This window comes from Rhipicephalus sanguineus, chromosome 9 (genome assembly GCF_013339695.2).
Source record: "Rhipicephalus sanguineus isolate Rsan-2018 chromosome 9, BIME_Rsan_1.4, whole genome shotgun sequence".
Classification (NCBI taxonomy): Eukaryota; Metazoa; Arthropoda; class Arachnida; order Ixodida; family Ixodidae; genus Rhipicephalus; species Rhipicephalus sanguineus.
The window spans coordinates 115,421,759-115,565,937 of record NC_051184.2 but is presented as its reverse complement, the minus strand read 5'-3'; the positions used below and the strand labels follow the sequence as shown (position 1 = coordinate 115,565,937).

The window sequence follows — 144,179 nt, the reverse complement described above, 5'->3', positions numbered from 1 at the left end:
TTGGCCTTGCAAAGAGCAAAAAGGCAGTTAAAGAGATAACTGCCTTTCTAAGAAAGAAGTTATAGGCTGGGACACATACGTCCATATATATGTACCTTAAGGGAACCAACATGCTAAAGCAGTGGTCGACATGTATTTGCCGTATGGAAGTCTAGAAAACAATTTCTTGCCACTGTAAAACGCAAGGGCACTGCACAGACTTTGCGAAAACATATCGCATGGTTTTGAATCATTCCCATCGCGCAATTCGGGCTTGCAACAGTCACCTTTGACCATTGTAATACACGATAAGAGGCCGCATTTTGGAGAATGGGTTGGGCTCCTCTCTGCTCGGCTGAAACTCGTTGTCTCCAAAATACATAGCCCTTCGAAGCTTCTCAAAGCGATGACGAGGCATTACACGGGTAATAAAAGGCGCAACAAGGTTAGGCATTACTTTCAGAGTTTACCAATGCTTTCTGAGTGCCGGTAACACGTGGTAACTCATCGCTAAGTTGACTTCAGAAACACCTTCGTTTCTTTGCTGTTGTGAAAAGAATTCCATTTTCTTGCGTGCAATCGGCACGTTCTTTCACAAGTACGTCGGAGACCACTGTATTCAAGTTCATAGCTGCTGACAAAATCTTAAGTGCTGTGAACACTCGACCAATCTCCAGTCGATGCATCGCACTAGCCTTATCCCCACATAATTTGTAAATATTTCGGACTGATAATTACTTACCTATGTCAATTCGTTGTAGCTTTGGTGATGAAAAAATTCGGCAGATCCCATGTTCCGTGGGAGTCGATGTTATGCGAAGCATGCGGTGGGTAGGTGACTGTGGCGTAACTTTTTTTACTTAGCGACACGTTACAAAATGACGCTAAATAGTTGTATAAATTTTATACGCACACATACATATATATCTTGAAGAGCCGCATATGTGTTATATAGCCAGTTGTTTGCGGTTGGGTAACGCTGCCAATGGCAAGGTGGGTATTACCAACACCAGAAGCGGTAAGCTGTGCCCCGACTGCCAGCTGTCCTGGCGAGCGCAAACCTGCTCTTGGGTGCCCTTCATTCCCCTCTATTCTTGCTGGCAACTGCCAGCGCCCTCAGGACTTCAAGTTCAAACGCAGTTTCTTCGTCACTGTTACCGGCAAGGAAGATTTAGTAGATTTCTTATTCTTACAAAGGAAATTTACGCCGCATTCCAGCCATCCTCCTACGAGGCAAGAAGTTGAGGTTGACCAAATTACGAAATCTAGTTCCCGGACGCACATAAAGAAACACGAAAGCATCATGCAATTTTTTTTCGTGACATTTGCCAAGGCAGGATGGCACCACCTGCATTCACATCCACTCATTCAATGTAGAACCGAAGTTCCGCCACGGTACACAGGGGCACATGTGTCCCAAGGCAATATTTCGCCAAATAAAGTGCGATTCGTGCTGATTTAGCCACTCTTTCTGCTGTTTCGGTTATTATGAAGCCTATCAAAACTACTGCTCTGAGTTTTTTAATGAGGCCACACCGCAAGTCAAAAAAATTTCAATTGCCTTGTCGGGCGAAAAACGCTGCTCTTCAATGGCACAAACGGTGCTTCTGGTGGAATATGTAAGGCAGTGATGCCGACCTAAATATAATTTTCTGCTCAAGCCAGCATAAACGAGTCGAATGTGCAAACTATACGCTCATCGACACGGCAGTTCTTTAGATAAACCTGATTTAGTTATGGGGACATATGTGTCCCGTGTACCTCAAAAGGTTAAGCACAAACAGTCGGGTAGATGTATCGGGCGTCGGAGAATTCAGCATCTCAATAATGTCACATAAGACGGGACCTCGGCGCTGTTCATCACGAATGTTGCTTAGAGCGGAGAGAGACACATGGTAGCGCTTCATCCAAAGCCTCAGGAGGGTCTACTGGATCGCGGGACGAGCAGTCAGCGACATGGTGTAAGCGGCCACATTTGTAAGATACTGAGTATTATATTCTTGGAGCCGTAGTGCCCGGCGACCAAGACGCCCAGTGGGATCATTCAAAGACGACAGCCAGCAGAGTGCATGGTGATTGGTTCTGACGGTGAAATATCGACCATGTAAGTAGGGCCGAAATTTGCCTACCGCCGAAACGAGTGCAAGACACTCCCTTTCGATTATTGTTCGGCTGCGGAGAAGAGACGGCTGGCATAGGCGATAACACGGGTGGACCCTGTTTGATGCTGGACTAATACATTACCGATTCCGTGGCCGCTGACATCGGTGCGGACATCTGTTGGGGCGGAAACGTCGAAATGGGCCAGAATAGCTGGTTTGGTTAGCAACGTGATTAGTGTAGAGAACGCCGTAGCCTGCGCAGCGCCCCAGAAGAATGGGACATCTTTCTTCAGTAAGTCTATTAGAGGACGTGCGACGTCAGCAAAATTCTTCACAAAACGTCGAAAGTACGAGAAGAGACGGAGGAAGCTGCGGACTTCCTTAGTGCAGGTCGGGACGGAAAAGTTCTGCACGGCTCGAACTTTATCAGGATGAGGGCGTACGCCAGAGGAGTCGACAAGATGGTCAAACATGGTTAGTTGCTGTCGTCCGAAGTGACACTTTGACGAGTTCAGTTGGAGACCGGCATTGCGAAAAAGAGAAAGGATGGAGGAAAGACTTTCGAGGTACGTTTCAAAGGTCGGGGAATTGACTGTAACGTCGTCAAGGTAACACAGGCAAATTGAGCGGATGATGGACCCGCGCAAGAGAGTGTCCATCATCCGCTCGAAGGTTGCCGGAGCGTTGCATAACCCGAACGGCATGACCTTAAACTGGTAAAGACCGTCTGGGGTCAAAAAAGTGGTCTTTGCGCGGTCCATGTCGTCGACAGCAATTTTCCAGTATTCTGACCGAAGGTCGACGGAGGAAAAATACTTAGCTCCGTGGAGGCAATCCAGGGCGTCATCAATGCGTGGTAGCGGGTAGACGTCTTTTTTAGTGATCAAATGTCGATAGTCTACGCAGAATCGCCAACTGTTGTGCTTCTTAATAAGAACTAAAGGGGAAGCCCTTGGGCTATAAAGGATGGCCCAATCATGTCTTTGGCGAGCATCTTGTCGACTTCCTTTGAATTGTGTAGCGCTCAGTTGAATACGCAGTATGGCCTTCGATGGACCGGAGAGGCATGGCCGGCGTTAATGCGGTGTTTTACAGCACAGGTTTGGCGTAGGGGACGGTCACAAAGTTCACATACATCCCAGTATGATTGAAGGAGGCGAAAGAGCGCGTCAGCTTGGTGCGACGAAAGGTCTGGCGCGATCATTTTTTCTACACCAAGAGACGGACTTGTTAGAGAAGACCGGCCTTCCTTGTAGTTGGAGCGATCAACATCATCATCATCATCAGCCTGTCTACGCCCACTGCAGGGTAAAGGTCTTTCCCACGTTCCGCCAATCAACCCAGTCCTGTGCTTTCTGCTGCCACGTTATACCTACGAACTTCTTAATCTCATCTACCCACCTAATTTTCCGTCTTCCCCTCACGCGTTTGCCCTCTCTTGGAATCCAGTCAGTTACCCTTAATGACCACCGGTTATCCTGCCGACGTGCTACGTGCCCGGCCCATATCCATTTCTTCTTCTTAATTTCAACTATGATATCCTTAACCCCCGTTTGTTCTCTGACCCACTCTGCTCTCTTCCTGTCTCTTAAGGTTACACCTATCATTTTCCTTTCCATCGCTCGCTGCGTCGTCCTCAATTTAAGTTGAACCCTCTTTGTAAGTCTCCAGGTTTCTGCTCCGTAGGTAAGTACGGTAAGATGCAGCTGTTATATACCTTCCTCTTGAGAGATAGTGGTAGACTACCATTCATGATTTGATAATGCTTGCCGAATGAGCCCCATCCCATCCTTATTCTTCTACTTATTTCACTCTCATGGTTCGGCTCCGCGGTTACTACCTGTCCTAAGTAGACGTACTCCTTTGCAACTTCCAGCGTCTCGCCACCTATCGCAAAGCGCTGTTCTCTGCCAAGATTGTTCCACATTACTTTAGTTTTATGCATATTAATTTTCAGACCTACTCTTCTACTTTCCGTATCCAGTTCAGTAATCATGAGCTGTAATTCGTCTCCCGCGTTACTCATCAATGCAATGTCATCAGCGCATCGCAGGTTACTGAGATACTCTCCATCATGGAGATCAACATCATGGGGGGACAAAGCTGAGATAACGCATTCGTCAGAGGGCGTCAGCATGGCGAGGGCAATTCCACGTGGGAGAACTTGTGGACACGGAGCAAAATTCAGCACAGGAATGCAAGCACGGTTTTCGTGTAAGTTAATAACAGTGTGCGGAAAAGTAACATTGTGCGTCAAGAGAATGGGTGTGATGGGTGCGGAGTGACAATGTCGGGACGGTGCACAGAACAGATCGTCTGAAGGCCCGCGTTTGCCAGTTCTTGGCGCACAACCGTCTGTATGAGTGATACGGTCGGCTGAGGATCCCTCGGTGCCAGGGCCCTCAAGGGTGCGGGCCATATAGCTTCAATTTGGCGTCGAACGATTCTCGTAATGTCACCGGATGGGGGGATAGTTTGGGCCTCTGTAAGAAGGTCCTCACACGTTGACGTCACAGCAGTGTTAGGAAGACGGGCGAAGTCGTGGGCAATGCGACGGCTTTTACCCTCTTGGAAGCGTCGGCACTCAGTAATGACATCTTGGGTGGTTGAACAGCCTCTGAACATAACGAGGTTAAATTCATCGTCTGCCATGCCCTTGAGCACGTGCGCTACCTTGTCGGCTTCTGCCATGGTGGTATCATCATCATCATCATCAGCCTGTCTACGCCCACTGCAGGGCAAAGGCCTCTCCCATGTTCCGCCAATCAACCCGGTCCTGTGCTTTCTGTTGCCACGTTATACCTACAAACTTCTTAATCTCATCTACCCACCTAATTTTCTGTCTTCCCCTCACGCGTTTGCCCTCTCTTGGAATCCAGTCAGTTACCCTTAATGACCACCGGTTATCCTGCCGACGTGCTACGTGCCCGGCCCATATCCATTTCTTCTTCTTAATTTCAACTATGATATCCTTAACCCCCGTTTGTTCCCTGACCCACTCTGCTCTCTTCCTGTCTCTTAAGGTTACACCTATCATTTTCCTTTCCATCGCTCGCTGCGTCTTCCTCAATTTAAGTTGAACCCTCTTTGTAAGTCTCCAGGTTTCTGCTCCGTAGGTAAGTACCGGTAAGATGCAGCTGTTATATACCTTCCTCTTGAGAGATAGTGGTAGACTACCATTCATGATTTGATAATGCTTGCCGAATGAGCCCCATCCCATCCTTATTCTTCTAGTTATTTCACTCTCATGGTTCGGCTCCGCGGTTACTACCTGTCCTAAGTAGACGTACTCCTTTACAACTTCCAGCGTCTAGCCACCTATCGCAAAGCGCTGTTCTCTGCCAAGATTGTTCTACATTACTTTAGTTTTATGCATATTAATTTTCAGACCTACTCTTCGACTTTCCGTATCCAGTTCAGTAATCATGAGCTGTAATTCGTCTCCCGCGTTACTCATCAATGCAATGTCATCAGCGAATCGCAGGTTACTGAGATACTCTCCATTAACTCTTATCCCTAATTCTTCCCAATCTAGGGCCCTGAAAACCTCCTGTAAACACGCGGTGAATAGCATTGGAGAGATCGTGTCTCCCTGTCGTACGCCCTTCTTTATTGGGATTCTGTCGCTTTCTTTATGAAGGACTATAGTGGCTGTGGATGCGCTGTAGATTTCTTCCATTATGTTTATATAGGCTTCGTCGATACCCTGCATATATTGCAGCGATGGCGTAGTGGGTAGAGCATCAGCTTCGCATGCAAGAGGTCCGTGGTTCGAATCCCGGTGCCGGACAATTCCCAACCGGATTAAAAAAAAATCCGCGTGATGATGGAATTGTGTAAAAGGCATGGGGTGCAGCCTCACTGGCGACCACAGCCAGCAATGCACTCCCTCACCAGAGCAGGATTGGCCACCCTGGTGTAGTACTTGGCCACTACCTCCCACATGAATACACCAATTAACCCTCGGTCCTCAGTCCCCAGCGGCTGCGAAGCAACTGACCAAGGCGGCGGTCAGACCTGCGACGCAGCAGAGGGTGAAGAATCTCTGGGTCCGGACAGGCCGCCATTGGAATCTGAACTTGGCTACGTATAACGCTAGAACTTTATCTAGTGAGGCTAGTCTAGCTGTACTATTCGAGGAATTAGAGGGTGTTAAATGGGATGTAATAGGGCTCAGTGAGGTTAGGAGGCCACAGGAGGCTTATACAGTGCTGAAGAACGGACACGTCCTATGCTATCGTGGCTTAGCTGACAGAAGAGAACTAGGAGTGGGGTTCCTTATTCATAAAAATATAGCTGGCAATATAGAGGAATACTATAGCAGTAATGAGAGGGTGTTATGTATCGTGATTAAGTTTAATAAGAGGTACAGGATGAAGGTGATACAGGCATACGCGCCTACATCCAGCCATGATGATCAACTGGTTGAACGCTTCTACGAAGACGTAGAATCAGCAATGAGTAAGGTAAAGACACAGTATACTGTACTGATGGGCGACTTTAATGCAAAAGTAGACAAGAAGCAGGCTGGAGATCATGCAGTTGGGGAATATGGCATCGGCTCTAGTTACTAGTAGAGTTCGCAGAACGCAATAATTTACGGATCTTGAATACCTTCTACAGAAAACGGACTACTCGTAAGTGGACGTGGAGGAGTCCTAATGGCGAAACTAAAAATGAAATAGACTTCATAATGTGCGACCACCCGGGCATTATACAGGATGTAGAAGTAGTTAACAAGGTCCGATGCAGTGACCATAGAATGGTAAGATCTAGAATTCACTAGACGTGAGGAAAGCAACGGCAGAAACTGATACGCAGAAGCCGATTAATGAACTAGCTCTGCGAGGGAAAGTACAGGAATTCAGAGTTTCACTTCAGAATAGGTACGCGGCTTTAACCGAGGAAACCGACCTTAGCGTTGACGCAATGAATGATAATCTGACTAGTATCATTAAGGAGTGTGCAGTGGAAGTCGGGGGTACAGTCGTTAGACAGGACACTGGTAAGCTATCCCAAGAGACGAAAAACCTCATTAAGAAACGTCAAGCTATGAAAGCCTCAAATTGCAACAGACAAAATAGAGCTGGCGGAGCTTTCGAAGTTGATCAATAGGCGTAAAGTAGCCGACATAAGAAAGTATAATATGGAGAGAATTGAGCATGCTCTAAAGAACGGAAGAAGCCTCAAAGCTACGAAGACAAAACTGTGCATAGGCAAAAATCAGATGTATGCATTAAGGGACAAGGATGGCAAGGTCACAACCAATATGGATAGAATAGTTGAGGTAGCGGAAGAGTTCTACAGAGATCTGTACGCAGCCGAGACAGTCAGGATGATAACGTAAGAAGCAGTAATATCCCAGAGGAATCTGACATCCCACCAGTATTAACAGGAGAAGTAAAAAAAGCCCTAAAGGGAATGCAAAGAGGCAAAGCCGCTGGTGAGGATGAGGTAACGTCAGACCTGTTGAAAGACGGTGGAGAGATTATGTTAGAGAAACTGGCCACCCTGTATGCGAAGTGTCTCTCGACAGGGAGGATACCAGAATCTTGGAAGAATGCCAACATCATCTTGATCCATAAGAAAGGGGACGTCAAGGACCTGAAAAATTACAGGCCCATCAGCTTACTGTCCGTTGTCTACAAGCTATTCACAAAAGTAATTGCTAACAGAATTAATACGACATTAGAGTTTAATCAACCAAGGGACCAGGCAGGATTTCGTACAGGCTTCTCAACAATAGACCATATTCATACTATTGCCACGCCCGCTCCTTCTTTTATTTTTGATGTGTTCGAGTTTGACCAGCAAGGACGGTTATCAACGCTCGACGCTGGCCGCGGTGCAGTGTTCGAGAAGCTTCACGATTTTAGTAGGTCGTTTTGTTAAGATTGCGCGCCGCACGCGAATGTTCCAGCTTTGTCGAGAGATAACGCCGCCACCAGCGATATTGCTGGAAAGTTCCATAGCGCCTGTATAAAAGCCGACGCGCTTGACCGCTTGTCAGTTGATCGACGGACGACGCCCTGTTCGCCGCTATCATTGTACAGCGTGTATTGCTGTAGTTCTAGTTCTCATTTTCCCGGCCACAAGTTCGGCCAAATAAACAGTTTCATCCTGCAAACGCCGACTGCTGTCTTCGTCGACGTCACGACCACGTGACATCTGGTGGAGGTGCTGCTTCTTCCATGAACCGGTCGCCCCCGCGAAGCGCTGACCCAAGCCCAAGCCGCGACGAGGACGACGGCAAAGAAAGCCCGGATCGTCGGACGAGCCGCAGGTAGAAGGGACTGCAGCCAGAGTACGGGCTCCTTCTCGAAAAACCCAGGCAGCCCCAGATCCCAAAATCGACCGCAGCGACGATGACCGACCCCGTACAGCCTGCGCCGATCCTTCTCTGGCGGCCCAAGGAGCCGCCAACGTTCCGCGGGTCGTCATTTGAAGACCCGGAAAGCTGGCTCGAAGCCTACGACCGAGTCGCCCATTTCAATGGCTGGACAAGCGAAGACAAGCTACGACATGCGTACTTTGCCTTGGAAGACGCCGCTCGTACCTGGTTCGAGAACCAAGAGCGAACTTTGACAACGTGGGACACCTTTCGCGCCAGGTTCCTCGCGACATTCACGAGCGTCGTCCGGAAAGAGCGTGCTGAGGCTCTGCTCGAGACCCGCGTGCAGATGCCGAACGAAAACGTGGCGCTCTTCACGGAAGAGATGACAAGGCTGTTCCGTCATGCAGACCCCGCTATGCCCGAGGACAAGAAGGTCCGCCTTCTTATGCGAGGAGTCAAACAGGAGCTCTTCGCCGGGCTGATGCGGAACCCGGCATCGACAGTTCAAGAATTCGTCTTGGAAGCAACGGCCATCGAGAAGACTCTCGAGATGCGCACCCGACAGTACAATCGCCGCGCATTCCAAGACAGCGCAGCAGTTCATGCCCTCGGCTCCGACGACTTGCGCGAAACGATCCGAGCCATCGTGTGAGAGGAGCTACGAAAGCTCGCACCTTTTGCACAGCCCGAAGTGACGTCGATTGCGGACGTTGTACGCGAGGAAATCCAACAGTCACTGGGTGTTCCTCAGCCGGCACCGCCGCAGCTGCAAGCAATGAGCTATGCTGCTGCAGCCCGACGCAACACCCCCCCTCCTCGCCCACGTCAAGACGCCGCGCCGCACCAGCAGTTCCGCCGCCAGGCACCACCGCCGCCACCACCGACGTCATACCGCCCGCCAGCCGGTCAGCGATACACGCCGAGAAAGACCGACGTTTGGCGCGCCCCCGACCATCGTCCACTCTGCTACCACTGTGGAGAAGCCGGCCACACCTACCGCCGCTGCCATTATCGACAGATGGGACTGCGTGGGTTCGCCGTCGACGCGTCGCGTCCACAGCAGGGTGAACGACCACGTGACATCGCCGACTATCTGGCAGGAGCGCAGTGGACGCCCCGAGGACCTTCCCGATCGCCGTCGCCAGGCCGCTACGCCTCTCCCCAACGCCGACCATACACTGGCCCAAACCGGGGCCGGTCACCTAGCCCGCATCCGGAAAACTAAGGGCAGCAACCGATGGAGGTGCGGTTGCTGTACGATGAAATACCGAAGACCCTCCGCCGCCGACGCCGACGCCACGACGAAGGCTTCAGGACACGAGGCGAACCCCTGACGACGAAACCTCGCGGACCGAAGTAGACCTGACGACGCAACGTGGAAGCAGCGGAACAAACCGACGTAGCCGTGACCCGACACCACGACCTAACTGCAACGCAAGACGACGAACTAGCGACCTCGACGTTCTTATCGACGGCCACAGCTTCACAGCCCTCATCGACACCGGAGCCGACTATTCTGTCATCAGTGGACCGTTCGCCACGAAGCTGAAGAAAGTTAGGACAGCCTGGGAAGGCCCCGAAATCCGGACAGCTGGAGGTCACCTCGTAACGCCGGAGGGAATCTGCACAGCGAGACTCGCCATTAACAACCGGATTTATCTCGCGAACTTCGTAATCCTGCCGCGTTGCTCGAGAGATGTCATCCTTGGTATGGACTTTTTAGGCCTTCATGGTGCAATCATCGACCTGAGGTCTAAGTCAATAACACTGTCCACGGAAAAGGCACTACCGCCGCACACTCCGCCAAGAAAACACGCCTTGAATGTGCTGGAAGACCAGGTCACCATTCCCCCTCGCTCCAGCGTCATCATTTCTGTCGGCACTCGGAAATCAGCAGACCTGGAAGGCGTTGTTGAAGGCGACCAACACCACTTGATTAACCGCAAGATTTGCGTCGCAAGAGGAGTAGCAGAGCTGCGGGCAGGGAAAGCAACAGTTATGCTCACGAATTTCAGCAACGAGTACAAGCACGTGAGCAAAGGCACGACGGTCGCCTACATCGAAGAAATCGTAGAAGCCAGCAATGCTTTCGGCCTCACCGATTCTCCCGAGCCTATTCCGACGAATAAAGCGCCGCAACCAGCTTTCGACATCAATCCCAGCCTTCAGAAGCGCAAACAAGAACAGCTCAAAACCCTGCTCTTGCAATACAAGGACTGCTTTTCGTCGTCGTCAAGAATTAGGCAGACTCCCGTGGCAAAACATCGCATCATAACAGAGGAAAGCGCCAGACCACTCCGTCAGAGCCCGTACAGAGTTTCGACGCGAGAACGCGAGGCCGTGAAGAAATAGGTCGACGAAATGCTACGCGACGACATCATCCAGCCGTCGAAGAGTCCGTGGGCATCCCCGGTGGTGCTAGTGAAGAAGAAGAATGGGACTCTACGTTTTTGCGTGGATTATCGTCGCCTGAACAAATTCACGAAGAAGGACGTGTATCCCCTTCCCCGGATAGACGACACCCTGGATCGATTACACAACGCAAAGTACTTTTCGTCGATGGACCTCAAGACCGGTTACTGGCAAATAGAAGTCGACGAGAGAGACCGAGAAAAGACTGCTTTTATAACACCAGACGGCCTGTTCGAGTTCAAGGTCATGCCCTTTGGTCTTTGCTCGGCACCTGCGACTTTTCAACGGGTTATGGATACAGTACTGGCCGGCTTGAAGTGGCAGACGTGCCTCGTGTACTTGGACGACGTCGTTGTGTTTTCCTCAAACTTCGACGAACACCTTCGGCGCCTTGAAGTTGTACTTCAAGCAATCAAGACCTCCGGACTCACCTTGAAGCCTGAAAAGTGCCGCTTCGCGTACGAGGAGCTCTTGTTCTTGGGTCACGTGATCAGCAAGGATGGTGTTCGCCCGGACCCTCGGAAAACAGCTGCCATCGCTGACTTCCCGACGCCCACCGACAAGAAGGCCGTACGCCGTTTTCTCGGCTTGTGCGCCTATTACAGACGTTTCGTCAAGGAATTTTCACGGATCGCGGAGCCACTGACGCAACTCACGAAGGCCGACGTCGAATTCAGGTGGGAAACGTCGCAAGTTCAAGCATTTCAAGAATTGAAACGACGCCTGCAGACGCCTCCCATACTTGCGCATTTCGACGAATACGCCGATACGGAAATCCACACCGACGCAAGCAGCGTAGGACTCGGCGCCGTCCTTGTGCAAAGGCCGACGGATTCGAAAGGGTCATCAGTTATGCTAGCCGGTCGCTATCAAAGGCAGAAATCAACTACTCCACAACAGAAAAGGAGTGCCTGGCCATCATTTGGGCTACATCGAAGTTTCGCCCCTACCTCTACGGCCGGCCCTTCAAAGTTGTGAGCGACCACCACGCCTTGTGTTGGCTAGCTAACTTGAAGGACCCTTCAGGTCGCCTCGCACGGTGGAGCCTACGACTTCAAGAATTTGACATAACCGTCGCTTACAAGTCCGGAAGAAAACACTCCGACGCTGACTGCCTGTCCCGCGCCCCCGTCGACCCACCGCCACAGGACGACATGGAGGATGACTGCTTCTTGGGAACCATAAGTGCCGAAGACTCAAGGGTCTTGTGGAATACCTCGAGGGCAGGACCACCGTTGTTCCCAAGGTATTCACGCGAGGACTGACGTCGTTTTTCTTGCGCAACGGTGTGCTCCTTAAGAAGAACTTCTCACCGCTTCGAGCCGATTCCCTTCTCGTAGTGCCCTCGACATTGCGACCAGAGGTCCTCCAGGCTCTGCATGACGACCCGACGTCTGGACACCTGGGTGTTTCTCGCACGCTCGCAAGAATACAGGAAAAGTACTACTGGCCGCGCCTTGTCGCCGACGTAACTCGCTACGTCAAGACCTGCCGGGACTGTCAGCGACGCAAGACGCCGCCGACTAGGCCAGCCGGACTTCTGCAGCCTATCGAGCCACCTCGACGGCCGTTCCAGCAAATTGGGATGGACTTACTGGGGCCGTTCCCGACGTCCAATACCGGAAACAAATGGATCGTCGTAGCTACCGACTACCTCACCCGCTACGCCGAGACAAGGGCCCTACCCAGAGGCAGTGCCGCCGAGGTAGCGAAGTTCTTCGTTGAGAACATCCTCCTGCGTCATGGCGCCCCAGAGGTCCTCATCACCGACAGAGGTACGGCGTTTACTGCTGACCTAACTCAAGCAATACTGAGATACAGCCAAACAAGCCACCGCCGGACCACAGCGTACCACCCACAGACCAATGGCCTCACCGAGCGGCTAAACAAGACCATCGCCGACATGCTGGCCATGTATGTCGACGTCGAACACAAGACGTGGGATGCCATCCTTCCGTATGTGACCTTCGCATACAACACGGCCATGCAAGAAACGACGCAAATGACGCCGTACAAGCTAGTCTACGGAAGGAGCCCGGCAACGACGCTCGACACAATACTACCAATCGCCACCGACGAAGACGATCTCGACGTTGCCGCCTATTTGCAACGCGCCGAAGAAGCTCGACAGCTCGCCCGCCTGCGCATCAAGAACCAGCAGAGGGTCGACAGCCGTCACTACTTCGACGACGCCACATGGAGTACCAACCCGGTGACCGTGTGTGGGTCTGGACGCCGATACGCCGACGTGGGCTCAGTGAAAAACTTCTTCGGCGATACTTCGGCCCATACAAGGTGCTTCGACGTCACGGCGCTCTTGACTACGAGGTCGTCCCGGACGGCATTACGAACTCCCAGCGACGCCGCGCACGACCTGAAGTCGTCCATGTCGTGCGCCTTAAGCCGCTTTTTGCGCGTTAGCGAACCTGGGGACTCTACTTTTTCCTTTGTTATTGTAATTTATTTGTGTATGCACTTGTTTTTTTCCTTTCCATGTTCTGTTGCAAGCATCGGGACGATGCTTTTTCAGAGGAGGGCAATGCCACGCCCGCTCCTTCTTTTATTTTTGATGTGTTCGAGTTTGACCAGCAAGGACGGTTATCAACGCTCGACGCTGGCCGCGGAGCAGTGTTCGAGAAGCTTCACGATTTTAGTAGGTCGTTTTGTTAAGATTGCGCGCCGCACGCGAATGTTCCAGCTTTGTCGAGAGATAACGCCGCCACCAGCGATATTGCTGGAAAGTTCCATAGCGCCTGTATAAAAGCCGACGCGCTTGACCGCTTGTCAGTTGATCGACGGACGACGCCCTGTTCGCCGCTATCATTGTACAGCGTGTATTGCTGTAGTTCTAGTTCTCATTTTCCCGGCCACAAGTTCGGCCAAATAAACAGTTTCATCCTGCAAACGCCGACTGCTGTCTTCGTCGACGTCACGACCACGTGACACTATCAATCAGGTGATATAGAAATGCGCGGAATACAACCAACCCCTATACATAGCCTTCATAGATTACGAGAAGGCATTTGATTCGGTGGTGGTATCAACATTACGCCAAAGGGTCAAGACATCTTGAATATACGCCAGGTACGACTCCGTGGACGACTGAACACGCATACAAAGTTCTCTCTTGGCGACCCACTTGCAGCCGGCAGATTGGCCAAACAACTCACGTAATTTGGTCTTACATACGCTCCAGCTTGCGAGCTCTTCCACGTTGTTGTTGAACCACGGCTTGGCCGTTCCTTTCAAGTAAAATATATAAGGTTTGCAAGCATCAAGGTTGGGTCCCACCTGTGATTTTCGCTCACGAGCTCGTAGAGTTGAAGCCACTCATCTACGTCCTCGCCGTCAGTGCCCGAAAAGTTGTCAGGATCACGGGGTGGAGTAACCACAATGACCACAGGCGAGGTGGGCGACGTCGGTACGGTGGGGGCGGCTGTTAGCGCAGCATCCCTGCCGGCAGACATGTTTGAAGTGGCGACTTGGCGGCCGCTGCGGAGCTCCGTCGTGCGTTGCTACCCCGCTCCTCCACCGAAATGTTACGTGAATGCACACAGGGAAACAAGGCGTGTTTACAATATATTTATACCACGCCTAAGCGTAAGACAAGATGGCGGAGAGCGTGTCCCACACAACATCACGTCGTCTTCTTAGGTGCCTTCCTTGCTTCTGCAGTGTGAAACGTACTCTTCTAAGAATACTGTCAAACAAAAAATAAAGAACTTCAAGCAGTCACTGCTGCTTGGCCTGCTTCAGCAAATCTTGCCTCAGAAAAAGTGGATGTGTCACACATGGTCATCTTCATATGTAATAAAGCCAAACACTTTTTATTTCTTTTAGCCTTCGTAGTAGCACAGTGCATGGTTATGGTGCTCAGCTGCTCACCCGAAAAACATTGCTTTGATCCTGGCTGCGCCAGTCACATTTTGATGGAGGTGCAATGCTAGACGCCCGTGCACATAGATTTAGATGCACATTAAAGAAACCCCGATAGTTAAGATCATCAGGAGCCCTCCGTCAGATCGCACCTCATAATCACCCCGTATCATATGGACGCGCTGGGTACTGCAGCAGGCAACGGAGCTCCGCAGCGGGCGTAGCATCGCCCTTCCAACCATGGCTAACGTTGAGCCTTCTGCATCAACGTCACTATCTCCATCAACGTCGCCATCACCAGCCCTTCGTCTTCCGTCACTTCATCTCCGTAACAATATTGTCACATTGTTGTGACAGTGAAGACGGCAGTTGGTCTATAAAAGACGAAACTCTTTATTTGGCGAAGTTGTGACAAGGAAACATGACAGTGTAGCTTGCAAGCGCATTGTTAAAGAGACAGCGGAGCCGATGGGCTTTTGATGATTGTGAAGTCTTGCAAATTTTCTTTTTACTTCCTTTATTTATTTCTTTTACAGCGAAAGCTGTTATGAGATCATTTCACCGGCCGTTTTTGGCGCCGTAGTTGTCCGCCGCCGCCGCCGCCGCCGCCGGTGTCCGTAACCAGTATCGCTCGAAATAAGAAAAAAAAACGAAATAAGAAAAAAATTCCAGGATGGAACGAGGTTCGAACCTGGGCCCTCTGCGTGGGAGCCCAGTATTCAACCTCTGAGCCATGCCGGTGCTTGAAACTGCTTTGCAAAAAGGTCCTATACAGGCTTCATCTCTGGAAGGAACCACATTAGCATATGCAATATAGCGTGGTAGAAGAGTAAAATAAGCACCAAGTGTCGCACAACGCGAATTCTGTAACCAGGCGTCACACAATGCGAATTGCGCAACGAGTAGGTTGTTGAATGCTTCCAACCCATTACAAAGGACTCTGCCATATTTCTTCATCGTCATCAGGCACAGCATCAACAAAGTGCGCATAATGCTTAACATGGGTTTAGCAGGTACCAACGCTCTCCGTAGAATGACGAAAAATGGCACAGTGCCTGCTGCCCTACTTCTAAAAAATTACAATGATTTATAGCGTAGTGGGTTCCTCGCAAGTGCACTTGTATTGGTTGCCAAGGAAGCCCATAAGCGCATGATCCACTTCCTCGGGGTCTCAGTAAAATTACAATGATTTATAGCGTAGTGGGTTCCTCGCAAGTGCACTTGTATTGGTTGCCAAGGAAGCCCATAAGCGCATGATCCATTTCCTCGAGGTCTCAGTTAATTTCTTCGCCCTCCCCCGTCTCTCTCCCACGTCAACATATGTTATACAGCATGACGGGGAGAGGGAAATAGCGACCGGGCGTCACCCAATGCAAATTACATAACTGGTGGGCCGTTTAAAGATTCCAACCCATTACAAAGGGCTGAGCCATAATTCTTCATCGCCATCAATCGTCGCGTCAACGAAGTGCACACAATACCTTACAGACGTGTAGCTGGTACCTCGCTTCTCCGCAGAATGACAAATAATGGCTTAGTAGGTGCTTCCCAACTTCACAAAAATTGTGATTTATGGCGTAGTGGGTACCTTTCTAGTGTACTTGTATTGTAGCCCCAAGAGAGCTTAACGGGCTCTAGAAACGCCGCTCTTCCAGCTTTCGCTGTGACTGTGCTGCGGTTTCAGCGCAGGCCTGGCGTTTTTTCTCTCTTCTATCTCTTTTTCCTGTCTTTTTTCTTCTGTATCTGTTTAGTTCTCTCTCTCTCTCTTTCTCTTTCTTGGTCTTTCTATATTTCTTCCTCTTTCATTACGTTATTTCTCTCGCTCTAGATATCACTCGCTTGCTTCCTCCTTCTTTCTATGCTTTTCTCTCTCCCTCTATCCCTCACTCTATTTCTTTCTTTCTCTCTCTCTTTATTTCTCACTCTCTCTTTCTCTTTCTCATTCTTTCTGTGCTATGCTTCACTCTCTCCTCTCCTCTTCACCATCACATCTCTTCTCCTCACGCTCACTTCTCCTTTCCCACCCTCTTGCTACACTATACTATAGAGGCTATGGCATGCTCTGATAGCGTTGCCTGGATAGCTGAGTGGTTAGGACGCTCGCCTTCGCATCGAGGCTACACGGGTTCGAATCTCGCTTCATGGAGAACTTTCTTCAGCAACAATTTCCCTCTTTCTCTTTCTTTATATTTTATGCTCTCTTTCCTTCTCTCTCTCTCTCTCTCTCTCTCTCTGTACTCGTTATCTCACCCATGATGGGTTATTACAGGCCACTCCGAAGAAGAACTTTTTGTTGGGCAAGTTGGTGAACGTTCATGATGATTTTTAAGGCGCAAAGCAGGACAAACACAAGAAAGGACACGGGACGGAGCGCCACTAACAACTGAAGTTTATTCGCAGAAATTCACATATAAATATATGTCGTCCTCAGCGCGTGCGCAGAAAGTTGTATTGCCATCAATGGGGGCGGGATAAAGCATGTTCAATGAACTTTTTCTCTGATTTGTACAATACTATAGACGTGTCGCTGACGCACATGTCACCTTTTTTATCGATAAAAAATGCTTCCATTAATTCTCTGGCAGTTTGGTCTGAGCTTTTAGCGATAACCCGCACGTCAGTAAATCGCGGTCCACAAGAGCTTAACGGGCACTGCCTAATGTGCTTAGGTAAATGGCTGAGGTTTTCTGCGCCCAGGAAGCTCGGAGGGCTTTGCTCTCAAATAGGAAAAGAAAAAGAAAAAGACCTTCAGAATGCAAGAGGCTGTGGAACTCGACATGGGCTATCCTACACGAAATGTGCTGAAGGGGTAGTGTACGAGATTCCTCTTGCGTGCGGCTGCTCCTATATTGGACAAACCGGCAGATGCCTAAATGAGCGAATCAGGGAGCACGAACGAAATGTAGAGCAAAATAAACAGGGCCCCAATTTACCTAAGCACATTAGGCAGTGCCCGTTAAGCTCTTGTGGACCGCGATTTACTGACGTGCGGGTTATCGCTAAAAGCTCAGACCAAACTGCCAGAGAATTAATGGAAGCATTTTTTATCGATAAAAAAGGTGACATGTGCGTCAGCGACACGTCTATAGTATTGTACAAATCAGAGAAAAAGTTCATTGAACATGCTTTATCCCGCCCCCATTGATGGCAATACAACTTTCTGTGCACGCGCTGAGGACGACATATATTTATATGTGAATTTCTGCGAATAAACTTCAGTTGTTAGTGGCGCTCCGTCCCGTGTCCTTTCTTGTGTTTGTCCTGCTTTGCGCCTTAAAAATCATCACTCCGAAGAAATCGGCGCACGTGTTCTGGGAGCGAAGTAGAAGAGGATGAAGAGAAAAAGAGGATGTGGAGAGCGAGTGCCGTTCATGATAATGATTATTTCTGTTTCCGACATACGAATTACGGCGAGCTTAAACAACTCCGCTGTTAGAAAGTCAAAGTACAAGCAATCAGAGCCGACGGCCGTCGGCATAGGTCGGCAAACTCACTCATGAGTCACCTCACTCATACTCAGATCTGCCCGTGAGTCTGAGTTTGAGTGAGTCCGGGTGGGTAATATATGGCGAGTTTGAGTCCGAGTGAGTCCGGTTGAGGAAATTTTTAGTGAATCTGAGTGCGAGTGAGTACCGTTGAGGAAAATATTGATGAGTATGAGTCCGAGTGAGCCCTAAGCGCAAATATATTTCTTGAGTGAATCCGAGTGAGCTCCACCTTTTACTGCCGACCTATGGTCCTATGATACTCATCTTCAGCATTACTGTCAGCCTTATATCGGCTTACGCTGATACTCAAGTCTATTCACACATATCTCAACGCACTCACGTTCGTGCGCCACCTCAATATTTATTGGTCAGAGATGTGAATTGCGAGGGATGCCATGACACCCCCCCCCCCGCAAACTCTTTCACGGAAAATTCTTGATAAAAATATCTCGTTTGAGTCGGGTATTTCATAAAAATGTCCTTACTGGATTGCTGATAACTCGTATGTGAAGGTATAAGACCAAAAGGCGTATCGAAGAGCACCGATTGTGTGAGACATTGGTAATAAAGATCATTGACACCAAGATCGAAGAAAGGTAGTTTTAGGCTCATGAATGAATGAATGAATGAAGGACGGACGGACGGACGGACGGACGGACGGACGGACGGACGGACGGACGGACGACGGACGGACGGACGGATGGAGGGATGGATGGGATGGATGGAGGATGGATGGATGGATGGATGGATGGATGGATGGATGGATGATGGATGGATGGATGGTGGAGGATGGATGGATGGAGGATGGATGGATGGATGGATGGATGGATGGATGGATGGATGGATGGAATGGATGGATGATGGATGGATGGATGGATGGATGGATGGATGGATGGATGGATGGATGGATGGATGGATGGATGGATGGATGGATGGATGGATGGATGGATGGATGGATGGATGGATGGATGGATGGATGGATGGATGGATGGATGGATGGATGGATGGATGGAGGATGGATGGATGGATGGATGGGGGATGGATGGATGGATGGATGGATGGATGGATGGATGGATGGATGGATGGATGGATGGATGGATGGATGGATGGATGAGGATGGATGGATGGATGGATGGATGGATGGATGGATGGATGGATGGATGGATGGATGGATGGATGGATGGATGGATGGATGGAAACGCTCAAAGTGCCAAAGGTTCGCTAATAAATTTTTCGCATTTAATAGTGGACGTGTTTAGCAGTTGCATGAATTCGGGTTTTGTCCATGCTGGGAATTAAACATGATCACGACTGGACACTTCTAATCAACTTTTTTGTATATTCAGTGCAATAAAGCTACCCATAGTGTTTTGCAAACACGTTTATAGAGAAAGTCATTGCCTGGGATGCTGCGCACCTTTGAAAGTCCTTAAAATTGGTCTTCCAAACCTGCCCAAACCCTGAATGACTGAAATATTCATTAACACTAGTTATGCTGAACTTGAGAAGCTTTTGATGGTCTCTATGAGTCAGAACCTGTGTATATAAGCCTGACAGGGGTTCAGGAAACTAGTACAATGCACGTGCAGCAAGTGTAAAAGTAAGCCTACCACTGCTTCGCAGTGCTAGCTGCTGGCACTTGGGGCCCAGAGTTCACCAGGGCCCCGCTTTGGCTTGACTATATTGAAATCAAACCTTTCACTAAGAAAGCCACCGCGGAGTGGCAGTGGCACCAAGTCTGTTTGGTGGCTCCGGCATGCCTCTGCGTCATTACGAGTGTGCGAGTACTAAAACCTCATAGTAACCTCGTAGAAGGCGGCCAAGTCAAATAAGAAGGGCACCCAGCCGCGCAACTGCACTACATCCCACGAAGTGCACGAATACCGCTTACACGAGGTGCCCCTACCTCAAGTATCTCGTCCTCTCTACCTCAAGCGTGTGTATGTGCAACTGACACGTGTGACCTCTGCCGGACCCCAAAGACTAACGGTCCTTCTGCCATCACAGATGATAACACATCTTTTATATGATCTATATGATCGTTTAATTTTCTTTGCTCTTAGCTGCTCTGTACATTATTTGTCGCACGTTGTATTGGACCGGCCACTAGCCACTTTAGGCTATCGGTCCAAATAATCGTTGTATTTCAGTTTTCTGTTGATGAAAATAAAGTTCCATTGATTGATTGATTGATTGATTGATTGATTGATTGATTGATTGATTGATTGATTGATTGATTGATTGATTGATTGATTGATTGATTGATTGATTGATTGATTGCTCTACAACCTGAGGGCTATGACACGGTGATGGTGCAGCCAACAATAGCCAAAGGCGATTCTGCCATCACTAAATCACTATTATAAATCAGCAAAGGCGATCCTAACAAGTTTGGTGCAACAATGGCACACAGAGTAGTAAAGACAAGCTATTAATGTAAACGAATTTTTTATTTTATTTTTTTTTTTGGTGTGGAAACAGTGTTTTTATAGCTCATCAAGCTGCCTTCACTGCTTCTATCTCGACATGCTCTGGAGCGGCTCTGTGTCCATCAGGTCATTTCTAAATAAATACATCTCATTGTAACAGTTTGTATGTCCACCAGCATTACCTTACTGGTTTCGTTCTCATTACAACTACACAGTGAAACAAGAAAGAGTATCAGGATAAACTGAGTGCTATAAATCTGTGTCATCGAGAGCACAATTTCCTTAACAATTCTAACCTCCCTATACCTACTCTCGTCGAGTTTAATCTTTGTTGTGCCCGCTTGTGTGGTTGTTGCGTTTGTGTTCGATGTTAGGCTATCTCTCTGACTTGTACTATGGTGTTGACACACCTAGAAGTGCTGACTTCTTCCACGCCCTCATTTTCCCATGCAACTGTTCTGGGAAACTAGTAAAAATGTCACTAGACAGCAGGTTGCTGAACTTAGAAGCTAAGCACATTTTGGTATCTCCTCCCCTACTTGGAAGCTGACCCCCGAAGCCATGTGGATTGGTGACCAGAGCTGGAATGCTTCCATGCACCGCTGCTCGGCTAAATGCGGACAAGTACTGCAACGAGGACAGCATCTGCCTTTGTGGAATCTTCCTGAAGTCTTTTATACACATCTTTTATCATTCTGCTTGACAAGGAATTGTTGTGCAAAATAACCTTTGCTTATATCCAAAAATAAAAGATGAACCCATGATTTGCCAGAGCAAACCTACTCCTATCGAGACTTCATATATACTTTGAATAAAAAGAATTGCGAATAGGATTTTTAGTGCTGGAAGTTGTTGCTTTCACTTATTCTAAAAAAAGCCAAATCTGTCCCGTTAAGTCAGCTGCAAGCACAGTTACACTACAGTACTGTCTGTCATCAGAGAAGAATGCAAAATCCGGAACACCTCAACTTTTCGAGTGCTGGGTGTACTTTCCACAGTGTAATAAATTCAGTTTCTAATAGATTCGAAATCTTTGAATTGAACTGCTTTTTGCTGGTAATACCTCAATATTTAAAAATGCTTTAATTAGAGTAAGCCATTACTCATTCAGGAATGTCCTGTCGATGGATGGATGGTGGAACTTTATTAAATATAGTCCTGAGAGACGCGACTAGCGCGCAGTGGGCTTCTCCCACGTTGGGACGGGCAGGCTTAGCCTGACCGCCACATCGTGGGCTCTCTGGACGGCCCAAAGCTGATCCCCCTTGTTGGGGCTTCTGATGGCGGAGCTCCACTTGGCTGGGTCGGCTTGTTCACTGCCCAGTAACGAGGGGCATCGCCAGAGCATATGCTCTAAGTTAGCTATTTCCCCACAAAGGGGACACGAGCTGCTAGTGTAAGTATCCGGGTAAATTTTGTGAAATAAGGCCAGATTTGGATATGAATCAGTCTGGAGGAGTCTAAGCGTCATGGCCTGGGCTCTGTGTAGTTTTCTGTGAGGAGGGGGGTAGACCCTCCTGCCTAGGTAGAAGTGCTGCGTAATTTCATTGTATGTGGTGGGCTGATCTCTATTGTCCAACGTCGTGGGCTGGGGAGAACCTCCGTGGGCGTGGAACGTCATACCTCGCGCCTTGGAGTGGGCCAGCTCGTTGAGGTTGGTGGGGCCTCCTTCAAAATGACCCATGTGAGCAGGGAACCACGTTAAGATGTGGTTAGAGATGTCTTTTTCACCGAGAATACGGCGTGCTTCCTTGGCGATTGCGCCGACGGCGAAGGCACGGACGGTGTATACGTTCGCGCGCTTCTCGTCGAGGAGAGCGACGGCGATGGCCACCTGCTCGGCAGCGCTCGAGGAGGAACATTCAATCGATGCGGCGTTGGTGACCGAACCAGCTTGGTCGACCGAGACCACTGCGTATTTGTTGCTGTTCCCGTACCTGGCCGCGTCGACAAAACAGCTCTCCCCAGGGACCTCTGCTACACTGCGGAGGATCGCCGCTGCCCTGGCCCGTCTTCTTCCCGTGTTTCGCAGCGGTTGCATATTGCGCGGAATGGGGGAAACGATGATTTGTTCACGTTGTCTTCTTGGCAATCCCTGGTAATTGTCGTCCACTGTGGCCGACGGGATACCCATGGCCATCAGGAGTCGCCTCCCAGCCTTCGTGCCCGAGAGTCTGATGACCTGTGCCCTCTCCTGTGCCTCCGCAATCTCCTCGAGCGTATTGTGCATTCCCAGCTGTAGGAGTCGTTCCGTCTGCGTCCTGTCGATTAATGTGCGGAGTTATGGCTATGAAGGTTTTTGACAATAACGCTGTCGGATGACTTCTGATGTGCAATTCTAAGAACTCTTTTCATCCTACAGTTAACCCCAGAAAGCAGGGGACCAAGAGCAGGTCATTGTGACCGTCACATCATCGCTTCATTTCAACATTTGTTTCTTTTCGGACTCGACCAATAGATGGGGGAGGTGGCTGTGGTCATACTTGGCTCGCCCCTAATGCAGAACCCTGCGCACGCCTATGAACATTTATGTCCCAGAAATAGCAGTTTATAACATTTTTTTTAAAATTTCATTGCTGTTAAAAAAACCTGCACTTTTTCACCATGCTAGACAGCTAGGGATGCAAGCTGCACTAAGGATCAATGGGCTTTGTCACGCAGTCTCCTGTATAAATGTTCATAAAGGCCCATGAACAGTGGCAATTGTGACCACTCTGCTTCGCCAAATGAATTTACGTCAAAAAAATAATAATTTTGAATATTACACTTCAAAGTTCTGCAGCTGTACATCTTCGTATTTCTAAAAAATGCAATTCTAACCTTCTGGATTTATAGATGTCAACATCTTATAGAGAGACATTTGTCGGGCTTCTCCTTTACATGCTAAACACATGTTAAAAATTTTCCAAAGAATAAGATACTTTTATCCTCAAGGACAAAAGACATCAGAAAGTGGTGTGTTGTGCTGCATGTGTCATTGCACTGAAAAAGATATGCGGCAATTCACGTAGCTGTAGCAACTATATGTGTGGACTTCACATTCTCCAAGCAGTTTGCAGTGGTAAGTATTCTTTTCATTTTCAAGACCTCTTCCCAGGTAGCACCATTACATTGCAATAACGTTAAATTTATGTTCAGCTTGAATATTCAAATAATATTGTTAAAGGAGCACTGACACAAAATTTCGAAGGCGAGATTGAAATAGATGTGTGTGGAGCCATACACAACGTCTACGAAATATCAAGGGCCAATATAGCCTAGAACATATTTAAAATCAATTTTGAAGTGCATGCCGCGCGACTGAGCGAGATGCGAGCACCTAGCGACGCCAACATCAACGCGGCGGATATGTAAACAAACCTACGTCACGAGTTTGTGTTGGCTGGTTGCTGGTTGTGCCCTTGCGCATGTGCGCTTGTGCTACCTGCCATTTCTTCCTCCGTGCCTGCGGCTTTGCGTGTGCTGGTTGTGCTCCCTTCCGCTGTTCGCTCGTCGTGCCATTTGACAGATATGTTATGGCCCGCTCACGCTAGCGGCAAGCCTGCCGCAACGGCGTGGTGCCGCAGAACATCGGCCGTCGCCACACGCGCGAGAGCTGTCCAACGTGCACGGCAAGCTTCTCCGGCGAGGCACTCGCGCCTCCGAAAAACATGGCCGCACTGCCAAAAGCGGTTGTCGTCCACTTCGAATCTATCAAGTGGCCGCCGTGCGCTCTGTAGCGTGTAAGCTCCGAACTGATGCTTTCATTTGATTTACATGTCCTTAAGCTTCGACAGCAATGTATTCGTCCCGATTCGGCGCCGTTTTTGAGAGCCATAGTCAAATAATCGATGCCGTATGGTTAACGAGTCGAAATGGGCGCTTCCGAATGCTCGGAGGATATAGATTACGCGTTTGTTAGTTGTTTCTAATCCTCCATAGCTGCCGCCACTTGACCTAGTGCCACCTAAGGTCCCTGGATGGATGGATGCTATGAGCGTCCCCTTTATAACGGGGCGGTGACAAGTGTGCCACCAGGCTCGAAAAAAAAACAAAAAAAAACCCTTTACTCTTTTTTTTTAGCGTTGGCCTAGTGTCTTTACTTCAATTAAAACTATTTTACTCCAGAAGAAAAAAAAAACCTTAAGTTTTCAGCTCCGTTCTGTGCCCTTTACGGCAGAATGTCCTTATTTTTTTCCCATTATTTATTTTTGTCCTTTCTCTCTAGTTTTCTGCCACCAATACTCTAACCGTCTCTTACTTATTTCAATCGCGGGTGTGTTCAGCTTTCCATTGTCTCTAAAACCCAAGGCGTCATGTAGGCTCCTATAGAGGGACTTTAGTGCCACCTTGGGGACACTTTATTTGGTTTTACGCGACGCCTTTTTTAATGCCGGGCAGACTAAAACGCTCTATTGACTGCTCGAACCATGCCTGGCAACGACACGGACGACGTCCGCACTTCTAGCGTGAAAAACGCGGATCAAAAAGCAAGCAGCTCGAAGCGTCCCGCGTCAGACGAACTGGCGTAGCAGACGAACCGTAAGTGCGGCGCTCGCCGCACCCGCTCTCGCGCGTCGCCTACGTCACAATTTTGCGTGGTCACGTGGCCAGCTGTGTTTGCCCGTCATCCGGAAGTAGTGCTGCCTAGCTCGGTGCTCTTTGAAACCGAAACTGCGACTGGGCGCTCTAAAAGCGTCTCTAAATAAATAACCGTCGCGCACTCGCGCAAACGAGGTTCGCAGCCGTGATAAGTGGATCATAAGCTATCTATTGCAACAAAAAAAGCAAGGTGCAAAATTTTTGTGTCAGTGCTCCTTTAATGTCATCATTTTATAATGTTCTTCGAACGTTACTAAAAACCTTACGATAATGTTCTCTTCAACCTAAAATAAACATTCGTGAAACGTTCTCGCAGTATATGCATAACATTAAGTTAAACGTTAAAATGCTGCTATAAGCTGCACTCTTGTAAAATTTGTGTAACACTTACGTACTGTTGCAAATTATGCTTATGAATTTTGAAGGGAACTAAAAGCGCACGGGAACCATGGACGAAAAAAGGCACACATATACACACACATCCGCTACTTCCAACAAATTTACTGTAGCAATACCATCGCTTCTTAATAGTTCGAAGCCACTTAGAGTTGACACTTTCAGAATGACGTGGTCACGCCAAGATGTTGTCACATTACGTGAGGCTTTAAGTCGCGACGGTATTGCAACAATAAATTTGTTAGAAAGCAGCACCTGTGTGTGCACATGTGTGCTTTTTTTCGTCCACGTTTTCCATGCGCTTCCAGTTCTCTTTAAAATGAATTATCAACGTGCCCAAAATGCCGCATTGGTATGCTCATGCAGCAGTGAAAACAGGCCCAGTGCCAGAAGTCTTTTAAAATGGAAAGAGAAACTGTGAATCATACCTGCAGCACATGTGTTCAATTTGCAGTACGCTCCTAAATACATTATTGATAGAACGCAGACCCTGTGTTAGTGTCTTATATATACACATAAAACGAAGCAGACTGATTCATAATGCTCTTCTCTCAGCCGTTAAAGATTCTCTATATTTTGAAGCTGTTATGCAGCATTACCTCAGCTAAACTGCATGTCTTCAATGTACACACTTTATTGCACATATATCACAGCAACGAGCACGTTAAAAAATCCACGCTCCAAATTGTTCCGCAATGACCGTCTTCTCTTGAGGCTCGAAGACTTCACTTGTTTTGCGGGTCCTGCTGCGGTCACCTTTCAGTACACAATCTTGTCTGCGCGTTTGTCTGCAGGAACAAAGGAAAATATTATTCAGGAATAAGTGGAGATGATGAGTGAAGAAAATATCTTTGATAGCAACTTAATTTTTGCAGGTGCTCTTGATAAGACAATGAAGAACAATAACAGTCACTGGGCATGCTACAAGCCACACAAAACTGGTCACCTTCAAGATGCTTCGCGAAGTAGTTGCTCACAGCAGCTACTGCTGTTGAACCTCACTTCAGATATGTGCACGATTTCTTAGTACTTTTGCAGGTGGCGACTCGTGGTTGCATTCTGAGTTGTCACGAACTGTCGGAAGATTTGGAGAACGTCTCTCCCCCTTGTCATAACACACGAAATTTCACGCGATTATTTCCTCCGATTAAGTAAAAACATTAAATGCATGTGTATTCAATAACGCATTTCGTTAGAAGCACAGGTGTGCATTCTTCATAGAGGATCTTCCGGTGCCACGTCGTATTTGGTCCGTGACTGAGCAAGGGGCCCCCCTCCAAATCTTGTCCGATTATCTTTCATCGTAGGGAGGGGGGGGGGCGCTTACTCGGGATATTACGTACAAGCGCGTCGTACCTCTTATCACCGCTACCAGCATTCTCATCGCACTCGCAGTCCTCGTCAGATAAATTTTTACGTACAAAATCGCCCCTCTCATCACCGCTACCACCAGTCTCATCGCACCCGCAGTCCTCGTCAGATAAATTTTAAAGACGATAGTCTTTCTTGGGGAACTTAAACGCAGAAACTTTGGTCTGTCTTTCGGTCTTTCTGCTTGTCGGCACGTCACTCGATTCAGCCACCCGGCCAAAGTTGAACCACTTGCCCAAGGGCCAGCCATCTTGAACGGCTGACTAGGTTCATACTTGTGTACATTGTTGATCAAAAGCAAACATCACGCATATCTGAGGCGCAACATCACTAGGTAAGTATTAGGTGGTGTGTTCCTTTAATAGAAAATACATAGATACGTAAGTCTAGAGACCCTAGTTTCTTAAGCTGCGCTGAAAATGCGACTGCGCTGAAACTTGCCTTCCTCCGTGCCCTCTGCACGAGCTCATTGTTGTGTTTCGGTTTCAGTTCAGTATTGCACTGTACGAATGCCATGGGGCGCCGCTCTGGCATTCCTGTTTTACCCAGGCGACGTGTAAATAAAAAAAGAGTGTGTGGAGAGTACTCGTTGACTGCGGACATTTCTTCTGCTTCGGCGCTTCGCGCCTAACCGCGTGTTCGGGCTGGCTGGCGTCCCCGCCGGTCGCGTTGGTCACCGCCGGTCTTCGCCTGCTGCTGTGCCGGGACTACCAGGCCGCAACACAGCCCTCATGTTTCCCGACCTATTGCCAGATAGACGACATTTGCAGCGAAGCACGCAGATACGCGGCCAATTTTTTACGTACAAGCGCGCCGTACCTCTCATCCCCGCTACCACCAGTCTCATCGCACTCGCAGTCCTCGTCAGATAAATTTTTACGTACAAGTGCGTCGTACCTTCCATCCCCGCTACCACCAGTCTCATCGCACTCGCAGTCCTCGTCAGATAAATTTTTACGTACAAGCGCGTCGTACCTCCCATCCCCGCTACCACCAGTCTCATCGCACTCGCAGTCCTCGTCAGATAAATTTTTACGTACAAGCGCGTCGTACCTCTCATCACCGCTACCACCAGTGTCATCGCACTTGCATTCCTCGTCAGATAAATTTCCGTCGGCAAGTTTCCCAATCATATGATCTGTGCACTCTTGCAAGTCTCTTGAGCGTGATCCATGGCACGAATAAAATAAGAGTGCCGTTAACGATAGGCCAAAGAAAATGAAAGCGAATGGGGCTACAGCGAGGAAAGCACGACGTAGTACAAACCATAAGTTCTGGCGTCAAAACTGCACATGGTAAACCGCAGAGCGCCAATTAGGTAAGGAATATTATGAGACGACGCAGAAAAACACACAAAGCACAGGACAAGCGTTAATATATAGAACATACACAGCACAGGACACGCGCTAGCACAGAACGCACACAGCACAAGTCCAGCGCTAACATTGAAGCACACACACAGCACATGCTAAGCGCTAACATAGAACGCACACAGCACAGGACAAGAGCTATGTCCCATATGTAACTTGCACTCAGCAGTTTACCATTGTGAATCAATTAGCCCAGCAACGAATTCTCTTAAAACTGCCCACGTAAGCAAGGGTCACAACAAAAAAAAAAGTATTCATGTTAGACCAACTATTTGTAGCGTGCAGCCTACGCTTACAGAAATAAACGCGAAAAATTGCAGTAACGAATACTGTAGACTTCTAAAGTTATACTTTGTAATAGTTGAAACCTACCCGAAGTCTGCTCAGCCGTGGTACCAGCAAACACGTTCAGAAAAATTCGTCATCGTACGCTTCCCTCTAGCGAATAGCAACATCAACGTGCAGGAAGTGACCTGCTGCTGATGGTTGTGGCGATGGAGCTCTCGGAGGAACAACCCAGCATGACATGACATGACATGACATGACAAGAACTTTATTTTAGTCCTGAGGAACTCAGATCTAGAGAGCCGGAGGCCCCCCAAGATCAAGTTGGTGGCTCCGCCCAAGGTGGGACCGGGAGTCGAAGTCCCGCCGCGATGTCGTGGGCCCTCTGGACGGCCTGGAGATGAGTGTGGAGATTGCTGCTCTTCAGGGATTCTTCCCATTTCTCCTTTGTGATGTGTGAAGAGGCGTTAAGGGCTGGACACAGCCAGAGCATGTGTTCAGCTTTCAGTCATCACGTGTTTTTGTAAATTTGCGCAATAAGTTGACCGATAAATGCATCGAAACACAATCCCCTGCGAAACTGCCACTTATGTCCCTCAGCGTAATTGCGGATATGCGTGCGTGGAAATATTTTCTTGATATCATATATCTCTTCACCAGTAGGCACATATTCAGGGACAACAGCCGCACTCGAAAATTTTGAGAGCCAAAGTAAGCACAGGCAAGTGGACAAAAGAATGGTTGGTTGCATGCGGTGAAGTAAGCTTTACAGGAAGAAACCACGCCGCCAGTGTTGTCGACGTGCCTGGTAAGCCCGTGATGTGCACACAGCTACTACAGTTACGAAAACACGTCGATCCCCCACGTAATGCTTGGCTCAAAGCCATCAAATACAGCATAGAAGTACTCGCTACGAGAACAAGGTGTTATGTGGGCCGTAGAATGTGGGTTTACTTTTGCATGCAGTAACATGCCCTTAAAATTCCTATTACGGCGATACACGACCTTTGGTACTCCGGAAAACGCTTTTCTAAGGCGCTCGCTGCTTGCCAGTATTGGGTGATACGGAGGATATTATTTATACTTGGTAGCGCATTTGAGTATTTGGTTATAAATACTGGCGGCTGGTTGGTCTGTGCTACGGCAGCCCTTTGAGCTAGTGATGATTTCCTATCTAGTTGACATGCTTCGTTGTAGGCCTTGTTTAGAGCATCTTGCGGGTAATTTCTTTTAACTAATGTTTCCTTTAGGTTGCTTAAGTGGTGAACGTAGTCACCGTCATCACTACAGATCCTTCTTATACGCCTCGCCTATCCTACAAATATCCCCAGTTTGCAGTGTCGCGGGTGATTACTAGTGTAATCTTGGTATTGCTGGCTGTCTGTTGGTTTCGTGTAAAGCGTCGTCTTTAATTTTCCTCCTTCAATAGATACCGTCATGTCTAGGAAGTTTTCACTGCAAGAATGGTGCATGGTGAATTTAATACTAGAGTGAAACTTGTTACAGTTGTCAATGAATGCGTTTAGTACACTCACGCCATGTTCCCATATGATAAATATGTCTTCTATGTAACGGAGATAGGTGGAAGGCTTCACTGGACATGATTTCAACAGCTCTGATTCTAACTGTCCCATAAAAAAATCACAGCATATCCACGGAGTGAATGATGATGAGTGGGCGAAGCTGCGGAGGTTCATCGGTAAACCGTGAATCTTCCGTGAATTCTGCCCAGTACATCATCACCGACGTGAGATCGGGCGCGTTTATACTAAAGGTTCGATGAGAGTTATGACGACTTGCAGCTCACTTTAATTTTACATGTACGCTGTGAATTTTCATTGTTTAGAAAACCATTGCTTTAGAAAACATCTGGCGTCTTTCGTTAAGCAGCTGGCGTCTTTTCGTTTTGCTTTAGAAACATCTGGCGTTCTTTCGTTTTGCTTTTAGAAAACATCTGGCGTCTTTCGTTGGTTTATTTCATCAATCAACAGCGTTTTGAACAAAATTTTTATTGTTTAATCACGCACAGGAGAAATCTCACCAGGCACTACCTTGGAGGTAAACAATGGCTGCTAATGGGAATGAGAGACAGAAGAAGTCGCCTTTTAGCTAACACTTACACTTCTACTTCTACTAACGTTTCCTACTGGAACATGCCAATGGCTGCTAATGGGGAATGAGAGACAGAAGAATTCGGCTTTTAGTTAACGCGCACGCTGCGAATTTTTTATTGTTCAACAACGCACAGGAAAAATCTCCCACCGGCACCACCTTGGAGGTCAAGATATGGTACTAGCGTTACGACTGGTTACGCACTACGACTACGAGGGACGAACGGGTGCCGCTTTAAGGAGCTTCGCCCCTAAAATGTTGGCGCAAAGGGGTTCCCATACTAGTGCCGAAAGTTTGCAGGTAGTAGGACGAATCAACTTCAAAATAATTTAGCGTCAAGACTAACTTCACTAACAATAGGTAAACTTCAGCATTATGTGTTGGCTTTCTATGAGTGATTCTGAGACAGCTTAAATCCCTTCAGTGATAAGTATACTCATATACAAGGAGCAGACATCTCTTACCAGAATGGCCTGATCCGAGAGTGTCTGTGTTTCGTTAATAGAATCTATTATTCGAAGGAAACGAGGTGTATCCTGAACGAAAGACGGTAGGTTAGATGGTATTTTAGATAAATGATGATTTAGAAATGTTGATAGCGACTCAGTAGGTGTATTGTTGTTAGATACTACAGGCTTGCCCGGGATTTGCGCGATAAGCAGTTCAGATTCATAAGGTGTCCATGGATGAACCGCTTATCGCGCAAATCCCGGGCAGGCCTATAGTATCTAACAATACATATTAAATGCGAAGCATTTCTTAGCGAACCTTTGGCACTTTGAGCGTTTCTATCTACGTATCTATCTATCTATCTATCTAGCCGCCTACGTCTGGGTGCTCTCATGGTCGCCTCCTTAACACAGTGTAGACCAAAATTTGCATGGGAGGGTAAGAGGGCTTGAAGAATATGGTTGTCAAGTCATGACATGAATAATGGGAAAATCCTGTCGCGTACGTCGTTAAACCCTTTCCACTATACACGTGTGGCACATACCCGTTTGCCACAGGCCGCGCTGTACGGGTATGCGCCGCAGGTGATTGACAGTTTATATCTACCCAGGAACGGTGAGAACAGAGATTGGTAACTTAAATGCGAGAGCATTAAGAAAAACTAACATCGGCAGCGTTGACTTGCCGAATGGAAAGAATGAGAATTAGGATCCCAGCAGGAATCGAACCCAAGCATTCTGCGTGGCAATCAGGTATTCTACCACTGAGCCACGCCAGGTCTATAAACTGGTTTGGAAAAACAGCCTACGCAGGCGTAATAGCGGTGCAACGTCAATTGTGGTTGTGGTGCTTGCTATCTCATTTTGCAAGAAAGCAATGAGCACTACATGATACTCCTACGATGTGTACTCCTACGATACAGGTGTCATATCAAATTAATGTCTGTGGTTCTAGTGTTGGCTCTCCTTTTACAGCAGTCTAATAAACATTACATTTGTATTCCTATGATTCAGCAAGCTATATTGAAGCATTGCCTCGACCCAGGAGGAATACATTAACGATAGTTACATATCAGATTCACATCACCGCACCGTAAAGTGCACTTCGTCCGCCAGAATGACGCAGTGTCCTCTTCATTTCTTACGAGGCTGGGCGATGGCCTCAGGCTGACCGAGGATGATGCCAGATTGGTTGGCAGCCGCTTTGTAGACTAGGCAACGTAGGCCAGATACGCCCAGCTAGTCTACGAATACGACAAGCGCCATCCACTGATGTTGGTCTACGTAGCACTATCCAGACCTACCAGCCTCGACGGCCTATACCTCACCAACGCGAAGGGTGGCTTCAAGTTCCGACATGTCGCCGGCTCTATCGACTCACAATTTGTCGACAATGACCGAGGCATCCACGAATTCCAACAGCTCTACTATACCACATACTTAAAGGAGTCCTGACACAAAAATTTTCGCCCCGCGTTTTTTTGCTGCAATGTGTTGCTGGGGGCCTGTTAGTCATAACACGGCACATCGTTTGCTGCAGCGCGCGACAGATAATTAATTACAAGCTCCTCATTACCGACACAGCCTCAGTTTCGGTTTGACAGAGCTCTTAAAACGACAAGCCGCCGGGTGCAACCATCACCACCTAGCGAGTGAAACGCTCGGTCACGTGAGCACACAGAACAGTGACGCATTTCCGCGTGGCCTGTCGTCGTCGGGCTCATTGTCGTCTGATGGCGACGATTTTCTTGCGACGGGGATGGAATGAATTTTCGACGTGGCGAATCACTTCAGGTTTGACCCGCTGGCGAGGAGCGATTCGTCGGGAAGCGCGTCAAAACAGAAATGGCGGCTACGACGTCATCATAACTTGTACCGGCTGAAACGATTACGTAGGGGAAGTAGGGGGGTCACCTCAGGTCACCTCCGAGGGTGTCAATGCACCAGGTGCGGCCTATAATGCTGGATCGCGCTCGCGAACTTCAAAATTCATATAAAATACCTTCCAAGCTTTATTCGCTGTCGATATTTTGCAGATGGTACATGCACGTACACGGGAATCGATCCAGCAGGCTATCTCGGCCGCGAAAGTTTGTGTCAGTACCCCTTTAACTACACATGGACCCCTCGTCGCCGCGATCACGCCCCTTATCCTAAAACACGTCATGACCAGATGCTGGTGCTCACTGATCACGGTGATGATGACCTTGCTCAAGAACAGTCAGGAGCTTCTTCCACACATGCACACGGGTTCGTGAAACGTGCGTGCGTTCTCCATCATAAGGGTCAAGTATAAGCACTACATATCAGTTTACCGCTTGTGGTGTTGGTAATCCGCATATAGTGCTGTGGTGTTGTGGTGTTGGTTGCCGTTGGCAGCGTTACCCAACCGTAAACAACTGGTATATATAACACATATGCGGCTCTTCAACATATATGTGTGGGTATAAAATTTATACAAATCTTTAGCGTCATTTTGTGACGTGTCGCTCAGTAAAAAAATTACGCCACAGTCACACCCTCGAAGACCAGCGCCAGCTGGTAGCGAGGGCTGTCGACGCGGCGAAAGCCTATGGTTTCCTGGAATGGGGAGACCACCCCAAAGACGATGCCTAAATGAAAACAAAAATAAAGATGTTTATTCTCTCTCTTTCACCTTCCCGCCGCATGCTTCGCATAACATAGACTCCCACGGTACGTGGGATCTGCAGAATTTTTTTTAAATGCGAAGCGTTTCTTAGCGAACCCAAGGCACTTTGAGCGTTTCTATCTATCTATCTATCTATCTATCTATCTATCTATCTATCTATCTATCTATCTATCTATCTATCCGCGTACGTCTGGGTGCTCTCGTGATCGCCTCCTTAACTAGGTGTAGACAAAAGAAATTGTAGTGACTTAGCTCGGCTATGCCAGGATATACGTAGCATCAAAGGTTCAGCTGATTATTCTTAGCTTTCCAGATTGTCTAGGATTATTAGCCTTCTTCTGTTCATTCTTCGTACGCTGAACCGCTAATTACCAGGCAACTACGCCGGGATCCGATGAGATAAGCTTCTCGGCTCTTCTGCGCCGTTGAGCAGCATTTGCGCTCTTACCCACCTGCAAACGCCAGAGAGAGGCGCTATCAAGCGGCTCCAGCGCAGTGTCAGACGGCGACTGCACAGCGAAGGCGAATAGCTGCGCGCGTGCTGGCGCCAGTGTGTCTGCCATGGCTACGACGTCAATCCTCTCGAATGCGCAGACCAGCAGCGGCGAGTCGCGCGCGGCGGTGGCGGAGTCTGCGCGCGCGCCGGCGCCAGTGTGTCTGCCGCGGCTACGACACCACTCCTCCCGAACGCGCAGACCAGCAGCGGCGAGCCGCGCGCGGCGGTAGCGGAGAGCACGTGAGATGCCGGCTCCGGTGAGCCAGCTGTGTGACATCATGATCCTCGCGCATGCGCGGCACGTGCGGCTCATGAGGATCCACGCGAAATCGGCTCCGGCTAGGCAAGTGTAGCTAACGCTACAAAATTACACCATGATGATGATGCAAACTTTATTGGGGTCCAGAGAAGACGCAGGGGAGACCCCGCGCCACCATCTCCCACTAAAGGGAACCATGTGGGGATGCGAAGCATCGCATGGGTCGACTTAAAGTTCCGTTCATCACGGGTGGAGCACACCATGAATTCACTGTAGTTGCTGTTGCTGTTACTCGTCCCGAACTCTTGTTGGAGCACGCCACGCGGGTTTATCGCGCGTCTGCAGAATCGCCTTCCCCGACGTCATCACGTGATTGCCGAGTGTAAGGAGGAGAGGCCACAGCGTCTCACCCAGCCCCTTACACAGGCCCGAACGCGCTAGCGCGTGCCAGCGCATTCTGACAAGGATACAACGCGTTGGTTCATCGCGCGTCTGCAGAATCTCGTTCCCCGACGCCATCACGATTGCTGAGAAAGTGTAAGGGGGAGAGGCCACAGCTGTTGTACCCAGCCCCTTACACAGGCCCGAACGCGCTAGCGCGTGCCAGCACACATGGTTTTGTCTGCGTTACGCCAAGCTAGGATAGCATACGGCAGCCAGGGCCCCTAAAGTGCTCTGCACGTATCATCATCAAGGCGGTCGAAGAACACGAGGAAGAAGACTTCTCCTTGGCTCGAGCGCGCGCTCAGATGGCTATGCTAGGTGGTAGAAAGCGGACGGTCACCAATGGAACTACGGACACAGCCCCGAGCAAAAGCTGCTTCGCCTCTAAAAATTGGTATGGGAGGTTCGACGGATATGACTGTCCGGTCATGGCATGACTAACGTGAAATCCTATTACATATGTCGTGAAACACTTTCCTCCAGACACGTGTGGCACATACCCGCTTACCACGGGCCGCGGTATACGGTATGCGCCACAGATGCTTGACAGTTCACGTCTACCCAGGAACGGCGTGAACAGACATTGGTAATTTAAATGCGACAGAGTGAAGAAAAAAAAATCACGCCATATCCACGAAGTGAAGGCATCTTCAAAAGTGAGCTTAGTGAACAAAGGCACAAACGAAAAAAGTACAGGACATAAGGCAACGAGCGCGAACTACAACTGGTTTATTGTCTCAAAAGACGTAGCCCCAAGAAAGGGGTGTCAAACGAGCGTTTCGTTTGTGTCCGTGTTCACTGCGTACTTTCTCGTTTGTATCTATGTTCACCAAGAGCACTTTTGAAGATGAATCAACACCAACTAGCCCACCTTATAGCTCTCCTCGATGATTGAGGAGCTGGCTCGGAGATAATCGGGTAAACCGTGAATGCTCCGTAGAATTCCTCTACTGTCATATAAAGACGTGACACGTTGTTGTAGTAGCGATTGTGGTGAGGTTTTCGTCGAACCAAAAGCGGTCGCACACCTTGCAGCTGTGGCCGAACGTGTGGTCGAGGAAATCGCGCGTCGGCGCCACCTTCATGTAGTGACCGCTTTCGGCGCTTGGCCGCTGCATCCCGCGCCCATACCTCTTCGAGGTTCTCTTGCCGCCGCTTCCGCGCTGCTTCGGCTTCGCGGGCTTGTATCTCGGGGTCCGCACGACGCTGACGTCTCTCTGCGGCCTCGCGAGCTCTCACCTCAGGGTCTTGGCGGCGAGCACGCGCTGCTGCTGCCTTGAGAGCTCTCCGCTCCGCCGCCTAGTCTTCTTCGTTCATGTTATTAGTATCGAAGCGCACGGACTGACGACTGTCGAGAGGAAGCGCGCAGTTGTGGCCCTCTAGCGGTCTCCTACCAAACTAGAGCACGCGCCGGAGTGGAGCGAGCGCCGCATGCTTACAGTTGGCTATGCTATATGTGATTTTGCCTGCGTTATTATCATCATGAAGGTGCTCGAAGAGGCAGAAGGCTTCTCTTTCGCGCGAGCGTGCGCATGCTACAGTTGGCTATGCTATATGTGGTTTTGCCTGCGTTAATATCATCATCAAGGCGCTCGAAGAACAACAGGAAGAATACTTCTCTTCCGCGCGAGCTGCGCGCGAGGGGGCGCATGCTACAGTTGGCTATGCTATATGTGGTTTTGTCTGCGTTAATATCGTCTTCAAGACGCTCGAAGAACAAGAGGAAGAAGACCTCTTTCGCGCGAGCTGCGCCTGTAGCGGTCGCCTCTGGAACTAAGGTTACGGTTGCGGCGCGGGAATTCGCCCCAGCTTAAGAACCTGGCGAGCCAGCTTCTAAAACCGCATCGGCAGCGTTGATCCGACGAATGACAGAATAAAAATTAGGCTGCCAGCAGGAATCGGACCCAATCACTCTGCGTGGCAGTCAGGTATTCTTCCACAGAGCAACGACGGGTCTAGACACTGCTTTGGAAAAACACCTTATGCAAGCGTAATATCGGTGCAACGTCAATTGTGGTTGTTGTGCTGGCTATTCAATTTTATAACAAAGCAATAAACACTGCACATGTACTCCTACGATACACGCGTCAGGTCAGGTTAACGTCAATTGTGGTTCCGCTTTTATAGCAGTCTAATAAACGTTACATTTGTATTCCTTGATTCAGCAAGCTATATTCAAGCGCTGCTCGACCTCGGAGGAATACGCTAACAAAAATTACGTATGATATTCACATCATCGCACCGTAAAGAACATTTTGTTTCGATAATACTGACGCATGTGCTCTAACGTGAGTGCTGACGTTACGTCAGACCATAAGTTACGCTTTAAACGCCACTGTTGTAAACGTGCCTGGTAAGTCGATGATGTCACGCAACTACTACACTTACAAAAACACGTCTGTCCATGTCGTAAAGCATTACTCAAAGGCAGATATTTGGCGCTGTTGATGCGACATATTCATATTGTAAAGTGCAGAACTGAAATGACAAGAACGGGACATGTGTGGATGTGTGTGTGGTACTCCCTGTCCCGTTCTTGTCATTTCTGTTCTGTGCTTTACAATATGGACATTACTCAAAGCCAGATGCAGCATAAAAGAACTCGTTGACCGCTTTGCATGAGACCGATTCCCGCCAGGCGTGGAATCTGCCAAATCTTTTTATCCACTTTAATATCTTTCCATTTACGTCATAATTACTACACTACAGTTAAAAACTACAAATAATGACTCTCTTGGCTTCATTGCTTGTTGGTTTCATTACGTTGTGCCTGACAAAGAAACGTGCCCTTGATTCATTCCCTTTTTCGTTCGATATATGGTACCTCGTTTTTGTGTGAATAAAGACTTCAGTCACGAGTCAGCGCTTGCGTTACATCGTTCTTCTACTGGTGTCCTTACTGTTTAGTTCGCACTGTGAGTAAAGGTGCAGATGCATTTTTTTTCACTCATTTACCACAGAACACACATAAGGACAATGGTCCATGTGTGTCACATAAAGAAGTTGAGCTCAAGTTTCAAGATTCACATATTAATTTAGCACCCACAGTTAAGTGTCTTGGCGTTGTTTTCAAGGAACACATGTCATGGGATCCTCACGTAGAGGCTATGGCAACCAAATTAGCTCGAGTTGCCGGTATATTGTGTAAGGTGCGTTATTCACCTCCGAGAAATGTGAAGCTTCTCATTTACAACTCTATATTTATGTCAGTTTTAAGTTACTGCTACCTAGTGTGGGGTACTACAACTGCTTCGAACATGAGTAAATTACACATAATACAAAAAAAGCCGTTCGAGCCATTGCGAATGCTTCGAACGAAAGTCATTCAGAACCACTTTTCCGTGAGTTGCATTTGGTTTCACTTCCAAATTTCTATGAACGTATCCTCATTAAACGCTATGAATCAGACCTCAGAAAAAAATACCAATCCCTTAAAAGCATCGCCTACTTGTCACTTAACGTAAATGCACCTGACACCAGATTTCGCGAAATGTGGGAGGTTCCGCGTTGCAAAACCACGTATGGGGAACAAAGATTGTGCATACAGTTACCACGTCTCCTAAATAGATAAGCTTTGTAGCATGCGCATCATATCGGCTTCAGTTTTCGCGCTTCGTACCTTTTTCTTTTCTTTGCTCTTTTTCTTTTTTTTTCTCCCAGATATTGTTTTAGGTGCAGAATTTTTGCACGTAAAGCTTAGCTTGTACAATTTCTTTAGGTTATTGACTTCATTCAACACTTCCTGTATGATGACTACACTTTCACTTTTGTCAAAACGTTGTATTGTTAATTGGGAATAATTTCATTTTGTACATTGTTATTTTTTTGTTTTACTGCACTGCTGCACTGCAATATGCTACTTGCTATGTGAATTCTTAGATTTCATTGTTATGCTGTCTGTAAAAGGCTATGGTCAGTGGACGCTTTCAAGCCCATTTTAGAGGCTTTTTGTCCACTGCCCACAACATCACTGTACGTTGTAACTTGATGTTGAAAATAAACTGAAACTGAAAACGGACACGGCGCTGTCCGTTTTCCTTCTATTGTCCTCATGTGTGTTGCTCTGTAAACGAGTGAAAAAATGAATCCCAACCAACTGGCCCAACTTGCCGTTTTGCTGCAAGGTGCAGATGTACCGACTCGTCCAATCAGCTACTGTACTGGAGTTCAACCTGTTTTGGTAGTGCCTCCTTCTTTTTTCACAATTTTCGTACTTTGTCTCTAGCACGTCACAACTGGAGCCTCTGGCTATTCGTGGCAACACAGAAGATGAAAATAGTGGTGAAATAACGAGCTCGGCCTCTCAAAGTGTCCGCTTGTTCCGTTGACTGCGAAAATTAGTCAACATCGCGGCTCGCATCACTACTTCAGTACAAATGCGCGAAAGAAGAAGACACGGACAAGAGAAAAGAAGAAGACACACCCACTGTGTCTTCTCCTCCGTTATACGAAGGCATTGGACTAGGCTAGCTGTCCGTGTCTTTTTTTTTTTTTTTTTGCGCAGTCGTACTGAAGACATGGATTACCAACTTGCCCAAAATTCTGCTCTCATTAAGCTCGCATCATGTCACCATTTTTCTCGTCTATGTTTCATGGCTACGTTTTTCCCATGGCCGTGTTTGAGCTACGGAGCAGTACACTGTTAGTCTGTCAACACGGTGTCCCTTCGTCACCGCAGCCGTCCTGCAGCACGAGCCTACAGGCAGTCAGTCTTTGATGCCCTGCTCCATTTCGATGCCCCTGTTTTGCTTCAGCTGCTCGTTGTAATCGTTGACGATGGCTCGGTATCGCTCGGCCTGGCTGCCGTCCTTCCTCACCCCGTGTCCCCTGGCGTACATTAGAGCCACGTTGGAGCAAGCCTGCATGTTCTTCAGATCGCAGGCGCGCACGGCGAACTCGAAGGCACGCCGCATATCGCGCGGCAGCTCCTCTCTTCCGGTGATGTAAAGAGAGCTGGCGAAGTAGCAGCCGTCGGCCGAGCCCATGTCGCACGCCTTGGAGAAGAAAGCGAGTCCCTTAGACACGTCCTGTTCCAACCCGCTGTCCGGACTGGTGAGGCCGAGGCCCACGCCGAAGCACGCCTTCGCGTAACCCGCCTCGCAGCCAAGGTGGTAGTAGCGTTGTGCCTCGACCTTGTCCATCGCGCTGCCTGTGAGTAAATGTACATCATACACACTATTAGATTGCGCCTCATTTATTTATTTATTTCAGACATACTGCTAATCCCAATGGGGATTTTTGCAGGAAGGGCATACATACAATAAAGGAAAGAAGTGGAAATACTAAGGGCTCGTTTTTCTTTGTTATACACAATATTAATGAGCACTAACAGACAGTAATGCCAAGGAAAGTATAGGCAATGTTATTAGTAGTAAATGTAGGGTAAATGTTGAAGAAAGAAAAGTGGACGAAAAGATAACTTGCCGCGGGCAGGGACCGAACCTGCGACCTTCGAATAACACGTCCGATGCTCTACCAACTGAGCTACCGCGGCGGCCATCCCCCCATCCACTTTATAGGGTATGTGTGTGCATTTAAACGTGGGAGCGTCAGTCAGCGCCGCCAGTAGCCATGACGGCGAGTGTGGAACACTCTTTTTTCTGCCTGTCACCTTCTTTCCTTCATTCATAGCAAGGGTCTCGTTCTGGCAGACTTCATGCCTTCAGATAGTATGCAAGGGATTATTGGTCAGCTGCCATCTCGTAAAAAAGATCACGTGCTACGTGACGCCAACAGGCAGAAAAAGAACGACCAAGAAGTGATCTTATGAATTTTTTTAGGTATTTTGAGTATTTAATATTGATAACAAAAAAAAGAGGACACTTCATCATCGTCCCGTCAAAATGGCGTGCAATCGCAAGAGGAGCACGGTGTGGACGTTGTTCACGGAAGATTCGAAAACGAAGACTGTGAAGTGTGATAAATGTGGTAAGCAGCACTCGAAGCCACCAATGGAAACTCCTAAGATATCATTTGCAGCACGCCCACGTTATTAACGTGCCAAAGAGTCATCCTCTGACAATGCTGAAGACCCGTTCCTGAAGACACGGTTCCCTATAAGTTATCTTTTACAGCAAAAGCTGCTATGCGGTCATAATGGCAGTGGGGTAGTTGTCCGCCGCCGCCGATGTCCACAACCGTTATCGCACGAAATAAGAAAAATGAAATAAATAAAAAAATATCCAGGATCGGATGGAATTTGAACCTTGGACCTCTGCGTGGCCGTCGAGTATTCTACCACACAGCCACGCCTGTGCCTGACACTCCCTCGCGAAAAGACTCTATACAGGCGTCATGTCGAGCAAGGAATCGCGTTAACCTATGTAATTTAGCGCAGCAAAAGAGTAAAATAACAACCAGACATCACATAATGCTAATTGCGTAACGAGTGTGTGGTTTAAAGCTTTTCGCCCACTGCAAAGTGCTCAGTGATAATTCATCGTCATCAGCCACATGCAGCATCAACAAAGTACACATAACGCCTCACAGACGTGTAGCGGGTACCTCGCTTATCCGCATAAAAACGAGGAATGGCATAGTGGGTGCTTCCCTACTTCACAAAAATTATGATTTACAGCGTATTTGATACCATATTAGACGCCCCAAGAGAGTTTGGAACGGGCTCTAGAAAGGCTGTCTTCGAGCTCTCGCTGTGACGTGCTGCGCGATGTGCGCAGGCCTGGCGTTTTTTCACATATCCCTTTTCTATTTCTTTTTTTCAAAAATTCTACTGTCGCACGTTCGTGGCCAATCCCCGTGGTGGGTTGAGCCATTCTTCCGGGAACCAACCAACCAACCAACGAATCCGCCTCTTCAGGTATAAGTTACAAGTATCTCGCTATTTAGCCAACAGCCACCTACCTTTGTATAACTTATCTTGAAATCAAGTCGCTTTCAGTTACGTTTCAAAAGGCTGGATTGTTGGTAATTTATATTTGCTCGAAAAGCTGGGTCTCCTTCACAGGGACCTCATCCTTGGTCCCTGTGTTTCAGCGCTATGGCTTCATTGAATGAAAGCAGAAAGACGGTGCATCAACACTCAACAGTGAAATTCGTTCTTTTCTGTAAATTCCAGACGTGCGAGCGCATCGTCTTATTGCTAATCTTGTTCGTGGTCGTTTTCGGCGTAGCGTTGTTTCATCGCGTTGCCACACAAACTCAGCTCTCCTTGCCTTTGATAATCCAGTGGTTTTCGTCACCTGCAGTGTCTATTAAACCTCAGCTTTTGAATTGGATAAAAACCCGCAGGAAACATGAACCACGGAGAAAGAACACGACAGGACAGGCTGGCACTTACAACTGATCACAGAATGCTTGAAACGCAAACTTGTACCCGCCGGCAACCACCTTCGCGCGTACGTGAAGCAGCCATGCGTCATACAAAACAAAACAAATATCTTAGCAAGTTATCACGGCGTCTAGAAAGGCCATCTCCTTAGTAGACAGGTGCACTGACGTGTCATCGGCTGTTACTGTCATCACAGCCACGCACGAACCGATGCAAATTCCATTTTTCTGCAGATATGGTCTGTTGTTCCACCGAATAAATGTTGGTGATAGGTAAAAACACAGCAATTCTAAAAACCTTTCAGTTGAAACACCTGTTCCATGTGAAAATATAACGGCGCCATAACTGTCAATACATTCTTCGACATAGTGGAGACGGTCGCTGAGTGGAATGAAATACTAATACAAAGCCTTAATATCTGCTGAGCAGGCTTTTATGCCCCTTTTAGGCACTTTTTGTGAATGGCTTCCATAATTTCTCTGGTGGCCTGATCCGTATGAGCAAAAATGATACTGTATTTGTAAATATCGCTGTACACCCATGTTCAACCTAACTGTCCAGCCAGATGTGAATAAGGACTGCCTTCGAGTGAGCGTTAATTTTGCATTACAATAATTTTATATTCAAAGAGCGGCCCATTTGGCCTATGTAAACGTGGCCACATGAGAAATGTAGCTGCTAAACAACACGCATTCTGCACAGAATTAACGAGGACAAGCGTTTTACCTTTTGTAGTGAAAGAAAACGACGACGAAGTACACGAACAAGCAAGCAAGCCTTCTCGAATCAATAAGCGATACGGCGGCGGTTCCTTCAACATCGACGTCAATAATATTTTGCGGCGAAACACATGGAGGCCTTGGGCACTTCAACTTGCATACAGCTCTTGCCTCCGGAACTGCAGCAATCAGTTTCCTTCCTGTGTAGCTGAGCGGCGATGCATGGGTGACACAGAGCGTCGTCGAGGAGATGGTGATCGGCGACTGGAGCAGGGTGGTCGATTATCAGCGGAGTACCTGGGTGGTGTGCGTGACAACAAGGGGTCAGGCGTGGCCACGGTGTCGAAGAAAGAAGGTGGGCATCGGCGGCAGTGGCGAGCGACGTGTCCATCGACACGACAGGCGAAGCAGATGGGCCGGTTGTTCGGCGTTCGCCACGCGTCGTGGTGGTGGGAAAACGAAGCCAAGGGCCCCGAGTAGTGAAGCGACGCAGAATTCGCGGTGGGCGGCGAGGCAGGGGTCGGCATTGCAGGTCGGGCATACGGCATAGGCTGCTGAGGGGGTCGAGCAGCAATAGCAACGGAAGTGAGCGGCGCAGTGACGGTGGTTGTTGGGGCATAGATGGTAGGACCTCGGCAATTTGGGTCCGAATGACGTGCTTAAGGTCACGGGCCAAAGTCTGCGCCGGCTCATTCATGGGAGGCAGTAGTAAAAGCTGACGCGCCATCACTTCACCGATACATTCCATGATAGTGGATAGCAGGGGCTGCTGATCGGCAGGGCGAACAGTAACGTGCAAGCTCAGTAGGGTGTCGGTGGTCGTGAGGGCCTGGCGTGCAATCGAGCGCTGCCTACGCAACTCATGGAAGCTCTGACACAATGAGACCAGTGCAGCTACTGGGGATTCCTTGTGAGCAGCATCTGAAAAGAATCGTCCTTGATGCCCTTCAGGATGTGCTTCATTTTTTCCTCTTCGCTCATGGTGGAGTTCACGCGGTTGGGGAGGTTCAGCACATCCTGAATGTAGCCTGTGAAGTTCTCGCCTCGTTGCTGTGCCCGTTGATGCAAGCGCTGCTCTGCCCGAAGCTTGCGAGCCGATGGCCGACCGAAGATGTCCGTAATGAAAGTCTTAAAGACGAACCAAGTGGGAATGTCACTCTCGTGGTTGTTATACCAATGTTGGACGATGTCCGCAAGGTAGAACTTGACGTAACCAAGCTTCATTTGGTCGTCCCATTTGTTGCTGGCACTGACATGTTCATATTTCGACAACCACTCTCCCACGTCTGAGTCACCTGAGCCGGTGAAGATGGGCGGATCTCGCTGGCGATACATGGCGCCGCAGGTGACGTGGACTGCCGAAGGTCCAAACTGGAGAGTGGCCTCTTCGACCATGTTGGTAATGTGGTCATGAACCGGGGGGAGTTTCCGGGAGGGAAGGTCCAGGTTGCTACTGGGAATCCGTGGATCTCCGCCAAATGTGATGCGGTTTATTGACGCGTCGTCAGGGAAAGTTGAGAGACGTAAGAGGTATCGGGCCAGTAACATGGAGGAAAGTCCGGGAGTATTCAGTGGGGCCACTTGCTGCTTTCAAGAAGGGTGCCCTCGTCTGGCTTTGGGTCCCACCGAATACTCCCAGATTTTTCTGCAAGTTACTGACCCGAAATCACGGCCCCTACCACATTCTTGCTCGGACTTCTCCCATCAATTACGAAGTCGAGCCCTTGACACCATCTCACGACTTGCGCCGTCGCCGCCGAGAAATCGTCCACATGTCTCGCATCAAGCCATATTATGACCCCACTATATTGCCACCGACTTAAGTCATCAGGATGGCTCCGCTATTCTCCGGGGACCAATGTGGTGAAGAGATGACGACAACAAAGTAGACGAGCAAGCAAGCAAGCCTCAGTGTTAATAGTAGCATGGGACACAAGCTCACGCTTGCCCGGATTTTGGCTGCTTGATGCCCGCCGCTCATCGACGCCCCTACTCTTGATGTCCATCGACTTTCCCTGATGACGCGTCAATAAACCACGCCCCACTTGCAACTTTTTTTATTCACGCCAGTCCTTTTTTCAACCAACTTCCTGTCAATTATTCCGCAAATGTTCGTTTTATTCGTGGCTGACAAGAGAACTTCAACGATGAATTTTTCTTCAATATTTTCTAACCGATGTGACAGTTTATGCGCATAAGAAATTACGACAATTTTACCTTTATCCGAGGTACTGAATTAGTCTGTATGGTTGGTGTCGTTATCTTTACACGTTTAATGAGCTTCTGCACCATTCATCCCTATAACACTTTTCAAGAACCCTGCACGTCGCATGGGCTAAAAATGTTGCAGGAACGTTCAACGTTGAAGTGCTCTTGTCAGCCCCGAATAAAATAAGGAACATTTGCGGAACAATTGAGAGGAAGTTGGTTGAAAGAAAGACAGCTGTGAATAAAAAAAGTTAGAAGGTAAAACACATGCCCTCGTTAGTTCCATGCAGAGTGCGTATTGTTTACCAGGTGCCTTTCTCATGTGGGCCCATTTACATAGTCCAAATGGGCCACTTTTTGAACATAAGATTATTAGAACACAAACGTTTACTCGAAGGCAATCCTTATTCACATCTGGCAAAACATTGTGCTGAACATATATGTACAGTGATTTTTAGATACAGTGTGTATTTTTGCTCATACGAATCAGGCTATCACAGAAATTATGGAAGCTTATTACATTCTAAAAAGGCACCAGTTGTGTAACCATGCCTTCAATAGCCTTGCATGACTGATAAATTTCTGTTTTGAATTGTTTATCACCTACATACAGATTGTTCTCCTCTTAGCAGGTTTGTCCACCCCTTGTCCATCCTCTGATGACTTTGTCAGCATGCGTTCACGCACTATAGGTCGTGTTTTAAAACATTGCTTTTGCGCTAATAAAGGTGGTTGTGAGACACTATTGTGCTCGTGTCCCTTTGCCTCTTTCCTCGTTCATTTGGCGCTGGACCATTCAACATGTTTAACCACGTCCAACTCATCCAAACGTCAGTTCTGCTCGATTCATGTCGGTTATTGACCAACAGAATGCTATCTCGTGTGTGACGTGTGTCACACACTACTGCAAGATTTGGCAGAGAAGTGTCTGCTTTCCGCAGGATGTATTTTTTCACCAAGCGCGAAGGGTGGCTCAAGACCCATTTATGCAATGAGGGTGCGAAAAGCCAGAGTGATCGGTGCAACACCTACCCTTGCCGACGAGCTTGTAATTGGCGTACTTGAAACAGCTCTTGCCGTGCTTGTAGTCATCACAGTTGTTTTTGTACACATTGCAGGCGCGCGCGAAGTCCTTCTTGATAGCCTCCAGATAGTCACCCAGGCGATGGCACCCTGCGCCAGCAACACCAGTCAGCGGAGCTGCGAGACACACTTGACACAACGCCGCGCGCCAATCCTTCCAATGTTCGACACAGGCGTTCTACTCTTCGCGTAGTCCATATCGTCAACTTCTGTTGTCGCATTTTGAGCCTACAATTTTTTTTTTATTTCTTCATCCCTCCTAACCCTCTCTCATTCCCGACTGCATCCTTTGGTGCACATTCAGTTGCTCGAGCTCCATGACTATATCTGTCGAACGCATTATGTGGCCTGTTCAGGTCAATTTTTTTTTTATTTCAAGCCTATTTGTTCTCCCAACCGTTATGCTGTCTTCCTGTGCATAAATGGAACGCCTATCATTTTCCGTTCCATCGCACGCTACGCAGTTTTTAACTTCTCGAGTTTCGTTGTGTTTCGAGTTTCTTCTCGAGTTTCTGCTCTACAGGTTGAATGAAGGAAGGGCTCGCCTCTTTGTTTGACACAACCTTAATGAAAACCAGCAGATAATGACACCAACGAAGGTACAGGGGACATTAGTTGTACTGCTTTAAGTGTATTGAAAAAATTGCAATATAGATGTGAAAAAAGTAAAGTGGACGAAAAGACAACTTGCCGCCGGCAGGGACCGAACCTGCGACCTTTGGATTACGCGTCCGATGCTCTTATTATATAGTTGCTATCACAGTAATACAAAAACATATAAAAAAATGTGCACATTCAAACGAACCATCACATGCACAGTGTGGACAGCAAATTTCGTTCTGAAATAGTCCGAAGAAAGAGCTCATGCGTACATGTCCTGGCATAGCTAGGTGTTAGTGAATCGGACCAATGGTGCAAGTGTGCCTTGTGGCTTACATACAGTGCGCAGTCAAGGGCACACGTCTGGTTCATCAGATTATGTAAAAATGTAAGCGGCATTTCTGTCTTGGTTGGGGAAAGGGAAAACTGTTAGCAAACTTTCATTCACTCCAAACGTTCACATTTAGAATAAATAAAATAAATCAATTCTCTCTGTATCCTCACAAGTTTTTTAATATTGAGTCTAAGGAAAGCCACAAGGTAGTGTCCCAAATGAAGTTAATAGTTTGCGCTTTTTCCTATAGTGTCCTCACATATTCTTCACCTTAGTGTAATTGTGTCACACAGCGCATTTACAAGTAAATCAAAGTACATTTAAGATTCTAAAATATTTACTCTCACTTAACGCAACAAAAATATAACAAAATTACACGGACGTTTTGCCACCTATGCGGGTGGCATCCTCAGTATACACTGGCACCAACTGAGCGGAGGTCGCCCAGTCCACTGTTAGTCACATATGTCCCTGTAAATGTCCGGTAGGGGGCCGCGGTTGTTGTTGCAAGCCGATTGGTCGTGACAGATGAACCACGATTCCAGGAGTTTTCTTTGCCCCGACCTTTGTTCCCGAGCCAGCGTTTCGCCACCCGCATAGGTGGCGAAACGTCTATGTAATTTTGTTATATTTTTGTTGCGTTAAGTCGGAGTAAATATTTTAGAATCATGAACTTACCCGGCTTTTGGAACATTTTTTTCACATTTAAGAGCAAGACAAGAACTGTCAATTGCGGTATCATGCTTTTGCCCAGTTGCCGAGAACGGGGAGGGGACTGCTCTTTATTGAGAGACAGCGTATAAACGTTGGTTACAGAAAATGCCCGTCGTGCGGCACTCTGTGCCACATCTTGCTCTCAATAAAGAACAGTCCCCTCCCCGTTCTCGGCCTGGTCTGACCTACGCAGCAAGCGCTCCAGCGCGAAAGTTGGCGACACAACATTAATACTTGATGAAACTTGGGAACATTAAGCTGTCCCAGGCAACACAAGACACGGCATCCCAGGAATACCCAAAAAACATCAAAACATCCCCCATCCAAGCCTAAATGTCGAGAACACATCCCGTGGACGTGTTGTCCGGGATCATCCCAAAAAGAGTCATGGTTGACTCCTGTAAGGACATTAGTGTTTGAATTATAGTATCACCACTTCCTTGGTGCGATAAAGCTAAGTCTCTGGCCAATAGAAATTTGCATGCCGGTGTTTGCTTAATAGAATTTTCTCAATGTTATCACCGCGGTCCTGACACTTGCCGGTCACGAACGGCGCGCACATTATCAGCGTGACATAGCATTCTTGATAGGAAAGTGACGAGAGCTGGGTTTTCAAGAAAGGAAATGCAAGCAAGCCAGATGACAATTATTGTTGTGTGGCAGAAATACTCCCCAAATACTCGATTTTTCCTTAGAGTGCAAGAATAAATAAACAAATCAATAAATAAACGAGAGAAATGAAAAAGAAAAGTCACTAAACTGGCTAATGCACAGATTATCAAATTAGAGTGAACTACCACAGGTACTAAACACATAGTGCTCCGCGCTACCACCAAATACCAGGGAATACGGCTGACAACTGTTGCAGATTACCTCTCAGTGCATGAAAGAGAGCCGAGTGTGAGAGCAGCCCGATATAAGGGGATCCTGTGCCAAAGAGCAATGTAGTCGTACAACTAGTATGAGGTCGTGTGAGCGCTACAGAAGATGGTAGCAGTACAGGGCCTCACATACGCTAATAAAGTGCTCTGCCTCTCTGCTGGCATTCGGGAGTTTCTGGAAAGGCACCAAAGGGAAATAGGAGGGCTGGCACTGGGTGCACACAAACACACACTAGTGGAGGCAATCCAAGGCGAGATGGGTGGTCTTCCTTCACATCGAAAGAAGCAGTGGACAAGGCAAGTTACGAGAACTGGCTGTTCAGACTCTCAGAACAGAATATGGCACGCCAGATGCTAGCCCATACCATCTTCGCAAGCAGACCGACAAGGTGAACCAGACACACAGCGACGCTGCACCGGCGTTTCAGGCTACCGGTAGTGTGTTTGTAGCAGGCAACAGAGGACAAAACCGGTAGAGGGGGTGCGGCTCAAAGTTAGAGAAGTGGAAACGGCCACATGGCAGAACTCCACCGCAACAAAATCATCCCTCGAGACATACCGCGGCGAGAAGCTCGAAATAAGCATGGAAAACTTATACAACTCGAAGGGGAGTGCTTTGCTGGTGAAGGCGAGGGCGGGTGTGCTGTGGACTCGTCTTTGGAGATCGCGATTCACAGAGGGACTCGTGACAACACTCCCTCTGTGGAGGCTCGGATGAAACGCTCGGGCATGTGGTCCTCGAGTGCAGTGGGGGTCTCCCGCCAGTCGGCCCATTGCACTTGGCTTCAAGGTGAAAGACGAGGAAGGACTGTGGCAGGTGGTGGAGGTGACAAGGAGGCGCCTTCATTTTTTTGGAAGGGGTTCAGATTTCAGGGTTGGCTTTACGGAGGATGCACTGAATTTAACTGTCAAGCAATTCAAACATGACGTTCAAAGGCTAAGCCTCGAGGGAGGGGAACTAGCAAAGGATGTCTCCCCCAGTCTGAACGCAAGGGGCATCAGGACCCCACTCTCACCCCAATGACTTACGGCACCGATAATTCCCTGTTTAAGGGACAAATGCATGCCCATTGCCGCCGATGTGACAATCTTCTCTTTTTCACCAGAATCCAACATCTTTTTCCGAGCGGTAGTCAATTTCTTTAATTGCCATGCACCTCCTATTTGTTAATGTCGACATACAATTTCACGTTATGAACACCACATCTCCAGCAGTGAGTGGCACTTGGAGAGCATGGGCGACCGTCGCGTAAATCTGAGCCAATAAGCGGCGCAGAAGCGGGACTGGTCTAGCTGGTACATATTCCTTAGGCACCACAAGAAAACACGGACAGTCCTTGATGCCGTGTTTTCTAGTCATGCGTTCCTTTTCTAAGAAGTAAGAGGGACTTGTACGTTGGCGGTGCGAGCCATCACCTAGCGAGATTGATCGCCACCTCGAGTCGCTCTTCAGCATAATTATTGGTAGTAATACTCTGTCGCACAACTTCCGTATAAATGTTCATTTACATCTCCGCATGCTGCTGTCCCACATGATGAGGATTATAGGCCTAGCGCACTGCAGCTTTGAACCGAACAGGCAGCGCCACCAGACGCCCGCGGCGGAAAAGTTGGGATTGTCGTTTGTTGCTCCCGGGCCCACAGTCACAATAGGAACACATGGTTCCTCACCGAACGGAAGAAAAAACACAGGCGTGAGCAGGGTGGTGGGGGGTCCCCTAGTCACTTGGGGGGGGGGGGGGCACAAAGTCTGCCTCATACATTCACTTAATAGGGAGGGGGGGTGCTGCGATGGACCTTCGTTTGCCGTCCCCCCACCCCCTGAATGGGAACCCTGCGCACGCCTATGCGTAAAAACGTCGCAGAAGTCCGGTACATTTTGGTACTTCTGCGTGCATGGCTGGCACAACAGCTGTAGGAACACCGTTTGGAAGCAACTAGCTTTAAAATTCTGCGGGTTACCACAGAAGTCGGACGAAAATGAAAGACAACTCTACCGCAGCTGTGCGGCGCATAAGCAACGCCTTGAATTCTGTTCATAAGTGTCCTCACTCTCTCACGCTTTTTTTTCCACCTTTTACTATTTATTTTAAATGTACACCAGAGTTGCCAGTTCCACTTATAATAAGCGGATTTGGGCTTCTTTTTTCACGGAGTCGCTTGTAGAATTTTCCAGTCGTTTGTCGCACTTTTGGGGCTTGTTCGTGTTTTTCCTGCAAATATAGTTATTTTACTGCTCCTCACGTTCACTAATAGACCTTTTGTCGATGACTTTTTGTAGCTGAGTGTTGTAATCAAACATACGCTGGAGTATTCGACAAACATTATTTATGCACTGGCGAACATGCATTGAGAAGAGTGGAGACTACCCTGAGACTATGTTAAAGAGTAAATGTGCTTTCTCTCATAGTTGCGATATATTCGTTGAACCAAATAATTACTTTTTTTTTTACCTTCTCTTCCTATTTGAGCGACTTCTTATTGTAATAAAGAATATTTTGAAGAATGAGAAAATTGATTAAACTTCCGCTTTTTTTGGGCCTCTTCGCAAAAGTCGCGCCGCTTTTCTGGGCTTTTGGGATGATTATTTGTTTGTTAGCTCTGCAGCATCTGGCAACTCTGATGTATACACAAACTTACAAGATCACAAAGGAATAGGAAGACAGCAGGCTCACAACGGCCACCTAGAGGGGCAATGTGCTTGTCTGCGTCTTCTGCTCTGACGCGTGATTTCTTGCCAGCCAGAACGGCGAGCAGGGGTAGCCGGTGCGGAAACAGACACACATTTGTAGCGTCCTCTTCGCTGGGAAAGAAATGAGTTTTATATGGCCCAGCACATGTGAAGCACTGAAAAATCAAAAGCTCACCTCCACTCGTACGTCATAGTCCACGGTTTTCAATTGCACTCTGCATTTCCCAATAATGTTGGACGATTCCATCGCGCACATCGATTCTTCTTTCAGACCACACACAGACCACTCGCGTGCAACTTCGTACTAGCGACGAACAACTCCTATTGAAACACATGTTATTGGAATTTCAATCCTACGGAAACCGCAGAACACACGATCGTCGCTTCTCGTCCTCACGTTCACGCGCGGGCTGGCATTGCGCTTTCCTAGCAGACGAGAACTAGTGACGAACTGATGGGGGCTTGCAGTCTGTAAACTGTCTGTAAAGTGTATGTGCGCGCACCTGTGAGTGTGTGTGCGTGCGCATTAGGAATATTGTGAGCGTGTTTGTGTGTGTGTGGGGGGGGGTGTCTACTGTTCCCCGTGTGGTGTCCAAGGGATGGGACAGAACTTGTTTCCGGCACAAAAAGCTGTGTTTTCTCTGCTTTTCTCCCCCCCCCCCCCCCCTTTTTTAAGTAGGGCTCGCAATAGACCTTTTTCAGGTACACGAGCACCACCAACGGGCGTGCAAGTGCTCATGGGAAAAGTGTGTACGTTGCAGCAGTCGCCGCACCGAGCGCGCGGGCCTCACGCTTTAGCTTTCCCCTTACGCCGTGCCAGCACTTGTCAGATTAAGTGAATGCGACAAGGTGTAACATATTACTGCGTAAATCAGTCGTGAACTTCTCCTGTGTTTAACTACGATGGCTTCTCTATGATTTCCATCTGCTTAGTGTTCCCGCATGCCACTGTCGGACCACCTGAGCGGTTCCAAAGCGTCGTTATTATTATTATTATTTTGGCGCCAGGATGCCCTACGGCATAAATTAAAGAAAAAGATATAACTTGGTTTCCCAGACGAATTTCGCAAGCGGTCATTACAATTCGTGAATTGTGGATCCATTCGAAATCAACGCCCACCGACACTGTTGACGAGCACAAGGTCAGGCTTTATAATATATAAAGATTGCGCGAGACAGTATGCGCTTAGCAAACTAAGATACATTGATTAGACAGTGTGCGCGTCGCTCGTACCGCAGGTAACAAAAGATACGCTTTTATCACCATTCGTTGACACTTACGGCAAATGTTATATTTTACAAACGCCGGTTGCGTTGTCGCGTGTTGCCTCACATGTGACTACACTATCGATATGTATGGTTGTGCTCGGGACCCATAGGAAATTACCTTTTTAAGGCCATAGCGACTAAGTGCAGTCACCAAGCGCAAGAGTATTCATAAATTCTCAAGCCAAAAACTGCCTCTGGCAATACGCTGCGTCTCGCTGAGATCAGTACATTACAAGTAATCATTGAATAAGCATGAGTTCGGTTAGATGGCCTACATCTACATCTTTTAGACGTAGGTTATTGTGGTGGTTCTTGGGCCTTCAGACATGAACAGCCAACTCAAGGACAAGAAAAACATATATGCACGTCACAAAATAACAATTACATACACTTTCACTATACCAAATAATACAATAGTTCTTCCTCAAGTCGTAACGTTACAGTCCCCAACCATGCACACGCGAGCTCTTGGCGCGTCCTCACAGTTGGACGTCACTCACGGTACCGTCGAAAGGCAACAACGCAGTCGGAAAAGGTGCACGAGCATGGTGTACGAGGGCGCACAAGCAGACCAGGCACTGCTCGCTCAGGAATGCGAAGGCCCACGCTCCGCCCGACGTAGTACCAAGGTCATGCCCTCAGCGGCTGGTTGTGCCGGACCCAAATCTGGAACAGGCTCAGCTGCTCGCCGCACACTCGTCCACCACAGGAGCAGCACCACAGGCCCGGTCCGGAGCACCCACTCGTCTCAGGGACACGCCAAGCTCGTCCCGGCTGTTCTGGAGGTACCAGCTCGGTCTGTTTGGTCCCTCAGGCCGAATGTACTGCTCTCTTGCAAGCTGGCCGCGTTCTTGCTCAGCCCAGCGACGTTCCAAAGCTCACGCGCTTCACGTTCGTCTCCCTCTCTCGCGCACTCCTTCATCTTCTTCAGTTCTGTTTTCTGCTTCGGTTATGGGTAACCATCTCTTACCACAGTTATCCTTGCGTTGCAGTAGCTACTGTCGCTGAACATTTAAAGAAGTTGGTTTTGTGATGTCCGAGCATGGTTGTAGAAATTAGATGGGAAAAAACGTGTCGTATAAGTATTCCTTACATTCATTGCCTATCTCACAGGCTAGGTAAGATTTGTGCCGCTGTGCAGAGAAAGAATGAGCGAGTAATAGACAAGATGTGGACCCACATTTGTTTCATAAAACACACCAACAAATTCACTGATCGCCGTACAGGTGTAGTGTATAAGGTTCCTTTTAGTTGCGGCCGCTTCCACGTAGGACAGACGGGCCGCTGTGTTAGAGATTATTGGAACATAAGAAATTGCTAACCGGAGGCTAACCTCCTAATCTTTCTTTACATTGCCAAGAAAGGAAGTGCACGTCGAAGTTCGATGAATGCGTACCGGCACAGGAATGAAGAAATGCGTTCAATGATTGAGGCATGGCATACTGATAGCAGTGATAGCGCATGCGTGATTTAATCGTCAATTAACTTGCATAAGAAGAAATCAAATGCCTTAAAGTTATCTAAAAAACGGTACGAAGGGGAAGATGGAAGCTTGCGATGAAAAAATCCATAAACAGGGGGAGAACCCACCCCATGTTTACGGATTTTTGAACAGTTATCTGTCATATAGACTCCCACACGTGCCGGATTGATAGGTTCGCCTATTGCACGGGCATGCGCAGATAAGATTTATTTTCTTTTCTTTTTTCGCCGTTGTGCGCCTTTGCAGTTGTTAATAGGCGTCTCTGGTGTCTTGACTTCTTCCTTGTGTCCGTGTCTGCACGCCCTGTCTTTTAGAAGGAATTCGGTGTTCGAGCTCATATTTAATACACCTTGATGATATCGGCACACGATAATACGCATCCTGCTTAACTGCTACATCCGATGCATATCCGCTCGGTAATAACGACACTGCACTGTGTTAATTCTGTCACATTTCATGCGTAGAGATACACCCAGATGCGTCCGGATGTGTGCAGCATTTACGGCGTAAGAATAGTCAAGAAGCAGCAACGTGTTCTTTTCGTTTCGTGGTCCCACCGATATCACGGCGCCAACGAGCAGCAGGCGAGCAAACAGCCGGCTCACTCGGCGTACACACTTTTCTCATAGTGCTCTGCGCGCCTGCGGGGTGCTCTGGGATTGTTTGAAAAAGGTCTATTCGGTTTTCAGCGAAAAGGACTGAGGGGGGTCTGTTTTTCTCGAATGGCTTGAGGCGAAAAGGGGACGAAGTTTTGTTGAATGCTTACGTTAACAAGAGTCGCTGCATGTTGGTTTTTCGGCTGTAGCTTTAAACGGCTGTAGTCTGAGAGGTTTTTCAAACAGGAAGGAAAACATAAACATAAGTTAGCACAGCGTATTTATATAAGCAGACAAAAGAAAAAGAACTACGGGTGCCGTTCTTGGAGAACAGCGGCCGCCGCAACCGTCGCCGCCCCCTTAAAACATGCAGACGGGCCTGTAGGCGACAATCCTAACAGTGCGCCGCTGGCCCGACAGAGGGCGAGAGCAGCAGCGCCACCATACCAGCTCTCGAGGTCTATAGCATTTATCAGAAATGGGCAACAATGAAGCAAGGTCAGAGATTCTAAGCGGAAGATTGTTAATACGGCATTTCGCAATTCACGCAGATTTCAGTGACATTCTTTGTTTCCCCAGAAGGAACCAACGATGCAACACACGCTGGCATCCACTCACCGTCCGGCTTTTTCTCCTTGAAGCACTCGAAACGGTACTCAATGCCCAAGTTTTCAAGGAATTCTTTAACATCTTCCTCTTTTTGGAAATCGTAAGGCATTTAACTATGATTCGCCAACAAGTGACACTACAAGGGCAAGTTTATATCTGAAGCAGCGCGGGCAAATAAAACACGCTGCTTTCCGGCAGCACGTGAAAAAAGGAAAAGTTGGCGAAACCGGAAGCGTGTTATAGACAGATGATGCCACGACCGCACATGGAGGAAGGAAAGTACTGGGCTAGTTTTGGATTGCTGCATAGTCTGAGTGCTTTTTTTGTTGTGTCTTCGTGTGGTGGGCGCAAATTTTTCCACTGGATCGATGGATACTGTGAGCGTCGTGACAAGTGTGCCACCAGCCTCGACAAATAAAAAAAAAAAACTTTTCCTTTTTTTTTTAATCGTTGGCCTAATGTCTCTACTTTAATTAAATCTACCTTACTACAGGAAAAAAAAAAACGTGAATTCTCAACACAGTTCTCTGCCCTTCACGGCAGAATGTCCTTATTTTGTTTTCAATATTTATTTTTGTTCTTTTTCTCTAATTTTCTCCCATAGACACTAGCGCCAGAGTTCTCTCTAGTGTATTTATAGGAAACTCTAATCTAATGCATGCTCCCACTGGATGGATGCTATGAGCAGAGTTTTTCGCCCTCTGCCTGCCTCTGCGGCGATCGCTGCATTTGTTCAAATTGTTCTCATGTCACAGTGGACCGTCTCAGGTGTCTCGTCTCAGGGTCTCAGCTGGTGTCTCAAGCGTCTCAAGTCTCCGTACATTCATGTATAAGTGTTCTGTGGTATACATTCTTTGTATACTGTAGTCTCAGGCTGACTCAGGCCCCATGTGTGGCCCTGCGCATAGCCGCGTAGTTCCAGACCCGGAGTGCGCGGCCGGCCACTTTTAGAGCCACGCGCTTATTCGAGGCAAACTAATGTCAAGCGTGATGCATTCGCACGCCGACAACAACAATGCGGCAGCGCTCAGCGACTTGCGTCTTTTCCTCGCGGGTACCTCCAGCTACGACAGCAAGATCCGGCCTTCGGACGTGGCCAAGGCGGCGATACGGCTGCTCAAGACACTGCCTGTGGCACGCGAGGCCGTGCTCGAGTACATGCACAACTTGTTCGACGATGCAGTCAGTCGGCACATCGTGCGGCTCGACTCCGAGGAGAGCGGCGGCGTGCCGGAAGAGCGCGACGTGGAGGACGTGCAGAGCGTCCTGTCGGGCTTCATCGAGAGCAACCTGTCCGCCTGGGCGCCCATCATATCGGGCTGGTCGCTCGAGCTACTGGGACACCTGACGCGCAAATACGCCGACCGGCGCATCGTGCACTGTGGCCTGGCTGAGGTGCTGCAGATGTGGATGGCGTGCCCGCCGACGCGCGCGCTCATCGAGCTCACCACCAAGTGCCTATCGACGCTGATCGACACGAACCCGGACAAGTGCATCGACACGCTGCTCGAGACGTCGGTGCAGCACGCGCCGCACTTCGACTGGGTCGTGGCGCACATCGGCTCCTGCTTCCCGCACACGGTCATCACGCGTGTGCTCGCCTGCGGCCTCAAGGACTTCGTCAGCCACGAGGACGACGATGCGGCGGAGAGGAAGGTGCCCAAGCTGGCCTCGGTCGTCGGCATCCTTGGTCACCTGGCCGGACAGCACGCGGCCGACATCCGGGGCGCGCTCGTGTCGCTCATGCAGCAGAGCTTCGCGGCCAACCCGACGCGCGAGCAGCTGGCCACCATCCCGTTCCTGCTGCAGCTCGCCTCCATGTCTGAGCACCTGCTCAACGCCGTCGTCTCCGAATTCACCAGAGTCCGTGAGTGTCCTCTTCTTTCAATCCATCCTTAAGCTTTTCTTCCCGCGCTGGAGAATGTCGTGTACGGGACAGCGAAATATACAGCGCCAACTATCAGCTTCAAGATATACAAAAAAAAAGTACTTGAATTTGATAGTCGGCTCTGCGTCTGGTGTCCCATATTAGGGGCTGGCTCGCCAGGTTCTTAAAGGCCAACTCCGGCGGTTTTTCGAGGTCGATGGATCTCAGTGAAATTCGCTGGGTACGTTCCTTTGCACGTTTCCGTCATTTATGCCAAATTACAGGCTTGAGACATGCGCAGATTGTTTGCAAATGAATTTCAAAGATTGTCTGCAAACGCCCTCCTGGCTTCTCACAATTATTGGCAACATTGCGCCTGTGACGTTAGTGTTGGGAAGGCGGCGGAAGTGACGCAGCCGAGGGCACCGCTAACTTCGGCCGCTACAGCGAGCGTCTGCTGTGCTGGCCGAGACACTGTCAGTATCAGACGCGGCACTGTCAGTCGCAGACATTACAGCTGATGCGCGGCGTGCTCACACCTCTCCACTGTGCGCCTGTTCGTCCCCGCTGTCACAGTTTTCATACTCCGCGCCGCGTGACCGGCATGCGTTGCACGACTGTTCGTTCGTAACAACGTCTACGTCATACGTAAACAGTACACTCGGTTCGGTTTCGGTGTTGCGCTTTTTTGCTTATTTAAAATTATTCTCCAATTCGCCGAGTATTTCTGCTATCGGGCCCGTAACAGGAGCGTCTCAGGAACATAAAAGCACCATTACTTTGACATGGCCAAAAAATTGCCGGAGTTGGCCTTTAAGCTGGGGCAAAGTATTGCGCCGTAAGCATAACCTTAGTTCCAGAGGCGACTGCTGCAGGAGCAGCTCATGCGAAAAAGAAGTCTTCTTCGTCTTGTTCTTCGAGCACCTTGATGATTGTATAACGCAGGCAAAACCACATATAGCATAGCCAACTGTAGCATGCGCACTCTCGCGCGAAAGAGAAGTCTTCTTCCTCTTGTTCTTCGAGTGCCTTGATGCATGGGCGTAGGCAGGGGGGTGCAAAAGGGGCACTTGCCCCCCTCAAGCCACACCGACACTTGCCCCCCCACCCAAGCTATGCCAGCTCTCTCTCCCTCCCCCAGCTGCGATGTAAGACGGGTTTGCACCCCCCAAGGCAAAATCCTGCCGACGCCCATGCCTTGATGATGATATTAACGCAGGAAAACCACATATAGCATAGGCAACTGTAGCATGCATATTCGCGCGAGAGAGAAGTCTTCTTCCTCTTGTTCTTCGAGTGCCTTGATGATGATATTAACGCAGGAAAACCACATATAGCATAGGCAACTGTAGCATGCACACGCTCGCGCGAGAGAGAAGTCTTCTTCCGCTTGTTCTTCGAGTGCCTTGATGATGATATTAACGCAGGAAAACCACATAAAGCATAGCCAACTGCAGCATGCACACACTCGCGCGGAAGAGAAGTCTTCTTCCTCTTGTTCTTCGAGTGCCTTGATGATGATATTAACGCAGGAAAACCACATATAGCATAGCCAACTGTAGCATGCAGGGCTCGCTCCACTCGGGCAGTGTGGTTCGTTACTAATAACATGAACGAAGAAGACGAGGCGGCGGAGCGGAGGGCTCGCCGCCAAGACCCTGCGGTGAGAGCTCGCGAGGCCGCAGAGAGACATCAGCTTCGTGCGGACCCCAAGATACAAGCCCACAAAGCCGAAGCAGCGCGGAAGCGGGGGAAAGAGAACCTCGAAGAGGTACGGGCGTGGGATGCAGTGGCCCAAGCGCCGAATGCGGTCACTACCTGAAGTTATTGATGCTGACGCGCGCTGCAAGCCCGATTTCCTCGACCACACGTTCGGCCACAGCTGTAAGGTCTGCGACCGCTTGTGGTTCGACAACAACCCGACCACAATCGCTACTATAGACCTCGTGAGCTGGTATGGTGGCACTACTGCTCTCGCCCTCTATCGGGCTAGCGGCGCACTGTTAGGATTGTTGCCTACGGGCCCGTCTGCATGTTTCAAGGCGGCGGCTACGGTTGCGGCGGCCGCTGTTCTCCAAGAACTGCCACCGTAGTTCTTTTTTTTTTTCTGTCTGCGTGTGTAAATACGCTGTGCTAACTTATGTTTATTTATGTTTTTCTTCCTGTCTGAAAAACCTCTCAAACTACAGCCAAAAAACCAGCATGCAGCGACACTTGTTAACGCAAGCATTCAACAAAACTTTGTCCCCTTTTGGCCTCAAGCCATTCGAGAAAGAGAGACCCCTCTCAGTCCTTCTGTTCGCTGAAAACCGAACTGCGAGCCCTACCAACAAAAAAGAAATAAAAGAAAAAGCCGACAAAACACAGCTGCTTGCGCGGGAAACAAGTTATTTTCCGTCCCTTGGACACCATGCAGGGAACAGTAGACCACCCCCACCCCCACCCCGCCCCTCCCACACACACACACAAACACGCTCACAACGCACGCACACACACAGGCGAGCGCGCACACACATTTTACAGACAGTGAGACTGCAAGCGCCCATCGGTTCGTCACTGGTTGTTGTCTGCTAGGAAAGCGCATCGCCAGCCATGACCGCCAGCCCGCGCGTGAACGTGAGGACAAGAAGCGACGATCGTGCGTTGTTCTGCGGTTTCCGTAGGATTGAAATTACAATAACGTGTGTTTCAAAAGGAGTTCTTGGTCGCTTGGTATGAAGTTGCACGCGAGTGGTCAGTGTGTGGTCTGAAAGAAGAATTGATGTGCGCGATGGAATCTTCCGACATTATGAGGAAATGCAAAGTGCAGTTGAAAACCGTGGACTACGACGTACGAGGGGAGGTGAGCTTTTGATTTTTCAGTGCTCTACGTGTGCTGAGCCATACCGAAATGTTTTCGTTCCCAACGAAGGGGACGCGGCAAATTTGTGTCGGATTCCGCACCGGCTACCTCTGTTCGCCGCTCTGGCCGCCAAGAAATCACGCGTGAGAGCAGAAGACACAGACAGGCACATTGCCCCTCTAGGTGGCCGTTGTCAGCCTGCTATCTTCCTATTTCTTTGTGAGCTTGTAAGCTTGTGTATACATTTAAAATAAATAATAAAAGGCGAAAAAAAAAACGCACGAGAGTGGCGACACTTATGGACAGAATTCGAGGCGTTGCTTACGCAGCCCCGCACAGCTGCGCTAGAGTTGTCTTTCAGTTTCGTCCGACTTCTCAGGTAACCCGCAGAATTTTAAAGCTAGTTGCTTCCGAACGGTGTTCCTACAGCTGTTGTACCAGCCATACACACAGAAGTACGGAAAATTACCGGAGTTCTGCGACGTTTTTACGTCCTTTCGGCGAGGAGCCATGCGTTTCTACCGTCACTGTGGGCACGGGAGCAACAAACGACAATCCCAAGTTTTCCGCCGCGGCCGTCCGGTGGCGCTGCCTGTTCGGTTCAAAGCTGCAGCGCACTAGGCCTATAACAACGTGTGACGTCTTTATATGACAGTAGAGGAATTGTACGGAGCATTCACGGTTTACCCGATTATCTCTGAGCCAGCTCCTCAATCATCCTTCACTTCGTGGATATGGCAGGATTTTTTTAGTGCCATTCTGGGCCATAAGGAAGGAAAGCGATCTATTACAGCAAAGCCTCTATATTGGGATACAGTTTACAAAAGCAGTGGCATTTCCTTCTCAAAGGTACAAATGGGTGTGCACTCTAGACTGACATCGTGACTCGAATGACGGATTCTTCGGCTGTCCAGCTTATGAGTGGAACTATTTATTTAGTCACAAAGGGGGCCATCGGCGGTCACACTTCAATCGTATGGGTGGGGCCTCTCCTGCCTTCTTAAAGGGGCCCTGCAACACTTTTCCAAGTAATTGTATAATGGTTCCATTAAAAGAGCTTATTACCTAGCGAATCGACCACCGCAAATATTTTTGGAATCCGTCAAGTACGAGCGGAGTTACAGGGATTTGCCACACGCTTTAAGCGCTTTCTCTTTGTACCAGCAAGTGCGCTGAAAGCTACGCAGGGAGGGGGATGACAAAGGGGCAAGAAGATGCGTCCCTTCGTCAGTGTGCGTCATGACCTTGAGGCTTACCTTCAGTGTAATCACAGGCACATGGTGGCATCCTGCGGCGCCCACGATAGCTATGCAGCTCGCCATGCTGAAGTCAGACAACAGCCGTGGTGCAGTGATTTGGGTATATGGCATCATTTGTAGAGAGATGGAGAAATTTCTAGCCGACTTTGAGAATTAACTGTAAATTCCAGTCCGCGTGCTGCGCTATAATGTTTGGCTCGCGTGTTCTCAGGAGCCTCAACTACCGATCGGCAGCGTTTTCTGACCATGCTCAAAAAGTGTTGCAGGGTCCCTTGAAGTGGTATCCGAGTGTAGTTGGTGGGGATTTTTTTGTGGCGGCTTCCTTGTGGAAAAAACAAAACTTGAGTGACTGAAGCAAAACACGCATACAATCTGCAGCATCATGTGTACACGTCACTACCTTGTACAGCATTGCAGTGCTGGGGAAGCTACAGGACTGAAACACGTGCCTGCCTGTGCACCAAGAAATAGTGCCTAATTTTATTAATAATTTTCTCATTTCCTGTGCTCAAATAAATACTGCTATATTTATTATGAAACTAAAACAGTTATGGGAAGTTGTAGGTAAAAAAAGATGGCTGATCCCTTCATCACAGGAATCGGTATAACACGAAAGTGAAATGTGTTGTCGCAGGAGTAGTTGACTGTTTATTGTGCATTGGTATATGAGAGCTTGTACAATGTCTATCTTTGTTTGGCAGATATAGCACCACTTGATCTGGACGCACCCAGGTTGACGCCTGGTGGCACATCCCCTTGCCGACGACTAACGCCCATTATCATGATTTAACCCTTGCGGTAGCTGAAGTTGTCAACGTATACCTGGACACCGCATATGGTGAATCCCGCGCAAAGATGGCATTAATCAGCACATAGTAAACACAGATACTCGATATGCACTCCTTCAAAGTGCCGTGAAACGCGACGAGCACCATGTCTTCCCTATAGCCTGGCCTTTAATGCTCACAGGGCGAGCGGGAAACGCGGTGCAACAGCCAGGCGAGTGTCGGAGAGTTATTTTTCTATATGGATGGATGCTATGAGCGAGCCTTGGGAGCCCCCACCTCGTGATGTGTCAAAGCATTGAAGAAATTGCACTTCTTTTGGAAAACGCGCCGAATGGGATGCTCATAGCATCAATCCATCCAAGAGCACTTTGAGAGGAAAGTGTGAAAGATAAAAGGCGCGTCCATGTAGCCTCAGTTATGTGTTTGGAGGTAGCTCAGTGGGCTAAATGACCGCCAGCCATCGTCACGGACCGAGAGGTCGTGGGTTCGGCTCCTGTCAATGGAACTTTTTCTTATAGTTTTTTTCTTTGCCATCTGATGGCGTTCATTTTGCTGACTTATTTCCGTGACTGAATTACATCATGAAAGTCTTCGTGGACCCCGGCATAAAACACTTTCGGGTTAATAATAATATTGTTGAGTTTACAAGAATTTCTTTCTTTTCTTTTTCATTTCTTAGCACCACATTTTCTGCATCCCTGTTCTCCCCACTAAACATGATGTCTCTAATGTCGGTCCGTGTGTGGCCGCACCCTGGCTGTTTAGTTCTCCAAGAAAAATATACTGGAAATAAAATGCCTCCTGAACAAATGGAATGTCTCTCTTCTATGTACATTTTGCATGTATAGGAGCAGAATAGCAGTTTTTACTTATTAAGGTGAAAGCCTTAGATGCCTAATCAAATTCCAAAAGTGACCATCGGCATCAACACGAATGATGCAGAAATCATTTTCATGTGATGACGTCATGATGTCACAGATTGCCATAATTTGTCCTCTTGCATGTTGGTTCTGTGGGGTTCTGGGCGGCAGCCGGCCCGGAACACCTCAGAGATGAGGCCGTGACACAAAGGGACACGTGTTTACCCATCCAAGCCTCAACTGCGACTGCCCGTGAGCGGCCGCTGGGCGCGAGCGCAAGCATGCCTGTGTCCATCTTTCTCTTCGTCCTTTATCGCCACGCTTGCAGCCGCCACTCCCATACTGCCCCTTCCCCTCCGATGAAACTGGGAAGGAGGATGCGGTAGCCGTCACCAAGGTCCCGGCGTTGTTCGTGGCAAATGGGAACTCAGCATCCACTTTCGGATCAGCAGTCGTTGTGGCAGCCACCTTGCTGCCGCTGTCTGGGGGTGTCTTCTCATCCTTGTTGTTGACCTCTGGTTCCTCCTTGTGATTAGCGTTGGCATCCTCGGAATCTGCTTGATGAACCTTGCCTGCATCCCCGTCATTGTTTACCTCGTTCTTCTCGTCGTTCTTGTCCTTGCTGTCATTTGACTCATCCTCGTTGGTGGCTGCCGTCGGGGCCACCTCAGCAAAGGCTGCCTCTTCCCCCTCCTCTTCGCTCTCGTGCTTAATGGGCTTGGAGGCCGTAGCCTTCCTGGCACCACGCGTAGCCTCCAAGCTGCTCACACGCCACCCAGCTGCAGACTCGTTCTCGTGCTGTGGATGTGCCCTGGCTGGTTCAGCCTTGACCTTCTTGGTCTCTTGTTCGGTGCGATGCTCTATCTCGCTGTCCGGGTTGTCTTCCGACATGTTTTCGTGAATGTGTGCTACTGTGTCTACGGAGCTGTTTGGCTGCCCCACATGAATCGTCTCAATTTCCGATACAATCTCGTTCAGCAGGTTCTCAAGCTTATCATCATCCCGGTTTTTCTTTTTCCTCATATGCTTGTTCTTCTTGTCCTTCAGAATAGTGATCTGTTCATCCTCTTCATCTCCGCCCTTGCCGTCGGCTGCCGCCTCCCGGTCCACAACGCCATCTCGCCTCGCGTCATCCTCTCATACGGTGTCCGCCTCCCCCCAACCTTGGTGACATCCCACTTGCGCTTCGGACACCCTTCGACCTCCTCGTCACCACTCTGGAATTCCTCGGCCTTCCCCGACGACCGCCACGCCCACATCAACAGACGGCTCGGCACTCATGTTCTTGAGGGCCCGCTCGTACTCGCAGAGATTGTCGGCATTCGGTGCCGCCGCGTCCTCTGCACCTTTCGCGCTCACCGCAACATCAGCCCTGGCTCACTGCCCCATCGCTCCAGGTAGAGGCCCTCTTGCGGCAGCATCAGTGAGGCCCATGACGCGCACGAACGGGATGCCATGGGCAGTGAAGTAATCGACGAGGTAGTCGTGGAGCTAAGATGCCAAGGTATTCTTTGAGGAACAGGCTGGCTCAACAGGAACGTCGGCAGGTGGTGGCGGAGCGTAGTGGTGCTCCCAAAAGACGGGCTCTGCAACTTACCGAGCAACACGGGCAAGCTCCTCAAGGGAAGAAAAGGAGCGGCCAAACAGGTATGGCCGATAGCAAGGGTGGCATCACTGCAGAACGTGGGAAACCTTCACGGTTTTCGGGGCACGGGGACCAGCGCGGTGAAACAGCTCCTGCATTGCCCTAATATATGCACTGAGGCCCCCGTCTGGATATTGCGTTCGGGCATCGAGCTCTCAGTGGACACGGTAGCCATGGTCGACAGGTAGGAACTGCACTCGAAGTGCTGCCATGAAGTTGTCCCAGGACAGGAAGGGAGGCTGGAGGTGCAGCCACTGCGCTGCTGTACCTCGCAGGGCAACAGGCAGCACCCGCTTGAGCAAATCGAGCTCCAGGATCCCGGAAACGATCCTGAAAGTGGAAAGGTCGTCGATGAACGACGACCGATTCCCTTGCGTCTTGTCCAGTAGAAGTTGGAAAGCCTCACAGGGTTGTCAGGGCCACAGGCTCCATGTGCGCATGGCCTCCGCGCATGATGGCAGTCGTCAAAGGCGCGTGAAGAGCTGCGATCTGGTCCAAAGACGAGGAGGCCACATTGACAAGTGGCAGTCACTCACCGCCGGTATCCGCCGTAGCTCATTCACCACCGGGTCGGTGTCCATAGCCACTGGGGCGGGATTGTTAGTCACCATTAGTCACCATGGCCACTGGGGCGGAATTGTTAGTCACCATTAACAACTGCACTTATTCCCCGAGCTTTGTAATCCTATGGTATTGCACAAGAGATGTAATTTTTGGTATGGGTTTTGAATGGTTTTCTCGTCAATGTCCAGGGTCAGTTGCGTTGTGTCCCAGTCGGTGTTCTCGACGCTCTTCAATGTCGCTGTCCTTGCTGCTGCCGAATAGTCGTCCATTGTCATCATCGCATGACGTCGCTGACGTTGCCCGAATTGGCAGGCTTGTCAACTGTCGCGGATTTGGGTGGTTTTGGGCGATGGGCTCAAACAGAACACTGTTTTGGCACAACACATTTATGAAATGCACACAAGGCACTCAAAAAATATAAAAGCATACAAAACAAATACACATAACTGCAAATTCAAACTCAGACTAGACACAAACTGCGCTACTAACCCGTCCTAATTAAACTCTGGCAACCCTAGCTTTAGTGCTGCTCGGGTATATTCTGTGTACCGAAAGCATCCAGTTCATACCGCATCTGCATCGACCTTACCAAGCTGAACCACGTGGTGTTGCGAGAGCGCCATATCTTGCCCGCCGTAGACCAAGTTTTGGGACTCTAGGTAATGCAATAGAGCGAACTTGGTAATGCCTAGGTGTTCTTGAAGCTTGACGCGACATCCAGTTTCCATCAAGTAAAACTGGCAGAAGAGTCTGAAGAATTAACAACATTCATCACGTTCGGACGTAATTGTTATTGTTGGCTGCCATTCGGGATAACGTCCGCCCCCGAACACTTTCTGTGCCAAATGAGCTACATTCTCAAGGGTCATGCCGACGTTGTAAACATGATCGACAACATTTTGGTTTTTGGTCGCTACCAAGCAGAACATGACAGCCACTTCTGTCACTTCCGAGCCTGGGGTCAAGCCAGGAGCAGCCATCACCTGCATCACCTGGCCAGCACGATACGAGTAGCAGGACAGAGCCTGGCAGCATCCGCCACAAGGTTACCAGGTCCAGGGGGCGTGTAGTCCCACCCAAAAGACTGAATTTGTAGCTCTCAGAAAAGGAGATGCAGTGTTGTTGCATTCTGTGTTGCTGAAAGTGTTTGGGGGCAGACGTTATGCCGAGGTGGTGACACTGACACTAACACTAGTAACCCACTAACAGAGGGTGTCGCTAAATGGTTTGAGATGTATATATAGTGATCAATCAACAATGCCAGGCACTTCGTCACCGGCCCAGCAGAACGTCGTATCGTCCTTTCGTTACTCTCGACATTGGGCACGACCAAATTTTACCATTGGGGGAAGGGGTTAAGTCAAGCTTCAGTTTTTTTGCAGCCTTTTTCCATTACTTCCTTGCTTAGCCTGCTAGAAATAGCATTTTGATTTACTTCATTGATTTCATTGCCTTTGCAGTGTCAGCCGACACGCTCAACAAGCTGTCGACATTGATGGGCAAATGGGAGTCGGCCAAAATTCCGGGCACGCGAGACCTGCTCAGCCTGACCGTCGTTCTCATAGTGCAGAGTGGCTCGGGTGACCTGCGCTTTCTCAGCCAGATCTTGGACATTGCCTCGGGTGACAGCGAGTTCTCCTCAGCACTGCTGCCTGCGGTGAGAACCATTTATAACACCAACTTTGCTCGCGATAAGCCAGTCGTCCAGGTAGGCGTGACAAAAATGGAGGCGGGTCCATAGCGGCTGTACAGTCACATCCGGGTCACCAATGTTGTGCGGGACGCGAGTGCGGCTGGAAATCAACAGACAGTAGTGCGTCCCTAAAGAACAAGCTACAACTAACCTTTATTGGAAACATTTCGGCGCGCACACAATAGATGAAGACGAAAGGCGAGAAGACAAACGGGCGCGATCTCACAACTCAGTTTATTAAAGGAAGTACACGAAATATATAACCGAGGGTGGCTCAAGAGCGCATGTGTGCAAAAAGAATCAATCAAACAAACAAGTTGTTTGTTTGCTTGTTTGTATGTTTGATTGATTCTTTTTACACACATGCGCTCTTGAGCCACCCTCGGTTATATATTTCGTGTACTTCCTTCAATAAACTGAGTTGTGAGATCGCGCCCGTTTGTCTTCTCGCCTTTCGTCTTCGTCTATTGTGTGCGCGCCGAAATGTTTTCAATAATGTCCTCAAAACCAACTCGCCCAGCTCTCCATACTATTACAAACTAACCTTTATTTTCATGATCGTACAGCCGGTTGCACACCCTTGCACCACTCCCCTTTCCCGTACACAACGTGATAAGATTTTACTGGCAGTCAAAGATGGGAAACGGTGTCTGGCTGCTGCTGTGCAGCTGTGAGGCCGCCACACACTTAAGTCGCTGCCTCGACAGTGCATTTCTTATGGGGGGTGGAGTCTATGGCGACACCCAGGGAGTCTTCATTGAAAAGGTGCATGCATTATAGCGCTGCACGAGCTGGTTTTTTTGGCCCACACACGATGATGTGTTTTGTAATATGAATGAGCCTGCACCTTTTCTGTTTCGGTGTAAACATTTCTGTCCTGGTCTTTGCGCTGTTTTTCCTACGGTAATACACCACCAACCCATGGGGTCGCTGCTGGCCACTCCTCGAGCATAGGGCTCTTAAGCAGTGACAGTAACTCCCGAGCCCAACAAACCCTCGATGTCAAAAGGCGTATTGAAAATGATAAAACGAACAAATGCAGCAAAACATTGACAATGCTTTTAAGCTTCGCCAGGTTGTCACAGCTGCTTTCAAAAGGAAAGAAAATCACGGCATATCCACGGGGTGAATGATGAAGAGTTTGGGGCGAAGCTCCTGAAGCAATCATGGTTACACCGTGAAATCTTCAGTGGTTTCGCCCAGCAGTAATCTCGCTGCGCACGTTTCGCAGCCGCTTCCCGTTCTCGCAGTCCCGGGTCCGCTTCTCGCTGCGCACGTTTCGCAGCGGCCTCCTTGGCGCGCACCGTCTCGGGATCCGCCTGACGCCGCGCGCGCTTCGCGGCGGCCTCTTGAGCTCGCACCTGGGGATCCTGCCGACGAGTACAAGCCGCAGCGGCCTTCCGCACCCGGCGCTCCTCGTCGTCCATGGTCCGCCAAGCAGCACGATCCGGCAAGCGCACTCGTACGCCGACGATCCGGGGAATGAGAGATGCCCGCACAGCAGCGAATCAGAGAACAGCTGCACCGCCAACGCCATCTAGCATACCTTCACCCAACCGCCATATTGTACACATGTCTGTGGGACAGCGCCCTCCCGGAAACGAGACGAGAAATGGAGATGACGACACAGAATGCGTACAGCACCATCTAGTATATCGTCACCCAACTGCAGTTTGCATGCATCTCTATGGGACAGCGCCCTCTATTGTACGATAAGGGAACACTACGGGGTGCGCTGGATGGACCAACGATCGACAACCGCCCAGGTCTCGCTATAAGGAGCTTTGCCCCTAAAACTTAGACGGGTTCAAATTTTAGGGCTGTTTTTTTCTATTAAACATTCACTTGTTAAACAGCACCTGTGTCGTCGTTTCTTTTTCTGCTCCGTGTCCCTTTTGCGCTGGCCGACAGGAGTATTTTTCCAACTCTCCCAACTCGCTACCCTAATGCAATACCAACTAGCCCAAACTGCTTCCCTACCAGTGGTGAGCAGTGGTGGGGTTTGCCCACTTCTGTGGCACACACCGGCTGGGTTTTTCTGTTGAGAGGGTCACTGTTCAGTGAGTTACGAATGGCCTAGTTATGTACTTCTTTGCTGTAAAAGCATGGAAGACACCAACACACGCTGCTATTCGGTAGTGTCCGCACAGCTCTTCTGCAACCTGTAATCTTATGCAGGAGTGCTTACGGCAAAACCCACGTTATAAATAAATGAATAAATTTGTCCAGTCTCCTGCTGAAGTCAGTCATAGGGATGTCTCGATGCAGGTTCCCAATGCAGCCGGGGTCGTGCTGGATAATGTCCTGCTCGAGATGCAGCAACGGGTATTTGCTGGTGCGGCTGAGATACCGCTGTTGTCGGCGCTCGAGGCCCGACTGGGTGACCTGTGTGGTTGGCTGCAGCACACCCGCTGTGGGCCCCGCACCATGTGGCTGTGGAATGCCCTGTCCCTCATCTGTGTCCACCGCAAGGAGAAGACTGCGCTGACAGTGCTCAGCCACTTGCTGGGTCGCATCCGTGGCTCCACTGAGTTGCTCTTCTTTCAGGTAATTCACCCTCCACTCGTGCTGAAAGCTTGCAGTCCAGATGACTGGTTTATAAAAATAATGCTCTTTGAGGTTTTGCCTTTGTATTAGCCACAGTACACCTTATTTACGGAGCGCAATCATTATGAGGAGTAAGACTTCGGGCAGCGATCATTACACAGGTGAAATTTTCGCAAGAGGAACTGAGTTGCAGCTCAGAATTTTTAAAGTGCCAGCATTTAGCAGAAACGGAGAATCAGGCTGAAGAATCTTTGCATTAAAGGGACACTAAAGGCAAACAACAATTTATTCTGGAGTGAAAGATCTAAAACGTCATTATTCTGTGCAGCAGTGCTTTAGTAATCAAGAAATTTTCAAATGTTGGATACAGTTTCCATCACCAGTGGGGCATTCTAGTTCTAGCCCAATATTGTCACGCACGCTCTTGTTTTCTATTTTTTTACGTAACCGGCCCATTACACATGTAACTGCTACCTTGCGCAAACTGCACTCGAATGACTGGGAACCTTCCAATATTTTTTCGAATGTTCCGATAAGATTACGCACACAACGTGAAGATTTGTTTATTCTGGAACTTACACGGGCACCAGCAAAGACTCTGGAATCTTCGATGGCACTTGGATAAATTTTCTTTTTTTTTTTTTGCGACATAGACTTGCCCTTAAGGCATAATATTCTAAATGCCGATGTGCTTTTCCACTTGGCAGATTAACCAACGGCTATCGCTGTGATCACCACTATCATTGTGTGTATTGCTTGCTTGTACTTTTGACTTTTCATTTCCCAGGCACAACTTCACCCAAATAAAGAGTTTTGTCTTGAACACATTGACTGTTGCCTTCTTCAATGTCACGACCACATGACATCTAGTGGAGGTACTGTTTGTTCATGTTTGGGATGCCCCCGTCAAGCTGTGAACGCTGCCCAAGTCATGAATAAGACATCGATGCCAACCCCAACTGGCGAGCTAGCTGCAGGCAACAAGGTCTACCACATGAGTACGAGCTTTGACCTGATAACACCCAGAAGACCAAGGCTGTGACCAGGACTGTGGCAACAATGATAACCACTGTGCCAGTGCTCGCGATCGGGATGCAGCAGCCAATGGAGCCGCCGATGTTCCGGGGATCATCATGTGAGGATCAGCCACCTCGGGGGTCTAGTGATTATGGTGCTTGACTGCAGACCCGAAGGTCATGGGATCAAATCTTGGCTGCGGTGGCCGCATTCGGCGTCCCTCATAATCGTACAGTGGGTTTTGGACGTTAAACTCCAACAATTATTATTATCATGTGAAGATCCAGAGTCATAGCTCGAGTTGTACGAAAAGACTACGTCCTTCAACAATTTGGACATAAACTACATGTTGCGCTTTGTGTACTTAGCACTGGAAGACAGCGCCAGCACCTGGTTCGAGAACAAGAGTCCGCCATGACAACATGGGACATCTTCCAGACCAGCTTCTTAACAGCATTTACGAGCGTCGTTCAAAAGGAAAGGGCCGCCGCTTTACTGGAAACACGGGTGCAGTTCCCGAGCTAAAGTGTTACCGTTTTTACAGCGGAGATGATGAGGCTTTTCTGCCATGCCAAGGCTGACATATCTGAGGAAAAAAAAGGTTCGCTTCCTCATCAGAGGAGTGAAGGAAGAACTTTTCGCTGGACTTCTGTGCAACCTGCCGAAGATGGTCTCGGAATTCGTTTCGGAGGCCACAACAACCTCAGAAATACTGTGGTCATTAGTCAGGTGCTGTTCTTTCATTCCTCCATGCCTGCAGCGACAGGTGCCACTAAAGGTTACCGTGTACCAAACAACCTCAAATGGTCTGGCTACATTGTGGGCCTTTTCCTACCCGACATGTACCATGCGTAACTGATCACATAGCGCAAAAGTTTTGACACAGGACAAGAGAAGGGACGAAGACGAGCGCTTATTTCCAACAAGGTTTATTTCGACGAGTGTATACATATATTTTTGGAACAAGCCCTCCCTGATGTTGAGCCAGTAAGGCCTCAGAGGCTTGTTGTAGTTCCATATTTACATGGAGTCTCCCACAACTTGAAAAAGGTTGGGGAGCGGGCCAACGTGAAGGTGGTTTTTTCTGCCCCGAAAAAGCTGTCATACTTATGCACCAAGGATGTTTCAAATGCAAAACGAGGTTGTTCAAAAAGGCACAAAATCCCGTTCGTCACATGTACAGCAAATGTAGTACAGCAAATGTAATCTATGAAATACCTCTTTCATGCGGTAAGTAGTACATAGGACAAACTGGCCGCTGTATTAATGACCGGCTCCGGGAACACACTTGTAACGTCAAGAATGGTCGCGATAGTTTTTTGGCCATGCACTGCGGCACGTGTGACTGCAAACTGCTTTTGCATGACAGTGTTATCGTTGGAAAAAACAATTAAAACGACAAGAGAAATTATCGAGGCAGAGAGGATTTGTAGATTAGGGTTGAATTGCGTAAGCACTCCCTCTCTCGGGCTTTGTCAAAAAGAATTGTCTTTCCTGAGAACGTAAGTTTCTCGCGCATGGCAGTTGTGGGCTTCTTGGATGATTTGTTTGTTTTTCACATTTCAAGAGTATATATGTGTACGCTCCTCGAAATAAACCTTGTTAGAAGTAAGTGCTCGTCTTTGTCCCTTCTCTTGTCCTGTGTCAAAACTTTTGCGCTACGTGATCAGTTAAGCATTACCAACATGCCCAACTTCATACTCATGTACCATGCACTGGGCCTTGGGGACCGAGAGGGCCAGCATCAGAGGAGATTGCCAAGGCTAACAAAGTCATGTGACACTCCCTCGTAGTTTCTTTTCCTCCATGGACCACCTCAGAGAGCCTGAGGAAGCTAGGTGCACTTAGGAACCCTAGCCATGTACAGCTTTGCTGTAAAATGCAGAATGTGTGTGTCGATCTTCCGTCCACTGCCAGGGATTATGCACAAGCGCTTTCACACGCCTCAGGCACACTGTGGCCTTAGGCACGAGCAGTACCGGCCTTTAGAGTAATACGCGTTATTAGCATGTGTGTAAAGGTAGCACAAACAACTTGGAACAGTTGTGGAGAAGCAAAGCAGTAACTACAGTTGGCCCACGATAATTCAATCTTGGGAAACCCCAGGATTTTGTTCTATTTATCAGAAGTTTGAATTATCGGGAGTTCTGGTAAATATGACGAGGAGCAACACACCAACTTGTGTTCGCAGGCCACAGCGAAGTCATGTCTCTCAGTGATTGCCAGTGATGTTTTTAGATGTCATGCTGGTACTCGTTATCGTACGGTGTAGGAGGAAGAAGAGCGGCTACTGAAAAGCCTTCTTTCAAAAGGTCGTGCACTGTCACGCCCACCTCCCCCATCCAGAGAGACCGCTGCTTCCCAAGTGTGTACAGATGTGTATCCCCTGCGTAGTAGGCACAAGCGAAGCGCTTGCACATATCCTGTCTGCGCAGGGAATGAAGAAGGCAGCACATAAGCCATTTTTCATGCTCAGTCGCTTCTTCTTGTGCCCACTAGACAGGTCGCCGCAGGAAAAAGCAGAGGGGATGGTTTACTCCACACGATGTGCTGACTGTGACGCCTCATACACTCAAGCCTCGATATAACGAACACGGATATAACGAATATCGGTTATGACGAAGTAAATGAAGAATAGTCTTGTCATAGATACAGTGTTCAAAATAAACTTTTATAACGAATTTTCTGATATAACGAAGTTATTTTTGAGGCAGATGTGACTTTGTTATAATGAGGTTTGAGTGTACATGGGGGAAACGAGAGGCTGTGTTAATGCAAAAACGACATTTGTAAGTTTGACCCACAGACAAGCAACCTCGCTGTGCTCTGCGAGGTGAACGGCCACCGCATTGCTTTTGGCAGCTTCTGCTTCTGCGAGGCCAACCACCATAAGCGGCATTTTGTAGAATCGTGGCACATCCAGGCGACACCTGATAATGTCAGCCAGTCCACGGGTGTGCAACCGAGCATCTACTACACGGACTTTGGCACACCAGGGCGAATAAGCATGATCCTACAGCCCAAACAAAAGAATCTACTGCTATATAAACACTGCACGTTGGTGCATCTCAGTCACCCCTAAAGAAGGGTCCAAGTTGGACCCGAAACATTGAGCTTTTCCGGGCTTTTCTTTTTTGTCAAGTAAAAAGCTTTAACTTTTTGCTCACAACCTTCGTTGGTGTCCCTCTGTTTCTATGTTCCTTCTCAACCAGAGAGACTTCAGTCAATGTTCACCTCTAAATAGAGCAGTTTGAATTAAGTGGTCTTACAATACATTGTAAACATAGTCGCCAACCAAAAGTTTTAAATCTGTTTGAAATAACCGAAAGTTTGACTTATCAGAGTATGAATTATCGCCAGTCTAGTGTAGTCGCACTTCACAACACCGGGGAATTGAGATGTGTTTGAGAAACCATTTTTCTATCTCAATTCAGGATGCTTATACCAGTGGTGTATGCAGGCACTGATCTACCAGGTTGAAGTGGTTCACGTCAACTGCCTGACACACACCATCTCCCATCTGATGGCTGAGCTGCAGTCTGGCCGAGTCTCCAACCCCACCCAACTAGTCGAGAATCTCAAGAAGCTCAGCGGCAACTCTCACGTAAGTCCCTAGGTTTGTTTAATTTACGCCACTATAACACATCACATACAAGTTTCTGACTTAATGCAGTTGCATTACAGCTGGTACGATTAAGTAGAACTTCGGTGAGCTGGAGATTCAATATCGACATGATCGAAAACAGAAGAGAGCAACCCATGTGTGGTGTTTTTTTTTTCATCATTCTGGTTACGCTGTGCAATCATGTTGAGCTTGTACAAGCATTTATAGCCGTGTCCATATTCACATTGACACATTCTGCTTCACTTGCTTCATGGTAGAAGACACCTGAGGCAGAGGACATTAAAATACTGGCATGCTTTTTCTCATATGTAATCTACAGTAAAACCTCGTTATTTCAAAGTCACTGGGACTGTGAAAATCTTCGAATTAAGCGACTTTTCGAATTAACGAAACATGTGGGATGCAAGGAACTTTGAATTACTGAGAGTAATCGGAAGGAAAGAAGATGACTCTTAAGGGCTCGTTTTCTTTGTTAGACACAATAATAAGGAGAACTAACAGACAATAACGCCAAGGAAAGTATAGGGGGTGTTATCTGTAGTGTTTAGAATATAAATGTGAAGAAAGTAAAGTGGACGAAAAGATAACCTGCCGCCGGCAGGGACCGAACCTGCGACCTTCGAATAACGCCTCCGATGCTCTACCACTGAGCTACGGCGGCGGTCATCCTCCCGTCCACTTTATGGGGTATATATGTGCATTTAAACCTTGGAGTGTTAGTCAGCGCCAATCGCAGCCATGGCGGCGAGTGTGGAACACTCTATTTCTGCCTTTCTGGCGTCACGTAGCACGTGAACTTCTTACGAGCTGGCAGCTGACCGCCGCCGTAGCTCAGTGGTAGAGCATCAGTGGTAAAGACGGTCTTGTGGTCACCCGAAGTGCACACCTGCGGAAAAGAAGACATGCTTCACTGCAACACAGTGGTGGTACACGGGCAGCATGTCAGCTGCACCTCGCAGCGTCAGTGCGTCTGATGCGACCATTCACCCATTCTTTCTGGTAAAATAAAAATTTAATAATGGCCAGTGTGATGGAATTCGCGATGTGTCCTGGTTGGAAAACATGATCCTTGAAGTTTTCGAACTTGGTTTTCGAAGTAAGCGTTGTAGGCAAGAACTCCTTCACCAGCAGTGCACAAATTGCAGGAGCAACCACCAATTCAGTGATTCCACTCCTGCGCCAACTGCGCCAAAGTGCGCCAAATCGTATTTACTGCGCCATCCTGATAATATCGACGAAATTTGCGCCAAACTGCGCCAAAGTCTTGGGTTTGGAGGCGTCTATCACCGGCAATTGCACCGCCGGCGCGTCAGAACATGTGCAGCTCGATCTTGGGTCTGCCAATAAAGTCGCAATCATGGACCAAGAATTATTCCGCTGAATAAATGGCGCTTGCGCGTGCGTTCCGAGTAAACCACGATGCCATGCACGGTGCCGACGCAGCTTCTGTTCTGCAAGTCGGCTCGACAGCAAAACGCGCTCTCCGCAGAGGCTCGTGACGTCTAGGCCTATCGGTAGCGGGAAAGTGCGACGGCGATTCATCGGCGGACGTCGTCTGTTTCAGAAACGCTGCTGATAGCTCGTTTCAAGCGTCGCACGGCACGTAAGGAAAGCAATGTTCAGTAATAACTACATGAGTGCCGCTAAAATGTCTGTCACTTCTGTTTCCGGACATCGCGGAATGAAATCTGGGATCGCTCGCAGTAGATATATGGGACAATATCGAATTTTCCTTGCTTCGCGTTTATGGAAGAGCACGCGAACGGTGGAAACGCGTTGACACTTTTCCTCAGATATACTTTATCCATGGATCTTCATCCAGAACAGCTTTTTCGTAATTCCTTCCGCCAGCACGTCCGAGTTTGTAATCACTCTGCGGTAAATACCCCCTAAAAGGCCCTGCCCTTTCGAGCTCACGTGCTAGGGTTCCAATTCGAATTTTTTGCTTGCTTTTTTAAAAATGTCATCTCATTAGTAAAATCATATCTCCTGGTCGGAGCAGCCGCAAATGCACAGCTGTCAGTAGCGGGCCCGTCGCTGACGGCCCCCAGTGAAGCGGCTACGCCATGTTACACGTCCGCCCCTCGCTTGCGGGGGTCAATAGCTAACGGTTAAAAAAACTCAGTTTCGCTTAAGAGCGAAGCAATGAATGCGATACCAAAAAATTGTATTGTGAAACGAAGTAAGACTAGCAGCCAACTCTTTTGGATCCGATCTCGCGTAACTCAACAAAACGCTGGTTTAAGGGAATATGGCCCCTCCAGGAACCGAAGCGTTTTCTTGCTCTGAGTTCTCTAAACGCGAAGTAAGCGTTGAGAGCACAGCAAGTTTACGAGCCGTCTCCTGATGCCTCGAGATAGCGCGCGCGCAAGCGACTGCGCCCTTCGAACGATGCCCCCCCCCCCTTCCGCTCCCCTGGCGTCCCTTCATGCTCCCTACGAAAGACGGGCGGGGCGTTTCCTCTCTGTCTGAGCAATCGACGGCAGGCCCGCACGCTGGAAGATGTTATCTCATGGGCTGTCCGTGCGACGGAGACAGACGGCCGGCTAGTTTAATCTCCGCTTCAGCCGCGTTCGTCGCCAGCGCTCGCGAGCTTTTACGTGCGGCTAGAATGCGCGTGGTGATGTTATTAATTTGGACTTTATACGGAAAATTACGGCAACGGCGACGGCAAAAATCCGCCGAATGTCCATATAATTGCTATCGCAAGGGTCAATGTACGGGGCAGATTTGCCCCCCCCCCCCCCCCCTGTGCGCACGCCTATGCTCCTGAGATGATTTTTTTTCCATGAGATTTGCAATGAATCGAAATATTTCTAGCCTTCATAAGAGCCCCATAATAATACTCAGGTGCTTGAATGTTAATGCAATATGCTTCTGTATTGCACTCCAGGATGTAAAATTCGCTGCTCCAAAGTGCTCCCAGATGCAAAATTATCTGCTCCAAAGTGCTCCAAGATGAAAATATTGCTGCTCCAAAGTGCTCCAAAACGGAAATTTTGCTGCTCCAAAAATTGCTCCAAATCAGAAGTCCTCGGTAGCATCGCTGCCAATTGCTGGTTCGCATACATCGCGAATTCCGTCCGACCGTCCTTTGTTATTTTTTCTTTTCCCAGAATGGGTAAATCATGATGTGCTGACGTTGCAAGATGCATGCGACATGCTGCCCACGTGTCATCGTTGTGTTGCAGTGAAGCACATCGTCGTTTTCGCAGGCACACATTGATGATCACGAGATCGCTTTTTCTTGCTTGAGAAGCGCGAAAGAACACAGGGACTAAGAAGAGATACACACAAGGACAACCTAGTCCCTGTGTTCTTTCGCGTTTCTCAAGGATGAACCGTTTCCAACTAGGCCAAATAGCTGTGCTACTACAATTCGCTTTTTTTTTTTCTTTGCGCTGGCAGCAGTGAGGCTGGGGCGCTTCACCTGTCACTCATTGATATCGCTACATTGAATTGCCTTGTGGCTCCTAAGAGTCTTCGTTTTCGCGGATTTGCGGCGAAATAGGGATCGGGAATTGGCACATGGCAGCCAAAGTTTTCGAATTAACCTGCCTGGTGTTGACCGCCGCTTCAAATTATCCACTCAAATTTACATTGCAAAATACGGGGCCACAGAAATCCTTTAAATTAAACGGGATTTCGAAATAACAGAGTTAGAGTTAAGGAGGTTTTACTGTATGTTAATGCTCTAACCAGAGCACTGAAATGTCTGCCACATTGTATTATGTACGCATAATCATTTGCACTATGCATTCAAGGGCACAGGGTAAGTCCTATATGCCTCGTGCATTTTTTGGCCGTTTTGAGGTACCGTTTTCTCAGTGACTACAAGGGATATCCACATAATGCATATATCATTTTCTTCCAAATTTTCCGCTCTTTTAACTGAAGCAGGTTTGTTTAAATTTGACTAATATTAGAATTTTGGTGAATTTTTTACCACTAGAACCAAAATTTTGAGTTTAATTGCATCTTTGAAATTTGTAACACAAGAACTCTAAAGTGCATAATTTCGATCCTGCTTCAGTAGTTGTATGCATTTATGCAGATTACACAAAAAAAATAAACTGGTTATCAATACATAGGAAATAATGGTACCTAAGTAATAAAAAATATGCTTTTGAGATAATCGAGTTTAATGTTAGAAAACACCTGAAAAGTGAACATACTTTGCCACAAACACCGTTCAACTACTTTATTTAGTAGCTACAGGCTTGGCAATTATTGCCCAAGTCAATTTTTCACTTTCGAGCCTCTCGTCTTGCTTCTTTTGTGAGCTCTTGTGCAGCTCTATCTGCAATGTATCATCGATTGTGGTCAACCTTTTATTGCGATAGCAATTGTATGGACAGTCTCGGCTGATTTTTGCCATCCCCGTCGCCGCCGTCATTCACCGTATATGTATATGTGTATATATATATATATATGAAAGACACAAAGAAAAATAATTCAGAAAAACTTTCCGATGCACAGAATCGAACGGGTGACCTCTCTGTTTGCAGCGCGTGGCGTTAGGCCATGACAGCACTGTCTTTCAGCCTGCTAACGACGAGCTGTTTATATACACCATTTACTTCAGCATGCTTTCTTAGTCACCACATAGATGGCGTGACGTGCGCGCGTGTGGCGCGCTTTAAAGATCGTCGCCCCGCTGCTGCGAACACCGATGCTCTGCACCCTACAACGCGTGGTCGCCTTTGTGCGCTTATCTCAAGGAAAGAAGGGGGGCGAGCGGCGGGTTGTATGTCTTGCGCTTTCCCCTCGATGTTCGCGCTGAATTCACAGAGCGTACGAAGGTACCTTTGCTAGCTGAAGCGGCCGCGTTTGTGAAATGAGCGCGCTGTTCAAACAGAAATAAGTAACAACTGCAACATTTAGTTCGCGCTCGTCCTGTGTGTACCTGTTTGTTCGTTTCGTGCGTCCTGCTTTATGTTTGAGCAGTGCGCTTCAAGTGTCGAGCTGTGACGCATGATAGTTCGCGCTCGTCCTGTGTGCGTTCTTTCGTGCGTCCTTTGGGCTCGAGCGACGCACTGGCAATCTTGAGCTGCTTTCCGTTCTTCGCGTTAGATTCCAATTTATTGCTATCGCATTCATTGCTTCGCCGTTGCGGTGAAACTGTGACTTTTTCCTGCAAATTGACTGTATTTTGGCCAGGCTTCAATCCTAATTATTTCAGAATTTTTGCTCATGCGATACTGCCATCATTGAACAAAAGAGAAACATCCAATGTCACAATCCTTAAGACTCTGAAGCCTAAACAAGAACAGCAAAGACTCTGCGATGCAATTCCCATTAGCTCAACACTTGCACCGCACAGTTTGCATGGGCAATTCGGTCAAATTGCATCACAAGTAATATTCATGTCCATTAGAGCATACCAGTTGTCACCCTGCACGCGATTCGCCTTGAAGGACGCTGAAGAGGCTGAGAAGTTCAACGATGAAGAGCTTGCTGGTTCAGCGTCAGCACCTCAGTACGTCACCAGCATTTGTTCGCATTTACAAGAGATCTGTATTGGTTGCCACGAAATTTACACTTGCTGAAGACCTTTACCCTCAGCGTCTCAACTTATCGACGGGCACAACAGACACAAGGTGTAAGGAAGCTAGGAGCTTAAACTGTTCGAAGACACGTGCTCCGAAGAACAAGTGCGAATAAAAAGGCGCACGGCGCCTTCAGACTGTCTTAGAAGTTATACCTGACAATTTCCTATACACGGCTGACTCCAGACAAGCATTTTGGCTTTCGTACATGAATTTTTTTTTTTTTTTTTAGAAAAATGGACTGGGGGGGGGGGGTAAGGACGGAGCGCATACGAGGGGCTTTTCCTAGGGTGAATGTTCACTCACTACTTGCTTTTGGAAAAACCTGTTTTCTGCCACAAAAAATACTTTTAAGAAAAGCACGAATGTGGCAAATATGCACAAAGGGACACTCTTCCCAAATTGCAAAAGAAAAAAAAAAAGTTTTTTTTTTTCCCCCAAATTTTGGTTTACCCTGTGCCCTTAAGTGCTACACTTTGCCAAGCAACGGCTTCTTGCTAAATTGATGTTGATAAATCGGGCTTGTTGGTTGTTCATGATCATAAAAAACAGTGCAAGAAAAACAGACGAACACACAGACACAAACAAGCGCTCGTTTGTCTTTGTGTGTTCATCCATTGTTTTTGCACTGTTTGCTGTATCCGCGACCATGCCCTACCGGACTATGCCAGAGAGCCACAGGATCGTGATGTAATCTGCACCAGCCTAGTACATCAAGCAACTTTCTTTATTGTTAGTTCACGATGGCATTATATACAGATGCATGTGTCAGCTGCCGTGATAAGGCGCGTGCCTAGCGACATCTAGGTTATATAAACACAACTGCTGAATACTAGGGGTGTGCAAATATTTGAGTTTCGAATTTGAATCGAATAATACCTAACCGAATAATTCGATTCGACTTTCGAATAGCTAGTATTCAAAGTTTCAAATAATTTCGAGTGGACGAATATCTAATACGCGACAAAGGCCGACAGTGCAACTTGGTTAGGGTGGGGTGGCTAAAACTAACACTAACGTCGTCACAGTAGGCCTTTTCTTAAAAATTTCAATGCTATCCTGGTTCAAAAGCAAGTGGATGTTTATTTTTAAAAAAGATTGTGATTTCCGCACGTAAAAAACGCATGAGAAAACTGTCAAGCCCTTCACAATTTGGCTTCCGAAACTAAAGCACGGACTTCTTCTTGTGCAGTTTGGTCGCGCACGTCGCAGGCGCCGTAAAACATCTCGACTTTTGCCCGTGAAACCCTCGGTGATTGGCTTCACACGTGTAAATTTGTTCACGCATTGCAGTCACCACTGCCACTCTCGGCTCACCACAGTGGTGGTGAGCTGAGAAGCACGAAGTTCACGAAGTCGCGGCAACCGGGAGTGCCTGCTGTTTGGAAAAACGCGTCAGCGATGACGGTATGTCACGTGAGATTGAGAGGGGCACTCGGCGAGGAGGGCAAAGCGGCTTTGGGAGAGGAGACCAGTCAACTAGCGGAGGGTAGCGAAGGAAAGGGTGAAACGAGCAATCGCAGCGTTTCGATCATCAAATGCGTGTAACTTTGCCATTATGGCACCATTTCGAAAAATTCTCACGGCTTCGCGTTCGTTGTAGACTCATGCACAACTGTCAAACCACAACTGAATTTCGACCTCTGGGTGGTTTAGGGGCCTTAAGCCGTTCTGTGCGTGGTAAGGAGCTTGCGGACTCTAGTTTTTGCTTCGTTTATTATTGTTCTTTTGTATCGCATGCATGCTTTCAATTCCATGTTCTGTGTTAAGCATCGGGGCGATGCTTTTTCAGAGGGGGGTATTGCCACGAGTGTTTATTGCTTTATTTTGATGTGTTCGGGTTTCACCCGCCAGGACTGTTAGCAACGCTTGGTGTAAACTTCACCGCAATGTTTGAGAAGCTGCACAGTTGTTTGAGGTCATTCTGTTAAGATTATGTGCTGGACGCGAATAGTCAAATTTATTCGAGAGCTTACGCAAGCACGAGCGATAAGGCTTGAATGTTCAATGCCACATGTATAAATGCCGACGCACCTCTCCGCAGATCACATAGCTCGACTGCCGACAACAGTTCACAACGCTATCAGTTTACAGTGTGAATTTCTTGCACGTTGTCTTTGCTTTTTCCGGGCACAAGTTCACCCAAATAAAAAAGTTTGGTTTTGAACACCACCGACTGCTGCCTTCATCAGCATCACGACCATGTGACAATATGTGTTGTTTTTTCAGTAAGCTTCCTGTGTGCGCTTGTGTTGTTTTCTTCCTTGTCAGTGTCTGTTAGTGCACCCTCCCTTTTTGCACCAGAAGGTTTCCTAAAAAGGACTCTTTGAATTTGATGAAAGAAAATTTTGTCTTGGTCCTAGGATTGAGTTTGCTTCATCTATGAAGCTTTCGTTTTAAGTACTGGTTTTCGCTGTAGCTTCATGCAATACTTGGATAGATGATAGCACTTTTTTTTTACATAATTTGCGGCATCTTACAGGTTTTCACAGAGCTCAGTTGGCCTTAACCCCTTCAGTCACAAATTATGATGCACTGTCTGCAAATGCGTGAAATTCGCATCGCATAATTTGAAGGCACTCAGTATTACATTCCAAAAAAGAAAATGAGGGAATGTGTTGTTTTGTGTGAGTTTCAGTCATTAATGTTAATTTACGTGTAACTAATTATCTCACTATTCTGCCATCAGTCAGCTTCAATAATTTCATAAAAAGAATCAACTATTAGGCCCGAAATGGATGCACAGCTTCTTTTTTGGTTGTATTCGTTCGAGTGAAGAAAAAAAATGCTCTTGACGTTGGTCCTGGAACGCGGCACGTTGAACGATCGTCTACATGACGGTTTCTCCAGCAAAGTGATCCTCTGCAGCAATACGCAGCAGAATGAAGTTAATGACTGCTAGTTGTCCAGTCAGGAAGCCTGCACGAATGTGCACGCTGAGTATTCAGGCCATTTGAAGAAAGACGCGACATGTGACGCGCCTCCGAAGTTCGCGTACACAATTGCGTACGCCGTGACTGAAGGGATTAATTCACTTTCCACTGCAAAAATGTGACACTTGTGTAGTTGTGTAATCAGACCTCGTTCTCCTTGCCCTCTTTCCACCAGGTGGGTGTACGTGTGAGTAGCACTGTCTGCAAGTTCGCCCAAGTGCTGGCCGAGCAGATGCAGGCGTCCTCTGACCTGACATACGCAGATGCAGTCGCTGAGCTGCTCTCCACATCCGTGCAGCCAGAGACGATGTCAGCCACCGCTGTGATCAAGGTGGTTGCGGCGGCTGTTGCCTATTTCTTTGCCATCGTTTGCAATCCGATCCACTATGGGCCATCCCGCAAGTACACGGCCGCCTGCATCTGCCTCCGTCTACTGTCCACGCTGTGTTCACGCTCGGTTGCACAGCACTTGGCGCTCCGCAATTTGCTTTCAGGGGCATTGGACCATAAGGTGAGACCCACTTGCACACTGTGAAGTTGATAACTAGTATTTCATGCTTGGCAGACAGTGCTGCAGAAGCAGTGCAGCCATAAGCACACATTTTGTGAGCTAAGGCCACAGTCAATCACACAGAACACTGGGGCGGCCATCACCTAGGAAGAAGTGCCCATTTAGTCCATATAAGACGTTGTTCGCTACAAGCATGACGGCTTAAAGTAACAGCACAGACCTGCTTATACGAGATATGTGTCTGTATGACTGAGCAGCCAGTATAAACGATGGACTGTCGCAACAATAAAATGCCCCATAAACGTTATGCATTTCCTTCCTAACTGCTCTGTAATGGATATGAAACACTGCGCGTATTAACGAAAATTCTTGATTAGCAAAACAAGTGAAAAAAAACCTATTCTTTTATGACAAAGAACGATAAATCGGTGCGCAGATATGTAATATGTAAACACAGACAATGCATCGCAGTAAAATTAAAGCTATTCAATGCCTTATTAGCCTGCTGAATTTTTTTTCTTAGTGCTAGCTTCCTCCGTTAGTGATCTTCGATTTAAGACATTTGCATTTGATAGCTTACATATAAGCATGCTAGATTAATACAGTTATGCAAAGGTAATATATTTAGACAAACATACAAAGAACTGACAGAGGTTGCGGCAACCAAGCAGGAAGTAGTCAACGTGATAATTTCTTGTGTTTTACATGCCGAAACCATGATATCATTATGTGGCACGCCGCAGTGGAGGGCTCCAGAAATTTAGACCATCTGGTGGTCTTTAATGTGCACTGCATCGCACAGTACACAGGGCTCTAGCATTTTGCCTCCATTGAAATGTGGAGCATGGAAGTTGAATGTGGAGCAAGGAAGTACCAGTGCGAACAGACACTCACAAGAGAAACGAAGCGTACACGCAAGCACTGACTGACAACTGGATTTATTGGCAGAATAACGCACCTTATAAATGCCAGAGTGAAGCATGGGAAAAAGTGAGGAATGAGATAACAAGGTTTAACAAAGTACGGCGCCAAAAACGCAAACAACTCGAAGCAACCAACCAAGGAATGAGCGCAACAGAACGTCATCTTTAATTTTCCTTTGCAATCTGAAACCCGGTAGCCGCATTCATAAGATAAAATACAGCATCCAAGAGAGCAAGAAAGGGTGCCAACGCACTTGTTACCAAATTTAGGCTTCTAAACTAATGCGCGCAGTCTTGTCTTTGCTCCGGTCTAGAATCATCAGCCCTTCAAACCAGGCCACACAACCTTTGCACTTACAGACATGCCTCACTTAGTGTGCATACTTGTCTCCTAGTTTTTCCAATTTTTGTGCCTGTTCCCCTAAACGATCATTGACACAGTGTCCAGTATTTCTGACATGGCCGCGTGGCCGTAAAATGTGACCGCCACGACCCCGATTGAACCCGTGACTTTCTATCAGCAGCCGAATACTGTAATCACTATTCACGACTTTCGGCCATGATGGCGCTGCTGGCGCCACCACACGGCAACCAGCATAAGTCGGGATCTTGTTATCGTAGCCTCCGAGATTAGCCGGCGTTGCTACGGCCGTTCCATTCGCACGCAGAGCGCGTAATCGGAGAGAGCGGCCGCCGCACCCCGCCGCTGCACCGCGGCGCGCGCTCCCCATGGCCCGCTTCCCCCGACGCGGGCACGCGCGGGGCGAAAGCTCGGCAATCGCAGCCTCTGTGCGACGCGTAATAGAAAATTGCCGCCCACATATGTGCCGACTTTTTGAGACGGAACGCAGCGCACACAAGCGAGATATTTGTATTTCTTTTACTTTATGCGTTGTCACTTTGCGTTTTTGCATACGTGAAAAAGTCGCGCCTTTTACCCGTACCTTAGACGCTAAGCAGCGTTTGCGTCGAAATGAAACGCTAGCCATCACTTTGCACGGCGTTACGAGACGCGCGCCAAACCGGACGCTCCGCCCCCGTAGCTTTCCCTTCATTGCCACAAAAAGTTGTCCCCGAGTTTAGATGAAATTTTCCGCGGTAGCAGCTTCTGTTTTTAATTACTTTTTAATTACGTACCTGAACTTCTTTGCAGCTGCAGCAAGGCGTAGATGCACGTTGGATGCGTGCTACGTGCCAACACGGTTGATGTCGTGACTGAAATCGCACGCTGTGTCAGGCAGACGAGCCAAACGAGCGCCCCGCGAGCCTTGGGAAACATCGCCATCTCGCGGCGCCTTCAGGAGGCGACAAAATTACGCTTCTCCGCTGGGCGACGCGCCGAATGGGACGGCCGTAGCAACGGCGCGCCGCCGGCTAATCTCGAAGGCCATGCTCGTTATAGAACGAAAACTTGTCTGGCGTCTACGTGCAAGCTGTGCTTAGTCGTCATTGTGTCCTGCAACTTCTTGCATCCGCGGCAAGTGGATTACGATGAATTTTGTTGACGAACACCTTTGCACTTCAGTAATCGGTAAATGGTACAAGAGCACTTGCATCTGCTGCATGCCGCAATGCTGAAACAGTACCATGAAAGGCGTCGAAAGCGTAATCAGTTTTCCTTTGGACAGGCAGTAGGATATTAACTGGCTTAGCAAAACATTTTCTTGGGCTAGTTGATTCATGACTTCTGAAGGAAAAATTGTAGCGCAAAACAACACAAGGACAGACAAAGCACACGGGACCGGCGACAGTCCTGTGCTTTGTCTGTCCTTGTTTCGTTTTGCACTACAATTTTTCCTTCAGAAGATATTAACTGCGCTTCGGAAAGCTTGTTACAAAAAAAATTCTAGTTTACAGTGTGCATTTCAAATCAACTGGCTATTGGTATGCAGCTGAATTGCTCGGATTTACGTGCCAAAATTAGATATGATTATGAGACATGCCGTAGTGAGGAGCTCTGGATTGTGACCACCTGGGTTCTTTAATGTGCTCCTGAATCTAAGCATAAGGGTGTTCTTTTGCATTTTGCCCCCATCCAAACTTGGCCGTCGTGGCCAGGAATTGAACCCGCGTCATCGAACTCGGCAGCGTGACACCTTATGTGCTGTGCTACCACTGTGGTAATACCGGGACACAACAGCTGATCGCTGTTGGTTTACGTTTGATTTACAAGAAACGATCAATAAAACTACGTCTTTGCAAGTGAAAAAGGCATCACAACAGCTGCCGCAACTGACGCCTGTGAGCTGCAGCTGGGCGGCGCGCTGCTGCTCCACGATCGATCTCGGAGCACTCAAATTTTTGCAACACGATTGAGTTTGTACTCTTATACCATGCTTTGACATGCACAATCAGTTTTCCGACATCCTCATATGTAAAGGTGGAAGCAAAGCAAACTGGTTGGGTGAGCCGGCGTGTGCAACATTGCTGTTTACCTGTGAAATGCCCTCGCATCATGGTCCCCAATCTCACAAGTGGCTTGGAAGCTGCCGCTGCATTGAACAAGTACCAGACTGGAAGCACCACCTCATTGAATTAGGAATTAGTTCGTATAATAAACAATTGTAGCCTATCTTTTTCATGCCGCCACTAGCAGGGATGCTGGTGGCACCATCGGCACAGCGTTACTGGTCTCCTGTGCTGCTTATGGCCGTGGCTACATGGCCATGCAATCGCCAGACCGAATGAATGATGAAAATCTGCCGAGTTTGAGACACACCAGACGCCCAATCCGGCGGCCCATTATGACAAAACATCACCATTCGGGTTGCTGCACCAGCACATCGGAGGTCGAATCGGACGCAAAATTATACTGTGCGCCTCATACTTTATGCACTCAAGCGCGAGCTGCATCCTGAATGAGAAGTTAAATGTCGTGAAAAATTATCCTAGCTTGCAAGTGGAAGCAACCAGTGACAACACAGGCGGTGATGGCTCCGTGTGTACAGATGATCAATGGGTGACAGCCATATTGGATCTCTTGTGGCGCCCCCTGTAGTCATTGAAAGTTTGAATGCCACCACGGCAGTTTAGTCAGTGTGATATATCTGCCATTAGGGTTAACAAAAAGATTTTTCTTTGTGCACACATACTGACAACACTTGTATTGACGAGGCGTTGTCAGTGTGTTTGCTCAATAGTTGGCAGAGCAGCACAGCACACACCACTTACTGGGCATCGCAGCATAGCACGATAAAACACTCAATGGCAAATGATTTGGTTGACCGTGACAGCTATGCTTACACCGCAACTGCCAACAAAGCACTGCATCCACAGCAGAGCGACGGCGGTGCAGGGAGGCAGCAGTGATGGCCAGCAGGAAGTGACATCACATTGTTAGGGCAGGCCTGGAAGTTATTAGAAGGCGTTGGTGAAAGACACCGACTGTTCTACAAACATTGCGTACCTGAGGCGTATGTTTCAGCACCTTCCAGATTGTACATGAGCATCAGTGATGGACTCTAGAACCTAGTGTGATGCATGTATAAAGACACATTTCGCCGCTGATTAGTTTCTTAACTACCGATGACTGTACGCTGTTGTTTTGCAGTGTGATTTGTTTGATTTGTTGGGCACAGTTTCGCCCAATAAACAGTTAGACTTTAAAGGCTTCGGATTCTGCGTCCTTCATCATTACGACCACGCGATATTTGATTGAGGTGCTAGGTATCAATCCTAGTGCTTTTCGTGCGACTCAAGCCACCTTTCTGAATCCTCCCATGATCCTGCACGGGCGTCTGATTCTGCAGGCATTTGGTGGGCAGTGGCACCACGGACCCGAGACAGGGGAGGGTTCCTACCCCTCCCGTTGCCTTGCCATGCGCGGCTGAGCCGTATCCAGGGAAAAGGGAATCCTGGGAGTTGAGCCGGCGCCGGGTGATTGAACTTTTAAGGTCCCTTGGCAGAGGCAACACACCTCTTTGGCCCCGGCTTCACGTAGATAGATGGCACCCCTGGATAGACCCACCCAGGGGAAGTCTGCAGTCGCCTTTTTCTGTCTTTCTTCCCCTAGGTCTCTTCTTTCTCACTTTTATCTTTCCTCCCTTCCACTTACCTCTAGTCTTCTTGGCGGCAAGACTTAAGTGTGGCTATCCTATCTTGGATATACCATACTGGATTATAGTAACAGCGTACTACTGGCGCTGTGCAGACCTGTTTACGTGTTCTGTCACGTTCCCTTGCTGGGCTCCATGGTGGGCGGTAGGTGTCATCGTCGAGCAAGTCACTTGTTTCCTTGGGATCCTCGAACCCTTTCTCAGCAGATCGCCCCCGTAAAAGGTGGCGCACCGATTCAACTTCTCCGTTACTTTTAAAAAAGCAAGATGCATTCCCCAAGTACCACGTCATTCATTGTGAGAACTCAGATAAGAAAGCTCTGGACATTTCACCGTTCCTAGTGTCGAAGTGCCTCACTGAGACCATCGAAGGTGGTCTCAGTGAGGCACTCGATGATGAACTCTTGGCTGGCTGGAAAGATGACAGCGTCATACAGGTACAGGGTATCAAAATCAGGAGAGAAAACAGAGAAATTCCAACCAAGCACATAATCTTTACCTTTGTGTGTTGCACACCTCAAGGTGAAATAGCAGCTGGCTACCTCAAATTGTCTGCGAGATTCTACATTCCAAATCCGCAGAGCCGCTCTAAATGCCAAGGATTTGGCCATGCTTCGCAGAGTTGCCGAGGGCAGCTTACCTGGGCAAAGCGCAGCATCACGGGACACTCTGCTGTTAGTCACTGCTAGTGTTAGTCTAGTGGCCCTGACTAATACTCTCTGGTTTGCATGCACACAAACACCCCAATAAAGTGGACAAAAGGACGACCGCTGCCGTAGCTCTATTGGTAGAGCATCGGGCGCGTTATCTGAAGGTTGCAGGTTCAGTTCCTGCTGACAGCATGTTTTCTTCTCGCCCACTTTACTTTCTTCACATTTATGTCATAATTACTATACAATACATTTAAAACAGTACTATTAACATCCCCCATACCTTCCTTGGCTTCATTATCTGTTGTTTTGATTAAGGTTGTATCAAACATGGTGGTTTGGAATGCTGAGAGATTTCTCACACTTATTGGAACTTTAGCGCACACACACGAGGACACACAAGAAAGAACACGGACCAGCGCAGACTATCAACTCTCCCACTTAAGTGTGCTAGGTAGGATGTTGACCATAATTAAAAATTACTGTTCTAATCGCACATTTCATGTTCGAGTTGCAATGTTTTGTCGCGACTAGTATTTGTGCAGGAAACCTCACAAGAGAGTACGAGTGAGCCTCAGTGCTCACTTGTACTATCTTTATTATAAAAATGAATTCTCTTCATCTGTAGATCCCACGCCACATGTTTTATTCAACATATGTTGACGATGTGCAGATAGGATTTAAATCGTGTTCTCTAGCAATCTGGGAGTGACACGTCCAGCTTGGTCGCCACAAGGTCTCCAAATTTGCCGATGAGAATGGGCTCAGACTGAACCCACAAAAAGCACCTGCGTCCTTTTCTCTTTAGAAAAAGAGGCCTGCATCTTAATCCTGAAATTGTGCAGGTTGAGCGTCTGCCTGTAAACAGAGAGCATAAATTTCTAGGCATAATTTTGGAAGCGAAGTTAACCTTTGCGCTTGAACATATCTTAAAAATAAATGCATGAAAAGAATGAATGTCTGAAAGGTGCTGTCATGCACAACCTGGGATAGCGACTAAAAATGCTTCGTGAATAATAAAACTCATTGCTAGGCTAAATAGGTAAATTATAGGAAAGCTGTGCAACTTGGGACAAGACATACACTTGTCTTATGAACCAGTATAAAAGCCTTATGCGTACACAACTAGAGACCATGGAGCCATAGTTTACCAGTATGCCACTCTAACCGCTCTAGAATGTTGGACCCTGTCTGCCATATTGGCGTCCACTTGTCCACAGGTGCCTTAGGACAAGCCCTGTAGAAAGTCTTCACATTGAATCAGATGAGTGGTCACTTCATATTAAGAGGCCATATTCAGCTTTTCTTAGAGTATTTTAGAAAAAACACAAACACTGATCACCCACCGTATTCTACCGTAAATGACCTGTCAAGCTCACATCTTTTCCATAATCGTCCTGCTGTGCCTTTCTCACTGCGTGCAGTGATTCCAACCCTGCGCCAAAGAAAGCCAAATTGCATTTACTACGCTATCCTGATAAAATCGATGTAAATTGCGCCAAACTGCGCCAGAGTCTCGGGTTTGGTGGCGTCGTCACGGGCAATCACACCGCCGGCGCGTCAAAATATGTGTAGCTTGATCTTGAGGCTGCCAAAGTCACAACCACGTAGCAAGAATTATTCTGCAGATGAAACAGCGCTCGCGCATGCATTCCGAGTAAACAACGAGGATATGCACGGTGCCGAAGCAGCATCTGTTGTGCAAGTCGGCTCTCTCCGCAGAGACACACACAGGGTGCAACTGGGAATGCGTTCTTTGTCTAGTGTCGCTATCTGCTCACAGTTTTCACATACCTGCCAAGTCTCCCGGATTTTCCGGGAGACTTCCGGATTTCAACCATTTCTTACGTGTGAAACCTCGTTAATACATACCTGACGGGAACGCGGCATAACTACGTACTAAACGGTAGTACGCATTAACCAGCAGGTACTAATTTGCGTCTCCTGACGTGCGCCATCACCGCCAACATAGAAATAAATACAGTACCACAGCAGAAGTACCCACCACAACGCCTTCTCTTTATTTTTGCGCAGAAAAGATTCTGGCTCTCTCGCACGACCGTCCTATTTGCAATGCCCACGAACTATAGGTGGCGCGCTGTGCGATTCAAGATGGCACCAGGAGGAGGGTCAACCCGTTTGTTAGCATAGGAGCAGATAGGACGTGCGAACGTACGGCCCGTGCCACTTTCACCGGATGAAGTCATGAGCTGTAATGAAATGGATATGAGACCAAAATACTTTCCCAAACCATGGAAAGCGCTAAGTGCTCGCCACCTATTATTTAAATGCTGTGGTGTGAAAGGTTATATTTCAACGCCGTTACCGTGCATCAAGAATGCTTTGCGAAATCCTGTGCGTGATACAGAAAACTGCATGAACTATATTGACGTATGACTGAACGGCACTCCGAGGTAGTACGTACCGAGCCTGCCTGACGGATTTGCCGCAGTAGTAGGCCGCTAGCGAGTATACATTGCCCTCGCTGCTGCACGGGAATGCATGGGGGGATGAGGGTCTCAAAATTTTTTTTTATTTATTATCCTATCTTAATGAAACTGGCATGTATGGGTATCATTGAATGGAGGTTTCAAATCTGCAAACATATTTCGAGTATTTCATTTAGAAAGGAAGTTATGACAAATTTCGTCATTGTAATTAGGTAATTCCTTACGGGTCGTTATGGTAACTTAGAATACAAAAGGTTGCTTTTCGGGACTACGTGGTTCTTCTAAAAGGTCCACCTCACAGGCTAAAGCAAATCAGATGTCAAAACAGCTGTTTCTTTGATCAGAAATAATTTTCAAACTTGGAAGGTAAAAGTTAGCTTCCATTAATTAGCTGGTACTTATCAAATAATTACAATTGCATCAATGTTCAGAAAAAAAGAAAAGCTTTAGCCTGTAGTTCAGGTGCTGCTGAAAAAATGATACCAAGTTTGTTTAAATATGTTCATAGAAACCTCTTCAAAACTTCTGTAAGGCAGATTCACTTCACAAAATAACAAAGCTGAGAAAATCGCGTTTCAAGATTTAAAAACATTTTAAATTTAATCTTTTGAGCATGTAAGAAAAAGAAAGGCCATTTTGCCATAACATAGTATTTTTCCAGAGCATAATTTGGACTACAAATACTTGAAATAGTGATTTCCAAAAGTTGACAATTTTTACGATTTTTTGCTATTTTAAGACCCTCGTCCCCCCTTAACGTGGTGATGGTTAGCAAACACATATTACGCCGTTGTCATTACTTGCGCAATCAGGAAGGCGGAGTTACTTCTTCAACACAATGCTAGCGTTCAACATCCCATTCAGTAGCGCTGTGTCACCGCCACGCTCAGATTATAGTCGTGTGCAATTCACTTCACTCAGATGTTACAGGTTCGATCAGCACAATCGAAACATTAATATCGAAAAGAATGCACACGTATGTTTTTCGCAACGTCGAATTGCGAAAAATTCATCGAACAACAATGCCGTTTTGAAGATAACGGTGAAGTATAGGAGAAGTTAGCCGAGAGGCGTGGATTGTGGCCTTGACTGTACGTTTTATCGCTCTAACCATTTCACTTCGCTGGTCGAGCTCTAGCGTGTTGGCGGCATCCGGCGCTCCATAATATCCACAATAATTGTGCTACATGCAATGCACAAGAAGAACTATGCTTTTATTTTGATCTCGCTCAAGGATATATACATTAAATACAATCAAAGTGACTTACGAGCATGAAAAACATTAACACACAAGGGGACGTGAAGTTCAACTCGCTCCTCGTGAGTTAGCAGCTGATCGTTCATCGTCGCTGCCACTCTCGGTGCTTGCACAGCCTTCTACGTCCGGTGAAAAATCCTCGTCGTCAAGATGGTTTCTTTCAACGACTTCGACCATTCCGCGTCACCATGTTTACAATTAGGGAGACGCCTGGGCGCGGAGAACATTTTGATCTCAAACCAGTCAACAAGCAAATCCCTTGCAGTGTGCTGCCACCTATCAACAAACATACAAAAACAAGCGGCGCAGCACTGGCTATGAAACCAACACACTGTTGAACAACGGCGTTGAGAGCGTTCGCTCCACGAAAGGCGTGTTGCGGACGTGTCCTCGAATGACTGAAGCATTGCTCGCACGATTCATAACAGCGCTTTCCTGACAAAGGATAGAGGCCCTATTTTAATGTATCGCGAACTTGAGATTGCTCAGTTATAGAAGAGCACATCGCGAACCTGCCCGACCTGCCGCGTACAATGTTATGGGATTCATGCACTACAAAAACACTGACGAATGCTATATGGAAGTAAAACAGGATGAGTTTCAACTGAAAATGTAAGCCGATAACATTTAACTAACCTATGTGGTTACAGAAAACCTCGCGAAGCTGATATGTGTATGCTGTGGGCTATCACTGAACGCGTGAGTTGGCACGTATTTTCACGAAAACTTCGCTTCTCGCTAGAACGAATCAGATTTCTCGTGTCACAGAGGACTCGGTTTGTTCACTGATGCAGGAAACATGCAAAGTCGTAGTGTTCCTTTCTTGCCAACGCCTTAACACTGAGGCTAGCACAGCCGACCAAGGGAGCGACTGCGTAGTGCTGCAATTTGGTCGTCTACTAACCCTCCTCGAGAGGACGCCCCTGAATTCCGCTTGGCAGCGTGACAGTCTACGGGCATTGCAAATAGTGCGCAGTGGAGATACCAAGGCGCATTTTGAAACTATTGCAGGGTCCGCGATACGCAGCGGCTGACATAGCGACAGAGCGGACAGTATCGGCTCGCCGCAATACATGCGTACGTGTCTGCATCGTGATCTGCCACTAAGCGAAAACTGACAAGTTTCATTGAAACACGGTACGGCCGCGTGGTGCCGATCGTCCGTGGCTAGTTGCGTGCAGCGCGTCGCCTACCAGGCTCACGCCGTCACTGCGGTGCAGGGCCGCTTGCTGTACCGTACACGCACGCTTGCCGTGTGAATGTTCTTCGCACCCACTCCACAGCAGACCGTGCACAGATGCGGCGGTTAGCTAGTTGGGTTATCGCAGCGACGACAAGCTTTCTGCAAGCGATGTGCACACTGCATCCCCACGTGCCCTAGCGCTCCTGGTAGCGGACGGAGGCGCGTTTAGGCGGCCGTCTAACGGAAGCGTGCAGTATGGTTACAACAGCGCTACGCTTGCTGTACCGTACGCGCGCTTGGCGTGAAATTGCCAATGCAGCGAGGTTTTTCGGCGCCCGTGACGCTCAACTCGGCAACAGTAAGCTGCTTTCGTTTCTACAAAGCAGGGCGCACTTCAATGCCGTCCCGCACAACGAGGCGACAGTGATTGGCGGCCCAGCGCGCTCAGGTTGTCGCCTATCAAAATCGTGCAGTAGGCTTAAGGTAGCGCTACGCCACACGCGTGCCCGAGGCAGATAGCTGAAGGTGATAGGGTTGCTGGCGATAAGTCATACTGGCGCAGTCGTCGGCAGCCACCATCACGCCTTGGTTCTTTCCCAATGCTTATCCGCAAAGGCGTCACCGCAATCGCGCGGAAGTTGGAATCATTGATCGACTGATCTCTGCGATTCTAGAAAAGATAGAAGACATTTTGCGGCACATTTTGGCGTCAGCAAGTTCAGCGGCGCTGTAGACATTTATGGCAGAAAAAGTTATCGCGGTACACGCAGGTACGCACTAACCGGTAGGCATAGGACGAACCACTACGTCTTAAGCGGTCAGCGAATGCATCAATCTCTATGAAACTCAGTTGGGGATTCGTCCCAACTACGTTTTAACCGTTAGTACGGTTAAAGCGGGTACGTATTAATGAGGTTTTGTGTACGATTGGCAGGAAAATCTCCCGGAAATCGAAATGTCTGTGTGTGATCTGGCTTCACTGACAAATTCCAACCCAATCCGATACAGGCATATCTGAACATGATGTAAACCAATTTGGGAGACGATGTAAATGTACCATAGAATCTCGGTGATACGAAGCCGGCTATACGAATCGTGAAATTCCCCAGCCAAATTTCACTGTGTCATATGGGCCCAAATTCGAATGTTCGAACACTTTCCCCGTCGCGGCGAGTGATACGAACTTTGGTACCGAAACCATCGAGCGACGGCCGAGAGCAGCATGCTGGAACCTTTGGATGTATGTGCATGGCCGGCGCACACATTCTCAGAACTGTGGTTATCGTATGCCACAACCGCACTGGATAAAACAGCGATCGCTCTTGACATGATCACGTATGGCGACAACGAAACTGACGGAACTCCAAAAGTGCACGCGCATTTAACGCTCACCCAATCAAAGCGACGCTGCTTTCCGCAAACGCAGCGGACAATACCATGGCAGATGCATCATAGATCGCAGCAAACAACGTAGTTTTGAAGGCACGTGCGAGGCCAGCGCACACGGATTGAAAACAGAACTACCGTTTGCCGCAACCGCCGCGCGTGAAACCGCGGTCACTATCGACGCGATCACCAATAACGACTACGAGCTCCGAAGGTACGGCTAACGCAGCGGTAGATTAAAGACAATAAAATCGTAAAAAAGGCACGAAGTGTTTCGCCATTCTTGTCGATCTTCCCTTATGACTATGGTGGAGCGGACTTTGGCACTTAGTTTTCAGATGGCCTCAAGCGAAGCTTTGACGCGCGCTTTTTCAGCAGCCAGCTGCATGCGCCGTTTCTTATTGGTCCGTTCAGTGGTTAAAGAAAGACATACACGAGTTCTTTCGACGGAAATGAATCCATTAGAATACAGCACTTAATGAACAAAATACATGGGTCGAGAATGAGGATGGGTGCAAAATGTTTTCTGCGTATATTGTAGTTTGAAAACAGATTTTGCTAGTTTTTTGATGATACGAAATTTCGGACGATACGAATAGTGTTTTCACTCCCTCTTGAAATTCGTATCACCGACATTCTACTGTAGTTGGGCAACCCTACCTGTGTTGTTCATTTGGCCACTCTAAGCCATTATACCACGACACCAATCTTTACACTTGGGGCTGTTCAGGACCCCCCCCCCCCTTCCTCTCCGTTTCGGAAATCTCCCGGATTCAGATTCCTTGAACTTGGCAGGTGTGTATTGAATATTTGCCAGCAAATGCCGCATCTGTGCCTGGGCTTTGCGGAGAAAGCCTGCTTGAAGTGTGCTGAAAATTATTAACTGATAGCATTAGCGATGCTAATGCCTGCACTCAGTTGAGACACATTTTCGTATAATTCATTTGTGATGCATTGCTTCTAAAAAAAATGGAGTTTCAGGGCTACGACTCATGATTACCTTTAGAAATTAATTGATTAATTAATCACCGCAGGTGTCTTGGAGATTTGGTTCGCGTCCACGGCGGAGCAGCGAGGCATTTCTGCGGCGGCCACGCTTTGTCCACCTCCTCGACGAGAATCAGAAGTTTGCAACGTCTATCAACTTCCCGCAGAGCCACTCGTCCATAGTGCGTGTTGGCGTCATTGGATCTGGTCTGCGGAGTGTGCCTCCACCGCCACCTATTGCGGACGAAGAGGTGGCGCTGAACAAGCAGCTCTTGCTGGAGGCGATCACGGCATGCTGTGCACTGCCCTGGCGCAATGACAGGTCGTCACCAACACGCACTTCTCCTGTGGGCGGCATGAAGATTGTCGCGCTGCTCCTAGTGAGATGATATCGTCGGACGTCATGTTCAATGGGCTTCCTTGGCCAGACGAGGATTTCCTCAAGGTAATTTGTAGTATCTCTTTATGATAATGAAATGTGCTATATTTTATACAAGAATAAAAGGTCATGGTACTAGCGAAATAAGAGATGGGGACGAGATGAAAAACACGGACTTCAACTAAAAAAAAGTTGAAGTCTAGCGTGGTCCCGTTTTTCTTCATGTCATCCCGCCTCCTGTTTCACTAGTACCATGACTTTTATTTTTCGAAAACAACTAGTCCATTTTCGATGGAAGCGAAAATGTTTGAGGCCCGTGTACTTAGACTTAGGTGCGTGTTAAAGAACCCCAGGTGGTCTAAATTTCCGGAGCCCTCCACTGCGACGTCTCTCATAATCATATTGTGGTTCTGGGACGTTAAACCCCTGATATTATTATCGAAAACAACTAGCCCAACTTTCGCCTTACTATTTTATAACCCTGTCACACGGGCCAACTCGGGGCCTTTTGCCAAATGAGTGCTCTTCAGCTCTAGTTGAAATTTATAACCGTGCTTATCACTGTGAAATTATTATTGTCAAGTGGTGCTTCTTTCTGACAACCATACCCCTGTTCTTTCTTTTTCAAGGGCTATTCCTGTTTCTTTTTGACTCGCCCATCGCCCAATTTGGCACACCGACCCCCTTCTCCCCCGCTTTCACAGTTGCCCTCTCCTCCTTTGTGGAGGAGAGGTATGAAGCATATACACACTGGCGCTAAGGAAAGCAGTTGCAGCCTTGACAAAGGCAAGTCCGCTTGTCGAAACGTTGGCTTACGAATTTTTCATCTTCAGCTCTAGTGTCATTCGCACAATGTCAGTGACGCTGGAGAACACACTCGCCATTAGTTTGTTTGGTGAACTTTGTGGGAGAGCACATGCGGCCATTTCCTTTCTTTAACGCTGGCGCGATCGGACTGGCGCGGGAGCCAAGAAGTCACTTGGAGAGTGAGCACTGTTGCCCCTTTTCTGGCAACCCCTTCAGTCCCACCACACCGCGTGCTAATCCTCGCTTCCCTGCTCACGGGAAAGGGTACTCCTCCCCTAAGAGGGAATCAATCCTCGCGGGGGAGGGAAACGGGAGGTGAATAATACAGCCAACCGGGCAGGGAGACGATGTCTCTGGCGCCGCTGGCCTCTGGGAACGACCCACGCACCGTGATCACCCCCGACTCGACCATCGACCGACGGAGTAAACGTTACCCTTTGTTTTCTGCAAGAGTGGACTATCCCTCTACGCGACGTTTACGCGTTATTGTTTGTGTAGCAATAAAGGGCTGTTTGTTGATCTAGCCTGTTGCCTTATTCGCCCGGACCCCTCGTAACTGCAATGACTCGCGCTAAGGGAAGGGGACGTTGACACGTGCACGGTACAACTGTGTGCGGCTGGAACCGGAGCTAGGCTTGTGCACCAGCCGTGCATAGGAGCGGACCCCTTCATCTGGCACCCAAAGTTAACGAATTTGACAACGTGGCTAGTTTTGTGGACCCGAGCGACTACAGACGCTCTGTCAACGTAGGACAACGGCATGTCTGAATTCCAGAAGAGTTCAAGAATTCCAGAATTCCAAGATTTGTTCATGTTGTCTGATGTCGCGTCGCAGAATGTCGGTCCTGTGGCTAACGCGGGGGCATTGTTTTGACTTTTTGACAGCGTAAATTTTGGTTGTTTCACGCGGGACAACCAGGATGTTGAAGCAACCGCGTTAGGATGGAGTAGGCCTACAACGGAGAGCGCCATGCCGGGCGCCCCGTCTCCTCGCGACGCGAACGGCGAGATGCTGCCACAAGTTGCTTTGGCACATGCCGCAGATGTGGTCGCGTCTTCGGGCAGTAGTGTGCCCTCGAGCGAGGTACTCTTGTAGAATGCGCTGTCAGTTATGCAGAGCTTAGCCAGTGCATTGCAGAACACATCGCAGGCCCTTTCGCAAAGCACGGGACCACGTGCCAAATTAGACATGCCTACCTACAGTGGCTACCATGACTGCAGGAGCGCGAATGAGTACCTCAACCGATTGCTCTACTATCAGCAGGCAATGGGGCTTCCCGACGGCGAACTGTCGCTAACAGAGCAAGCGGCCCGATGGTTCCGACTGACCGGACATTGCGCCCGCACGGTAGAAGAGTTCTGCGACGAATTCCTTCCGGCGAATTATGAGTGGCATTTGAGGATGGAGTTGGAGCTACGCACCCAGCATCCGGACGAATCCCTGCTGGATTACGTACGGGCGATGGACGAACTTTATCACCTCGCTAACCCTCTCAGCACCAACGCAGAGAAAGTCGAGCGCATTACACGGCAAGTGCACCCGACTTTTGCGGCGCACTTCAGGGGATGCAAGTTCGCAGACCTAGAAGAGCTCGCCGCCGAGGCGAAGCGCATACAAGGGGACATCCGTGGCACGAGCGTATCGCCCGCCTCCCCCGCAGCGCAGTCACTCGAGCCTCACTGCGCGTGGAACGGTGGCGCGGTCGGCTCAGAGGCGTTTAGTTTTGTTAGCTGATGAGCACATACCGCGTGGTTGAGAACTTTCAGATAGCGCTTTGGACCCCTACGCTTACGGCTTCATACGGCCCGTGCTGAGCCTGCATGACGTTCCGTGGCAGGAGAATGGGGTCAACAGACCAGACGAGCTGCGCAACGCAGAGCGAGGCCCACTGGATCGCGGCGACGAGCACCCAGGCCAGCGTGGTTTCTGCACTCTTGCTACCAGTGTGGCGCACCGGGCACATCGCCCGCGAATGCGGCCGCGCACCGGTTCAGGAGCAGACACGCAGTTCGGGAAACGAACGATGCTGCCAGTGAACTACGCTGGGCACCACGCGGCGATCAGTAGTTCTACCGATACGTTCGGATCACTAGCACCTACAGTCTGTGCGCAGGTGATGCCGTAGACTCGCCCGCACCGTTGAGTTAACAATAGCTCAAAAGAAGTTTGTAGTACATTTGGATACTAGGGCAAGCGCTTCATTATTTGGGGATGAGGTGTTGCACCATCTCCGCGAGAACAATATCCGCTTGAGACAAAGCAACACCACCTTCCGCCTTGCTTCCGGCACAGCACAATCGAGCGGTGCGGCTAGACTTGTGATCCGCTGGGAAAGACGCGTGAGGCAACAATGCTTTGTCCATCTTCCCAGGTTGTCAATGCCTCTAATCCTGGGTCGACACTTTCTCGCCAAGTCAGGTATTGTCATTGACATTGCAAGAATGTGTCTCTGTCGCGACCGAGAGCGCGACGGAGACGCACTAAAGCTTTTCTCGAAAGCACCCGCATTGACAAAGGCATGCCACCGGCAGGGAGAACCGCGAGTGAGAGAGGAGAAAAGCGTGCGGAGTAAGCGAGTAACCCCGCCAGAACAATGTGCCGCGGTACAGGGAAGGTCGTGCACTCGCTTTTGGCAGAGGCACAGAGCATGCCAGAAAGGGAAAGGGTGCAGCTGTCGTCGCTGTTGTACAAGTACGATGCGGTTTTTACTGACCGCCCAAGCCGCACTACGCTGGTCACGCACACAATTGAGACTGGTGATGCACAAACCTGGAAATGCAATCCCCGACCGATTAGCTTGGCTAAGCGGAAAGCACTTGACGCCACCTTGGACGAACACATTGACACAGGCGTGGTGGAAAGGTCAAACAGCCCATAGGGTTTCCCAGTTGTTCTAGTTCCAAAGAGGGATACTTATCGCCTTTGTGTAGACTACCACAGGCTGAATGAGGTTACGAAGAAGGACACATACCTTCCTTCCATCCATTTCATCGTTATTATCCAAGCTAGGCGGGGCGAAGTACTTTACAACGCTCCGATGCTAGTCGTAGATATTTTCAGGTCGAAATGGACGAGCAGGACGGAGAGAAGTCAGCTTTCACATGCCACAGGGGACTTTTGCAATTCTGGAGAATGTCTTTTAGCTTGGTAGGGGCTTCCACTACTTATCAAAAGCTGATGGACCAAGTTTTGGGAGATGCAAAGTGGCAGCACACCCTCGCATATCTAGATGACATAGTGGTTTACTCGAAAACGTTCGAAAAGCACTTGCGCCACTTCAGAGACGTTCTAGGAAAGCTGAGGACCGCGGGCATCACTCTAAAACCGAACAAAGCTCAGGTAGCGGCGACCCGAATAACATTGTTGGGATTCACGCTTTACAAGGGTCGCATTTTGCCGAATAAAGGTAAGCTTGAAGTGATATTCAGCTATCCGTTGCCAAAAGATACTGGCGAGCTGAGGCACTTTCTGGGGATGGCGAATTTCTATTTTAATGCTGTCGTGCGCGAAAGAACGAAAACAGGAAGGAAGGCAAATGAAACACGGCACAAACTATCAACCGTTGCCCATTCATTCCAGACTGTGCGGCAGTGCAGGCGCCTTTGACAAAGCTCTTTAGGAACGGCGAGCATTGTGCTTGTGGTCAATAGCAGGAGGCCGCACTGCGTCACATCACTAAGTTGCTGGCTAACACAGCTGAACCGCAGGTACCCGATTTGAACAGGGAGCTTGTGATTCAAACAGACACAAGCGACCTGGGTTTAGGAGCCATTTTGCTTCAGGAGCATGGAGATGCCCTCCAACCGATTGCGTTCGCAAGCTGTTCGTTGACACCGGCGGAGAGGAACTACTCAGTAACGGAGAAAGAGTGTCTCGCGATAGTTTTCGCTCTCCGTAAATTTGACTATTACATCGACGGAGTGGCGTTTGTTATTGAGATGGACCACATGGCGCACACGTGGTTTAGGCACTTGAACGAACCAAGTGGCCGCCTGGCTCGTTGGGCATTGCTGCTGCAGTAATACGGCGATCTGGGCGAGTTGGTATACTGACATCTTCAGGTAAATGTGCAGCGCGGCACAAAGGACACGAAACGGACACGACACTTGTCGTCCGTTTCTTGTCCTTTGTCTGTGCCGCGCTGCAAATTTACCTGAAGATGTTCCTGCAGTGTTACGACTTCACCGTGCACAACCGCAACGGCAAGAGCAATGCCGCGGCCGATGCACTATCGCGTGCTCTAGTCCGACACGAGGCAAGTCACAAGACTGACCCAAAACAGACCGAGAGCGAGACACTCGAAGTAGCGCTAACAGGAACAGTGGAACAAACGTCAGTTCAAGGCAAAAGCATGAACCACGGAGAGGCTGTTGTTAGTGCGGGAGTTGTTTCCAGCAGAAAGATCTGTTTTGTCGAAAGGTGTTCGACGGGCTCCGGGTGGTGGCCATCGCGCACACGGGGGCAGCTGGTATTGGTGTCTGTGCCGAGCGCTTGGCAGCAGCTGGTAATGCTGTGAGTGCACTGGATTCTTATCTACTGGAATCTGATGGCGTCCTGCTGAGGTACATCCCATCCGACGATGACACAAGTGCCAAGGAAGGTATAGCGGATATAATTTGTAGTAATTATGATATAAATGTGAAGAACGTAAAGTGGACGAAAAGATAACTTGCCGCCGGCAGCGACCAAACCTGCGACCTTCAATAACGAGTCCGATGCTCGGACGAGCATCGGATGCTTTATTCGAAGGTCGCAGGTTAAATAAATACAGTAATATTGAAAACTGATACGATTGTATTTTTAAAACAATGTTCTCTTATTACATAACATATGTTGTAATGCGTTAAAATGTTCTGTAACAAAAAAAGAGCTTGTTTCTCTAGTTTATAGGAAGTTTACAACCACGAATGCCAGGGGGAATGCCACAATCTGTGCCATGGCTTTGTTAACATCTAAGCAGCCATTGTCATTTGTACTATGGTTCATAGGGTTGGATGATGTGAATTCAAGGGGATATTCATAATGCTTGGTGCTCCAGCAGCACTGGGCACATCCGCCATTTTTTGTTGCGCGCCGTCGCGGAATCGCCTGCTAGCATCTCCATACGGAGAGGCTGAGCCGCAGTCATTGGCAAAGCTTTTGGACCAGAAAATGTGGCTGTTTCATTCGTCATCCAGCACGAAACAGTCGGCAGACCTCACTGTGCTGCCACAAAACGACGAGAACTCAATATCGGAGCTCTCCACACTTAAAAACTCATCCGGACAGCAGCTGCAAGAGGCGCATCGCTTCGCAAAGGTCGAACTGCTGTTCTCTATAGTGGCGTGCTATTCCGATCTGAGGTAGATGTTCAGAAAAGTGTTCGTTACAGAGAAGGTGTGATTGTCAAACTTCTAAGATAACCTTGCACTGCATACATCTCCATCGTATTTCTCACTGCGATTTACATGCGTCAAACAGTCGTTAGATATCGACACCACATTGTTTCTGCACGACCTGTGCAATGCCGTGCCGATTTCCTCGGCTCATTTCTTTAGCCACAAGTATCTCTACACCCTCCACAATAGCGCGTGTGTAGTTTTTTCGAAATAAACAAGGCATGGACATGTGCATGAGCAGTGCACCACAAACCAAACAAAAATACTAATCGCACATTTCAACTGTATAAAAAGAGAGCGGCCCGAGTAATGCTCTTTTGCTGCATAGTGGTTGTTTATAATGTTTTGGGGTCGCAATATCTCGCATGGATTTAGTATTGTCGTTCTGGTTTCCTTGAACGCTATACATGTGCATTCATTGACATATCTTTTTAAAATATATTGCGCTCTTTGCTTTCGCATGCCACAGATGCGTGCATAACCACGCGCTCTTGCGATCAGCGGAAAAATGAGTGCGATGATCTACCGAACAAACAGCTCCATCTACTGTACGGCTCCGTAACTCTTCGCTCCGTGCTCGCAGCGCACGCTGACCGAAGAGAGCAAAAGAAAAATAAAAGGAGAAGGATTAGTGGGTGTGAGCGAAGGGCAAACGCGGCATGCAGACTATGTACTTCAGCGCACACTGCCTTGCGAAGCTTGCAAAGAGATGCCTGTCGGAATCTTTGCGCCGATTGCATCTCGTGTGGTGGCACTGATTTACTGCGGACAAGCGCAGCAGTGTCTGTGGCACTGCCTACCCACGTTCTTATACGTAAATCGTTGCTTTCGTAGATCTGCAACAGCGACAAGCTACTGTTGATCAGTCATGCTCTCTTGGGCGTGTGCGACGTTTGCCGTGTCTTTTAAAATGCATATATCGTAATATTGTTCTGCAAGTGTAGCTTACATTGTAGGCGAACAACTAAATCGCACGGAGAAATAAGAACTGAGATTGAAGAGCGCTTTTGCACGCACCGTTCATTCTGAACCAAAGCACAGTGCCAGTCTTGTTGACGAAACAAGTTTGCGTTGGAACATTCTTGTTCTCCATTCAAGTAACTGATAAATTCGATTAAAAATAGTGTTACCTTGTTTCCGGCATTGTATATATTCCGGCAAGTATATGCGGTAATAGATCAGATCAATTAACTTTATTGATTGCCCTGCGAATTGGTAGGATGGACCTGGATCCCACCTAGGCTTCGACCAAGGGTAACAGTTACAAAAAAAGGGAAGCAAGAACAGGAAAAAGATGTGCTGACGTGAAAACAGCAAAAAACCGTTAACAATCGCAGTGGTCAGCTGTGCAAACCTCCACATTCCAGGAAACGGAGCTCCCTGTCAGCTGAATGCAGCGCTTGTCCTGTGTGATTGCTTTTTGTTGGCCGTGCTTTTTCGCGCTGTTTATCTTCAGTATGCATGCAGTACTTGTTTATATTGTTGCTTCTTTATTCTAGTGTCCCTTCTGCAAAACACACGTCATTTTGTGAATGCTACTCTGTCTACGTCCCCGGTGCAGCTCACGCAATTTTTTTTTTGTACCGTTGAATAGTTTACAAAAAAATGCAATGTACAGTAGAAACTGTTTAAACGAAATCTAAATGGACTGGTCAGAGATTCAGAAGGGTTGATGATCGGGCGAGTTGGTCATCCATGAACGTAGCGTGTATTAGCGCAGTACATAAAAGAAAGGAACACGACACAGACGTAGAGGTAGGTAGCCTACCTATCTCAACGTCTGTGTGTTCCTTTTACTTCTGTACCGCGCTAATACACACTACGTTCATGGTCAGAGATGTTGCATGTAGAAAGAGCTTTAATTACTGAACAATGTGTTATCTCTTAAATGGTACGGCAGTCAAATACAAAGCCTTGAAGAAGAAATTGTTTTGTTTACCCAGCAATTTCATTCAAGTGATTTCCTTTACCAAAATTCTGTCGTAAAGAATATTTTAACATTAATATAGAATAAGTGAATTGGGACCAGTTATTGCAAAATGAAAGCCTAATGGCACTTTACCTTGCAAGAAAATGAAAGTAGCAGAAAACGGTACACTAGCCATTTCTTTACCAAAATGTTCTGATGAACCCACAGCATGGAAGAGGCTCGGGGGGTCAAACAGTATTGCTTGTCTTTCTTAGACAGTTTTTGGAGCTCTCCGCTACAATATCTCATGTAAAACGTCATGCAGGTGACCATTGAGCGCGACCTGCACATCCAGGCTATGTTTGTGGACCACCCCATTTTGTGGGACCTCCTGCGACTGGTGGCATCGGTGCGGCCGTCGCTGTGCTACTGCAGTGTCCTTCTGCGTGCCGTCATGGCTGTGGCCATGACACACTGGCGCAACTGCCAGGAGAAGGCGGCCGCCTCCAGCCCCAAGCATCTCGAGACAACCCGCACAGTTCTACGCATCATGTCTCTGGGACAGCTGCTGCCACCGGCCATGAACAGTCTGGGTGAAGTGCTGCCACTCCTCAGCCCGTTTGAAGTCTTCTGCGTGCTCTCGGACGTGTGGCAGTACATGCGCAACAACGTCCCCAGCCCAGCACTGTTTACACACAAGAACCCCACGACTGGTGAACTGTGGCGTGAGTTCAAGACACCTGCTGCCGATCTCAAGTACATGGAGCGGCTGCGAGCCATCATGATCAGCAACATTCAGACGTGCGGACTGATCTTTCAGAAGTTCTTCAGTGTTGACCCATGAATCGGACATGGTTTATGCCACCAGTGGGTTACTCTTTTGGGCTGGTTGTTTCATGACTATGAGCAGGAAAAACAGGGCTATGTGACTGGATGAAGAAAGGACACAGACCATGGTGCTGACTAACAACCAGGGTTGTTAGTCAGCGTCTGTGTACTCTCTTGATCCTGTCGTTTAGCGCTGTTTTTTCTGCTCGTAATTATGCTAACAGTTTTGCTGCATGGCCACGGCGAGACATGAGAAGTGTTCCACACAGTTGACAGAGCTCTGTGAGCTAATTTTGTGCCACGCATACATTATGGTTTCTCATTCTGCTCAAATGAGGAACTATGACATAAGTTCCCATTTCTTTAGTTCATTACAGTGGGATGCCTTTTCAATAAACATTCACTCCACCAATGCAATTGTGTGTTCTTTTATGACTCACCTTTTTGAGCATAAGGTAACTATGGTTGGTTTCGATAAATTGCAGCTCATATGCCCCTGCTTATGTACTTTCGCAAATGTCTACCATGTGTCTTTGATGGCCATTAATGAGCCTTTAACAAGGAGACTGCTAAGCAACGATATTCTGTGGTGTGACAGTCTGTTCTTTTGATTCCCGGCTCTCTTTCGTGTGCTCACTTAGGCGCACCGCCCGTCTTTCCGCTCAGAAGGATTTTGTCCACTTGTGGAGAGCATGGTTGATTGCCACATTTCTCTCTCTGCATGACATACAAGGTCCCGAACGTCTCTAACGGTCTCTTGCCAGGGTTCCATTTCGACATAGTCCAAAAGGGCTTACTTTCACCTCAGAAACGTCACTCTCGACCTCCATTGAGTTCGGATGCCCTTTAGGTACATATATCGAAACAACCTGCATGCCCACCTGTTGACGTTCGTGGTCCACAGCCGACATTCCAAGGAGACCTTGCTTCTGGCCTCTCGAACTTCAAACAAGGACTATCTGACATCCCCCCATCATCTGTAGCAACAATGCCTCTGGTGGTTGGCACTGGCTGTGCCTCGGTGGTCTTGCTTTCCAGCGTTGCAACTTGTCTGTACACTTTTGCGAGGATTTCTCTGGAGGGCGGCATTCGCTGTGCCGTAGTGGTCGTTGCGCGCTTAGCAGAAACTTCCTTCGCCGCAGTTTGGCGCGCTGGTCTTCATCCACGTTTGCATGCTGGCCAGGCGAACGCTTGCACAATGAAGAATGCGTGCAGGTTCGGACAGGCTCTGGAGCGTGGTTGCGATTCGACATTGCAGCGTCTGCCATGCTGTTACCACAATCTGCAGTTCTGTGGTAACTAGGACAAAATGTGGTCGCGCTGGTGGTTCCGTACCGCATCCGTTTGCGTGAGCGCCACCATAGGTGCACCCTACGCCAAAGGCGGTAAAGTCTTCCGAAGGTATCTTGCTGCTTCAGTCACGCTGGTCGCCGTTGCCAGTTATATCTGATGTCATGATGTCACATTTCATTCCATGAGTATGCGACATGAAAAGTACTGCCACATCATCTTGGTGTGTAGCCTTGCTAAGTATGTTTTAGACTTTAGGCGCAGATGTGTAGCTCAGCATTGAAGTGTGATTTCAGAAAGTAGTTCTTGTAAAAGGTGTATGGTTAGCATGCATAAGATAAAGAAACTTTTTTTTTAATGATGTGTAGTAAGTACTCTGAACACAAGAAACCACCATAAAATCACAAACCGGTTTAATATAAGCATGCCTAGCTTGCAAATGGAATTCACTTCTTAAATGCATTTGTATAGCAGCAAGGCCTGCTTTACTTCTGATATTGGTCACTGTTGCTAATAGCTTAGTCCCCTCTTATCTCCTTAGGTACATGTCACCGAATATCAAGGACTCTGAGGCCACTTGTGATTTAGTATTATGTCACATCATGAACATCTACTTTCTATCTTCTTTGAACATTTCATATAGCTTTTATTATGGGGTGTGCGAATATTCGAAATTTCGAATATTTTTCGAATAGTGTTTGCTATTCGATTCGATTCGCACTGGAATTTTACTATTCGAACTTCCCAAAAACAAATACAGTCAAGTCCGATTGAAAGTGACCCCTTCAGATTTCAATAGGCTTCACCTCGTACACCCTCATTTTGCGGCAAAGCTGCCTTTCAAGCTCCGTTACGGTCGAATTTTGCCAAGAGACAGTCAACGTCCAGTTGGAAGTGGTCCCTAGATTTTCAATATGCTTCACCTCATTACACTCCGGTATTGCGGCAAAGCTGCCTTTCAAGCTCTGTTACTGTCGAACTTTGCCAAAACACAACGTCCGATTGGAAGCGGTCTCTAGATTTTTCAATATGCTTCACCTCATCACACCCCGGTATTGCGGCAAAGCTGCCTTTCAAGCTCTGCTACGGTCGCAAATGTACTAACTCAAGAAAACGCTGGTTCTAACATGGAGATGGAAGATGTGGCAGAGGTGGGGGCTCAATTAATGCTGTTTTGGACCTGAAATTTGGGCAGGAAGTCCGAAAAATCGGAAGCAAAAGCTTTTTAGCATAAAAAATTTCAGATGTTCTTATTATATATCGATGTCTACGAGGCAGATTTGGAGCGCCGGACTTGAAGGGAGCACACCCTTGTCCGCCACATCAGTTGGGCTTCCACAGAAGTTGAAAGAGGAGGAGAGGCTGAGGAAATGGCATCTTTGCCTATCACGTGTAAAGTGTTGTCGGCAAAACTTTGGTGGCACCAAATCATATAGATAAATAGAATTCGGCCTCTACATTGCCTCATTCTTGATAAGGCAACTATGAAACACCACCCCGCCACTGCTTCATCAACCTAGTGAAAAGAAACATTTTCATGTTGCTATCTCATAAGAATATGCTTAGGAATCCTCTCTAACTTTTTTTCTGCAATTTCGCTTCGATGTATTCGAAAAATATTCTAGAATATTCGAGAAATATTCGAAAAATATTCGATTCGATTCGCACTCACACTTCAATATTCGAATTCGCTTCGCACCCAAAATTTTGCTATTTGCCCAGCTCTACTTTTTATTTATGGCCATATTTTATTATCATATAACAATCATTGCAACTGTTACTCTGAGTGCTTTTCTTTCCCCACAATATGATTTCATCTTTATCTGTGATGCTCATGTATTTTTGTGATCTCTCGGTTTCTAGCACGTTCACTTTCTTCAACCTCTTTTTAATGACTCCGCTTTTAGGTTCTCCAAGAAAGTGGAGTTGATTGCTCTTGAAAGTTGAAGTATTGCAGGCATTATTTATCATTAATACAAGTGTATGATTAAAAAAGTTACTGAAAGTCGTCTTTGATTCTGATGGTTAGTATTTAAGTTCTACATTTATTGCTTTTCTTGATATTAGTGCCCTTTAAAATATGCATCCCCTTGCTCTTGAAACCTTAGCGCTGAGGAAATAAGTGCTTATTTTGTTCTACATTAGTGTTGTTCAGACTAGCATGCATTCTTGTTTACTCTACTATTTAAGGCATTCTCATATGTATAAAAGGATTACTGAGGCAACAGTACTGGGCAAGAAATTATCGTTATCCAACTAGCAATGTGTTTCATTAACTTGGTCCTTTAACAATAGCATATATGTGTGTGTTGAGCTAATGATGAAATGTTGAACAGTGTGCTTTGTTCCTAAATATGCCATGACTGAAATGGTCTGTGTCAGTCAGTGTTAGTCTCTTTAATTTTTTGGACATTTGTTACTACGAATGCAGTGGCCTGTATTCAATAAGGGTCATATACAAGAATACTCGTGATCTTGTGTTTTATGTACGCATTGGAAAAATCCTAGGCGGTTCCAAACAAATCCAGATTTTCCCACTTGTGTCCGATTCATAACAGTAGTGTGGTGTTGCCAGGTAAAACCCTTGAGCTTGAATTCAATTTTCTGTTCAAACGAAAAGCAGTACCTTGAAGTAACCTGTCTTGCAACCTTTTCTGTGTGCAGCTGTCAGGGTCTATCACCCAGCCAGAGACCGGGGATACTGAGAAGCGCATCAAGGGACACCGCCACCGTGCTACTTGTGCAGCTACGAGACTGATTATTCGACGCACATTAAACGACACGTGAGGATCATACGGGCGAGCGGCCATTTAATATGCCACCTGTGTCTCTAAGGCTTCACACAAAAGACCGCATTGAAGGATCACCTGGACACCCAGGACAGGAGAGAGGCCGTATACATGTCACCTGTGCCCCTCAAGCTTCTCACATAAGTCTACGTTGAATGGTCACCTGCACATCCGCACGGGCGAGCGACCACACAAGTGCCACCTGTGTCCCAAGGCTTCTCACTGAAGTGCTCACTGAACGAGCATGTGCGCATCCACACTGGCGAATGACCATATCAGTGCCCTTCATGCGCCCAGACATTTAGGCAGGGGTCACGCCTCAGAAACAACACCTGCGTGTGCATAAGCGCCAGTGATTCAATGCAATTTCTCCTGTACAAGCTTTTTTTGTTAAAGGGGTCATGAACCACTTTTCCGAGTAATGATCTAATGACCTCAGTAGCGGAGTTTACTGCCTCCCGAATTGCTTGCCGCAAAAATTTCTCGAATGCATCAAGAACGAGCGGAGTTACGGGGATTTGGCGCACGCTCTCAGCACTTTCTCTCTTTTCTCGTCCTGACGAGCGCACTCGAAGCTACAGAGGTAGGGGTGGCACGGGAGAAAGAAGTTACGTCAGCGCGTGTCATGAAACCAGATCGCTCTCCCGCTGTGTTTCGCATGCGCGAGTGCGGCTGCCGTGTAAAGTTAGCAGATTGAGGAGTGCGGCGCCGGCAAGTGGTGGTACCTCGTGGCAAGAAGCGCATCTGATCTGAACGCCGCTCTCGATTTATGTCGCTATCGGCCATTGAGGATGCTATGTCTTTTTCGGCGCGGAGAAGCAGATACGCGACGGCAACCGGCAGATGGCCCAGCCCACCAACGAGAGTGAGAACCGGACTCTGTTTGAAACAGGGTGTCGGAACGAAATGGTTTTTCGTTTCGGTTTTAGTTTCGTTCCACTGCAAGAAGTTCTGTTCCGTTTCTGTTCCGGAACGAAAAAAAAATGTTCCGAACGGTTTGTAACGGTTTTTTTTTTACGCAAAAATTGAAGTTTAGGTAATCATAAAAACATTGGATTTGTGATGTAGTTACTTGCCCTCCTCTTAGGAAAGTGTGACAAGGGTAAAACACGTTCTCAGACGGAGCGGAAGTAACGTATCACGAATTCCTACCAAGTAGCACGAACCAGTATTAATTTCAAAGTCATAGTATTATTTTCTCAAAAGACAAATACGATTTTGTTTTTAGAGGCTCAATGCTTTGTGCAAGGGAGTGAGCACGATTTCAGAAGCAGCACGTCATTAAGTGTACTCTCTGATGTCGGAGACCGCTGCTCTGATAAAAGGATCGCCAGGCCTGCCCGTTGTAGAGTCTCTTGGGGCAAGTAATACAAGTACAGATGCAAGGTACCACTGTGCCATAAATCATCGTATTTTTCTGAAGTAGCGAGTTCCCATAGTGCAACTTTTCGTCATTTTCGGAGAATCTTGGTACCTGCTAACATCTGTAAGGCATGTGCACTTTGTGCTGTGGCTGATGATGATGAAGAATTATGGCGGAGCATTATGGCTGATAATTATGGCAGTGGGTGGGAAGCAGTCTTGCGGAATGGAGCCTCCATTCCAATTCCATTTAGGGGAATTAGAGCTTGCCGCAAAATCCATTCCTTTCAATTCCTCGGAATGAAAAAACTTAGCCCATTCTCACTCCTGGAATGGCCTGGCAGTTAAATTCCATTCCTGTAATTCCTCAACGTAGGAAAGGCATCTTGATAGTTTTATCGAGTTAAGAATGAACGCCCATAACCTGATGCCGTCAGATGCATTAAGAATTACAAAAGTACGCCAAACCGTTACCAAGGTCGAGGGATAGTAGCTTGGTGACATATCTCGTGCATTACAGCCACCCTAACAAATTCCCATAGGGGGCAGTGCTTCCGCTACCTATAGTATTTGCATGGTCAGCCTGTTTGAACGAATGGTGACGTTTATAATAATGTTTAAGCTGAAATGTGTTAATGCTAAAATGCCATGCTTATTTCATGCTGAAAAAAAGTAGTATTCAAGAAGACTAAGCAGTTTTGCCACGTGTCTGCAGCGGTCGTGAATATGGAGCAAACTAAGATTTGATTAACGGGGAACAAAACCCTCTAGATCTGCTGGTAGTAAGGAACAGTGCACCTCTCGGGCACCTTGTGCCTTTGCATCGAATACGGAACACTGGGCCGCACTGCTCGTCAGCACAGATGGGTGTCAAGCGCGCTTCGCAAGCATGGATGTGGTGAGGAGAACTTTCGGTGTTTGCCTATGCGCAGGTATGCAGTGTCTTCCTTGTCGCAAGGTTTTACGTCTGTAAGGTACTAACTGCCTGTGAGATAAAGATCAGGCGTCCATAGAGTATTCGCCACTTTCGTGTGGGAGTACCAATACAACCAATGCGCAGGGGTAGTTTGTTTCTCCCTTCAGTACCTGCTGGGATAATGCATTTGTTTGCATACTAACTTATGCCTCGGTTTGTAGTGGGCGCGTTGCTATAAATGTACCGTGCTTGTTCTCAGCAAGCCATTTTAAAAATACTGCTTTATTGTTAAATTCGAGGCTCTGACTTACTAATGTTTAAAATTTGAAAACAGCAGGTAGACTAAAACGTGCTCTATTTTCGGAAAAGGACGTAATTCCATTCCCATTCCATTCCTCCAAGCGTTGTCCCTATTCCATTCCGGGGTCGCGAAAATGTGGAATGATTTCGGAGTCATTCCAATTCCGGAGTGGCAACTCCGCAACACCGGTGGGAAGCATTAAACCACACTCTGCGCTATTAGCATTGTGTGATGACTGGTTGTTATTTTTGCTCTTCTGCCACGCTATAATAAATATGTTAACACGATTCCTTGCCCGACATGACGCCTGTATAGAGTATTTTTGCGAAGGAGTAACAAGCACCAGCGTGGAACTGTGGTGGAAGACCCTACTGCCACACGAGGCGCGGGTTAAAATCGCATCCGATCCTAGAAATTTGTTTTTCATTTCATTTTTTCTTATTTCACGCGATAGCAGTCACGGGCACCGGGCGGCGGCGATGGACAACTATGGCGCCAAAATCAGCTGTTGTGAATAGCTTTCGCTGTAACCAACTTCAGCGCCGACAACACTGTCTCCACTTTGGCCTGCGTGCAGGCACGCAAAAGTCCACTTGCGTTAATATAAACATCTTTGGTTGCCACTGTTTTCATTTTCGCCACAATTTCAACATATCTTTGCTTAGAATTCCTGCCTGAGGTACATGCTAATACTGTACCCTGAGATATGCTCACATTGCATGAGCTCAGTTGTTCCGGATTGCGAAGTTTTCTCATGAACCGAAAAACAATTGAAAAAATTTCGGTTTCACTCCGGAACGAAATAATATATAAAGTTTCGATTACGTTTTCGTTCCGGTCAAAAATATCGTTTTTTTTTTTTTTTCGTTTTCATTCTGTTTCGACACACTGGTTTGAAAAGAGGGCGCCTGAGAAAACAGCAACTTCGCGCTCCGCTTGCAGCCTTTACGTGGCCTTGAGAAATCGCAATAACGTTGAGAAATCGCAAGATTTGAACACTCTGGAGATCAATGTATTTGCCACGAGGAAGTACATAACGGATAAGAAAGTGCAATCACGCGAATTTATCTTTAATGTGGCTTTACAATGGTCCATTGTGCTGCGGTAAGAATTGACTGAAATAGTTCGCAAATGGCATGTTGATTGTAACCGACCATGCCTCTAACCCCGCGTCATCGACCCCTCGATCCATTGCCAAACCCTCTACGACCACAAACAAATAAATGACATAATATCATTACACCATCAATTAGTAATAAACTTTATTTAAATTGAATTAATTCAATCTTTCTCCCATCGGAAAGGTTTGGCTGCTTTATAGCAAGCCCAAAAATGATTAATTTCGTCCCAGAAAACGTGCGAAATAGAGTTCTTGCGGACTGTACAACTTTGGTGGAAAATTTCAGCTGCGTGTTTCAGGGGTGCGAAAGCTCTCTGATTATATGTAAACTTGAATTGCGAAGTGATCTTAAAATCTGGCGTTCCTGTAGCCATAGGTGTGCGCACAAGGGGGGGGGGGGGGGGGGTGGCTGCCCCCCCATTCACCTAAGAGGGGGGGGGGCGCAATGTCAGCGCTATGCATTGACATAATTGGGAGGGGGGGCGCTGCGAAGAACCTTCGCCCCCCCTGAAGGGGAACCCTGCGCACGCCTATGCCTGTAGCTTATTACATGTCCATTTGTCTAAGAATGATGTCGCATTTGCAGTTATGCTCCATTCAATAACCCCAGCACTAAAGCTATGTTTGCTGTGGCTCAGTTTTCCTGAATCCAGCCGAATATTTCTGATGTGCACGTTAAGTATTTTACTAGGGAAAGGTACAATTACGGAGTTGGTTCGGATGCACAATTTAAATGTCGAAGTTTTTCACCTGTTTCACAAGAAACTACACAACCTTTAGAGATCGGGCCGCCGAGAATCCTCCGCCACATTATCATGAGTACCTTTCAAGTCCTATCTCTTATGATGAAGCACTTATATGCTCAATGTACAGTTATAGTGCCTAGAATATACTGGCTAGTGTGCTGAGCGCGTGCTTTGGCGTGGCCATGGCTGGCATTTATGGACATCAAGGGAGCCTAGGAAAGTGTGATTCAAGAGGACATACTGGACACACTAGATGTGGAAGATGGAGTAACTAATCCTTTGCCTATCAAGATACGACGGGTGCTTAGAGCGGGGTGGTCACCTTTGCTATTCCTACGAGGCCAAATCAAAGAGGAGCATCTTTCTTTTATCTAGCTGGGAAAATGTTTTAGCAGAGTGTGACGTTGGGCGAGTTGGTGCATTAATAAAATATTTGTGGAGCAACTGAGACAAGCAAGAAAATAAGAGAAGACAGGATAGGGCTGTCATTGCCTGGATTGATCTACACGGATGATATATATTGTAATGGCCAACAAGGGAGATTTGCAGGAACTGATGGACATCTGCGGTAAAGAGGGAGATGGGATTATGTTTAAAACTTAGCATTGATAAACCGGAATTCATGATTTTTAATTATGAAAATTACGGCACATCTCATGCATTGTGAGAATCTATTTCATGCAAAGCAGTCAGCGAGTAGCTGCATATGCCAAAAATTTTTTTTTCCTTGAGCCATATCTTACTAGGTGGACCGACGTCTTTGTGTAAATTGAGTAATGTGCATATCGTGAGCTTTACTATAGTGGCGTGTAAATGGTAGCTTATGCTCTGGCGTAACACTGGCACTCACGTTACAGCACAGACGTCATTTTTATAAAAAGCATCATTGTTGGCTAGCACTGAAAGTTGGGCGAGTTGGCATAGAATTGGTGGTGTATTCCCGTGCAGACAAGTAACACTAGTCTGTAACTTGATGGGTCATAGGAGTACATATATAATATTTATTACATAATTATAAAGCAGATAGTCAACACTGCTACTGTGATTGACATTAGACATACACCACCACCAGAACTAACTTTATGCAATCGCTGATATCACGGGCGTAAATCACGGGGGGGGTCAGGGGGGTCCTGACTCCCTTTGGGTTCAGGCTGGGGGGGACTCCCCTTGCATTGTCCCCCCTTGAGAAGTTGTCTTCCATACTCCATATATTTGTATTGCTTGAGAGTTATGTATAGTGCAGTCAACTTTTTTTGTTAATGCTTGTTTATTTGGTAGTGTGTGTATAGGCCTGTGTTCAATACCCTTCAGCTATGTGAGACTGTTAAAATTGCAAATGCCGCTTGACCGCTTTTGGAGAAGACTCAATAGAACAATGCAATTACATGACCTGAGAACCCATGCTCGTTTTTTTTTAAATTTTGTTTCAAAGAATAATTTTAATATTTATATAGTAAATAAAAATAAAAACAAAATGGCCGCAATGGCAAGATGTGTGTCTCCCCTTGTGATTTAACTGGATTTACGACACTGGCTGATATAGACTATTGATATAGGCATTTGGCACAAAACCGCATACCATGGTATTGAGGGTATGCTTACACGTGACTTCGGGAATGAGTTCCATGATTTACATGACAGGCATGTCACATTATTCATGTCATAAGCTGTGAATCGTGTTTCTCATACACTCATATGCTCCTAGTCAATGTTGCTGTATACTGAGTTTAAGGAGACCATCACTAGAGTGCCAGGGTTTTCTTTACTGGGGGCCCGGCATCCATGACAAGTGAGTTCTTTATGGGGGGGCAGGAAGGCTGGGATCTTATCCGTTGTGTTTTGAATAATTGTTTGCTCTGGGGGGGGAGCAAGGGGGGGGGGGCAGGGGCAGGTGGAAATTTTGGGGATGCTGCTGCTGGAAACAAAGGAGGCGTGGGTAGACCCCACTGGCGCCGCCCCTGTAGAGCACCCAGATGTAAGGCGCCAGATAGATAGATGGAAACAGTCAAAGTGCCTTTGGTTCCCTAAGAAATGCGTCACATTTAATAAAGGTGGTGAGCTTAGGATACAGGAAGTCGCACGTATCTCGGTGTGGATGAGTATCTAACGGAAGACGAAAGATACGTAACGACGAAAGAACATAAGAATGGAAATGGATCAGGCCTCATTTCGTTGTTGTGCACAGCCACGTGATGCAAATGTTGTAAGTTCAGTCCCTACAAGTTGTTTCTTCGTCTACTTTAATTCCTTTCCTTGTGAGTGTTACTACACTATGCAGTTAAAAACTACAAATAATGTCCCTCATGCCTTCCTTGTCTGTTGTATTCATTAGGTTGTGTGTAATGACTATATAAGTAGCAGGAATGCAGCTGCAATGAAAAATAGCGCACTGTGGAATAGGTACAATGTGGTGAGAGAGAGTTGGAAAGGGGTGATGGTTCGGTCATCTGGACTTGTGCGTGAGGTTGGAAATTAAGCAATCTGATGTAAGCAGACGTGCAAGCAAAAAAATTTCGGGGTGGGCACGGGCCCGGTGTGCGCCCCCCCTTGCCAAACCACTGCCTTCGAGGGCAGGGAGAAGCCATTGAGAGAAATGGGGGAAGAACGTTTTCAATCAGATGAGGTATGGAGAACCAGAAAACTGTAAAGCAAATATTTAGACAATAATAGGAAATGGTTAAGAAAAAGGTTAAGGAAACGAAGAGGGGCCTGTGGACAGTAGAGATGCTTACGAAATCAGCACTGAAAACCTACACAACTTTCAAGCGGGAAATTTTCAAAGGAAGGATCTACGATAACTCTTGGGGTAGCTCTGTCGCTTGAAGCCAGGACAGGAGTATTGTGGACTAACAAGTACCGATCCAAGTACGAAGGAATAGACACGTTAGCCAGTGCGAGTGGATAGAAGAAAATGGCTTGTGGTTGAGTGGCTAGAGCGTACTGTGTTTGATTCCCAGTGCCACCAGTTTTTCTGTTAGGGAGAGAGGTGCCTGTGTTGTGGGTGCTCCTTTCCTCCATCTTCTTTCACTCCCCTATCCCATCCCCACAGTGATGCTGCACCGTGCTCCCTTATGGGTTGCAAAAATAAGTGCCTTTCTTATCTTCCTACAACAACTAAGGGCTTCACCTTACAGTTAAAAGCAACTGGGCTGAATTTTTCAAAGCATTAGGGTTTAGGAGCAGTGGTGGCAAAAGAGACTTTAGGTGGGCAGAAGTAACCAAATTGAGGTTATCCAAATGGTGGCTAAAATCAAGGCTCGAGCAAATTTTGACACTCCGAGTAAAATAGACACTGCTAGTCAGGACGTTAAAGGTCTCCCTTGATTGAAGGGGGGGCCCTCACAGGCGGTGACCTATATGTATACATATTCCGAGTGTATTTCGGGCATTTATTTCACGTGTCAGTTCAATCAAGCACAAAAAGAAATTGGCATTTTGGAAATTATTTTTCAGAAATAACTCTGGATGTAAAGCGCTAAAGACATGCGAGCTCAAAGCGAATAATATTGACTCACTGCATTGAGAACCTCAGGCACGGCAATGATATATAGTGTCACACCTACTTTCCTAAAAAAGTAGGCAAAATACAGGCATCTTTGGCATTACACCAGACTTGTAATGCACAACTAAGTGATTGAAAATTGACAGGTAACCTAAAGAGACAAGACAAAGCTTCGCCGATTTTCAAGCGGGTGGCTTTACGCTCACGTGCCTCGTGAAACAGAATGTTGTGCCAAGAAGCTTAGTCGAACAGGGTGGTGACCCGTGGAGTGCAGTGTCTCGGGGAGTTGCATTCAACTCTACGACGATACCCTTTTTTTTTCTGTTCTACTGACGCCCCATCAAACGAATACACTCAAACCTCTTTATAACAAAGTCACATCCTACATGAAAATAACTTCGTTATATCCAAAAATTTGTTATAAATGTATATTCTTAGCACTGTATGTATTGCAAGACAATTCTTCATATACTTCGTTATAACCGATATTTCGTTATATCCGTGTTCGTTATATCGAGGTTTCAGTGTAATCACAATTAAATCGTTATTCGGAAAATTGGAGAGTTATAGTTTCCCTGTACAAAGCACTACTGCCAAAAAAATCAACTCCAACGCTTGTCAAATTGTTGCCGCAGTGCTAAAGTTGACCTGCCCAGAGGCGGCCTGGCCTCCCTGGGGCCTCCTGACCTTAAGCCCTGCTGCTAGTCACGGCTGTAGGTGGTGTAACTCACTGCCCGATCAGCTTTATCCGCTCATCCAGTGATGCAAGCCAAATTGAAGAGACCATGGAAGCACACATGGAAGAGACTGCTGCCTTGCCATGGCATGAAGTAGCAGCATACGTGTGCAGCAAATTTGCTCACCTGCTGTGCATTCTTCTTCAGCGTGACAGCGAATATACAAACGCTACACTAAAAATGCTGCACAAGCTCAGCCTTTAGAAATGGTAAGTACACTGAAAAAAAACGTCCGGCGTGCTCGGCACTTTGTAATGGTTTTAAATGCGAAGCATTTCTTAGCGAGCCTTTGGCACTTTGAGCAATTCTATCTGTCTGTCTATCTGTCTAGCCCCCCACATCTGGGTGATCTCGTGATTGCCTCCTTAACTTGGTGCACACCAAAATTAATTGGCATGGGAAGGTAAGAGGATTTGATGAAAATAACTGTCTTGTCATGACATGAATAACATGAAGATCCTGTCGTGTACGTCGTCAAACCCTTTCCTCCGGACATGTGTGGCACATACCCGCTTACCATGGGCCGCTGTGTGCAGGTATGCGCCACAGGAGATTGACAGTTTATATCTACCCAGGAACGGCAAGAGCAGACATTAGTAATTTCAATGTGAGAGCATTAAGAAAAACCGACAGCGGCAGCATTGACCCGACGAATGGAAAGAATAAAAATCACAGCATATCCACGGGGTGAATGATGATGAGTGGGGCGAAGCTCCGGAGGGAATCATCGGTAAACCGTGAAACTCTTCCGTGAAATTCGCCCAGTACGTCATATAAAGAGTGTGAAACACCGTGCATATATTAAACATCAAACTTTTACTGTACTGTTGGTTTACGTGGTCCCTTCATTATCACCGCTTTGTGATCGGCGAAACGCAGGGAAAGTGTCCGCTCCCGAGCGAAAGAGAAAGCGCGCCAAGAGCGAGCGCCTTTTACGATCGCAGGCATCCAATGACATGCGCCATTCGCATTATACGAGCGCCATCTGTCGTCTTTAAACAGCAACTCTAAGAAATACATGAAACATCATCTAGTGAGCAATTCATTAAACTAGAGCCCTAAGAAATACATGAAACGCCATCTAGTGAGCAATTCATTAAACTAGAGCTGGCTGCATACTACTACTACTACTACAGAGGAGGGAACGACCCACACCCTAAGGAGCTTCGCCCCTAAAATTAGGATCCCAGCAGGAATCGAACCCAAGCATTCTGCGTAGCAATCAGGTATTCTACCACAGAGCCACGCCAGGTCTATAAACTGGTTTGGAAAAACAGCCTATGCAGGCGTTATGTTGGCGCAATGTCAATTGTGGTTGTGGTGCTAATTTTGCAAGAAAGCAATACACAGTACGTATGTACTCCTACGATACAGGTGTCATATCTGATTAACGTCTGTGGTTCCAGGGTTGGCTCCGCTTTTATAGCAGTCTGATAAACATTACATTTGTATTCCTATGATTCAGCAAGCTATATTGAAGCATTGCTGGACCCCAGAGGGATACATTGACGAAAGTTGCGTATGATATCCATATGACTGCACCATAAAGTGCACTTAGTTTAGATAGTACTGACGTATGTACTCTAACGTGAGGGTTGACAATACGTTGCACCATAAGTTACCCTTTAAACACCAGTGTTGTCGACATGCCTGGTAAGCCCACGATGTGCACACAGCTACTACACTTACAAAAACACCTTAATCCACCTTGTAACGCTTGGCTCAAAGCCATAAAATACAGCACAGAAGTACTTGCTGACTGCTTCGCATGAAACCGATTCCCAGAAGGCATGGGATCTGCTGAATTTTTTAACCACCCACTCGTAAAGCATTTCGCAATTAATGTGTGGTGTCTTTTACATCAATACATCTGTTAAAGCGATTCCTCCTCCGACTGACGTCTTTGCAATGAACCTTGACGGGGATGAGATCTCTTTTTTTGCGAGGTGCCTTAATGTTCAGGATGCCGTTGGGAGGACACAAGCAAGGGGGAGGTGACGACAACTCAAGCGTTTACTTCCAACTGATCGTTACTAATCACACTGCAAAATATGAATGCTTTCCTCGATGACGTCACAAGACCGAGATGCCAGCATGTGTTCCGAGCAGGGGCGTAGCCAGCAATTTTTTTCGGGGGAGGGGGGGGGGCCTCCTTGACCTGAAATGGGGGTCGGGCAGGCAGATACAATCGAGTGTCATCTTGTGCGCTCTATGACATGGCAAAAAAAATTTCGGAGGGGGGGGAGGCACGGGCCCGGTATACCACCCGCCTGGTTCCGCCACTGGTTACGAGTGCAGGATAAAGCACAAGTAGCCTTGTAAACCGTTCAATTTGCGCAGGGTAGTAGGCAAAAATAAGAACCCAGATATCAGGGAGATAACTAAAGCTCATTTGATTAGAAAGGCGCGTCAGTTCTCTTCACATTCAATGGGGGCTTGAATGCCACGTGCCTGTTCCCTTTGGTTTTCATGCGGAACTTGCGACATCGTCAAGTTCGTTTATTCATTGTAGGCTGACTGTAGTAAATCTTGCGCCCAGTACACGGTCGCTTGAGCAATTACCCATCGAGCAGGGGCGTAGCCAAGGGGGGGGTTCAAAGCCCCCCCGAAATTTTTCAGTTTTGCTTGCGTATATAGGCATTCACACATACAAACGCACGCACGAACATACATAAAGTATGGTCTGCCATCGAGCTCCCCGGCATGGCGGGGCCGAGAGTCCAGATCAAGTGGGCCCTCCACTCGCATACCGAGACGACATACTACACCAGATGTGCCCGGCTCCACCGTCGTTCTAGCGAGAGGAAGAGCCGACACTCCGCCTACTTCAAACGCAGACCGCTACGCAGACTCTTGCCCGGGCTGTGGCAGCTCCCCAACGGCGTTGCATGTCACGGTGGAGTGCGCTGCAAAGTTATCTTGCGGCCCTTCCGTCCCAGTCATTCTTCAGCACCAAAGAGCCGTCGGTGCCGTCGGGACGATGCCCTGTGCGACGGGCCTCCCGAGGTCCGCCAGGCCTTGGTTCAGCGGGCCCGTGTGGCCGCCAAGGCCATTCTGGGGACCCCGGACAGGGTTCATCCCACATGCTTAGTTTATATATATTTTTAATAAATTGTTTTCTCTCTCTCGCGCGCGTTATGTGTCGTGTCACCAACACGCGAACTTTGGTGAGACTCGAGATGCAAACCAAAAGCAGACGAAATCGCCATTACGCCTGAGCCGCATCACCGTAAGTACTTGGCAATTTTCTCTAAAGTGGAACTCCCAGTCCAAAACTCGAAAGAAATAAAAAGAGAATATTGGCACTGCTGCAATCACACAGAGATTCGGCGATTTTTCGCAAAGCCACTTCTAGCGGCACATGCGATCTGTTGGCGCAGTGATACAAAATCGGTCGCATTGCCGCTGGTACCGCTGGCCGCTGGTGTAGCCGTAAACAACAAGAAAGCGAGTGCTGAATTGATGCCTGCTGATGCTGTGAGAAACGCCGTACACGCAGTGGTGGTCCAACTTGTCCAACGTCAACTCTACGCTCGTCTGTGTAACATTTCGACTCAGAGCGGCCACCGCGCGAAGCAAACTGTCAGTTGACAAGCATCACATGGCGCGCGGAGGGAGCGTAAACGCGAGAGGCGCTGCGTCCGTTTGAAAACACTCGCAGGGAAGATGGCTGCCGCGTCAGAAGGGTTGGAAGAGCCCAAAAAAGCCTCCGCAGATTCCGATAACTCGACCGAGCCCGACACACGGGCCGAGGTGGACAATTCGGAAGATGCGGAGAACACGGTGCTGCCGGGGAATCTGGTGGAGTCTGTGTTATCGGAGGACGATGCGCCTTCAAAATCGGACGAGTCCAAGAAATCGGCCAGGAGGTCTTCCGAGAAGGCGAGGAAGCCCGGGAGGACGAGGAAGCCCGAAAAGCCGAAGAAGGTGGTGGTGATCAAGCCCAAGAAGCCCATCAAACCGAAGAAGACCGAGAAGCGTAAGAAGTCCGAGAAGAAGGCCGAGTGCGAGAAGTCGGCCGACGCGGAGAGGCCGAAGAGGTCCGACAAGGCCAAGAAGGCCGATAAGTCGAGCAAGAAGCCCGCGAAGAAGAAGCGCGAGAAGACACCGGAGCCCGAGCCGGAGCCGATGATCAACCCGGCGGATTACCGCTACCGCACCAAGCCGTCTTTCTACCCGCTGCAAGCGAAGCAAGTGGCGCTCAACGTTCTGGGCGCCCTGATAACCGAGACCAAGAAGGGAAGCACCACGAGCATCTACGAGCGTGCCGCGGTGCTCACGGGCGTCAGCATCCGGGCCCTCTTCAAGTGGGTCGCCGAACACGAGAGGAACGGCCACGTCCTCACGCCGCAGACCAAGCTGCGCGGCGGCAAGGGCAAGAAGCGCAAGAGGAGGAACGCCGACGGCGTCCTCGTCTCACCCGAGGAGTACGAGCGGGCCAAGGCGCTCGCCATCGTCGCCGAAGGTGGCGACCCGTCCGCGCCACCCAAGAAGAAGCGCTCTCCAAAGAAGAAAGACCCGGAGTCGGCCGACGGCTCGGCGCCGTCCGCCCCCAAGCGCGCCAAGCGCCCACCGGGCACTCCGCGCAAGAACAAGGAGCCGGCGAGGAGCGTGCCGCCGGCGATGATGCGGCCGCCGCCGCCGCCGCCGACGGACCCCGTGCGCATGGCGGCCAACAACGCGATGGGTGCGTACGGCTTCACGACACCGTGCTTCGACGCCCGGGAGTACGCGGCCAGAATCGCGCCCATGATTCGGCCGCAGCAGCTAGACAGTGTGCGCACCGGCGGCGGCGACAGTGGCAGCTGCAGCTACGTGTCGCCCAGGCCCGCGGGCACCGACGACTTCGGGGCGCGACACTCGCCAGCGGCAATACGGCCCGACCGGCCCAGCTGCGGTTACGCGTCGCCGCCCGCCGACTTCGCACGGCACTCTCCGGTGATGCGGCAGCAGCAGCAACAGCCCGACGTGCGCCCACCTCCGAACGATACGAGTAACGGCATGGTGATCGGTCCCGGCCGCGTGGGGTACGCGGCTCGCAACTCGCCCGTCATGAGGCCTCCCGACATGAGGGTGGTGAACAGCGCGGAGGCCAACAGCTGCAGTTTCGCGATGCCGCCGCGCGCCGACGTCAGAGACTACACGGCCAGGAATGCCCTGGTGAACCGTGCACCCGTGAGGCCGGCCGATGGCTTCCTGCGTATTGTGGACGTGCGCCACTACGATCAAGAGTCGCAGGACATGGTGAGTGCGGCCGTACACTGTGCTCAGCAACAGCAGCAGCAGCAACAACAACACCACCAGCAGCAGCAACAACACCAGCAGCATCAGCAGCCATTCACGCACGACATCACTGGTCGACCCACTGCAACCTGAACTGGTGTTGCCAGACTCACTGCACATACCAACAAACATCGCATCATCGACATTGCTGTGCGAGTTGTTCGTAGGATGCCTGCGTGCATGTCGTGGCTTCTGTATTGAGTGCGTGTGGTTGAATGCTCATAATTGTCATTGTCATGCAGGGTTTATTTAACGTATGCATCGGACATCTACTATGTGTCACTTGTGCAACAAATTTGCAAATAGCTGCTCTTATCCCCCGCTGCATTACACCTTTCACTTCTAACCGTGTGGATCAAACTACCTAAACTCGGTGTGAAAGAGTGCAACCTATCATTACTCTACTGCGGATGACTATGTTACAATGCGATGGGTCCAGTACAGTCATGAACAAAGTTTTGCAAGATGCCAGAGTGCCATTCTATAGCTTCCTCTGGGACACTAGGCGGTGCAGTGGGCGCATCAAGGCTGTGCTGTATAAATACTAAGGGCATGTGCATTCTATAGTGGCATTTTTGCCTGCCTGATTGCTGTAGGATGTAGATGTGCTTAGCAATCGTCTAGCATAACCTCAATGTGTGTGCTGCATTGCCTAGCGTCCCAGAGGCAGCTTTCGAACTGTGCTTTGGCATCTTGAAAAACTGTGACTGTACGTCACTGTCTGTGCACAGCTGCTGTAAGGTGCATTCAGTGTTCGTCTTCAGGCTTGTAGTGCACAAACATGTCCCAATACATCCACAACCTTTTAATGTGATTTGTCTGGTGCTGGTCACATGCAAGTCTGCTCAGATGTTCAGTATGATATTGCTAGGTGAGGGCATAGGCCTAGTTTCTAGAGTTTCAGCTTGTCTAGCAAGAGGCTGATGATGTTGCATTGTTCTGCAGTTAATGTGTGTGGTCACTTAAAGGCCAATTGCAACAAAAGTTACTTTGGCAAACTGACAGGGCTTGTCCGGCAAGGAGTAGGACTGATTTTTTTCCACCAAAGCATTGTGAAGGAGGGGGATGTTACTGCGCTGATTGGGTGGGTGTTTGCCAGTTGACTCCTAGCCTTCACGGAGTGTAGATCGAGCTTACGGTGAACCCCTTAAGGTGCCTTGTCATCTGCACAATGAATTGTTTGTTAGAGCAGCGTTGTGTGGTGAAGCTTTGCGTGAAATTGGGTAAAACTGGGAGTGAGACCCGGGACAGGCTCAAGACTTGCTTATGGGAGAGAAGCCATGGGTCATTGAAGTGTTCTTTAGTGGCACAAATTGTTTCGAGATGGAAGAGAGCCAGTCAGGACGCCCTTCAACGACAAAAAGTTGCCACACCGCCATTGTGTCATGGACTGCCTGACCAAACATGGCATCGCACAGCTTCCCCAGGGACCTTACAGCCCAGATGTCACTCCTTCAGACTTCTTCCTCCTAAAGGGTCATGAAAGGTTGGCACCACGGCTCGGTCCAGGCCATTCAAGAGGCCGTAACGAGGGAGCTGCAGAGCATTCCAGTTTCTGCATCCCAGGAAGCCTTCAGTGATTGGCAAAGTCGCTGGAAACACGGTCTTGATGCAGAAGGGGCATATTTTGAAAACTGTTTAAAGGGAAGCTGAAGCACTTTCTTAAAAAGATGGCTTTGGAGTGTGTAATCATAGTTTGATCCCTGCTGAATTCGAAAACCAATGTAAGAGTTCAGAGATGTGAACACAAATAGCATTTCTTGGCAAAAAACTGCAGCCGCAGCCGCAGGGCTTCTTGAGATTCTGAGCGAACGCGGTGACGGTCATCTTCGGTGTGCACATCATCGCCAACATCAAAGCATGGCCTTCGTGATCAGTTTCAGTAACGCACGCACCAGAACTAGTCATGGAGGCCATGGCTGGAGATACGACAGTGCTTCGCGGCTCCCCGACTATGACGCAGTTTCGGTTAGTTCGTTTCCACGCCCACACTTTTGGCGGGTTCACGTGGGCGGAGCAAGACGAACTTTGCTTTCGCATATATTAAAGCTCCTGCTCCCTCAACAGTGGAAAAAATTACGCCATCGTCGACAGTAACGTTGTTCCTTGTTAACAACAAAGTTTTACCGAATTCTAAAACCACTTCAGCTTCCCTTTAAGTCGCTGTTTCAGAATCGTTAAAAAACCTTAAAAAGAAATTCAGTCCTACTGCTTTCTGGACGAAACCTGCACATATGGGTTGTGTATGGTGAAGCATAAGCTTATTACCAATGGGGTATGAGGGCTGCCCACTTTTGGAAGCGGTCACTGTTGGCAGCGTGCTGGAAAATCCCACAACAGAGGCAAAGTGGCTATGTAGTTTGCCGGACCTTAATTATGTGTTCCCTGCTTCTGAAGAGACTTTCATGTTAGTGGTGCGATCTGCCTGCGCTTTTCAAACACAATGTGCGCTACCGTTGCGGAGGATGTTACCACAGCCTAGACCTCGGCAAAGCAAGGTTTCGCTGCTTGCATAGGCATGTTTAGTTATTTACAGGGAAGGGGCTCAAAGTCGCAATTGCTGCCCCAGCTCTTCAGTAGGTGTGTTTTATTAGCTCAATCTCAGTTCAACAGCCTGGCAAAATCTGGTCTTGATGGGATGAACGTTTGTGCAGAATATACGGACGTGGACTAACGTGAAAAAAATACAGGGAAATGGGGATATGCTGAGACAGCACCATCTTCACATTTGAAATTTGAGTCGATGCTCTGGAGTCTCTTTTCATCCAGACAACTGCACAACCTTTGAAACCAAATGATTTGTATATTACTTCAACCTATGTAGTGTAGTCCACATTAAAATAAGAAATATTAACTGGGATTGACAGATGGGGGAGTTGGTGCAGGTCAATTATTGGGTGTGTCCAGATAAGATCGAACACGAGGTCCCGGTCACCCTTCCCGATTTTGGTAAAATTTACTGTAGGCCTGGACACACCCTATAAAGAAATCGGCACAACAGAAAGAGATGTAAAGACTGATACAACACAAACACAAGTGTGTTTGTGTGGCTCCAGTCTTTTTATCTCCTTCCGTTGCGGCGTTTTCTTCAAAAACCTTGCCGTTCACACACCGCTGTTCTTTTTTAGAACCACTTGCTTCAACTTAGCAATAGTAAACGTGTCATTAGAGAATGTCTTGCCTAATTTTTTTGTGCAGATAACATTTGAAGTAAACGTTGCCGGGCTGGTCAGTTCATATTACAGAGTAAACCATAAAAAAATTATAGCCGTTTAGCACAAACAAATAATGAGGGAAAAGGACGAGGGTAGCGCAAGCTTTAAGCTCCTTTATTCATATTGTATTAGAACTACATATATACTCCATGATGTGTGCAACACACCGCAATCAATTCGAAATTCCACTCTCTTGCAGCAAGACATGTTGGCGAGACAGGATGATGTGTTAATGAGCGTGTGCAGGAACATCAGTTATCTTTAAGAGATAAAGATGGAGCATATGTGCTGGCCCACTGCAGTTCACATAAATGGGATTTGCGAATGGATAACAAAGTGATGGGTTCCAGCATGCTACAACATGAGCACAAGAAGAGAGACGCACAGGACAAAAGCTGGACTTACAACTGAAGTTTATTAAAAGGTGTTACCTAGACCACCGCCACCTTCTTAAAAGAAGTTTATTAAAAGAAGGTAGGGAATACCTTCTTTTAATGAGCCTTTGTCCTCGACGTCTTTCTTCTTGTGCTTGAGGAGAACTTGTTCTTGGCCTAGTTGGTGTGTGTTTGAAGGCATAATTGCCGCTAAAAAGACCCACAAGACTAGGACGACGACACGGGCGGCACTTCCAACTGAATTTATTTGTGTCAGAATACTTAGAATATATACTGAAATACAACGCATGCGCCTAAAACCACAAACATATCTATCAGGTGTTGAAGATTGGGCGAGTTGGTTCTTCGTACTTGAACTGGTATAGCACATTACGGGGACGAAGAAACGGCCAAGCAGACCGATACAAAAGGACAGAACGCTAACTTCCAACTCTGAGTTGGAAGTTAGCGCTCTGTCCTTTTGTATTGGTCTGCTTGGCCGCTTCTTCGTCCCCGTAATGCGCTATACCAGTTCATCTATCGGGGCCATCAATGCTTACCCAACTTCTGTATGTAAAAGGCTTCCAAAGATTCACGAGCCGTTTGCTGATTCCTCCTTCCAAGAATCTTCACGTCAATCAAATTGTGGTTCTCAGTTGCAGGCTTTGCAGTGCTTCTAGTCCGAATCTTGTGCTCACGTGCTGGAACCCTTAACTCTGTCATCATGAAACACCTCCAACAAATTCACGAGCCATGGCGTTTTTGCGTTTTCCCAGAATCCGAATCTTATCCAGTCTCATAGCACTGTCCCAGGAAACCACTCTGCCGTGTGACTGGATCAGATTCAGATTCTGGGACAAAGCAAGGACACCACGGCTCGTGAATTGTTGGAGGTGTTTCACGTCAAAACCCGAGGGTCGTCATGTATTAGCGATATGTCAATCGTACTGTTGCGGGCAGAAACAAGGTTTTTTTTAAGTAGGCTTTGATTGGGGTGTTGCGCTGTGTGAGTTGTTTGCGGTGGGCTGCACATCTCGTGGAGTATAGTGTAATACAATGTGAATAAACAGACGAAAATTTGTGTTCCCCTTGTCCCTCTCCCTCAATATTTGTTCGCACTAAACGGCCGCAATTTTTTTATGGTCTACTCTGTAATGTTTGTGTAGGCAGGTAACTTATCCATGGTCAAGTGAATTTGGGAGTGCAAGGTTGAAATTGAAGAACACCTAGGTTTCTGGACTCGTGAAATACTTCATACATTGCCGTAACGAAGCAATTTCAGCAAGTCTGTTGAGCTGGTAATTGGAAATTTTCTTATTGAAAAACTTGGCACTTCAAGCTTGGTGCAAACCCCAGCATGCCACCTCGGAGGTTTTCTGTGTGCACGCTATGTAAAATCTCAATTGGGATGCCACATTGGTTCTTATCATTGTGCGTTATTCTATCAGCTAGTTTCGAGTACACATTTGCACATGCATCAAAGTTTATTGCAGGTAGCCTTAAGTACTTCTGATCTCTAACAGTTCACTGTTCTTGTTCACTGCTTGTGTTGTATTCATTGGCACCACACACACATGAAATGCTGCACGCAACCAAAAAAAGTTATTTATAGCTAAACATGAGCCAGCATATGTTGACAGAGAATTAGGGAAAGTGTTTTGTGCTCTTTTCTCGCATTGAATTTTGTCTGAAAAAAAGTTTGTTGTTCGTTATTTTGATTCTTTGTGAACCTACTAGGTTGGCTAGCATTTTTAAATGCAGGATTTTACTTTGAGCTTTCTTTTTGTTGGGAAAAACTAGAATCTGCGATTGTGCTGGCATTTTTTTTTAGGTTTGCTTGTTCGCTATTTTAAACTTAACTATATTTTGTTAGCACAGTGTGCCTATTATTGGTATCAGCTAAACATTTACATGAATGGGTTGCCATTTTCGGTGATATTTCATGATTCCTTTGTTATATTTTTCCTCCGTTTTCTCATTTCCCCACCGCATTTGGCCACACTTATGTGCCCTTGCTAGTCTAAGTAAAAATAAGTGCAGTAGCATAGTTTAACCCCTTGCTTCATTTTGGCTACCTGTGTCCACAGTCGAAACCTTTTACACACTAGTGCAGAAGTTGAATGTGATACATTGGGCAAACTGTACAACTCTTCATTGCAACTTTAACTGCAGTCTCATGCCGCTCTGTGCACCCTCAGAATTAGCTTCTTGTGTGGAAAACTTCGTCAGTACCCGGAAATTTAACATCATTAAATTAAAAATTGCCAGGCTTTTGTGCTTTTCTTGCATTGTTACAGATCATAAGAATAGTAAATGTGGCCTTAAGGAGTCGATACCTGTCAGGTCATAATTTGGTCTCGAAATGCCACCACTGGTGACGTTGTAACAAAGAGCAAAATTTGCTGACTCAAAGAAGATACGAGAGAGTGTCTTGGGGGCAATGCTGACAGGTGGCTCATACAACAGGTATAAGAACAAAAACAATTGTGCATATGAAGCCGTTAGTCGCTGGGTTCCACTTGAATCATAGGGCATTGTACACTTCAGTTTGGACGTTGTAAAGTAGTGTGGCAGTTTGGGAAAGTTGGTGTATATTCATCTTGGACTACAGTGCAAACACACACTGACACAGTTAGAGGGGCCATGACGCCCAAATTTTGCATAATCTGTGTTCTGTTATTTAGTCTTTCAGTGTTCACAGAAAAGCTGGCAAAATTTGAGCACATTTGGACTTGCACTTAATTTATAACTTAATATTTTTATAAACATGCGAGTGGCCTCAGAGTTAGGAAACACTGGCGTGCTTGTGAGCCGTGGCGTAACAACGTGCTTGCTGCGTGAGTGTCCGCATCCCAGTGGTCAGCTGCGTGTGCAGTCGAGCTATTCCAGCTTTGCCATCGGAATGAAACAATTTGCAGCGGCTGAAACAATGCCACCATGGCGCAGCAGCCACACTGCGTGGAGTCAGGTGACACTTCATGCAGCACAAATTGGCAAAAGGGCGCAGGGCGGGGCTTATAGCTGAGGACTTCTTCCTGTGGACTGAAACATTCTCTTACGGTTCGTTTTTCATTTATGTATAGGCGTTGTAGACCCTCTACTATTTTTCACTGAAAATTGCAAATTGTTGGGCAACCATATCATTGCCCCTCTAAGAGTGGACACTCACTAGCTGCTGGTTTATTTTATTGAATATAAACGACATATGTACAGATGCACAAGAAACCACATGATACAAAGTATATCAAAAGCGAGACCCAGAGATTCCACATGATGACTGTGCGTGCCATCTAAAAATCTAACCTCTCCCTCTAGCAGGTTGACAAGACCGCCGGTTAATACTGATACTGATGTATTGGCCAGCTGTCTGTCTACCAGTTAGAGGGGGAGATTAGGTTTTTAGATGGCACATAGTCATGATGTGGAATCTCTGGGTCTTGCTTTTGATATACTTTGCATCACGTGTATCTGTACTTGTGTTTCAGTACAAGATGGGCATCTCCATAATGGTACTAACAAGCACAGCAGACTAGGAGTGCACTGAGCGTGTGGAGGCTATTTTTTGTTGGTACATTAGCCCATTTATCCGTTGTGGACCTTCATTTAACACAACAGGTCAGAATGCCATGTTGCAAAGTGTTTTGCATTTGTTAGTCGAAAACATTGCAAGACTGGCATCTTGTTCATAAACGCATGTAGTAATCACGCACACTGATATGTGTGAACCATTGCTGACAGAACACTACTTTGAAACCAAGGATTGGAATATGCGCAGCTCTTTTCATTGGGGCACTCGAAGAATTATCAAATCAGTATTCAGTCAGAAGTGCAAAATTTTCTAATCAAATTCACTAGATATGTATAGAAAAGACGCCTCGAATAATGTCACATTTATGGAGCGACATAAAACAAGGAAATTGTTCAAAGTCTTGAGTGCTTGCGTAGTGAATCCTAAGATCATGTGTACACTAAATAATAGACTTATTCTAGTTGTATTCAAAGTTTTGAATATTTCCGCACCCCTAAATTTCAGCAAACAGGGGAACTCTAGTGAAGCACACATGGTACATGCAAGATTATGCCCGTTTTGTGCAATCTACCCAAACAATAGCTTCTTTTTTATGTTTTTTGCTTTCCTGTTCATTTGCTACTGTGGGTTGCTGGTCTGACGAAATTTACTTGTGTGCACAAGTTTTGCAAGTGTTCTTTAGTGCCTCTTGTTAATTCGTTGATGTGTTCCATTCGCAATGCCACTGTTTAATAACACATGGTCAGTATAGTGATGGTGTTGCTAAATGTCATCTCAAATGGCCTATCATTCTCAGCCATTTAATGTAGAGCATCACTTACAAAACAGGAAATCCGAACAAGTTTCAGCAGAAGATAGAGGCCTGAAGAGATGAACATTCTTGAACAGGGGGTGTTCAAGAATGAGTGCAATGCTTGCCCTCAGCTTGAGAATTGCATCTGTTTGAATGCCTATAACTGCTGCTGCCTACAACCCCAGCATCAGTGGCATAAATCATAGGGGGGTCCTCAGGCCTTTGAAGCACAAAGTAAAGAATCCCTGATCATCTACCGTTATTTATTTATGTAGACGATTTGGTGGAAGCCATTGGCAATGGAGTACGAATGCGATCGCTCGAATATAATTGTGTCATTTAAAAAAAATCGCTGGTTCATATAAACACGCTTTACAAAAAAGATTCCAGGGTTAAATCTTGGGAGGCTAACAGTATGCATGTTTGAAGCTGAAATGAAGGGAAAGCTGCTAGCATTTTCAGTTGATGGTTTAACCTGAGTGACATACTTTCTAGAAATATGGTAGAGCCTATACCTACGATGCTTGTTTTCTTTCTAATTTATTTGAAAAGATAATTTTAATTTTTAAATAACAAACAAAACATATGAAAAACAAGATGGCTGCTATGACATCAAGATGTGTGTCCCCCCTTGAGATTTTTCTGGATTTACGCCACTGCTCAGCATGTATCCTGGTGGAACATATACACTGAGGTTTTTCTGTGCTGTAACTTTTTTCATTGGCAGCGCTACCTTGGTGCAGTCAAATGTAATTCATGAGGGTGGGCGGTGCCATTCACCCAGATTTAGTGTGTCATCACACTAACTGCACTTCAATGTTTCTTAAAGGGACACTAACGTGAGAAATGTGTCGAGCTTTGTTACCTTGCTGGTATGATACCAAAAAAATATGAGGAGAGACTTCATAAGCTAGGTGCACCAGTTCCTGCACGAGCTCACCATGTATTTTGACAGTTTGTTCTGTAGACCAAGCTGTCTGTAAAGATAAGGGAAGGCTGAACAAATAGTCATTGAGTGTTTATTTTTCTTTCTTTTTTTGTGACCTGTTAGAACCACAGGATTCATTGTATGTTCAGGAATTAGCTCTCGATTATATTTTCTAGTAATCAACCCTTTTTAGAAATCATCGAAAGCGGTTTTGAGAGAGAACTTCATCCATGGTGTTTCTCCAGAGTTTAAATGGCTTGTCAGCTGATGTAATAGCTTTCTTGTATTTACCTGTGCTGCGCATTCAGAAAAAAAAAAAAAAATTGAAGCCCTCCAAAGAAAGCTGTCACCCATATTGCAGTGTGTGAACTGATGAAAACTAACTTGTACAGCTAGTGAAACACAGAGGTGCACTTTAGTTGAAGCTGTGAAATTGATGGGGTTTCGAGAATTTCAACTTGTGGGAAGCACATGCCATGTAGGCACCATTATGCTAGTTGTCCTTGCCACTTGACTGTGTGCTTGTGTCTGAGGAAACCCTTGAGAGGACAGTTGTTCTAGTGAATTTTGAGGGGAGGTCTTTAGAAAGCCGTTCTTGCCCTCCCTGCATCCTGATCTCACTCCTTAACCAGCTTAGGATTAGTGACACCCATCGCAGCAGTCATGTTGAAGCTTATGCATTAGCTGTTATCAAAATGCAGGTTTAAATGAGGAGAATTGATGACAAACACCAACCATGAAAGAGGTGATTCAAAATGACATTAAGACGCAACAATGCTTAGGTACGTTGATTCTGTTACATTATGAACAAGGCTCCCATTTGAAAGCCGATACACTGCCTTACTAAATATTTTGTGGTTGGTATTGGTCATCATCTTTCATCAAAACAAGATAACTGGATTTTTATATGTATGTAGGTGGGTTTCTGTGTAAAAAAGTGTTGCACGATAATGTTGTTTCCATTCCGTATTTTGCCATAGCAACTGCAAGTTGAGCAGCCAAGTAGCTTTTTGCAAGTGCAACTTGAGTTGTGTAGCCTCGTTTCCAAGAGCCTTATTGGCTTTGTATATTCAGCTGTAATTTTGCATGAAAGTTGCATGCAGCCTTGCTTTGCTTATTGTAGCATACCTATTTCAGTTGAGAAACCTTTGACGAACACTGCAGCAGCCAGCAGTGTTTTGCAGGTTGTTGTGTCCTTGACCTTCATCCATCAATATGTTTCGTTTTAATGTGTGTGTGTGTTTTAAAAGTCGCTTGATGTTGACTTTGTTTATATCAATATGTGTTCACTATGTCACATCTGCATCCTTTTAGTTTCTTCCATTGTTCTAACATTACGACTTTTGTCATTGTGAAACGTGCATTTGACCGATAAGTGCTAAGGACACCTATTTGAAGGGTTGGTAGCAGCTATGTTTGAAAATTTCTTAGCATCAAGTGCTTGTATCTTGTGAAGTAACTTAATCAAAAGTAGGGTATTGCTCGGAGTTGTCATACACAGACAGCGGGTACCTAGCAGGTGACAGTAAGTGCAAAGATCCTTTCTTTATACTGAAGCTGTGCCGAGTGGATTATGTGATGTGTATAGCTTCAGTCAAATTCTGGTTGGTTGCACCACCACTTGACCTACCAGGTCAGGAGCATTCCTTGACACAACACTGCTTTGAATAAGGTCAACCTGGTGCCTTTCTATGTAGTTTTTTTTCTTTAAGTGTCCGTTTACTACTGAATCATTTTGGCACCACCAAACATACTGTGTTATACTGTCATTGCCGTTCTTTTCCTCGGTGGCCGTGTTCACGGATTGCCCATGAGTACATTTGTTTGTGTAGATGCTACTGCATGCTTCCAATAGACACAGATTTTGTGACAAATAAAGATTTACTTTGAACAGTACTTTAGTTATTGTTATTTAAAAACACCCTACAGGTTTTGTGTAAAGCACATGGGGAAAGGGCCAGCAAAGCGACGCGAGCATTGCTACTGTTTTTTAAAGTCGACTGGTTAAGCAAACCGCTTGTAAGCATGCAATGGACAGGCGCACATGTACCACTATACGCAACTTCTTCCCTGTACTTTCTTTCTTTTAATGTTCTTTCTTTCTCGGTGGGAGGGGAGGGGGGATTGCATTGCCCAGCTTGCAGTAACTGAAGGCAATAGGGCCAGACGGCGAAGACACATTCCTTCACATTAAAGTAGTACTGACACTATTTTGAAGCACCCCAAAAGGGACATTTTTTCGTTTCCATGATATGCACTATCAACACTCTCCACACAACGGAACCTGACAACACGTATAAAATATTTTACTTTGATATTAAGGTTTTCGTCATTCAGCACCTGCAAGCCAGACCGACCGCAATGGACTGTATCATGACGAGTCAACAGAGTTCACTGGTTTCGCGAAGTCTGTGTCCTGTAGCCTAAGTCGCAGAAATCACTGTCGGAGTCGCTGGACGACAATTCAGTCGTCGTTGTTTACGTGAACCACACGCAACTGACAGCAAATGATGCGCTGGTGCTAGTATTTCGTAAGTTGCAGCCTTCCTTTGAGGTCATACTTGTGTTGACACGTCACTGTGAAGCCGCTCCCTAGATACCGAAAGTGCTTTTCTAAGGTAGCGGTATTAAAAGTATATTCAACGCAGTCCTAAGCACTACGATGCTGCTTTAACAGCAAAGCTGTTCTTAGTCGAGGCTCTCATGTCCGGGGTTGTGGTAGCGGTGATCACGTGGCCTTGCAGTGTGGTGAAAGTAAGGCTTGGCAGGAAGGGGTGGGCTGCGTGTGCTGCGAAAGGCAAGGGCTTGCTGAGAGAGGCGAGGGCGGAGGATGTCGAAGGCTTGCTGCCCCAGGTGAAAATGTGTAACTGGGAATCCAACTGATTTCAACTGGTATTAACTGCAGGATCAAATGGTCCCAGTTGGGAATTAACAGGGACCAACTGGTTCCAGTTAAACCTTAAAGGGGCACTGACAAAATTTCAAGCTCGGATGTGTCCTTTATTCGATTGCTCGGTATGCATATTATTTTTGACCAAATTTTAATGGCGTCCGTCACCTGGAAGTTATTTTATTTCGAAGGCAAAGGGCTCAAGAGGCTTTCAGCACCCTGCGACATCGACACTACTGTGATGTGTTCGGTGTGGCGCATATCATCCTGAGTGACGATGCACTTGTAGTGATGACGCCGACGACCCGTGTGTTCTTATCTTGGCGCTGACTGGCACCGACGCGTGGAAACGCTCCGACTCTTCATGCCTGATCTTCGTCGCACCGCTTTGAATGATTTCGTGAAATTACAAGACACCATTGAGTGCGCTATATAGCATTTCAAATAGGCTGTTTGAAAGGTAGATATCAGGGGAGGACACTTGCAAGAGGTGCCCCCCCCCCCCCCCCCCCAGCCTGAATACAAGGGGTGTCAGGACCCCCCTATGATTTACGCCACTAGACAGCGGTTCTGAAATTTCGCGGACCTGATCTATCGCGTGCGGAACACTGAAGTCACTTTCACCACAGTATGCTTGTGTCATGTGAAAAAGTGCACTAACATTTGCATGGGAGACTCGAATTTTGAGCAATCCTTCTGAATGGGCGCGGCCATAAATCCCCCGTAAAAGAACGCTAACGACACCGCGAAAAGAAAACAATATAATAACAAATGACAGCATGTTTAAAATTTTATGCCCTTGGTCCATCGAGTACGCGCAACGCTTAAGCCACTTTCGCCACAGTACACCTGTGTCAAGAAAAAAAAGAAAGCGCAATAAGATCGGCGAAAACCTACTATAGTTTTCACTGGACGCAGCACACTTTCTCACTTAAGTACATACACTTGCACGCGCCGTATAATTACGAATACTCGTATGATCGTCAGCGTCTCAAAACTTTACAGACACAGCTGAAGTAGCCCCTTGCCAAAATCAGTGCACTTTTTTTGCACGACACAAATGCACTGCGGTGAAAGCGACTGAAGTGCGTCCTGACGCGATAGATCAGGGCCAGAATATTTTATGATTCCCTTCTCGCGGTGACGTTGACGCTGTTCTTCGGGAGATCTGTGCCGTGTTCGCTCAATTGGGGGGGGGGGGGGGGGGGGGGGATCGCTCAAAATTTGTCTCCCGTGCAGATCTTATTAGTGCACTTTTTTTGCACGACACAAATGTACTGCGGTGAAAGTGACTTAAGCGTTCCGCACGCGATAGATCAGGTCCAGAAATTTTTAGAAAACGCTGTCATTTGTTATTATACGCCTTAATTTTTGCTGCTTCAATTCACGACAAGTTTACCTGCTTTGGCATGTCAGACCAGCAAGCATGCCAAAGGTGGGTTTCACCTTCGCAGTTCGAACCTTTCACGCATTAGCGTCTTCCATCTCGCGTACTATGCCCGAAATGACCTCGGCTAGAAATGCACCGAACCGTTCGTGCTCGTCTGGCTTCTCGGTGATAAACTTCAATAGTCCTTCTATCTTTCGTCATATTTTGAACGTCTGGGTTTTTTTTTTTTTTTTTTTTTTTTTGGTGGTGGTGGGCGCACACTCGCATCTCCACATGGTTCTCTTGTTGCTGCCTCTCGGGGATCAACGGCCTGACTTGTGGAGACCTCCTTCTCCATGTACATGCCATCCAGAAGCTGCTCCGATGTTTGATTATCACATGGAGTTGTTTCCTGAGGAGGCAGGGGCTCCAAATTCCCACTTGTCCTATAAGGTAAAACGTGGTATGTCTCTCAGCACAATTTTCAACATGTAACGCTAGGTTTTCAGCTGCGACTCATGTGAACATTTTATTTCACTTAATTCACGCCTGTGCTTAAAGTTAACTTCTCTGCACGCTACGTTTGACGTAAAAATGTAGATTACAAACTTACGGCGTCCCTTCCATTGTGACCTTCAGGAACATCAGCCGAGTAAAAAAGAGCCGTTTTATGGAGTCGTCCAGCACATGGTCAGCAGGCGCCCCGCTCTTCATCGCTCGAGTCCGGTCCTTAAGGACACGCCTGAACGTGTCTCGCAAGTTTTTCCATCTTGCTTTTACTTCCGCAACTGCGCATAAATCACGGAAAATTGTACACCACGCCAGCGCCGAACGACAGCGCAGCACGCCTTCGTTAGGCGTGTACTACATCGCTTGTACTAAAACATCACAACTCACCTGTGGATCCCATCACTGTTGCGACGTGCCGTCAAGCCGTATCAGTGACCGCGCGGGACTTGTAATTTCTATCTCTCAGATCCCATAAGGCTCGTTCACATTCAACAACGTCAATGAGGCGCTCATTGTACGCGTTGCGCACGTCGCCGTTGGCCATGTTAGTTGTTGTGGTTGTTCTGAGCGCGTCGAAAAGCGCGCGTCAAAAAGCACTTGAAAACAACCGGCAGTACGTCACCAATGTACATCCTGTTTCGGTGCTTCGCTATTGGCTGCTTGAGCACAGCACTTCCGGGCGACTGTTACCTTTCGCAGCGTTCCCCGGATTTAAAGTGCTTGTAATATGTAATTATTAATACATATACATTAACTAACTCGTAAAACACTTTTTATTTAATATTTTGTAGGTTTATTACATTATAATGTAATAGCACTTTCGTGTGGGATCGTCTCGTGCACCGCGCGGCGCACGAGACGATGCCCTGAAGATTTCCTGTACATTCGCGAATAAAAAGTTTATTCTCTCTCTCACTTCTGGTTATTTTAACTGCTGATGCGCGCTGGCTAGATCAAGCTATTGCAGTCATGCGAAACTGTCGTTTTCTAGGCTCACGCAGCACGCGAGTACGGCACTGCGTCTGGGTCGAGCTGTACTCTCCTGGCGAGAGTCGGTCTCCAAGGGGTCGAGTTTTAAATCGCGTCCAACTAAAGCCTTCACGTCGCCGTGGCTGCCTGAAAGATCGGCGATCATGATCGTCACCCTCAAGACATTACAGCAGCAGACGTTCAAAATTGAAGTGGACCCCGTCAGAAACGGTAAGCCCGGTCATTCTGCTCTGTCGGCTCCGCACCAGCGACGGTCCCCCTAGTGTGATATGTTGTGACGCGCTTTTTTTTTTTTTTCTTTTTTTCCGATGTCTTGACAGAGACGGGCGACCTAGGCCTAAACGGCTTGCGGTGGATGTTTCTTTGGTTTCGTAGGAACGCTCGCGAAATGTACTGCGTTTTGCGATCTGTGTATGAAGGTATCCAGCGGTGATCGCTGAGCGGCACTGTGACGCGTTTCGCGGCCAACTGCAGCCGCGAATGCCCTAACGCCGCGTCGCCACCCCTCAAGAGGCTGTCGCAGCTACTGCTGCCTCACTAAATAATCGTGCCCCTAATGTAGTCTAATATGGTGGCACCAGTGCTGCTATTCGCGTCTGTCGCAAGCGGGCACGCCACCAGTAGTCCGTTAAATCGCTGATTCATGCACGACGCGTATGGGTTAACAAAAACGTCGCATTGAGCAAGCGGATCGTGACTGGCGTCTTCGCGCGGCCGTTTTTCCAGCCGCATAGCTCGACACCGGTGTGCCCGTTCTACTCGTCGAAATGTGTACTCTTTGCGAGCGTGGCTGGCAGAAGTGTTCCGAGGGGAAAAAAACATTCCGAAAAATCTTCAGCGTGTCCGAAAATAGCGCGGCCGTTCGAAGTCTTCTCAATCGGGGAAAAGACGCGCATCGGCTAGTCGGGAGAGTGGTCCCCTCTGAAAACGGTGGCTGCTTGCGCGAAGCCGCTGAGGAGAATCGCGGAACGCGCCTGATAGTGACGGTGCATTTCACACAGGTGCGTTTTTTTTTTTTCTGTTCTTTCTGAAGCCGCCAATACACGGGCACCGAAGCCAACGTGAACCCCAATGCCCGCGTAGCGTAGCGCGTATTGGCGCCGCATAGTCGCCTAAATCACAGACGTCGTGTAAACAATTTGGCATGCATATTATTTAAAGCAGCGCAAATGACAGGACAAGATGTGACACAACGAACGCATGTTCAAGCGTTCGTTGTGTCAACCTTCATCTGTCCTGTGATTTGCGCTGCTTTAAATAATATGAACATTACAAGCTGTCGACTCTGCACAATAAATTTGACATCGACACACAGCCCTTTGTCGGAATTCGCCAGTCACGATGTTTTCAGATGCCCACCCCGCGATGCGCAGTCAAGTGCCCCATGCCTGTGCTAGCCGTGCATGACACACTCGCCTTGTGGCCGTCTTCTGTTCGAGGACTGCATGTAACCCATTGTGGCCTGTCTGCCAGCATTTTGCTTAGAAGCATGCGCAGTGAACATTGTAATGTTTTTGACATCAAAGCTGTATATGCTAGGCCATGTCTGTGTGTATGCAAAAACCCCGAGTGTGCGACAGAAATTGGGCGCTTGCCACTGGTTCATTAAAAGGGAAGACAACATACGAGCGGCAAACACCGATCTTATAAGGTTTGTGCACATAAAGCCAAGCACATACAGCAAGCCATGCAAGACGACTTATGTCGTGGCAAAAAGATGTCTGCTGCTCAAATGAAAGACACAGTGCTCCTTCCTCTGTTTGTTCCATTACCTATTGTATACACTGTTAACACCTTTTCGTCAGCCATAAGTTTGCATGTACACAGACTTTCAACGAGCTGCAGTTTTCCTTTATTTGTACATGTTTTTGTGGTGTTTGCAAATAAATGGACAGATATGCAGAGGCGTAGCGAGCAATATTTTTGGGGGGGGGTGTGTTCAGCCATACTTTTTGTGTGTTTGGGTATGCGTTTGTGTGGGTGCGTGTATATATACACATGCAAAACTGAAAAATTTTGGGGTGCTTTAAACACACACCCCCTCCCAGCTACTGCAGCGCAGGTCTGTGTAACAGCAGCTTTTTTCCCGAATCATTACTTAACGACATTTATCATACTTCAAAGGGCACCAAGCTAGTCTACAGTTTTGGCGGGTAGGCATTGCCGCACAGGCAGCTTGAACAGTCTCCAGTTGAGTTTGGGGAATAGCTTGCATTGCGTAGAACACAATAAAAGAAATCTTTACAGCTTTTGTGTAGCTGGCACACACACCTGCAGATCATTGAAGGTGTATGCAAAGACGGGACCTTTAATACTACATTGCAATATACCTTATGCAAAATCTGCTGCCATCTACTGGCCGCCGTGTGCCATATTGAAGGCTAAGCGCGCTCCGTATGTGCACATATGGAGCGTACGTATCGACGTGTGGCGGCTGAGGAACAGCAGTGCCGACATATTTTCGTGTGCCGTGTTGCTCAGATTGAGGAAATTGGGATCCTGAAAAAAAGGTGTACAGGAAGCCAACCTCTTTGTTATTAGATTTCCTCGTGGCCCACGACAAGCGGCAGATCGTTCTGTTGCTCCGGCTACTGCTTACGACTAACGCCGTGATTACGTTCGCAGTTCTTAATAGATGCGGTATGTGACAGCATCGGCACTCATCAGAGAATGCTCTTTCGTGTCATGCCGGAACCACAGTTTTTGCGCCGTGTGCTTGCAGGCACAGACAAACCGGCTTCGTGTACGAGCTTCAAAGCTGCATGCCTGCGCTGCTGTTGACACCATTACTTTGTTTATTACTTTACAATAAGAATTAAATGTTTAACAGGTAGCTAGAGTGCGTCATCGATTCTTAGTGAATGGACCGATTGTGCTGGAACGTGTTCAAAGTTTGTTTTCGAGTGTGGATTTTAACAAGGTAGATTTTGGTGGGATGCTTTGCATGTGTATTGCTTCACTGTGGCTATTTTTCAAGCATTTCATGTGCTATCACTGCGAAATTCGGAGGAGCGGCTCGAATCGCCTGACCCCCCCGCCCCTTTACTTTATTTTTAATTTTACACCCTAAGAGCACATATCAAGCTCTCCCAGAAGCTGACCACCCTTTAAGAAAAAACCTGTATCCACCCCTGTGTGCTACGAAATGTTAACAGATGCTTGTGTGGCGCTTTTTGATGAAGCTGAAAAAGAAAATTAAAAATGCTGTTCCGGCAAATGTGTTGCACTCGACCGTGGGTGCGCTACCATTGGTCTTTCGCAAGCATTCAGTTGGCGACTCAAAAGTGCCTTCGGAAATGGGTTGAAATTGTAAGGTGCTAGTAGGCCCCGAAAGGGATGATGTGAACGCAAACATTCTTAGCGTATCGTGTTATTTACGAGCACACGTCGAAAGGATATTCAGTAAAATACCAGCTAACCGCACCTACTTCTTGGAGCAACTAACACGTTTGATGTTCACTTTTCACGTGCGTAAGAAGCGGAATTTTTTTACATTTTAACCGTGCGGTAATTCTGTACATAACATCCGTCGGCCACAACAACAGCGAATGACTTTTAGCTTCAAAAATAAAAAAGAGGACAACGTTTTATTTAAGTATAAATGCACAATACATCTGGTCAACGTAGGCTGTCCCTTATGAAATACACTTTGAAATGGGTCAACAGCACTTTCTTACCGTCATTGCTGTACCTAGCCGTGTCGCGCGCTAAAGCCTCCTCCCAACCATCCTACACTACAAACATGACATTTAGACGTAGCGCTAAGCTTCGTTCACAACGACGACAGGCTTACATGTGACTCAGTGACAAACATGCACCTTCTTCTCATTGTGAGGCAGTTCTTTACACGTAATAATTGTCAACGTAATGACTAGGAAATGCCGGTAACGTGTACAGCCACTACACACTCGTCTTGACATTTTTATGCTCCGATCGCTTACTATCAAAGCAGATACAAGCAAGAAGTTATAGCAGTGACAGCAATAAGATTCGTACACAAGCCTTCAACATGGTGCCAAAGCGGTAGCTTCGTCAAACCTCCGACAGATGGCAGCAATTTTGCATAAGGTCTATTAAGACATCCAGGAGGAAGGAGTGTGCACAGGGTCATGCAGCAAGAAGGCAAGGTCATTAAGTGTAACAGAGTGGATTTCAACAAAAGGCAAGCACATGAGAGAGCGGCGAGATGAAGGAGGTTGTGGATATCCGCCTCGTGCATCGGTATGGTGGCGCCACCGCTCGGGTCCCCTGGTGACTAGCGAGGAGAAAGGAAGATGTGCCCTCTCCCAACCCCCCATAGGATCCCATGCATTTTGAATCAAGTTTGCGATTTTGTTGCGCAAAAACAAACTAGCGCCATCTCTCGACAATACGCCACACCGACGACGCAACACGTCCTCTTGCTTCCACCGACTGGCCATGCTCCAAGCTAACTCCTCTCTCCACTTTCTTTTATTTCTTTCGGTGGCCGTGAGAGCGCGCGCTGTGCACTGTGCTGTAGCGTACCCGACAAGACCGGCTGGGCTCGTCGCGTCTTCCTTGAACGTTGCAACGTTAATATTGTGTTAAGGCGGTGGCCACACGTCGGATGACGAGCCCTGATTTCGTTCAGCTGCCATCTCATCAACGGCAATGTTTCAGACGCCTCAGTTGTGTACTTTTGTCCGTTGGTTGCGGGACAAGATGGCCTCCTGCAAGACCGCGTTTTTCCAAGTCAGCTGTGTGTGTAGTTCTCGGCGTCGTAGCAGTTTGATGACGCGAGGACGTCAACTGGTGCTACATCGTGGGAACCGCTGAAGTGACTGCAAGCTTGACGACATTGTGCCAGAATATTCTAGCGTACTGTACGCGCACGATTGTGCTACACTTAAAATACCGCGCTTGGCCTCGAGCGTCAACCTTGTACGCCTGTGTGCAACAGGCGTGTTGTTATCGTTGTTGCGTCGGTTAATATTGAATTGCAATTGGAATACCGTTTTGGCAAAGGTAAGTGAAGCTGTAAGTAGTTGTTCTGCTATATGCTCGCTACTCCACGAACATTACTTCTAGAATCGCATTTTATTTTGAGCTGCACGTACCAAAGGAGAATCTAGCATACGAGATACATTGCACGCGTGCACATTTCCTATATAAATCTGAGTAATGCCACGGGTGCGCATTTCCTGTATAAGTCTGAGTAATGCCATGCTCAATTTAAAGCGCATGTGTTAGAGGATTGTGGCTTCAATGGTGAAAGTGATTAGATATTCCGAAATATGTGATTGCAATGCAGTTAGAACTTCCTGATATGTTAATACGGTCTGTGAACAAAAAAAAAAACGCTGTGTGAATGTTTGTTGGTCATTTGCTACAGTACTTTCACGCATTATTATGCAGCTGTGTGACGGCTGTTAAAACGTTCAGCAAGTTAGATTTTGGTTTTCTTGGCCTAGTTGAGTGCTACGAGTGTTGGGCGAAGATAAAATCGCGTGTCTTTTGTGCGTTTCTTAAGCAGGCATACAGCCGTAATAGTCATTGTTGTACTGTTTGGGGTGTTCAATAAAACAAGAATGCTGTTTTGTACTGCAACAATTTTTATTTCATCTGTGTTAACAGATCACGCAAACAACTTGGACACATGCACGTAAGAAACGTACGCAGTGCATCGCGCGCACGCATTAAAAAACGGGCCTGTCATTTTAAAACAAATAATATAGAACAATGGACGTAACAGACGGCATGGTTGTCTAGTGGAGCAGCGTCGGCAGTACAAATATCAAACCAGAATGAAACATGAATAGAAAAACGGAGAGTAACAGGCGCTTTACCCACGGCTTCTCTGAGCCGCGCAGATCCACCTATCGCCACCGTCCGCCGTTGGTGGCGCCACCAGTACCACTGAAAGCAGCAGCGCACGAGGCGGATAACGTGGCCGCAACAATCACAGGACTGGATTAATTGGAGAAATATGGGTGTGGCCTGTGGGCCTAGTTTGGCTGATGATGACAGTCCTCATACAGGAAGTATTCTGCTGTGAATAAGGTTGGTTGTCAGTCACAACGACTGGGATCCCAGTTTGTCATAGTGCTTGTTTGAGAATCGTACCACAGTGGCTCTAGTTCATTGGAAATGATTGATGGACACTCAAGC

At 47.7% G+C, this 144,179-nt stretch overlaps 4 protein-coding genes and 1 non-coding gene across 5 annotated transcripts in view; 3 read left to right on the top strand and 2 right to left on the bottom strand.

Moving 5' to 3' along the window:
* Positions 1–39,512: 39,512 nt before the first annotated feature.
* On the bottom strand, positions 39,513–55,746 carry LOC119406056 (cytochrome c oxidase assembly factor 7 homolog). The gene is made up of 3 exons (XM_037672901.2): positions 55,519–55,746; positions 46,281–46,421; positions 39,513–40,182 (listed from the first exon to the last, which is right to left on the bottom strand). Exons 1-3 carry the CDS (start codon positions 55,616–55,618, stop codon positions 39,740–39,742), a joined length of 684 nt encoding a protein of 227 aa, XP_037528829.1. The 5' UTR covers positions 55,619–55,746; the 3' UTR covers positions 39,513–39,739.
* On the bottom strand, positions 40,455–40,527 carry Trnat-ugu (transfer RNA threonine (anticodon UGU)). Its single transcript has one exon. It is a non-coding gene; the product is annotated as a tRNA-Thr (tRNA).
* A 445-nt stretch (positions 55,747–56,191) lies between the features above and the next one.
* LOC119406053 (integrator complex subunit 5-like) lies at positions 56,192–105,426 on the top strand. Its single transcript, XM_037672900.2, is given in 8 exon segments — positions 56,192–57,376; positions 66,795–66,991; positions 69,296–69,574; positions 74,052–74,195; positions 82,874–83,209; positions 96,149–96,485; positions 96,488–96,546; positions 104,901–105,426. Coding segments are annotated over 8 exon segments (2,760 nt in total). The 5' UTR covers positions 56,192–56,487; the 3' UTR covers positions 105,420–105,426.
* Positions 105,427–121,835: 16,409 nt separating this feature from the next.
* Positions 121,836–125,032, top strand: LOC119405818 (serine/arginine repetitive matrix protein 1). The gene is made up of 2 exons (XM_049419514.1): positions 121,836–123,413; positions 124,871–125,032. Exons 1-2 carry the CDS (start codon positions 121,836–121,838, stop codon positions 125,030–125,032), a joined length of 1,740 nt encoding a protein of 579 aa, XP_049275471.1.
* Positions 125,033–138,072: 13,040 nt separating this feature from the next.
* LOC119405817 (UV excision repair protein RAD23 homolog A-like) overlaps positions 138,073–144,179 on the top strand; it is a gene marked incomplete at its 3' end in the record, with an annotated part of 38,072 nt that continues 31,965 nt past the window's right edge. Inside the window, 2 exon segments of the mRNA XM_049419293.1 lie at positions 138,073–138,250; positions 143,949–143,957. Of these exon segments, the coding sequence (XP_049275250.1) occupies positions 138,194–138,250; positions 143,949–143,957 (66 nt within the window).

What these genes read in the sequence shown, in the direction of transcription:
- LOC119406056 (XM_037672901.2), bottom strand. Translation starts at nt 55,618, where the DNA reads ATGCCTTACGATTTCCAAAAAGAGGAAGATGTTAAAGAATTCCTTGAA. An exon ending in CAAGGAGAAAAAGCCGGACG is followed by an intron (nt 46,422 to 55,518) that starts GTGAGTGGATGC and finishes TTGCTGGCGCAG; the next exon opens with GGTGCCATCGCCTGGGTGAC. An exon ending in TTACAAGCTCGTCGGCAAGG is followed by an intron (nt 40,183 to 46,280) that starts GTAGGTGTTGCA and finishes ATTTACTCACAG; the next exon opens with GCAGCGCGATGGACAAGGTC.
- LOC119405818 (XM_049419514.1), top strand. Translation starts at nt 121,836, where the DNA reads ATGGCTGCCGCGTCAGAAGGGTTGGAAGAGCCCAAAAAAGCCTCCGCA. An exon ending in ATCAAGAGTCGCAGGACATG is followed by an intron (nt 123,414 to 124,870) that starts GTGAGTGCGGCC and finishes GGCATCGCACAG; the next exon opens with CTTCCCCAGGGACCTTACAG.